Raw genomic sequence first — 144179 nt, forward strand, 5'->3', positions numbered from 1 at the left:
GGGCAGTACCAGAGGATGAGGAAGTTATATGGGTGCAGGGATGTACACGGAGAAGAGGACCATGGAGGAAACTGACATCATGATGATACTGATGAAATGTTTTATTAAATGACACACTCAACACATTTTATTTACGGTTATATGTCATCAGACATATGGTTAAGGACCACACAGATATTGAGAGAGAATGAATGAATGAATGAATGAATGAATGAATGAATGAATGATGATGAATGAATGAATGAATGAATGAATGAATGAATGTTTAACGACACTCCAGCATGAAAAATACATCGGCTATTGGATGTCAAACTGTAGTAAATGCAAACAAATAAAGTGATGATCAACATCAATATAAAAATTCAAGATTTAAATAAAAACAGTGTAAAGAACTGTGCAAAAATACAAATATCATAGATAGATACTGACTTTTAATCAAAATTTCAATTGTGCTGTATTGGCCATTCTCGAAGAGAATGTTACACCCCTGCACCACGGTGAAGTTACAGCACACGCAGGGGCGATATTGAGAGAGGAAACCTGCTGTCGCCACTTCATGGGCTACTCTTTTCGATTAGCAGCAAGGGATCTTTTATATGCACCATCCTACAGACAGGATAACACATACCACGGCCTTTGATATACCAGTCGTGATGCACTTGCTGAAACGAGAAAACTGACATATACTGACATCTAAAAGAAACTACATCAACACTGAGGAAGGAAGGAAATGTTTTATTTAACGATGCACTCAACACATTTTATTTACGGTTATATGGCATTGGACATATGGTTAAGGACCACACAGATATTGAGAGAGGAAACCCACTGTCACCACTTCATGGGTTACTCTTTTTGATTAGCAGCAAGGGATCTTTTATATGCACCATCCCACAGACAAGATAGTACATACCACGGCCTTTGTTCACCAGTTCTGGAGCATTGGCTGGAATGAGAAATAGCCCAATGGACCCACCCATGAAAAATTATCCTAGATCGATCGCGCATCAGACAAGCGCTGTACCACTGAGCTATGTCCCGCCCCTACCAAGACTGAGAGACTACTGAAGAAAAACCACAACATGTTGTATGTTCACCAGATATGCTTTATATAGTAATTAGCTCCGTCTATATAGACACACGATCTTACCTCTACTGAGAGACTACTGAAGAAAAACCACAACATGTTGTATGTTCACCAGATATGCTTTATATAGTAATTAGCTCCGTCTATATAGACACACGATCTTACCTCTACTGAGAGACTAATGAAGAAAAACCACAACATGTTGTATGTTCAACAGATATGCTTTATATAGTAATTAGCTCCGTCTATATAGACACACGATCTTACCTCTACTGAGAAACTACTGAAGAAAAACCACAACATGTTGTATGTTCACCAGATATGCTTTATATAGTAATTAGCTCCGTCTATATAGACACACGATCTTACCTCTACTGAGAGACTAATGAAGAAAAACCACAACATGTTGTATGTTCAACAGATATGCTTTATATAGCAATTAGCTCCGTCTATATAGACACACGATCTTACCTCTACTGAGAAACTACTGAAGAAAAACCACAACATGTTGTATGTTCACCAGATATGCTTTATATAGTAATTAGCTCTGTCTATATAGACACACGATCTTACCTCTACTGTGGTCACCTGTTAAACAATGACGTCACTTTCTCAGTAATTATGAAATAATCGTGCCTCTTTGAAGGCTTAATAAACAATGAACCACACCTGTTGTAATAGGTGTAGGTAGTATGTTTTAGCCTTACTTTCACAGATGCCTTACACAGTCCAAATATTTGGTGAATATGACGTTTTATTTACGTTGGTATTTTCTGATTACTATATTGCAAGAACCATAACTCTGGATGAAATCTGTCTAAACCGGCATATTGCATCAGTCTCAAGTGAATCTGATTTAGACAGAGTCCACCATATTCATTCATGAAAGTGGTGTTGTTGCTTATTGTGAATAAAATTTCATTCCCTAAACGCAGAAACATATTTAACCACCATTTTATTCCATTATCCAAATTATAAAGGAAATTAAATCAGTTGTTTCTGGTAAAGTGTTTTTTGAATATCAGTATACAATGAAACCCTTCTAAACCAGACACACTCGGGACCAAGTAAAAAGTCCAGTTAATAGCGATATCTGGTTTACAGAGGTTATGTTCAGTACCAATACATGTACTTTAAAGGCACCATGAAAAATGTCGGCTTTGAGTGAATTCTGTTTTACAGAGGATCTGGTTTTGAGGGGTTTCACTGTTTTATTTTATTTCAGGTAGGATGCGAGTCGCATTAGTTGTTGGACTAATTGCCCATTAATTTTCCATCATAGATGCCAGTAAATGGAGGGCCAGTAATATATTAATTGAACTTTCAATGAAGGGGAGTCAATGTCTTGTTTTTAGAGTTGGGGGAAGGGAGGGTCATACCCCCTACTTCCATTACCTATCTACCCTTTGTCTCAACCATGCAGTGCCCTATGACTAGTATATTAAAGGCCATGGCATGAGCTGCCCTGTCTTGAAAAACCATTTAAAAGATCTCATGTTGTTATCTGATACAAGTTTGTTATCTGATACAAGTAGTCATAGTCGCAGTAGCAGATTTCCTTTCCGATAGCAATTAGCCTTAGTTTAAATTCTTTTGAGACGCCATTAACCAAATGTTGCTTTCCTTTCCAAGTATTTTAGTAAAAGGCAGATTAATTTGATAGGCAACAAAACTTCACAAGACTGGGATGATGAGGAAGACGTGAGATTATCTATCACGAACTTGTTCAGGTTTACCAAATTGGGGTTAACGGTTCAGGAGACTCAGGCAATATAGGTATTTTATATTAACAGATTGTTTTATGCATAAACGTGTCAAAAAATTAATATTTGTGATTTCAGGTATCTCATCACTATTGATTATACAATGGTGACAACAGAAATGTAACATTAAGTATTGACTAAATTATCAATAGTCTACCTGACTAGAACAGAGAAGCCTTTGTGACATAATTTAAGCATATTAAATTGATACTTTGCTGCATTCAACTCTAAGAAATCAGCCTCCTCTTTTCATGGGATAATATGGGGAGGGCAACTCTTATTTAAAAAAAGTTAAAAGTTATAAAGTTTGTTTTGTTTAATGACACCACTAGAATACATTGATTAATTAATCATCAGCTATTGGATGTTATACATTTAGTAATTATAACATGTGGTCATCAGAGGAAACCCGCTATATTTTTCCATTAGCAGCAAGGGATCTTTTATATGCACTTTCCCACAGACAGGAAAGCCCATACTCCGGCCACTGGCTGGAAAAAGAAAAAACCCAATCAGTTGAATGGATCCACTTAGGTGGCTAAGTTCTGCCCCTGTTAAAAAAAGTCACATAAGCAGTGTAAACAATGGCTGTGCCTGCAGTTAAGCAGATATTTATTTGTGAGCTTCATATACCATAATCATGAGGCAAAGTTACTCTTCCAGTATTCTATAATCTAACTATCAAGTCTGCTGAGACGTCAGCTTAATAAAATAAAGACTCCAACTCCAAACCATTTTTACATGGCCATGTCCATTCAATGTTCAGGTATGTCCCCCCTGGCTCCTGCCTCTGGTATGAGCAGTGGCTTGGTCTAGCATGGAATTAAATAAATAAAAATGGAGTACCTTTTTTTTATCTGACTAAATTCATCACCTACAGGTTGCTGACTCACTGAAATGATGGAGTGAGCCCTGAATCAGAAGTTAGCCAATCACTTTTGTTATACAGAGGCAAGATCTAGCTCAGTTGGTAGAGCGATTGCCTAAGGTGCTTTGATCGCAGAATAGAACTCCCTCAGGGTTTTTTTCTCATCCCAACCAGAGCCCAATGACTGGTATATCAAAGACTGTGGTATGTGTTGCCCTGTCTGTGAGATAGTATATATAAAAGATATCTTGCTACTAATGAAAAAAATGTAGCAGGTTTTCTCTGAATTACCAAATGTTTGACATCCAATAGCCAATGATTAATAAATCAATGTACTCTAGTGGTGTCATTAAACAAAACAAACTTGAACTTTTATGATGCATACCAAGTAAGAAAATATAAAATTTGATTGTGCCTGTTAATATGCACTGACACAAGGCACTGGCATAGGAAGCGGGGGGGGGGGGGGCAAGGGGGGCATGTGCCCCACACTTTTCAGATATTTTGCTTTATATTTGCTTTATAATAGTGTAAAAGTGTGTAAATATAAAAGTGTGACCCCCATACATACTTTTTGACACCTTCCTATGCCAAAGAGTGGCTATGTGTAGCAACACTGGGTAAAAATCATACACATTATGATGCTCCACATGTTAAATTCACCTGACAAAAGTTATGACAATCAAGTGACATTCCAAATTTCTACTGTTGTGTTATGGTGGCGAACTGATAGCACAGCAATATGAAATGGTCACAATACAAATACAAGCCAGACCTGGGTGCTTATATTTTTGATGTGTTATATGTTTGAAATTTAAATAGAATTTTAGCTAAAATGTTGGACTTGGTAAATTCAAGTGAGCCAGAAGAAAGTTATTTTTAGGACAACATGAGAGGGAGTTTGCTAGCAGGCCCAGCTGAACAGGACAGTGGGCACATGGACAGCCTCCACTGGGATTGACTGAAGCAGTATCTAATTACAATTTACAGAGAGAACTGACCACCATCCTAAACAAAGGCAAAACACAACACAGATCAGTTACTGCATGAGAGTGGTAACATAACATGCACCACAGGTTCCTTCATACAAAAAAAAAAAAAAAGCTAATGAAATTTCATGGACTGCCTTGCCTGAAGGAAAACATTCCCAGTTTGATAAAAATTAAGCCAAAGAGAAGACCAACACAAAACTTGTACAACAAGGGTGCCTTTCAAAATGGATACTACTGTCTGTTTAAAAGACCTACAGGTGTTGGTAAAGCCTGAATGTGACATACCAGTTACCAAGAGACTAACTCAAGAAGTATTCAACATTGTGGTGCACCATTGCGATAAACATGTGTACATCGTCAAGGATGCTGCTGGAATTGCCAGTGACATCCAACTCCTGAGTACTAGGACTGACCCAGGCCTTAACCACTGGTGTTACAAGTACAGGTGAATTTCTCAAACAAAATACTAGATATAAAGGACTTGAGACTCATACACTGTGGTATGCTTTTGAACATGTTCAATGTCAATAATGAACAACATAGACTTTCTTCATAAGGATGCATTTGAACATTTGAATGGAATTTAAACATGGGTCGGAAATGGGGGTTATGCACCCATGCAGGACTGAAATGTGAAAAATGTGTTTTTATTAGTAAGAAATATAAATTGTATGAAGAATCATTAAAATGAATCAAAAGAGAGCCAGATGTTGTGTTCCATGTAGGACTACAAAGCACAGATGTTGATGTTACAGGTTTCTGGGGAATAAACAGTGTCTGCTGGAGTGACAGTTTGTTTTGATTTTTAGGAATAATGATGTCTCCTAGACAAATGCAGGAGACTGCTAATGAAGTTGGGAATGCCGCAACCACTTTCTCAATAAACTTGACATCATGTAGAACAAATATACTGGAACTCAGTCTGAATAGGAGTTTTGACTAGCCATCCATTACTACAGAAGGAAAGTGTTAATACAACAATCCTCTGTCAATGCCATTTACACCTGCTACTCAAGCAACTTATACTGTGGAGTGTGTTGTGTCAGGACAGAGAAAAACCCAATGGGTCCACCCAGGAGGTTTGATCCTATGGCACAAGAATGTCAGGCAATTGTAAGCACCCTACCAGCTGAATAAAATGCACTGCCCCCCACCACATCCATTGGAAAATACATTACTTACAGCTATTGCATTGTATTAGTCTATATGACAGAACATTTTTTCTCCTACTATCTAGATCAAGTGTTGAAATAATCTTATGTAAAACACCAAATGAGTGCAGTTTAAAATGTGCTAATGTGTGTAAAACCAATTTTTTTTTTTTTTTCATATTCCTTTGTTCTTCTCTATTTTCTCCAGTTGTCTCTCGAACGATGAGGTTGTGTTCAGAGAACGTGGCGATTTCTCTCCCCCCCACCCTAGAGGCTGTGCTTCGTTCGCTTGGGCCTTTGGCCAAGTATAGAATTGAGCACAATGGAGACTCAGCGACCGTGACGCTACACTACGGCAGCGAGACGAAGCGACGCGCAACCAGTAGAAGACGGAGGAGGCGACCTAAGACTACACAGGGGGAGCCTAACTTGGCGGCTCAACCGCCAGGGGTGGCTCCACCTGTTCCGAAGAGGAGGACGAGATGCGGAACGGTGCAGGGTGATCCAAACCCGGTGGCTAAACCACCGGGGGCGGTTCATTCTGCTATACCGGCTTCACCCACTCGACCGAAGCACTCGCCAGGAACCATCCAGGGGGGACCAAAGCTGTCAGCTCCACTGACAGTGGAGGCTCCTCCTGTTGAGGGTACTTCATTGATGGACACGGGACACGTGGTCGTTCTTGACCCGCCGGAAAGTCCACCACCACCTCCGGTTGTTGTTGTTGAAAAACCAGCGGAGATCCAGCGAGAGTCCAAAAGGAGGAAGATGTCTTCGGTCACCTCACCGAAGAAGTCCAACCAAACCGACTGGACCATCATCTGCGATAAACTCCCAGCTAAGTATAGAAGAGCGGTCATTGGCGATTTCACCGACCCAGAACAACTCAAGGGACCCTGGTCAGACAAGCATTGGCGCCAACTTCCGACAGGACAAGGGAAGTACCAGCTCCGGGGGACCAACAACTCCAACCAACTTTATGTGACAGCGCAGCAGGACGGGCTGTACAGACAAGGACTCCTGATGCCTGCAATGCCCAACGCGACCATTCATCGCATCTTAAAGATGGTACTGCGGGACATCTACACAGGAGCCCTTGAACGTAACAACCAGTATTTGATGGAAGGACTCCCCAACTTCTCACCTGATCAGCCCATCAACTCACCATGAGTCCTGCTGCGCCAACCTTAACTAGGACAGGTAACCTCCTTTTTGGGCTTAGTTGGACTTTAAATACTTTTCGATCGAGCTTCAAAATTCGTATGTTTATTTTTTTATAAATAGTCCAACGCAATTTACTTTGGCGCCCGTTCAATTGCTCAAATCACCTTAAAACCTTTTCGGCCGAGCAGTCAAACTTATTTTTGGGTTTAAATTCTTAGTCCGGACATGATGTTAGGTGCAGTTATTCTCCGTAGACTTTAGCTTTTTCTAGTTAGACCCGAAGGAATCGAAATTCAGCCAGTCAGAACACGGCCCATTTTCGGTGTCTACTAGTCGGTCCGCGCAGTCGCTGGACACAACTAAATTCTTATTCCAAAATCTGCCCACTTCAAACTTATCCCCCACCCTTTTCTGTCCTGGACTTAGTCACTGACAAAGGCCAGAGATTATGCCCAGGACAGACATGCTTGAAACCTTCGTGGTATATGAGCATGTAAATAAATATTGGAATGGAATGACATGGAAGAAATTTGTCATAAATGAAGCAAATAAGTTTAAAAGACTGAGTTTCTATTAACAGGCAATAAAAAAGTAAAGTTTGTTTTATTTAACGACGCCACTGGAGCACATTGATTTTTTAAAATCTTATCATTGGCTATTGGATGTCAAACATATGGTCATTCTGACACTGTTTTTTTAGAGGAAACCTGCTGTCGCCACATAGGCTACTCTTTTACAACAGGCAGCAAGGGATCTTTTATTTGTGCTTCCCATAGGCAGGATAGCACAAACCATGGCCTTTGTTGAACCAGTTATGGATTACTGGTCGGTGCAAGTGGTTTACACCTACCCATTGAGCCTTGTGGAGCACTCACTCAGGGTTTGGAGTCAGTATCTGGATTAAAAATCCCATGCCTCGACTGGGTACCAGCCTGTAGACTGATGGCCTAACCACGACGCCACCGAGGCCGGTAAACAGGTAATAGTAACTTGGTTATTTTATGCTCTTTTTTTTAAATGTCCATTATTGCAGTATACCTACATCTATTTTTCATTTTATATTATAATTATTATAACACATCTTTATGAAATTCACACCATTATTCTTGCTTTGATCATAAATTAATCAGAATAATCTGTTTCCAGTTTATTTTATACAAAATTAAAAAACACATTTGTGAAATTAATTTTTATTGATTCCCTATATTTTAGTTTGTTACATTTAGTTAGTTGTTAGGTCTCACTATACAGTTCACTTTCATGATTTGAGGAAGAATTAAAATGATTTGTATTTTTTTTAATGTCCTCAGCCCATGATATTTTGTAATATTATGCACTGACTTTTTGGAAAATGGATGTACAGTGGAACAGGTGGCCATGTAATTGGTTCCTTGACCACCCATTAGGACGTATGCTTCAGCCAGATGGAAATTATGTGGTTAAAAAAATGCAGATGCAGCGCTTCTAGAATTTTGTATAAAATCCACTAGCCCTGGGATCAGTGATTTAAAGTTACAATCTCTGGTTACCATATTATAACATCATGTACAAATATGAAATACAAGCTCAGATGCACTTTTAAAAAGCTTGTGTGTGTTCGCTATGAACGGAGATCGTCAAAAGTGTGCGCTCGATTTGTCGCCTGTACTCGGCAAAGCACAAACGACAGCCTGTTGTCAGTTTCAGTTAACACGTGTGCTTGTGGATTTGAAATTGTAGGGTTCGTCTCAAAAAAATGAAATGAGAAATCTTGCGCTGTACAAAGAACGTTCGGTTGAGGATACGGTACTAGAGTCTTTCATTAAAACCGGTTTGATCTTGACAACGTATTATCGACAATCATACCTTTCTATTTCAGAATTAATATTTTATAAAGTGTTAGTAGAACTTTCAAAGTTTAGTTTATATACTAGTAACACATTGATCACGTTTATATTTTAAAAATAAAATATACTAACGGAGACAATGAACGTTTTCATTTCTTAATTTTAGGTGTGTTAAAATCAACAAATTCAGATAAATATTCTTTCGTTTGGAAAGGGTAAAGTTAGTTTGTTTTGTTTAATGACATCAATGTTAGAGCATATTGATTTAAGAGGAAACGGGTGCATGTGCAGGGGGCGGGTATTGGGCGTCGAAAAAAAATATAATTGAAATATATTATCTGGGGGAGCATCGCCCCATATATAAACTTCGCTCAACACAGTCTATAACCCCAACCCCGCTGAAATCCCTGCACATGCACCTTTTCATTATTTTTTATTTTTTTTAGCAAGGGATCATTTATATTTACCATCCCACAGACAGGATATCACATACCACAGGTTTTTATATACCAGTCATGGCGTACTGGCTGGAACGAGCCCACTGGTGGGGATTTATTCTAGACCGACCGCGCATTTAAAAAACCCACCTTTTTAGGTCTAAGTAATGAATAGAAATAACATATACATGTAGTCTTGATAAATGTTACGTAAATCGAACACAACACCCTCTTCCTCTACCCCTAGAGCGTTAAGTAATTATTAACACCCTCTTACATGTAACGGTTATGCCAACCGCTGGCCACTGTCAAAATTTCAAGGCAAATCCCTCACCGACCCCTGGAAAGGTGTTGTAGCATACCTCTATGGATATAACTATATTTTGGAGGTATGAGACAATCCCTCGATCAAGGCAGTTAAATTTGTTCAAAATTACGTGAGAAGCTCAGCGCCTGCGCAAATCACGTAAAGTCCCAGTTCTACTAGCGTCCCACTAAATGAAGAAAATCAAAGCTGCCCATTGAGTTTGTAGTTGACCTAGATAATGTAGATAAGCGAGTATTGCGAAACTATAGCGATGTGGTGGACCTTTCATGTACCAAACAGAACTGGATCATCTATTCTAAATGCTTAAATAATAAAAAAAATGTTTTCCAGTTTTGACAAATTTACTACTAGCCACAATAAAAAATTCACTAGCCCTACTTTAAGTTAGTACAATTTTACTAATACATGTAGTAATAATCAGATATGTCACCTTAAGAGGGATATAGAACTTAAAAACACTAAGATTGGGTGGGGGTGGGGTGAGGGTGGAGGCAGGATATTCATATTTACAAAATAAGACTTAAATGCAGCATTTGACAACTTTTTTTCACTAGCCATCAGACATGGAAATAGTAGTTATTTACTAGCCCAACATTGAATATCATGGGAGTGGGCTACCATAATCTAGAAGCGTTGACAGATATGTAAAGGTTCTCAATTTTGGAGTGAAATGAAATGATGATGTAAAATATCTGAACAATGGTATGTGCTGCTAATGCTAATGAAAATCCATTCTATTCAGAATATTGCTTTGAAGTTGAGTGATTGAACATGGATTAACGTGGCAAATAACATCTTTGTAGTTCGTCTTTAAATGTCAAACATATGGGCAGAATTTACAAAGCCTGGATTTGTCTTACATGTGTCTAGGGATGGGACATAGCCCAGTCGGTCTAGGATCAATCCCCATCGGTGAGCCCATTGGGCTATTTCTCATTCCAGCCATTTCACCAGGACTAGTATTTCAAATACTTTGGTATGTGCAATCCTGTCTGTGGGATGGTGCATTTAAAAGATCCCTTGCTACTAATGGAAAAATGTAGCAGATTTAATACTCTAGAACTATATGTCAAAATTACCAAATGTTTGACATCCAATAGCCGATGATTAATAACTCAATGTGCTCCAATAGTGTCATTAAACAAGACAGACTTTAACTTTACATTTGACTAATAAAAAAGGTTCCTCATGAATGTTTTACCAATTTGGTTTGAATGATGAAGGGAATGCATTACATTCACAGAGGCAATTCAACCTGGTGACAGCTACAGTTCTTTGATGCACACTTGCTTTGACAAAACATTCAGGCTCTTTTATATGTAGTGGTTTCCTCTAATGACTACGAGTCAGAATTACCAAATGTTTGACATCCAATAGCTGATGATTAATTAATCAATGTGCTCTAGTGGTGTCGTTAAACAAAACAAACTTTAACTATTATAATAATGTACATGTATGGCTGCACTGGATGAAATGAGAAAAATTCAGTTGGTCCACTGAGGGGCATTGAACCTGTGACCTATCATGTACCAGAGACGACTGCTCTACCACTGAGCTAGATTTGATCTGATGAGAATATAAGTAATTATTGAAGAGCACATGTAATATCATGTATATAAATATATATTAGAAGTTTCTCACCTGTCACCTAGCAACTATCTTGAAGCTGTTGTGTACTGGGTTCACATGCCAGCATTTGCTATCACCCAGATCAATATTTAACAACTCAATAGCCACTACATAGAGGATATTTCATGTTTTTTTGTGAGATATGATTGTAAACTTCACGAGATGAGATATAAATCATATTTGATAAAAAACCATGAAATGTTTTTGTTATTATATAACTTTTGGCAATTTACCTTTATTTTTAAAATGCCAGCAGCAAAATAGTTCCGGCTTTCTTACAGTTAAGATAACACTTTCTACAGTTATGATAACACATTTTAGAGTGAAATAGTGAAATTTTCACTCTAAAATGTGTTATCGTCTCTGAGTGACTGATAGCACTTTTATTTCACTGACATTTTAAGATATTTCACTAAATGTTATATAATAAATCAACTTCTCTTTTACTAACCACTAACCAATGTTACGAGTGATCATTGGGTCACTATTTTTTACATATACAACATGGAATGTACGGGTAGGCCATGGGGACAAACCAAGTAGGACACCACAACATGTTTTGTTCAAGGGACGACGGGATTTATAGCCAAGTTGGTTGAGTGCTCGCTTGAGGTGCTTGCATTGCAGGATCAAATTCAACTAATTAGGATTTTTCTCATTCCAACCAGTGCACCACAGCTGGTATATCAAAGGTTGTGGTATGTGCTTTCTTGTCTGTGGGGAAAGTGCATATAAAAGATCCTTTGTTGTGTTAGGAAAAATGTAGTGGATTTCCTCCGATGACTACATTTCAGAATTACCAAATGTTTAACATCTGAATTAATGTGCTCTAGTGATGTTATTAATGTGCTCTAGTGATGTTATTAATGTCATCAACAATGTCTTATTTTTAGTGCACAACAGCAAGTAAGGAGAGCTAGTATGTGAACCCTGCAAAGCTATAATAGCTTAGGTATGTGCCCTGGACAATGTACTTGAACATTAAGTGCATATAAGTAACTAAAATAGAAATTTAAAGGGAAATAATTTTAGTTTAATGAAACCCCAGCAAATTTTAATTTATAACTTTTAAGGTCAATGACAGGACATCATGGTACCATCATTTTGTATTAATACACAAAAGTATAACAATTGATCTGAATGTAAATATTTAGCCAACATATTTCATGGATGGTCAAAAGTTTTCCTTTTATATTTAGACATTATAAATTAAATTTAGTTAATTAATATTAACCATAGTTAATTTAATAAATTTTAATAAATTTAAAAGTTCTTGTTTAAAGACTAAAAATTTACTAAATGTGTTGTACATTTATCTTCAAAAACCAGTGTTTTTTGGAGTTGTTTTTTAAATGTGCTACATGTGTTTCCCACAGCTTTGATGGCACATATCATATCCTTGATGTTCTAGTTATAGACCAGTGAATGAATAATGTGTTAATTTGAAAATACTGCTACATTTTGTGTGACGATATTTCAAATATATACGTTTCACTAAGTCACAGCTAACCTAACTCTATCAACACTATGAATAACTAGCCTCGGGTCGACTCACAGGAATAGATCCTGAAACCTCCTGTACTTCAGTCAGATAATTTTCACTGCCTGACACTGATACAAGATACTGCTACTACTGAGCTGACACATCTTGTTACCATGACAACAGAAATCCAGAATTAATTCTTTGTCTTCTATTAAAACAATGTCTGACTCTGTTTTTTCACCAGTCACTTTTAACACTATTCATGTTCATAGAAGTTTATGTAACTTTAACATTGTAGAAAATATTTGTAATAAAAATGCAATTCAATCATAACATTTGAACTACAGTGTATGGCAAAGTGCTGTGAGCTATTTTCACAAACTTGTGCAACATTTAAATTATTTACTTGTTAACCTTCTGATATAGCAGTTTGTTACTTACATGTCTTAAAGTTATGTATACAAATGCTCATTTGTCAGTTATAACTTTTACATAGACATATATTTTAAAATGAAATATATACCATAGTTCAGTGTGATAACAATTAATATATATTAAAAAGTTAAAGTTTGGTTTATTTAATGACACCACTAGAGCACATTGATTTATTAATCATCGGCTATTTTGGATGTCAAACATTTGGTAATTCTGACATATAGTCTTAGATAGGAAACCCACTACATTTGTTTCATTAGTAGCAAGGGCTCTTTTATATGCATCATTCCACAGACAGGATAGCACAAACCATGGCCTTTGAAATACCACTTTGAGACACTGCTAGAAATGAGAAACAGCACAATGGGCCCACCAATGGGGATCAATTCCAGACTGACCACGCATCAAGCGAGCGCTTTACCACTGGGCTACATCACGCATAAGACTTAAAACAGCCCCAAGTTAAGCTAGCAAACATTTTGCTGACATTCGCATACCTTCTGATGGTTCCCAAAGCGACCATTTGGTTTACTGTACAGTGCATAAACCAGTGTAGCGGACATTTTTCTGCTTGGTCTGGCTGAACACGGCCCAGGTCACTAGATGGTTTGATAGAATAGCAATTTACTCTTTTAAAGCCAGGAGACTGCCTAACTAAATTAGAGTCTTAGCGAGATGAATAGAATAGTGGAACCGACATGTTAGACGTACATGTCCCCACTAACATGGTCTGGCTAGAGACAATTAGTGTGTGGAAGACCAGTAATGCACTTTTTAAGGAAGCTATGAACTACAATGCCAGTAACTTTATACTAAAATAGATGGTTTCAAAGAAAAGCATGGTGGCCTTTTAAAATGTTTTTTCATCTACTGAAAGTTCCTTTCTACTAAATTAGATAGCTGAAGAGAATTATACACAAGATGGTTTCCTAGGGAAAAGATCTTACAAGTGTAAATATATAGTTTTCTTTAATGACACCACCTGAGCTCATTGATTTATTAAACATCAGCTACTGGATGGCAAACATTTGGCAATTTTTATATACTGAACAAAATAAGAAACTTCCGCTAACTTTGCTTGAACATAACTTGATGAAAACAAACCGGGGGAATAATTGTTATATATGCGTTTAAAGAGTGTTCCATGATGCATCATTTGGTGCAAAAATCATGGCCATAGGTTAACAGAAACTGGGAGAAATTTTGACCAAGTGTGGTAGGGGTTAAAAAAACCCCCACCCAGTTAATAACGGGTATGACCACCTCTTGAATTGACCACTGCAGTGCATCGCAGGGGCATAGAATTGACTAAAGTGTTGATTTCTGCCTGTGGAATATTGTTCCATTCCTGAATGAGCGCTTGACGAAGTTCATTGATGTTAGCGGGTGGGTTGGGCTGAGGCCTCAATCGTCTGTCCAGACTATCCCAGACATGCTCGATGGGGTTGAGATCAGGACTTTTAGTGGGCCAGTCATCAATGAAATCAATGTTATTTGTCCTAACAAAATTTACAGTGTCTCTTGCTGTATGAGAGGTGGCATTATCATGCTGAAAAATTGAGATGTTGGCGTTGTTATGGAACAGAGGAATGACGTGATGAGCGAGAATGTCATCGCAGTAACGTTGAGCATTTAAATTGCCATCAATGACGACTAGTGGTGAATGATAACCATGGGTAATGGCTGCCCAGACCATGACACAACCCCCACCCCCAAAATGATCTCGTTCAAGAACACAACAGTCAGCATAGCGTTCATTTCTTCTACGGTAGACGCGCACCCTACCCTTTAGTAGAAAATCTGGATTCATCCGAAAAAAGAACGGTATTCCAGCGTCACCGTATCCAACGAGTGTGTACATGTGCCCAATTAAGACGATTTAGACGATGACGTTGCGTTAAAACACATCTGACGTAAGGACGTCGTGCATGTAAACCGTTCTCCCGCAGACGATTACAAACAGTTTGCCCACTGATTCGGTTATTATGACAGGACATGTCGAACCATGCATGCACGTGCAAATTGAATTTCACGTTGTCGACGATTAACAGTGCAAAAATAATCGATAGAATTCATGAATCCTGATAATACAGCTCAAGGCTAATACTATGTATATAATTTTATTACACAATGAATTCTTTAACACAACAAATGCTATATGTACAAATCGGAAGTTTCTTTTTTTGTTCAGTATATATAGTCTTAGAGAGGAAATCCACTATATTTGTCCATTAGTAGTAAAGGATCTTTTATATGGATCATCCCACAGACAGGATAGCACATACCACGGCCTTTGATATACCAGTCGTGGTGCACTGGCTGGAATGACAAATAGCTCAATAGAAGGAAGGAAATGGTTTATTTAACGATGCACTCAACACATTTTATTTACAGTTATATGGCGTCAGACGTATGGTTAAGGACCACACAGATATTGAGAGAGGAAACCCGCTGTCACCACTTCTTGGGCTACTCTTTTCGATTAGCAGCAATGGATCTTTTATATGCACCATCCCATAGACAGGATAGTACATACCACAGCCTTTGTTACACCAGTTGTGGGGCACTGGCTGGAGCAAGAAATAGCCCAATGGGTCCACCGATGGGGATCGATTCTAGACCAACTGCACATAGCGAACACTTTACCACTGGGCTACTCCCCACCCCTAGCCCAATAGACCCGCCGTCGCAGACTGAACCCAACTAGACCGACTGTGCATTAGGCAAGCACTTTATCACTGAATGTGGAAAGGAGGGGAGGTTAAATGTTTATTGTGCTAAACAGTGGATGATATTTATGGTCAAATATGGTAAAAGGGTACACAGTGTTTATTAAAAAATGGAGTGCACCATGGGTGTAGGAAGGTGTCAAAAAGTGGGGAGGGCACACACACATCACACACACATCACACACACATCACACACACATACAGTAAAACTTCAATAACTCCAAGTTCGAAAACTTCGATCTCTCAATCTGAAGCGACGGTACTGGCCGGGTTGCTATACAAAGTAGTATTAATGGCCTTCAAAAACTCAAACTTTGAAAACTCGATAAACTCGATCTCTCGGCCTAATGATTTGGTCCCACCATAAAGATTTAATAGAGTATGTGCCTCTAAAACCCGACACGTGTGGATTGATCAAACTGTCATTGCTGATAGCATTTTAAAGATGAATGTATTGTCCATCATGTCAATCAAGCAAAGCATGCCTGTCTCGGGTGGTCTTTGCTGTTGAGGATTAAGGTGACAATTACATAATAATAGATCGCTGACTAAGCGGAATGAACCGATCCTGAGTTTGGCTGTCGGTGTTCATACGTGGTGGAGAGCCTCACTACTTATACATAATTACAGACACAGTCTGATTATAACTTCAAAGAGCATTTGTAATAATTGTTAGTGCCGTTTGTTTTTGCTCTCAAAGGCATGAATTGTGTCAAACTTTAGCGTTTTTATTTATGTATCAGTTAATGTTTATCAATTACCAGTCATTTAGTTATGTTAAAAATTGATACATCACAAATTGAGTAATCTGGGGAAGAACCCGGTAACGTGGGGATAGCCAGATCGGTTTTAAAAAGTTTTGCTTTCTTGTCATCCAAGCAATCTCGCATAGGACCCAAAAATGGGGGTGGGTGGCGAGATTGGAGAAAGAAAGTAGATATGTGAAGCATAAATAATTCTGTCTTATTCGGCATTCCGTGTTTTATTTGTTCATTATGTTCCGCCATGTTTTGACATCTGTAAAATATGTGAACGTTCATTATATCAATTACTTTCAGTTATTTATATATGTATGTAAATGCCTTCTTTTTCATTTATATTTTCTGTCAATAAATACATGTAGCCTATATGCCCAAGCATATATTTCAAATTCATCTGGGTTATTGATGATGTTTTGTTATTTACTTACTTTTACAATATATGAAAAATTAATGTACCACAGACATCGAAGATGCTGACAACTAGGGGTGGCTTAGGGTAGGATGGGATGAAATGGGGAGGTATTGGGTGTGGTCACAGTGATATATTAATTCGCCTTTCAACTGGGGATGCATAGTTTTCAGAGTTCAGAGGTAGGCAGCGAAGTATACGCTTCTTACAATATTGAGCGAAATCAATCAGCTGCAGTACAGTTTCAAATTTGAACTCTTATATGTTAATTTCAAAAACTTGAACTCCCTGAAACTCAAACTATTTTCTCGTCCTCTTCAAGATCAAGTTATCAAACTTTAACTGTACATAAATATAAATACATGCTCCCTTGCCCCCATCCGCCACCCCCGCTTCCTACACCAGTGTGCATGCCTGCACATCCCCAATCAGCCCATGTAAGGTATGCTATTCTTCAGTATTGTCGTCATTGTGGTGTGTCATTCCAGCATCTTCTTTTTTCAAACTCTGTGTATTATCACATCTGGGCCCCATTCCACAAAGATCACCGTAAGGGCATACAGTAGTTATACAGTTACGGTGATCATAGCGCTAAGATTGCTTCGTGGAATGGGGCCTTGATGTCCACTGCCATGCCAACATGTTGCGCTGGATTCAGCTTAAATTTATCTCCAGTCTTGAATTCATAGGTTCCAAATCGGTTTCTTTGATTGGCTGCCTCCCTGCTTATTAACAGTGCCTTGTGTTCATTATTACTCTTGTCTATTCACTAAAGCAGTTATACAAATGTTCCATGTATTCTAACAAGTTGGTAAAAATCAATAATGCTGCACAACATTTTCCATTCATGGAGAAAAACAGCTCAGAGATACAGAAACCATCATTGACAATTTATGTTCTTAAAAAAACCCCAAATACAAACCATCACTAGACAATGATTAATTAATGATCCTCAGGAGTCAATAGTCTTCTTTATCTTTGTTTTAGAGTTTCTCATTATCAACAGCTGCATAGATGACAAAGTCATTTGTCACATAAGAGCCGGTACAATTTCGCCACTGCCACTGGTCATCGAGCAGAAAATAAATATCTAAAATCAGCAGACAGCGATTCATTCTGCAGTATCATCTCCCGGCAGAGAAAGTCAACTTCCATCACCTGGATCTGCCCATCTCTTATTGATTAGTTGTGTCATAGTCATGTGATTTATTCCAGAGCCCGCCTCTGATTGGTCAGAATATCTACATGACATATAATCGGCGAGGACCGAAGGTTTTAGTGAGTGAATGTTACAGACCAGTTTTCAGGTGTGACGTGGTCTGTTTACCCTCACGGGATTCAACTACACACAACAACAAGGACATCATCGAAGAAAAAGGTAAGCTTTTCAAAATATGTAGTAATGTACTATTTTCTAAACCACTGACCATTGTTTATAGCGACAGCAGTGGGTTGGAACGGTGCACCCAGTGTTTGCTGTTTCTAGATAATCAGCATACCACTCTGCCTGCATCTTGATTTGATTATTGACATCATTCACAAAGAAAAGAAATTAATAACATTCCACCAGCAATTGGAGTGTTTCTTCTATGGGCGGTCTGCCACCATGTTGAAGGCAAACATTATGCCTGGGAAAGCTACTGTTTATGTGCCATTCTGTAACCAAGATGTAGGTTTATTAACAGGATGTATGGCTATAAGCAGCTGATTACCATTAATATTGGTTTAATTTTGTGTGAAACTTGTAGAATCAAGTGACATTTTAAGATATTGATTTTCAACAAAAATATCAGTTGTAATAGAAGTCATGTGTGATATTCTGCACTGATGTAACAATAACTGTGAATATAATGGGTCATTCAAAATAAGATCCTAATATATTTGTCTAGATTCCAATGAGTGCAAAACACTCTGTGCTCACACCAGTAACAAACACATTCGTTTTATTTTTCTAGTTGCTATGGAAACAGAAACACATAGACATACATATATGTAAAAGCTCACCAAAGAGTTTTGTCTTTTATTGAATTTGTTATTTTTTTATATTGATTAGCTTTTATTTGATTTCTTTATAATTATAGGTTATCAGCCCAGGCTGACATCAGATGGATAATTATGATAATAAAAGTATTACTGATATCAGAGATGACAACATACATGTATTTAGTTGCCATAGGCTCATAACTGTTTACCTTAGAAACAGAGGGAATGGTTGTGGGTTTCTTAATGTAGCATGTAGTCAGAGTTGTGCAGCAGTCTGTACAATAACAACAGGAGAAGTAATAAAAAAAGCACATTACAGTCTCTCATTAATATCACTGTCTCTCATTAACATTTCAGTATCTCATTAACATCACTGTCTCTCATAAACATCACTGTCTCTCATAAACATCACTGTCTCTCATTAACATCTGTCTCTCATCAGCATCACTGTCTTTCATTAACATCACTGTCTCTAATTAACAGCACTGTCTCTCATTAACATCACTGTCTCTAATTAACATCACTGTCTCTCATTAACATCTCTGTCTCTCATTAACATCACTGTCTGTCATTAACATCTGTCTCTCATAAAAATCACTGTCTCTCATTAACATCTCATCACTGTCTCTCATTAACATCTGTCTCTCATTAACATCTCTTTCTCTCATTAGCATCGCTGTTTCTCATTAACATGACTGTCTTTCATTAGCATCACTGTCTCTCATTAACATCTGTCTCTCATAAAAATCACTGTCTCTCATTAACATCTCATCACTGTCTCTCATAAACATCACTGTCTCTCATTAACATCTGTCTCTCATTAACATCTCTTTCTCTCATTAGCATCGCTGTTTCTCATTAACATGACTGTCTTTCATTAGCATCACTGTCTCTCATTAACATCACTAATCAACTACATGTCATTACATTATTTACGGTACTGTCTTAGTAGTAATCAAGTTTGATAATCAATGTCACTGATCAACATCATATGTTGTTTACTGTATAGATGGCAATATTAGTAGGATAATCAACAAAATAATAAATGGTCTTTAATGATATATAATGTTACTAATGGAAAACATCATTACCATATATTATTCACTGTAAAAGTAATCTACTAGTATGATTACATTAACATCATTATAAATAACATTTAATGATACAGGTGCTTATATTATTCATATTCCATTACAACATTTTTGTTTGTTTGTTTTTGTTGTTTTTTTCCAGCAGTTTAAAAGATCATTCTCAATTAGAGAAACCTGTGTGCACCCTTACCATGAAGAGCAGTAACTGTTATGTCAAATTGTTTTCCATAAAGCTCATATGAGAAGAAAAAACAATGTTTACTAAAAAACGTGCGGTAACTGCTCTTTATTTAACTTTATACTGTTTATTTATATCTTCATTTCAATTATTAAAGTTTGTTTTGTTTAATGACACCACTAGAGCACATTGATGTCAGTTTTTACATATAGTCCTAGAGTCTTAGAGAGGAAACCCGCTACATTGTTCCATTAAGGTCGACGACAGTCACTTTTCACACCCTTGTACATCATACACAATAAATATAGCATATCTTACCATAATTTCACTTGAAATTCATATTTCATAAAAGGTACAATTTTTTAATAACTAGATTTTCTTCAAATACATTAGTAAAGTTCAAACAAAAAATTTTCAATAATAATTTTGCATTGGAATTTTCCCAGTATTCTTAAAATGGAAACATCATGTACCCAGTTTATAGTTAATTAATTTAAGGAGATGCAAAGTGATGTCATTGGAATACTGACGTCATTCAAATTCACAATTAGCTATATTATTATAATGCTTCAACACATTAAAATAAAAACTGGTCTACTAACCTTTTTGACCCCTGTCAAATTTCTATAACAAGTAGACAACGCTGTTTACAGGTCTGTATTTTTTTTTTTCTTCATAATTCTAGACAAAATATTAATTTTAAGTTTTAAAAAATGAAAGAAATAAAAAGTACTTTTGTCAAATATATCATAAAAAATTACTGTTGGATGTGTTTTATTGATTGTGTACGAAACTTATTGATTGTGTACGAAACCAAAACAAGGGTGCGAAAAGTGATTGTCGTCGACCTTAGTAGCAAGGGATCTTTTATATGCACCATCCTACAGACAAAATAGCACATATCATGGCATTTGATATACCAGTCATGGTGCATGGGCAGGAATGAGAAATAGCCCAATGGGCCAACTGACTGGGATCGATCCCAGAGAGACCGTGCATAAGGTGAGCATTTTTTACCACTGGGCTACGTCCCGCCCTCATTGCAGGTATTAATGCAAATACAAAATATGATTCAAAGACTACATACAAAAGCTGTCATATGACTCTTATTCAAAGACTACATACAAAAGCTGTCATATGACTCTTATTCAAAGACTACATACAAAAGCTGTCATATGACTCTTATTCAAAGACTACATACAAAAGCTGTCATATGACTCTTATTCAAAGACTACATACAAAAGCTGTCATATGACTCTTATTCAAAGACTACATACAAAAGCTGTCATATGACTCTTATTCAAAGACTACATACAAAAGCTGTCACATGACTCTTATTCAAAGACTACATACAAAAACTGTCACATGACTCTTATTCAAAGACTACATACAAAAGCTGTCACATGACTCTTATTCAAAGACTACATACAAAAACTGTCACATGACTCTTATTCAAAGACTACATACAAAAACTGTCATATGACTTTGTGAAACATTTTAAGTTTATTCACTGAATAATTAATTACTGTTTGAAAATGCTAAGTATTTTATTATGCAGTACTGATAGGCATGTAACACAGCTGTTACTATTGTTTTTTAATTTATTATTTCAGTGAGACATTGTTAATTACAGGTAGTGAGAGATGCATACAATAAACATTATATTGCTCCAGGATATGCTAATCAAAAGTTGTGGAATGTGCTGTACAATGTATAGTATATGTTAATGCAAAAAAATAAAAAAATAAAAAAAAAACATTTCTTGGCTTTAGAATTGCATAAGTGTGAATAATTTCCCTTCATGTTATTATTTTATTTTTTAAACATCTAACAACCATTTTCTATATGTATAGTTTTTTGATGCAGGCACAGAACATTGTAAGTGGAAGCATAAACAAATTCACCTCTTTGATTATCAATGGTAGTGTTTCTATAGAAATGACATGGTTCACATTTGTATACAATAATAATATATTGATAAAACTATCTAAATAAAAAACCACATAGATAAAATGTCCTTATGTTTCAGCAATTTAACCTTCTTTAGGGAAATATTAATACAATACTGTGTTTGTTTGTTCAATGACACCATCAACGCACATTGATTAATGAACCATCGGCTATTCAATGTTAAACATTTGGTACTTTTTGACTCAATAGTCTTAGAGGAAACAAGGGATCTTTTATATGCATTTCCCAATAGACAAGACAGCACATACCATGGTCTTTGATCTATCAGTCATGGGCCACTGATTGAGATGGGAAAGAACTAAATTAGAGAATTGTTCCACTGACGTGGTTCGATCTTACAACCCAAGCACCTGAAGCAAGTACTCTACCCACAGAGCTAAATCCTGACTGTTGGTGCCACAATGATTCTGTCGGTGCTACACTGATTCTGTCGGTGCTACACTGATTCTGTCGGTGCTACACTGATTCTGTCGGTGCTATACTGATTCTGTCGGTGCTACACTGATTCTGTTGGTGCCACACTGATTCTGTCGGTGCCACACTGATTCTGTCGGTGCCACTTAATTCTGTTGGTGCCACACTGATTCTGTCAGTGCCACACTGATTCCGTCGGTGCCACTTAATTCTGTTGGTGCCACACTGATTCTGTCGGTGCCACACTGATTCTGTCGGTGCCACTTAATTCTGTTGGTGCCACACTGATTCTGTCAGTGCCACACTGATTCCGTCGGTGCCACTTAATTCTGTTGGTGCCACACTGATTCTGTCAGTGCCACACTGATTCTGTCGGTGCCACTTGATTCTGTTGGTGCCACTTGATTCTGTTGGTGCCACACTGATTCTGTCAGTGCCACACTGATTCTGTTGGTGCCACTTGATTCTGTTGGTGCCACTTGATTCTGTTGGTGCCACACTGATTCTGTTGGTGCCACACTGATTCTGTTGGTGCCACTTGATTCTGTCAGTGCCACTTGATTCTATTGGCGCAATTTGATTCTGTTGGTTTTACTTGATTCTGTCGGTGTCTCACTAATTCTGTCGGTGCAACACCGATTCTGTCAGTGCCACACAGATTCGGTTGGTGCCACTTGATTCTGTTGGTGTCACTTGATTCTGTTGGTGCCACACTGATTCTGTTGGTGCCACTTGATTCTGTTGGTGCCACTTGATTCTGTTGGTGCCACACTGATTCTGTTGGTGCCACACTAATTCTGTTGGTGCCACTTGATTCTGTCAGTGCCACTTGATTCTATTGGTGCAATTTGATTCTGTTGGTTTCACTTGATTCTGTCGGTGTCTGACGGATTCTGTCGGTGCAACACCGATTCTGTCAGTGCCACACAGATTCTGTTGGTGCCACTTGATTCTGTTGGTGCCACTTGATTCTGTCAGTGCCACTTGATTCTATTGGTGCAATTTGATTCTGTTGGTTTTACTTGATTCTGTCGGTGTCTCACTAATTCTGTCGGTGCAACACCGATTCTGTCAGTGCCACACAGATTCGGTTGGTGCCACTTGATTCTGTTGGTGTCACTTGATTCTGTTGGTGCCACACTGATTCTGTTGGTGCCACTTGATTCTGTTGGTGCCACTTGATTCTGTTGGTGCCACACTGATTCTGTTGGTGCCACACTAATTCTGTTGGTGCCACTTGATTCTGTCAGTGCCACTTGATTCTATTGGTGCAATTTGATTCTGTTGGTTTCACTTGATTCTGTCGGTGTCTGACGGATTCTGTCGGTGCAACACCGATTCTGTCAGTGCCACACAGATTCTGTTGGTGCCACTTGATTCTGTTGGTGCCACTTGATTCTGTCAGTGCCACTTGATTCTATTGGTGCAATTTGATTCTGTTGGTTTCACTTGATTCTGTCGGTGTCTCACTGATTCTGTCGGTGCAACACCGATTCTGTCAGTGCCACACAGATTCTGTTGGTGCCACTTGATTCTGTTGGTGTCACTTGATTCTGTTGGTGCCACACTGATTCTGTCGGTGCCACACTGATTCTGTTGGTGCCACTTGATTCTGTCAGTGCCAAACTGATTCTGTTGATGTCACTTGATTCTGTTGATGCCACTTGATTCTGTTGGTGTCACTTGATTCTCTCGGTGGCACTTGATTTTGTCTGTGCCACTTGATTCTATTTCCATGGATGTATGTACGATGTCCAGCATGGTCATTCAGAGTTCAGACATATTAAAGAATAATCATCTTTGGCTAATTACACATACAGTTAAATCCCATTGGCCTGAACCCTATTGGTGCTTGAAATAGTGTCCAACCCATCGGGTAGTTCGACCTAACCATTCGGTCAACATCGTGTAGGTGTAACTCAGGACTTTGGTTTGAACGTTGCAGTGTATTCGACCCTTCTGAGTTTGAGCCAACAAGATTCTACTGTATGTCATATGCCTTCACCTGTACACCACTTGAAGGTGAGTTGAGTATATTTTAATATTTACACATTGAGAATAGATCATCCTCTTTTGTTCTCTTACCATGATTCTTACGCCATATACCCATAAATAAACTGTGCTGAGTGTGTCGTTCAATAAACCATTTCCTTCCTTCCTTCCTTCCTTCCTTCCTTCCTTCCTTACCATGATACACAATTTTTCTATTTCCTTTCAGTTTTTTTTTGTTTAATGATGTAAGTGATATTAAACTGCCATTTTAATCAAATTGACACTTTGTGGTATGATGCCTGTGTTGAATTCTCATGAAGGTGTTATGTTTATATGTTTTGCACACACAGTTAACTGAGTTTGTACATGTAGTATGTATGATTAGGTCATTCTTCACACTGGCCAGTTTAGATGGAGTGTGATGGCCTTATACTGGGCTTTGACACACACATACAACCACCATGTAGATAGCTAGTCATTCATTCATTTCAACTTATTTTTGTGCTTATATCCAATTAAGGTTCAAGCACGCTGTCCTGGGCACACACCTCAGCTATCTGGGCTGGCTATCCAGGACAGTGGGTTAATTATTGTTAGTGGTTAGTTATTAGTGGTTAATGAGAGAGGAGAGAGTGTAGTGGTCTTTCACCTACACCATGAGTCGTTAAAACTTGCACTGGGTGGGAGCCAGTACCAGGTTGCAAACCCTGTACCTACCAGCCTTATGGCTTAACCATGACATCACCGAGGCTTGTATAGACAGTCCTCATTAGGCCTGGTTATATACACTGATGCTCTGGGTGGGAGCCAGTACCAGGTTGCAAACCCTGTACCTACCAGCCTTATGGCTTAACCATGACACCACCGAGGCTTGTATAGACAGTCCTCATTAGGCCTGATTATATACACTGATGCTATGGGTGGGAGCCAGTACTGGGTTGCAAACCCTGTACCTACCAGCCTTATGGCTTAACCATGACATCACCGAGGCTTGTATAGACAGTCCTCATTAGGCCTGGTTATATACACTGACAGCGTCCATTGACATATACACTGGCAGCGTCCATTGACATTGTATTTATGGAGTTCATCTTTGTACACAAAATTAGCATGATCTGTATATGGTAGTTGAAAGGACCTGAGTACCAAAAAGGTCTTTGCAAAGTGCAGCATCGGGTTAGTACAAAGAAGGTGATCAGCAGTGCGGATCAAAAGAGGACAAACAATCAGACTATTCGGAAACTGTTGAAAAGGCCTTGCATGTTATATAACAAATTCTTTTATCATTCTCTTTGTGTGTGTGCACACCTTTATTAAGCATTTGATTCTGGGCACAACAATATTGATCATCTAAATAACAAATGAGACAAAATGCCCAATGACATTAAAATAATTAATAACTGTCATTCCTTAATTATGATAATGAATCATTACCTTTGACTGATTTTGATCATTACTAACTGTGTTCCCTTGATTTTCATTAAGGGTTATTATAATAATTTATATTGCATTATTAAAGGTTATGATAATAATATATATCTCAGTATTGGCTCTCAACTGACTGGGTTTAATGACTCAACAGATCACTATGCCCTCTTCTCTCTCAACAACCACTAGCAACTAGGCATTAACCCACTGTCCTGGACAGACAGCCCAAATAGCTGAGGTGTGTGCCCAGAACAGCGTGCTTGAACCTTAATTGGATACAAGCATGAAAATAACTACAAATGAATAAAAGTTAAAGTTTGTTTTGTTTAACAACACCACTATAGCACATTAATGTATTAATTATCAGCTACTGGATGTCAAACATTTGGTAATTTTGACATATAGTCTTAGAGAGGAAACCCACTACATGTTTCCATTAGTAGCAAGGGATCTTTTATATGCACCATCCCATAGACAGGACAGCACATACCACAACCTTTAATATACCAGTCATTGTGCATTAGCTGGAACAAGAAATAGCTCAAATGAGCTCACCAATGAGTATTGATCCTAGACTGATAGCGCATGAGCACTTTGCCACTGGGCTACATCCCTCACATATGAATGAAGAAGAAGGAAATGTTTTATTTAACGATGCACTCAACACATTTTATTTATGGCTATATGGCATCAGACATATGGTTAAGGACCACACAGATACTGAGAGAGGAAACCACTGTCGCCAGTTCATGGGCTACTCTTTTCGATTAACAGCAAGGGATCTTTTATATGAACCATCCCACAGACAGGATAGTACATACCACAGCCTTTGTTACACCAGTTGTGAAGCACTGGCTAGAACGAGAAATAGCCCTCACATATTAATGAGTGAATGAATGTATATTACAGTATGTTAGTTATCTCGTCAGTTACAGTTGTGTGAGTGACTGAAGTGATTTTATCAGCTTGTCACAAGTTTGTATAAAATCCCCACCAACTCCATTTTGATTTCATACTTCACAGTGTCGGCCTATTCTTCTTCTCTTCATTAATGCAGTACATCATGACATTTTTCACTTATTCAGCAGTTAGTAATCCTCTCGATGGATTTCAGATCAATAACTCTTTTTGTGTTTTTTAAATTAACATATATTGTTATATTGAAAAAACTAATTTCACTGGCAACCAAATACCAGAACATGTTTTACAATTTGGTTGTCATTAAATTTCCAGTGGTTGAATTATGATGGTGGTTGCTTATTTTCAATTAGGGTTCAAGCACATTGTCCTGGACATTCATTTCAAATGTTTGTTTTGTCTGTACAGAGCAGAGGTTAATGGATTAATGTGAGAGACAAAACCTGCTAACCATACCATGCTCCACGACTGGTATATCAAATGCCATATGATATGTGCTATCGTGTCTGTTAAAAAGTGCACATAAAAGATCCCTTGCTGCTAATGGAAAAATGTAGCAGATTTATTCTAAGACCATATGTTAGATTTATCAAATGTTTGAAATGTAATAGTTAGTGAGTGATATGGTAAATCAATGTGCTCTAGTGGTGTCATTAAAATTCTTTTTAAACTTATAATATTCAATTAAGGTTTAAAATACTGCCAAGAAAGAGACGTTATTTATCCCTCTTTTTTTTGCATCCACACCAGTTTCCACACATGTCATACATTGTCTGTTGAAACAAATTCATTGTATTGAAATCAGTAGGTATGAACGGACCTGTCAGCTCTTCCCCCACCCCACTTCTGCACATTTACACCCATCTGCAATGCAATTAAATTTGGTTGGCAACAGATAACGTATATGGAAGTGGGTGTGAATGAGAAAAAAAATTGATAAATCTCACTGTGGCCTAAGAGTGGTGTAGAGGTTAAGCCACCAGATTTAAGCCTGGTTGGTACAGGGTTCGCATCCCAGTACCGGCTCCAACCCAGAGCAAGTTTAATAACAACTCAGTAGGTAGGTATAACGCCACTAGACAGACTCTCTCTCACTCACTAACAACTAACCACTAACCCTCTGTCCTGGACTGACATTCCAGATAGCTTAAGTGTGTGCCCAGGACAGTGTGCTTGAACCTTAATTGGATATAAATTGAAGAAAAAGAAAAAAGAAGAAGAAGAAAAAATAGTAATTAGTGGTAATTGAGAGAGAAGTTAGTGTAGAGACTTCTACCTGTGTGTGAGAACTGTACACTCATCTTGGACTGGATCCAGCGCTGAGATCTAAATGTAGTACCTATCAGTGTTACATTTGATACTTCATTCACTGTACCGTGAAAGCCATTAATATTTAGTTTGTTTTCAACTAAATTCGTGTATCACGTTCCCTCCAGCTCGCCACTAATGACGAACTCATTCAAGCAGTGTACAGGTGTATGAAAAGCTATCACCATTAATACAAATGGCGATAACAGCTGTGGATGCTGAAAGCAACTGCAAATGGTTAGAGTAACTGAAAATGATATCTGGATTTACAAATGATGAAAACAAATGCAAATTATGAAAGCAACTGCAGTTGCTAAAAGCAACCAAAAGTGATGAAGATGTATATATTAGGTGTATTACTGCTGATGATACAATGCAGAATGTGTTTGCTTCCATATTGATTCCTATTTTGACCATGTATAGATTCCTATTTTAATTTCTTATTGATTTACCAGCACCAGTTTGTACTGAGATGTACTTATTGACACGTTATTTCTGTCAAGGAAAGATAGTGGAGTGGACAGACAGAGAATATGTGTCTCATTATGTTCAGATGTCTATGATGTGGTATTTCTACATTAAAATTATCTTTAATCAACATTTCACTTGTATTATGTTTATTTCTTATTTTTTAAATAATTTTATCTCAGGTCCAAATTCTTGTTTTATGTGGAAGATACATGAATCACGTACCATGATATGTATCGTATTGTGAATTATGTGGAAGATACATGAATCCAGACCTGTCAACCTGTAGTCAAGAGAAAGCAGGAGGTGTGTGTTGAAAATGCAGGAGATTTTGTCAAAAAACAGGAGATTTTTTAACTTCACACAATTTAACCCAAAATCGCAAGGTTGTTGTAAACATTATTACAATAAGTTATATGAACACTACATAATGTCATATATACTTTTTAACCTTAGATCTTGGCTTTAAAAAAAATAAAAAATAAAAATAATTAAAAAATAAAATAAAAATATGTGTGTATATATATATTTCTTTTTAAAGTTTAAATATTATTATGATTTAATAAATATTTAAAAAAAAAAATCTTTTTTATCCAAAAATGTTAAGAACATTAACATTAAGAAAAAAAAAATAATAATTAGTACATTTATGGCATTACACTTACAGGTTATGTTACGTCATCATTTGTGGTTTGTGTACCTAAGACAAATTTATATAAATCTTATAAATTAATATTCAGTTTTTACTCTAATGAGGAACAGTGGCGTGGTACTTATTTAAAATCATTATTATGATGCAATAAACATTGTATTTCGATTAATCATAAGTAAAACCTCATTACTGACATTGTGTGAAATATACCAGAATTATACCCATTTCCGTGGATAACTTTATATCAAACACAACATTTATTAATTGTAAAAAAAAATCTATTGAAGTGTACCCTTGTTACCAACATTTTACTGCACAAACATACAAAATTAACTGACACAAGTATGTTTATATAGCTAATTGGTATTTTCTGTGACATGTGATTTTAACATGCATCGTGTATATTGCTGTCAACTCTGGGCCAGAGTCTAGCACTTCAGATCTGTCATACCCTTATGTTATTTTAGCAAAAGGGGATTGATTTTTTTTTATGCCTACAAAATTGTCTCCTGCACAGGATGTCAGGAGATTTCATCTAATATCAGGAGACTGCTGCGGAATCCAGGAGGGTTGACAGGTCTGCATGAATCATGTACCATGATATGTATCGTATTGTGAATTATGTGGAAGATACATGAATCACGTACCATGATATGTATCATATTGTGAATTATGCACCGTGATACGTATTGTATCGTGAGGTGGGTGTATCATGACATCCCTATCATGTATATGTAAATGGTGAAATCAACTGGAAGTAATTGAAATTATTGACTAAAAATTATAAAAGTGACTATGAAGACAACTACAAATGAAGACAGCAAATTAAAAATGACAAAATGATCTATGAATGATAACACAAGTGCAAATTTGATCAAAACAAAGGCATGTGGTAAGTGCATAAATCTGAATGACAAAACCATTAACCACGATCAATGTAAATGATGAAAGCAATTTTATAAATGATGAAAGCAACTGCAACTGATGAAAGGAGCTGTGAATGACAAAAGCAACTGTAAATGATAAAAGTAATTGTAAATGATGAAAGCAACTGTAAATGATGAAAGCAACTGTAAATGATGAAAGCAACTATGAATGATGAAAGCAGCTGTAAATGGTGAAAGCAACTGTGAATGATGAAAGAAACTATGAATGATGAAAGCAGCTGTAAATGGTGAAAGCAACTGTAAATGATGAAAGCAACTATGAATGATGAAAGCAGCTGTAAATGACGAAAGCAGCTGGCCTGGTAATAACATATTATGTAAAGACTGTCCTGGAAATGACCACAAGAGAAAGCTGGGAGACAATGATATTTCAATAACCCTTGACACACACAAACAATAAAATTAACTAATCAGCAACCATCTACAATGTTCTCTTCCACTGACTATCTGAATTATAACAACATAGCTTTCAGCACCTGCACAATTGCTTTTTGTATGCACTATAAATAAATACACCCAAGACTAATGATGGATCACAGCAAGTGACACTTCCTAGCAGGATGTTTTGCAGACAGCCAGTGTAAACTGAACCCTCACCTAAAACCATCAAGGATGTGCAATATTCAGTATAAATCCCCATGTGTCCCTCACTGACGGTTGAAATACTGTTGGTGGTGTTTAGCTAATGAAGTTATAAGTGATTGTTGGACATTTTCATCCATAGCATTAACACTGGCCGGATGTAGCCCAGTGGTAGAGTGCTCTCTTGAGGTGCCAGTTGTCATGGGATCCATGCCCTGATGGTCTTTGGGTGTTTGTTTTTCCTGGGCCATGGTACGTACTTATATGGTTATGGACCACACAGGAAGGAAGGAAATGTTTTATTTAACGACGCATTCAGTACATTTTATTTACGGTTATATGGTGTCAGACATATGGTTATACAGATATTGAGTGAGGAAACCAGCTGTCACCACTTCATGGGCTACTCTTTTCAATTAGCAGCAAGGGATCTTTTATATGCACTATCCCACAGACAGTATAGCATGTACTACGGCCTTTGATATACTAGTTGTGGTGCACTGGCTGGAACACGGATCAATCCTAGACCAACCACGCATCACTCAAATGCTTTACCACTGAGCTATGTCCCGCCCTATGGACCACACGGATAATGAGAGAGGAAACCCGCTGCCATCACATAATCGGCTACTCTTTCTGATTAGCAGCATGGACTCTTTTATATGCAGTATCACACAGACAGGGTAATACATACCACAATCTTTTCCTGGGTCATGGTATGTACTGTCCTGTCTATGGGAAAAATGCATATAAAGGATTCCTTTCTGCTATTTTGGTAGGAAAAAGGGAAGGAAGGTTTTAGTTTCTGATGCACTCAACACATTTTAATTATGGTTATATTATATGTTGCATCAGACATATGGTTAAGGACCACATAGATAATGAGAGAGGAAACCTGCTGCCATCACATAATCGGAACCTCTTTCTTATTAGCAGCATGGACTATTTTATATATACAGTATCCCACAGACAGGATAATACATGCCACAGTCTTTATTACACCAGTTGTGCAGTAATAGCTGGAGTAAGAAATATCCCAATGGGTCCACTGACAGGGTTTGATCCTACACTGACTGCGCATCAGATGAGCACTTTACCACTGAGCTATGTTCCACCCCTTTTTGGTAGGAGTTGCCTCTTTGGATGCAGTGGGTTTCTTCTCTTACTCTGTAATGAAATAGCAATATGTTAAGTAACAGACAGCCATAGTTTAAAATCTGCTAAGGTGTTTTTAAACAACCATTCCTTTCCTTTCCATATATGGCATTAACAAGCGAATCAGACAAGCAGAATGTGCAAACGAACAAAGAGTGAATTTTTGTTTTATGTTCCCCCACTTTACTTAGTATGTGAATGGCATAGCATATTAGTACAAAGTTATTCAAACTGAAATGTTATGTATAGATAGAAATTACATGTACATAATGCTTCAATAGGTGGCTATTTACATATATGGTAATGGCAGTACTTCGGTGTGTAGAGAATGAGAGAAATGTAAAGGATGTTAATGGCACTCTAGCACACCGTTCTAATCACGAGCAATTAGTTACCCAACATATAATTGCAGCATGAGAGAAATTCATATCCACATAATAGACTCCCCATTTGACTGGCAGCCAGGGATCTGTTATACACAAGATCATGCACATACATATATAATAGCAGTGTGGTATTCATGGCGATGGGAATCAACCTAACAGAGACCAGTCTGGATATATATATATATATATATATATATATATATATATATATGGGAACTCTAATAAGAATTTAAAATTGTAAGGTATATTAGCTGTGGGGAATGGTTATATGATAATAATGAATTAATAGGGCAAACATTACAACCGGTAGTTCAGTATTACAGTAGGTTTTATGACCACCAAAGATCTTGAAGGATGATTGGGGTCAGAAGTGAAATTTTAAAGTTGACGTTTTCTTATCAGTAAATCGCAAATTCAAACAATAAAAATTACTAAAAACAAAACAATAACAACTGTATCATCAACAGAATGAAAAAGATTGACAGAAATAATGTTCCACAGTGATTAATGGACCTTCCTGGAAATGGTCAAAATCAAGAATGACACCCCACACACATATGTACAGGGCAACTGCATGATGTATGTGTAAATTATGGAATGTGTTTCTGTGTGTTGATAAACAGACCTGAACTTCTTTACTAGGATGTCTGTGGTCAAAACGTATGTTCGGTCTAATAGTTGATATTAACATTAATATTTCAGGTTCCCCTACTTTTTTTGTAGAGTATATTATACCTCTGGAGGAAGCTTTACCTGTGAATGGATGGATGAATGGACAGACGGATGGATTTTAAGAGGATGGATGGATGTTGAGTAGATGGATTTTGAGTAGATGAATGGATGGATTTTGGGGTAGATTAATGGATTGTGGGTGGATTGATGGATGGATAGATGAATTTTGGATGGATGGATGGATTAATTTGGGGGCGGATTAATAGATTGTGGGTGTATTGATGGATGAATAGATGGATTTTGAGTAGATGGATGACTGTATTGATTAATTGGATACATGCATGGATGTAAGAATGGACAAATATATATATGTGTGAATAAATGTGTAAAATTGTTTCCAATATAACTGTATCAAAATATTATTAAAATGTCACCAACAGTAATTTATTGATATTTTAAGTGTAATAGTTAATTCTACAAATCCTTTTTCCATTGCTGTAAAATTCATAAAGCACCTGCAAGGATTTGCTCTTATGTAAGTACAGCAATAATCTTCACAGTGACCTCTGTGCTAGCAAACGTACTTAGTGCTAGGATTTGCTCTTATGTAAGTACAGCAATAATCTTCACAGTGACCTCTGTGCTAGCAAACGTACTTAGTGCAAGGATTTGCTCTTATGTAAGTACAGCAATAATCTTCACAGTGACCTCTGTGCTGGCAAACGTACTTAGTGCAAGGATTTGCTCTTATGTAAGTACAGCAATAATCTTCACAGTGACCTCTGTGCTAGCAAACGTACTTAGTGCAAGGATTTGCTCTTATGTAAGTACAGCAATAATCTTCAGTGACCTCTGTGCTGGCAAACGTACTTAGTGCAAGGATTTGCTCTTATTAAGTACAGCTCTCACAGTACCTCTGTAGTAAACGTACTTAGTGCAAGGATTTGCTCTTAAGTACATCTAATCTTCACAGTGACCTCTGTGCTAGCAAACGTACTTAGTGCAAGGATTTGCTCTTATGTAAGTACAGCAATAATCTTCACAGTGACCTCTGTGCTGGCAAACGTACTTAGTGCAAGGATTTGCTCTTATGTAAGTACAGCAATACAGCAATCTCTTCACAGTGACCTCTGTGCTAGCAAACGTACTTAGTGCAAGGATTTGCTCTTATGTAAGTACAGCAATAATCTTCACAGTGACCTCTGTGCTGGCAAACGTACTTAGTGCAAGGATTTGCTCTTATGTAAGTACAGCAATAATCTTCACAGTGACCTCTGTGCTGGCAAACGTACTTAGTGCAAGGATTTGCTCTTATGTAAGTACAGCAATAATCTTCACAGTGACCTCTGTGCTAGCAAACGTACTTAGTGCAAGGATTTGCTCTTATATAAGTACAGCAATAATCTTCACAGTGACCTCTGTGCTAGCAAATGTACTTAGTGCAAGGATTAAACCACCATCTTTACTCCTTCATTCACTGGTACATGGGCTGGGACATAGCCCAGTGGTAAAGCTTGATGCACAGTCGGTCTGGGATCGATCCCCGTCGGTGGACCCATTGGGCTATTTCTCGTTCCAGCCAGTGCTCCACAACTACAAAGGCCGTGGTATGTACTATCCTGCCTGTGGATATAAAATATCCCTTGCTGCTAATCGAAAAGAGTAGTCCATGAAGTGATGACAGCGGGTTTCCTCTCTCAATATGTATGTGGTCCTTAACCATATGTCCAACACCATATAACCGTAAATAAAATGTGTTGAGTGCGTCGTTAAATAAACCATTTCCTTCTTCCTTCACTGGTATATTGTCAAAACCACAGGTATCCCCAAACAATAACATCAGATATGTTATAGCAATGGTATACTCTTTATATATGTAACTATAGTATTTGTATTAGGGGTTTCTGTTTGGGGGTACCTGTGGTCAAGACCATCTGAACAAAAACACATGGAATATGAATAATGAATAATGTTTCTTATTTAGAATCAAAATCCAGCACAAAGACAAAGTTTGTTTTGTTTAACGACACCACTAGAGCACATTGGTTTATTAATCATCAGCTATTGGATGTCAAATATATGGTCATTTTGATACAGTTATAGAGAGAAAAACTGCTACATTTTTCCATTAGTAGCAAGGGATCTTTTATATGCACCATCCCACAGACAGGATAGCACATACCACAGCCTTTGATATACCAGTCATGGTGTACTGGCTGGAACAAAAAATAGCCCAATGGGCCCACCGATGGGGATCAATCCCAATCCAACCATGCATCAAGCAAGCACTTTACCACTGGGCTAAGTCCCACCCCACAAAAACAAAGACAATGGAGTATGTTTTTTTGTTGTTGTTGTTGTTAAAAAGTTAAATACTGAGTCATTATAAAATTTTCTGAACAAATTTCAATCAACAAAATTACATGTCATGTCACAAACACTGTACAAAAAAAAAAAAAAAAGTGTTTTATTTAACGACGCACTCAACACATTTTATTTACGGTTATATGGCATCAGACATATGGTTAAGGACCACACAGATTTTTTCAGAGGAAACCCGCTGTCGCCACATAGGCTACTCTTTTATGACAGGCAGCAAGGGATCTTTTATTTGCGCTTCCCACAGGCAGGATAGCACAAACCATGGCCTTTGTTGAACCAGTTATGGATCACTGGTCAGTGCAAGTGGTTTACACCTACCCATTGAGCCTTGCGGAGTACTCACTCAGGGTTTGGAGTCGGTATCTGGATTAAAAATTCCATGCCTCGACTGGGATCCAAACCCAGTACCTACCAGCCTGTAGACCGATGGCCTGCCATGACTGTACAAGTGCACATATAGTATGATACTATCATATAGTATGATACTATCATATAGTATGATACTATCATATAGTATGATACTATCATAAAGGTATGGTGAAAACAGCTGTGATATTGTATAAAAGGGTAAAGTTAAAGTTTGTTTTGTTTAACAACACCACTAGAGCACATTGATCTATTAATCATCGGCTACTGGATGTCAAACATTTGGTAATTCTGACATATGGTCTTAGTGTGGTAACCTGCTATATTTTTCCATTAGTAGCAAGGGATCTTTTATAAGCACCATCCCACAGACAGGATAGCACATATCATGACCTTTGATATACCAGTCATGGCTGGAATGAGAAATAGCCTAATGGGCCCACTGATGGGGATTATAAAAGGGTATTACTTCTTGAAGTTGTGATTTGCTAGAGTTTGAATTAAAACTAACTGGGGCCTAATTCATTAACCTCTCGCAACTTTGCAGTCTTGGTGTGATGCAAAAAGACTTGAAACAATGACACAATGTTGTTTAAGAAAGCTTTAGGAGCTCTGTGTATTAGGCCACTGGTCATCATATTTGACAGCAGATATATATTACATTATCAAGGCAAGCTTAAAACCCCAGACATGATAACATTTTCGTGCTTATATCCATTTAAGGTTCAAGCACACTGTCCTGGGCACACATCTCAGTTATCTGGTCTGTCTGTCCAGGACAGGGGGTTAGTTGTTAGTTGTTAATGGTTAGTGAGAGAGAAGAGGGTGTAGTGGCCTTACACCTACCCACTGAGTCATTAAAACTCGCTCTGGGTGGGAGCCAGTACCAGATTGCGAACCCTGTATCTACCTGCCTTATGTCTGATGGCTTAACCACAACGCCATTGAGGCCAGTAACAAGTCTCACACAGCTTCTATGCATACAGCTAAAGTTGAAAACAGACCAATCATATTATTTCTATAGGTTTTTCCTGGATGTTTATACATGCATTAAATAAGTCTGTATTAGTCACCAGCAATAAACCAATTTGAACAATGTATCTCACAGCAGTTTGTAAACTCCCTTACATTGCAGGCTTATACATTTACAGCTATGGGGAAGAGTGGGCTTTGTATTCATCTCAAATGATGCAATGGCTTCAGGGTTTTATGTTTCATTTTATCATTATTTCATCTTTTGTTTTCTAGTTGGATATTCTGCACCTCAGCCTGTAGCCAGATTAGGTAGATAACATGTTTGTTTATGTTCTTTACATGTTGCTATTCAGCTCTGTTCTCGACAGATATTGAGGAAGCAGACATTTTATGTGCACTGTGATCGTCTCAACAGTAAACATAATACTAACGGCAGCAATAACTAATAATTGATTTAGTTAAACATGTTGACATTGCTTCCTTGTTTAAACTGTTTTTATGTGTCTATGTCGATTCAAAGTCCAAGCATGTCCATCGCAAACCAAATCTCTGGCATGGCCAGTGGTTATATAGGCTTGAGAAAGAAGTTTGTATTGATGTCTTTTCATGACTGGTACTGGTACAGCACTGTTTTATTTGGCCAGTGGTTTTATATAGGCTTGGGAAAGAAGTTGGTATTTATATCTTTACATGACTGGTACAGCACTGTTTTATTTGGCCAGTGGTTATATATAGGCTTGGGAAAGAAGTTGGTATTTATATCTTTACATGACTGGTACAGCACTGTTTTATTTGGCCAGTGGTTATATATAGGCTTGGGAAAGAAGTTGGTATTTATATCTTTACATGACTGGTACAGCACTGTTTTATTTGGCCAGTGGTTATATATAGGCTTGGGAAAGAAGTTGGTATTTATATCTTTACATGACTGGTACAGCACTGTTTTATTTGGCCAGTGGTTATATATAGGCTTGGGAAAGAAGTTGGTATTTATATCTTTACATGACTGGTACAGCACTGTTTTATTTGGCCAGTGGTTATATATAGGCTTGGGAAAGAAGTTGGTATTTATATCTTTACATGACTGGTACTGGTACAGTACTGTTTTATTTGGCCAGTGGTTATATATAGGCTTGGGAAAGAAGTTGGTATTTATATCTTTACATGACTGGTACTGGTACAGCACTGTTTTATTTGGCCAGTGGTTTTATATAGGCTTGGGAAAGAAGTTGGTATTTATATCTTTACATGACTGGTACAGCACTGTTTTATTTGGCCAGTGGTTATATATAGGCTTGGGAAAGAAGTTGGTATTTATATCTTTACATGACTGGTACAGCACTGTTTTATTTGGCCAGTGGTTATATATAGGCTTGGGAAAGAAGTTGGTATTTATATCTTTACATGACTGGTACAGCACTGTTTTATTTGGCCAGTGGTTATATATAGGCTTGGGAAAGAAGTTGGTATTTATATCTTTACATGACTGGTACAGCACTGTTTTATTTGGCCAGTGGTTATATATAGGCTTGCGAAAGAAGTTGGTATTTATATCTTTACATGACTGGTACTGGTACAGCACTGTTTTATTTCTGGGAAAGTGTATATAATTATCCTTTGCTGCTTCATCAGTAGGACTAGTCAATGTGGCAGCAGGTTTTTCTCTCTCTTTTTCTCGCTTGTCGCAATACGACTTAAACTTGAGGATAACCCTGTCAGATTTTAAATATTCATAGTTTAACATGTGCTGAGGTGTTGTTAAACTAACATTCCTTTCCTTTCCTTATCTTGTTTGCTGATTTTGTTTAGTTTAATTTTGTGTTATTTTTTGTATTGTTTATATATATGCACAATATGTTGTGCTTCATAGTTTTAACATGGATATCATGTGTCATTATAAAAAGTTCATTTCCAAAATACAAAATATGCTAATTTCCAGATTTTGGTGTTAGCAATGAAGGTATACCAATGTTAGTACAACTCAACAGTATGTCAAGAAAGTTTCTGTCATAAGGTAATCTATCTTCAGTGAAAAGGATGTTAAAATTATAATTTTTGCAAAACCAAGTTTTTTCAAATTGAAATAATAGATATTTCTTACACACCTGTTGGTGAAAACATCATTTGTTTTTTTGTTGGAAAAGGCATTTAAATTTATTTTAAAACTGTTTTTTTTTCAGGATATGTAAGAAATAGAATACAACATTCGTATCTGTTAGATACCATTTATCTTACAACTCATTGTTTAAAAACATATCCAACACGCTTTTGCTCGTTAAATACATTTTAAAGCAACTCTTTGTAAGCTAAATGGTATCTAATGGCCACTCATGTAGTATTCTCTGTACAGCATTTTGAAAACAACTCATTGTAAGCTAAATGGTATCTAATGGCCACTCATGTAGTATTCTCTGTACAGCATTTTGAAAACAACTCATTGTAAGCTAAATGGTATCTAATGGCCACTCATGTAGTATTCTCTGTACAACATTTTGAAAACAAACTCTTCATTCAATACCATGATATATTTACTTGTTTTCCACTTGATTCACCTTTTACTTTCTTCTCTTACGGGGGTGGGACGTAAAGCACTCGCTTGATGCACGGTCAGTCTATAGGATTGATCCCTGTCGGTGGACCCATTGGGCTATTTCTCGTTCCAGTCAGTGCTCCATGACTGGTGTAACAAAGGCCATGGTGTGTACTATCCTGTCTGTGGGATGGTGCATACAAAATATCCCTTGCTGCTAATTGAAAAGAATGGCCCATGAAGTGGCAACAGTGGGTTTCCTCTCTCAATATCTTTGAGGTCCATAACCATATGTCTCACGCCATATAACTATAAATAAAATGTGTTGAGTGTGTCGTTAAATAAAACATTTCCTTCCTTCCTTCCTTCTTCTCTTACCAACTGTATTTTGACACATTTCAATGAGCTGTGAGGTGATCCAGCAGACGTAAATGAAGATTTTTCACGCCAGTGATTCGTCTCGGATCAGGCTTGGTACGTGGACTCTTTCCGGAAACCTTTTTGTCCCTTCCATGTTTAATGAAACCAATAAGCCTGGCACGGGGAGCTGATACACACGATATTGAACCTGGGATGAGTTTTGTAATACACGGCTAATGATTCTAATGAAGCAAGACTCAGCCGAGATTCCATTGTAATGTGGCAGACGTACATCCCGAAGATGCTCACAGCCATGATTATCATAGCAACATCGTCATTATAGTAATGGCCTGTTCTACTCGGTGTTGCGACTTTTAATTTGCTGCAGAAAGAGAGACAGAATAACCATAGCTTCCTATTATGTGGCTTATTATCATCTTCTGTAGCATTTAGTTATACAAATTGTACAAATGTAAAGGTGCATCTTGTTGTGAAAACAAAATTGAAAATGTCAAAGCAGGTAGATGACCCTGGTTTTGGTTAAGAGATGGAAGGAAGGAAGGAAATGTTTTATTCAACAATGCACTCAACACATTTTATTTACAGTTATATGGCATCAGACATATGGTTAAGGACCACACAGATATTGAGAGAGGACACCCGCTGTCACCACTTCATGGGCTACTATTTTCGATTAGCAGCAAGGGATCTTTTATATGCACCATCTCATAGACAGGATAGCACATACCACGTCCTTTGATGTACCAGTGGTGGTGCATTGGCTGGAGGTTAAGAGATGGTTACCTGTAAAGACCTCTAAAGACAATATTGTATCGTACCTCTGGTTGAAACTTACATGGTTAGACCATTCTTATTCTGACCTTTTGGGCTGGGATTTAGCTCAGTCGGTTGAGTGCTCGCTAGAGGTGCTTGTGTCACAGGATCAAACCACCTCGGTTAATCCATTCAACTGATTGGGGTTTTTCCCGCTCCAACTAGTGCACCACAACTGGTCAACGGCCATGGTATGTGCTTTTTCCTGTCTATGGGAAAGTGCATATAAATGATCCCTTGCTGCATTAAGAAAAATAACTACATATCAGTATTACCAAATGTTTGAAAATCCAATAGCCGATGATTAATTAATCAATGTGCTCTAGTGGTGTCGTTAAACAAAAACAAACTTTAACTTTAACTTTATTCTGACCTTTTGGCCATGGCATGTGCTGTCCTGTCTGTGGGATGTTGAATATGAATGATCCCTGACCAGTAATAGAAGAGTATAGTATGTTTCCTCTGAAGACTATGTATTACAATTAATAAATGTTCTTCATCTAATACCTGATGATTAATTGATTAATGTGTTCTAGTGTTGTCTTTAAATGAAACAAACTTTAACTTTAATGATCATTTCATATGTGCTCAAATTTTTATTTAAGTTTGTATAAGTTTGTGTAAGTCATTCTAAAGAAGGAAGGAAGGAAGGAAATGGTTTATTTAACGACGCACTCAACACATTTTCTTTAGTTATATGGCATCGGACATACATGTATGGTTAAGGACCACACAGATATTGAGAGAGGAAACCCACTGTCGCCACTTCATGGGCTATTTTGATTAGTAGCAAGGGATCTTTTATATGTATCATCCCATAGACAGGATAGCACATACCATGACTTTTGATGTACCAGTCATTGTAATGAATTGTCAGGAGCTCTACAACTGATCAAGAACATAAACATTTACTCACTTTAAGAACATCCATGTAATCAATGTACTCCAGTGGTGTCATTAAACAAAACAAACAAACTTTACTTATTTTGAGATAACATTTAAAAATTGTGACACTTCAGAACATGAACACTTCAAAGTTGTGCAAATTATAAACTCAAACACAATTTGCATGACAAGATATGAAATGATTACTATTTTAGGCAACATAATAAGTTTTAGACAGAAATACCTTGAAATGACGTAAGATGACAAAGTCACTTTATAACAGACATAAATTATGATGTGAGAGAAAAATGTAAAACATAAAAAGAAAGGAATATGTTTTAATTATGACTACATGGTGTTACCCATCTGGCTATTGTGACACTTGGTAAAGAGAGGAAACCCACTGTTACAACATAAGCTGTTCCTACTAAATGGTTGCAGGGGATCTTTCATTTGCACTTCAGCACATACCACTGTCTTTGATATACCAGTTGTGGAGTACTGACTGAATGTGACTATAAACAGGGAAGTGGCATTGCAGTAAATTGGAACAACACATTCAAGCTTGCGTCTCCAAACAACACAGAGTCCAAAGGATATTCTAACAATATGTGACATATGTCCACCCTTTAATAAATGAGGAACAAGATTTGTTTATAAAATCTTAATGTGCCAAGTCATCTATGGTTCATGCATAATGTCCTGGATATAGAACACATGAACTTGGGCTGTTTGCCTTTAACAGAATATGAATGTGAAACAAGTAACCCACTACCACCATTTTTTATTAATGACATTAATGGCTGTGTTTTTTATGCACTTTTTGTCTGTATAGAGAACATAGCATATATCACATCCTTTGAAACACTAATTACAAAGCCATGATTTGATTTTTAAAAAGTCACAAAGCCATAATTTTTTATAAAAAGTAATTTGTGATTTTTGTTTTAATGGTGTGTACACATTTGAAAAGAGAATACAAGTGAGTTTCTGTGGACCTGATTGAGAGAATGTTTGTAGGAATGTGAGATCCATGTGATGTGTGTAGAACACAGACTGTTACCATCAACCATGCTTGTTTCTCACTCCTCTTATAGATGGACAGGCTCACAAAATGGAATTACCACATATTGATTTTTCCCTTCCACTAGTAAGTGCTGCTATTATAAACCATAGCATCCCTCAGATTGATGTGAATACAAGCTGTCTTAGGAAGACACGTTCCCGTCTACTTTATGCCATGGAAACTATAACCTTGTGAAAGTCTGGCTTCAGGTACATTTTACAAGCTCTTCATATTGATCAACTCTATTCTATTATAGAAAACAGGACCACTATTTGGAAAACGTTATCTGTGGGATTTTGATGATACTTTACTTGCAGATAATAATGCCACCCCCATGGTGAATTAAATTATATACTTCAGTAGCTGTTAAGATGAGGGTTTTTTCTTCAATAATTCAATAAATGTGGTTTCAGAATAATTCTTACAGTGTTCAAAGTATTTCTATGTTTATATTGATAATGCTCTGAAGTATTCATACAACTGTGTTGATGTTTTTGTTTTTTTCTTCCGTTAATCCCTAGATATGGATTAGAAACAGCTGTTATATAAAATAATATATCTCCACCCATGCAGTACCAATATATTCAATACCAGAGAGTTGATTTTTTTTCTCGTCTTCGGTAATTCAGTGACTCTGAAAAAGAAGTGATAAAGAAAGAAAGAAATGATTTAAATGACACACTCAACACATTTTATTTACGGCTATATGGCGTCAGACATATGGTTAAGGACCACACAGATATTGAGAGAGGAAACCCGCTGTCACCACTTCATGGGCTACTCTTTTCGATTAGCAGCAAGGGATTTTTATATGCACCATCCCACAGACAAAGTAGTACATACCATGGCCTTTGATATACCAGCTGTGGTGCACTGGCTGGAATGAGAAATAGCCCAATGGGCCCACTGACGGGGATCGATCCCAGACCGACTGTGAATCAAGCGAGTGCTTTGCCACTGGGCTACATCCCGCCCCAAAGAAGTGATATTTTTGTTTTGTTAATATAAATTCAATATAATGAATTAATACAAAGTTTAAATATAAATTCAATATAATGAATTAATACAAAGTTTAAATATAAATTCAATATAATGAATTAATACAAAGTTTAAATATAAATTCAATATAATGAATTAATACAAAGTTTAAAGTTTGTTTTGATTTTTGTTTAAAGACACCACTAGAGCACATTGATTGTTTTAATCATCGGCTATTGGATGTCAAACATTTGGTAATCTTGACACATAGTCTTAGAGAGGAAAACCACTACATTTTTCCATTAGAAGCAAGGGATCTTTTATATGCACCATCCCACAGACAGGATAGCACATCCCACAGACAGGATAGCACATCCCACAGACAGGATAGCACATCCCACAGACAGGATAGCACATCCCACAGACAGGATAGCACATCCCACATACAGGATAGAACATCCCACAGACAGGATAGCACATCCCACAGACAGGATAGCACTGGCTGGAACGAGATAAATTGGTACATGCAGGCATTGAATTTCGAGATTTTAAAAAATGATTCTGCCAGATCATAAAAACAATCTAATATAGATATTTTAGAATCTCATAATCTTACACTTCTAACCCTAAATCTGAGGTTCATGGAAGTATGGAATCTTGCAAAACTTGCAGCCTGATATATATTGTGATGTTTCAATAATTCATTGAATATGGCTCAGATCATAAAAAAAGGGTTAAAGTTTGGTTTGTTTAATGATACCACTAGAGCACATTGATTAATTAATCATCGGCTATTGGATGTCAAACATTTGGTAATTTTGACTCGTAGTCATCAGAGGAAACCTGCTACATTTTTCCTACTGCAGCAAGGAACTTATATGCACTTTCTCACAGACAAGACAGCACATACTTCAGCCTTTGTCCAGTTGTGGAGCATAATGATCATAAACACTCCTATACACCTAATAAAAAAAGTTAAAGTTTGTTTTGTTTAACGACACCGCTAGAGCACATTGATTTATTAATCATTGGCTGTTTGGATGTGAAATATTTGATATTTGGACATTTAGTCATAAAGAGAAAACCTGCTACTTTTTTCCATTTGTAACAAGGCATCTTTTATATGCACCATCCCACAGACAAGATAGCACATTCAACGGCCTTTGATATATCCTTTGTGGTGCACATGCTGGAACAAGTATTTATGCCCATATGTTTATATAACATTTATGCACAGCATACAGACATAATAACAATGATTACCAGTATTGCATAAATGTTGTACATTATTTCATTACATTATGTGCTAGAAGATCAAACCTCAAGAAAATGTAACACAAAATACAAACAGTTCAAGTATTAAGTAAATTTAATGTTACTGGCAAACATTACCTCCTTGTGCCAAGAGTCAAGAAAAGAGCTTTGATCTTTGATGTGGTGCTGTAAATAATTAGGTGGAATAATTCTCTTCACTGCTTTGTTAGACGTCATTGATTTTTGACTACATCATGCAGATTTTTACATGTACATCAATAATGACACACTACATGCATGGAGAATTATGTATATAAAAAGCCGATAATACGAGAATTTATTAAATGCATGACATTCATAGTAATGTATTAAAATAAGCTAAGCTAAATATAAAATATAATTATTTATTGTACCCAATTAATTTATGATTTTTTCCCTCAGACCCAATTATATTCTTCCTTTTATAATAAAATAGTATGTACAACTCCCTCATCCCAACCCCCCCCCCCCCCCAAACCAACACCAACTAAAAGTACCCACACATTAATATGCAGATAATTACTATCAGTTCTTAACAAGGCCATAGCTAGGATTTTTTGTTTGGGGGGGGGGGGGGCAACTGAGTAGTTAATAGTCTAAAACTCCTTTTCTTTAAGTTTCTATAATGCTTTCCGAAAAAAAAAATTGGGAGGGGGGGGGGGGGACTGCCCTCCTTGCCCCCATGCTAGCTACAGCCCTGCTTAATGAAAATCTTGAAATCAAAATCATCAAAATATAAAATAAAATAACAAGTAATACTTTCACTACAACTGGTAATGTTTTTAAACAAAACCAAATACCAACTGGTAGTGAATGCTTATTCAGACATATATGTTATTTAGTCTTTACATGGAAATTAACTCTTTACAATTGATCTTGATGAGCTTTTAATGATTAGTTTTCTGGGGATCCAAGAAATTAATTGCCACTAAAGATAAAAACAAGACATGTGATGTGGTTCAAACCACTTCTCAAGGCTATCCTTGCACATCATTGATGGAGTTGGATGCCAGAGGCAAGACTTGGTGAAGAGCATGGAAGTGGTCAGAGCTCATGGCCAGACAGACACACAATTATATGTCAAGTATCAAAGTGTGTGTTATCAGTGGCACAGCTCTGTTATATAATCATCAAGACAACAGGTGCACATGGCCCAAGGATAAGTCTGAACGAATTCTTTTTTGTTTGTTTTTTGTGCATTGATTTATAGTGGGATGAAAGGAAAGGAAAAAAAGATGTCATTCAATTATATCATGGTGCATTGGTTTTGATATCAGTGGCTGCTAGATGTCAAGCATATATAGGTAATTGTGACAGTTAGTCTGGAATGTTAGAGAAAAAAACATTTGCTATCATATGGGCTACTCTTACTAGTAAAGTTCAACCTGTGTTAAGCAGCCACCAAAGAGTATAAAAAAGTGACCCTTTAAGGCAGGTGGCTGCTTAATACAAGTTAGTTTATACTATATTGGATGATTTGTGAGGAGCTGGTTTGACTATATTGATTAGTAGCATGGGATACTTATTCTTGAGTGTTACTGTGAAAGAAATCTGCTGCTGTCATCTCAATAAAGAAAGTGATCTAACCGAGTAGGTCACAAACAGTCATGGTTGGAGGTCACAATAAATTAAATAAAGTGATCTTGCCGAGTAGGTCACAAACAGTCATGGTTTGAGGTCACAATAAATTAAATAAAGTGATCTCACCGAGTAGGTCACAGTCATGGTTTGAGGTCACAATAAATTAAATAAAGTTATCTCACTGAGTAGGTCACAAACAGTCATGGATTGAGGTCACAATAAATTAAGTAAAGTGATCTCACCGAGTAGGTCACAAACAGTCATGGTTTGAGGTCACAATAAATTAAGTAAAGTGATCTCACCGAGTAGGTCACAAACAGTCATGGTTTGAGGTCACAATAAATTAAATAAAGTGATCTCAGTGAGTATGTCACAAACTGTCATAGTTCGAGGTCACAATAAATTAAATAAAGTGATATCACCAAGTATGTCACAAACAGTCATGGTTTGAGGTCACAATTAATTAAATAAAGTGATCTCACTGAGTAGATCACAATCATGGTTTGAGGTCACAATAAATTAAATAAAGTAATCTCACCGAGTAGGTCACAGTCATGGTTTGAGGTCACAATAAATTAAATAAAGTGATCTCACCGAGTAGGTCACAGTCATGGTTTGAGGTCACAATAAATTAAATAAAGTTATGTCACTGAGTAGGTCACAAACAGTCATGGATTGAGGTCACAATAAATTAAGTAAAGTGATCTCGCCGAGTAGGTCACAAACAGTCATGGTTTGAGGTCACAATAAATTAAATAAAGTGATCTCGCCGAGTAGGTCACAAACAGTCATGGTTTGAGGTCACAATAAATTAAATAAAGTGATCTCACCAAGTTTGTCACAAACAGTCATAGTTCGAGGTCACAATAAATTAAATAAAGTGATCTCACTGATTAGGTCACAAACTGTCATGGTTTGAGGTCACAGTCAACTAAATGAAATCTCATGAAAAGTATGACAGTGATGTTATTGTGTGAGATCAAACTATATTATATGATGTCATTGTGAAGTTATTCTGATGTCACAGATAAACCAAATAAGGGAAAACAGATTACGTTTTTCTAATTTACTTCACAAATATAAATCACATATATATATATAAATATATAAACCACATTTTAAAATTTTTATTGGCATCAGTCAGCATTTTTATATTTCCTTAAAATTCCAGTGGTTTTTTTTAAATTATTTCTTCTTTTTTTTCTTCTTCTTCTTGGGGCAAAACGTAGCCCAATGGTAAGGCACTCGCTCGATGTGCATTTGGTCTGGAATTGATCCCTGTCAGTGGACCCATTGGGCTGTTTCTCGTTCCAGCCAGTGCACCACGACTGGTATATCAAAGGCCGTGGTATATACTACCCTGTCTGTGGGATGGTGCATATGAAAGATCCCTTGCTGTTAATCAAAAAGAGTAGCCCATGAAGTGGCAACAGTGGGTTTCCTCTCTCAATATCTGTGTGGTCCTTAATCATATGTCTGACACCATATAACCATAAATAAAATGTGTTGAGTGTGTTGTTAAATAAAACATTTGTTTCGTTCTTCTTCTGCTTGTCATTTCATAAAGAGGTGTCTTAATTTGTTTTATCATTTCCTGCTGACCAGTTGTAATTACTTGTACAGCACTCCTCACCTTGCTGCATTCTAATCCTAGCTGACAGGCTTTGTGGTTGCTAACAGATATAGGCTGACACAACAAAACCACTCCCCTTCACTCTTGTATCCTCATTCTAGTGTCAGGCTTCATGGTTGCTAACAGATATAGGCTGACACAACAAAACCACTCCCCTTCACTCTTGTATCCTCATTCTAGTGTCAGGCTTCATGGTTGCTAAAATATACAAAACAGAACAACAGTTACTAACTACATTTCCATGTCCAATTCTAAGTTGAAAATTTATGGGAAGAGTGAAATTACCAGTCCTAATTTGCAGAATACTAGAAATATGTATTGTTTTTTGTTATAATTCTTCCACAATTTACCTGTGTCCATATAATAAAAATGCTGCAAGAGCTAAGGAGAGAGGGAGAGAGGAAAAGTGGAAGGAAGGAAGGAAGGAAGGAAGGAAGGAAGGAAGGAAGGAAGGAAGGAAGGAAGGAAGGAAGGAAGGGGAGAGTTAAGTTAAAAATACTTCCCCTAACATGTTTATTGAATTTTTAACTCCACCCAAAAGATATTTCTAAATTATACTCATCAGTTCATTCATCTTTGCCCGACACCCAAATGGCTGATATTATATACATTTTGTGTTGGGGGAAGGTTCAACAATCATTCATTCATTCTTAGACAGTATTACTGTAGTCCACAAAGCATGGCATGTGTACAGCAATAACAATGTCATTGTTCACCGGCAAAACCATTAAACATAACAGTTTTATTACTCTAAGTACATTGCCATTATCTAAAAATACCTTTTCTAGCATGTTCTATATTTGTTATAGTACTAGAAGCCTACTTTCTAAAGCAAGCTGACAGAGAATCTGAATGACAAAACTTTCAAAATCAAATCTCTGCACAAGTTAGAGTGAAAAGGATATTTTCATAATATCATGTCCATTCCCAGTCACTGTCAGTTATTTTGCCTGGACAAATACAGATTAACTAGATTGTAATCCTTCCCACAGGGATCACATTTTTTGATACTCTAAACTTTATTACAAGATATTTACTTCTGAGCCAATTGTTTTGTATATTGCTCACAAAAATAGTATAATTTTATTATTTCTAAAACACTTTTACTTTTTTTTTTTATGTCAAACCAAAGTGAAAAATTATTTACAAAAAAAATGTTCGGTAGGAAGATGGCATGCTCTCTATATTTATATTTTATATATTACAAAAACATGAGTAGTGAACAACTGTATGATCAACAGAATGAAAAAGATTGACAGAAATAATGTTCCACAGTGATTAATGGACCTTCCTGGAAATTGAAAAAATCGAGAATGACACCCCACGCATGTGTATGGGGCAACTGTGTGATGCACGTGCAAACTATGGAATGTGTTTCAGTGTGTTGATAAACAGACCTGAGCATTCTTTACTAGGATGTCTGTGGTCAAAACGTATGTTCGGTTTAATAGTTGATATTAACATTAATATTTCAGGTTCCCCTTATTTTTTTTAAGAGTATATATGTGACCCCTCCAGTTGCTGCTGTCATCTTCCAAAATCAAGATGAGCTCTCTATATTGTTTTTCGGTATACATTAGTAAGACAGAGTTGCACTCTCTGGTATGGTGTATTGTGTAGATCAGTACACATTAGTAAGACAGAGTTGCACTCTCTGGTATGGTGGGGCGGGATGTAGCCCAGTGGTAAAAGCATTCGCTTGATGTTCGGTCTGTCTAGGATCGATCCCAATCAGTGGACCCATTGGGCTATTTCTCGTTCCAACCAGTGCTCCACAACTGGTGTAACAAAGGCCATGTTATGTACTATCCTGTCTGTGGGATGGTACATATAAAAGATCCCTTGTTGCTAATCGAAAAGAGTAACTCATGAAGTGGCAACAGTGGGTTTCCTCTCTTAATATCTATGTGGTCCTTAACCATATGTCTGACGCCATATAACCATAAATAAAATGTGTTGGGTGTGTCATTAAATAACACATTTCCTCCCTTCTCTGGTATGGTATATTGTTTTGATCAGTATACATCAGTAAGCCAGAGTTGCACTCTCTTGTATGGTATATTGTTTTGATCAGTATACATTAGTAAGCCAGAGTTGCACTCTCTAATGACAGTGCAGGTATGGTATTTGAGAGTATTTTGTCTGAGCTCTGATTGAGATGCAAATATTGTAATCTCTGATGCTTTTAGACCCAGGCTGCTGCTGGCTGTCAATCTGGGGCTAAACACTCATAGCCTGGCATTATAACTGTCATCCTACTCACAAATCATTTCTCTCCTCTCACATAAACATAAATCATTAAGAATTAACATTTGTCAGTGTCAACATCAAAAGCGACCTATCTGTGTGACTTTATGGTCAGCAGTTGTTTTGCAGTCAGTTCTGGGGATTGGCTGAAAACCTTACAGTATTAAGGTATGTTTATAGGTTATGACATAGAAATTAAAACAAACACACACAACAACAAAAAACAAGGAAAAACACAACAGTAATATGAGAAAAAATGTCATAATAATTTTTTGTTGGTGTAAATTAAATAGTAGCAACTTTGGACTAAGTAAATTCAGGTGTGTGTGCAAGGGAGGGTTTTGGGAGTTGAAATCCCCCTGCTCAAGCAAATTTTCATTTATATATATATATTTTTGGCAGTACCGTGACTCTGCCCCCCCCCCCCCCATAAACCCACTCGCCACAGTCTAGATCCCCCTCTGCTAAAGTGCCTGAAATTATTTAAGATGTCTAACATTATTTCTTTTGGGGGGTTTTGTTTTTTCATTAAAACAAAAAGTTTTTAAAAAGGCAAAGTGTTTATGGTGAGCAATATGTTTGTGCTGCCATCTGTTGTTAAAAAGCTCAAATGTCAACTATTTGAAGGTCAGATACATGAACATCAAATATTGAAGAGCTTTATCTTGAATTAATTGCTTCATATTAATCACTAAAAGTTTACTGGTGCTGTCAACATATATTGCATGGTATGAGAGTTTTGTATAGTTTTCTAGTGTGAAAACCCTCCAGCACAAAAAATACATTGGCTATTTGATACCACTATTTCTATTGACAGAATACGATGTCAGATAAAGCAAAGTCATAGCCTGCTACTAGTAGGATATGACTTTTGACGTCACTCATGTGACGTCACACACATAGCTACATTATAAAATCGCTCATTTGACCTCTAGGTCATCATACAATGTGGCTGAAATAACCAAAATAATAGCTTTTCTCCTTAATTTGTATGGTCTGCAGGATAAAGGTAATAACTAGTTAATGATGTCCAATATCCACTTTATCCTCTTCAGGCCAAATGAGAAATTCTTACCACCACAGGATAAAGCAGATATCGGACATCATTAACTAGTTATTTTCTATGAATACAGATCTGTACATGTGGCATATACATACTGGTACATAAAAATTTAAAAAAAAAGAGGGATCTAACAATTAGATAGAGTGTTCGCATATGTACAATTATAAATGCAGTACAATGGCAACATGTTTTTCCACAAGAAACTAGCATGTGAAGCTGTTTGTGGCAGCTTCCGGCATGTGGATATGATTTCAGTCTTTACATGGAGAGATCACAATAACAGTGTTGGTACAATCACTACATGGAGTGATCACAATAACAGTGTCGGTACAATCGCTACATGGAGTGATCACAATAACAGTGTCAGATCCAGATATCAGAGCCATATGGTTATCAGGATACATGTGAACATCTCCAATAAAAACAAAACTTACCCATTTTTGCCATATCCAGACCGGCATCCGTATCATGTTTGTACAATTGGACTTATTACGGCTATTCAAGAACGGATCACATGGGGGAGGCAGGAGGCTCCCTAATTATTATTTTATGTCTGGTGAGTCTGATACAATATTTTTTCTATGCATACTTAATTAGAAATAAAATTTCATCATGGGTATACAAAAACAGAGGGTGCGGGATATAGCCCAGTGGTAAAGTGCTCACCTGAAGTGTGGTCGGTCTAGGATCTATCCCTGTCAGTGGCACCATGGGGCTATTTCTTGTTGTACCCAATGCTCCATGACTGGTTTATCAAAGGCTGTGGTATGTACTATCCTATCTATGGGATAGTACATATAAACAAGTCCCTTGCTGCTAATGGAAAAATGTAGCAGGTTTCCTCTCTAAGACTATATACCCGGTATGTCAAATGTCAAAATTACCAAATGTTTGACATCCAATAGCTGAAAATTAATAAATCAATGTGCTCTGGTGGTTTTGTTAAATGAAACAAACAAATTTAATTTAAAATAAAGTTTTATCACAGTTATACAAAAACAGTCTCTCACTCCCCCCTTCCACCCCACCCCTCCCCATATGATGAGTTCTGGAACTGCTCTTGTTTTATTCAGGTCACTGACCTGTTCTTGAAGATCTTCTTTCAGCCTTTATAAAATATTTACCTTGTAATCATGTTTTGATAAAAATCCATTTACCAGACTGTGAACAACTAGCTAAGATGTGTTGTGCACTTAGAGACATACTGTATTGATGTAAACTAAACAACCTTCGTGGTTACATGCATTTGTTCGCTGCATAGGAACAAAGCCCAGTGGTAAAGTGCTCGTTTGATGTGTGGTCAGTATAGGATCAATGCTCATTAGTGGGCCCATTGGGCTAATTCTCGTTCCAGCCAGGGCACCATGATTGGTATATCAAAGGCCGTGGTATGTACTATCCTGTCTGTGGGACGGTGTATATAAAAGACCCCTTGCTACTAATGGAAAAATATAGCGGGTTTCCTCTCTAAGACTATATGTCAAAATTGCCAAATGTTTCACATCTAACTGGCTGATGATTAATAAATCAATGTGCTCTAGTGGTGTCGTTGAACAAAACAAACTTTTTATTTGCCACATGTGCATTTAGAGATGAACCCTTCTCATGTATATATATATATATATATATATATATATATATATGTGCAATGTATATATATATATAGTGCAATGTATATATATATATATTGTTGTTTAACAATACCACTAGAGCACAATGATTTATTAATCATCGTCTATTGGATGTCAAACATTTGGTTATTTTAATGTAAAATCTTAGAGAGGAAACCTGCTACATTTTTCATTAGTAGCAAGACATCTTTTATATGCACCATCCCACAGACAGGATAGCACATACCATAGCCTTTGATATACTAGTCGTGGTGCACTGACTGGAATGAGAAATAGCCCAATGGCTAAAGTGTTGAGTAAAGGTTGTCGGGGAACTGGTTATATGGGGCTGGGAGGCAAACTGTGTGTACTACCACCCTCAAAAAATACTCATGGAAAGAAATAAGGAGCGATCCCTGTCGGTGAGCCCATTGGGCTATTACTCGCTCTAACCAGTGCACCACGACTGGTATATCAAAGGCCATGGTATGTGTTATCCTGTCTGTGGGATGGTGCATATAAAAGATTCCTTGCTGTTAATCGAAAAGAGTAGCCCATAAAGTGGTGACAGCGAGTTTCGTCTCTCAATATTTGTGTGGTCCTTAACCATATGTCCAACGCCATATAACCGTACATAAAATGTATTGAGTGTGTCCTTAAATAAAACATTTCCTTCTTTTATTGTCTTACCCACTACCTATCCAATTATTTAATATTTCAATTGCTGTATAATTATATATTTAAATGTCTCACCCTCTATACAAGTATAGCTAGTTATTTAATGTTTCCCCCACTATACAATTGTTATTTAATGTCTCATCCACTATATAATTATAGTTAAATCTAATGTCATACCCACTATATTATAAGATATTAATATACCTCACTCTATAATGTCTCACGCACTATATATCTAGTTGTATTTAACACATTGCCACTAGATAACCATAGTTATATTTAAATATCCCATTCACCATATAACTACAGACAGAAATTAAAGCGGAATTATCTCAAAATTGGACATTTCCCATGGTCCCATTATTTATGAATCTTTCAACACTAAAGTTTGCTTCTTTAAACCACAAACCTCTCTGAACTGAACACCAAACGAATAATTCAGTCCTGAACTCTTTATTTAGTGCAACTTTACCTCCGACAATCGGACGATCAGACTGTTGTCAATCATTGTGGCATAATTTTTTAGTTTATTGTCACTTCACCATTTTTGGTTGGATTACCCAAATGTGAACATAGCTTAGACAATATGTACTTAGCCATTGAATGCATAATCACTGTTACATATGACTTGGTACGTTTGGCAAATAACAATTGAGCAATTAAAGATGGCAGCTTTGATATTCTTTGCAAACATGTTTATTGTTTGCTTCAAGAATCGACAAAATAACAGTGAACTTAATCCTCTGTCTTCCTATCCTGTGAATGTGACTTTATTTTAAAACCATTTATTTCACAAAATAAAGAGTAGGCAAAAGTAATGTTCACCCACCATACAAATGGAGCTATTTGATATGTCACTAGTCATAATTTGATATTTCTCTGCCAAAACAACTGCTGTTATTGTCAGAACTGTTCAAGCAGGGTCCCTGGAGGTGTAATGACGGCCAGGTCAAATTGATTTAATTACGAGATCAATGGTAGCATTCTGCAGGGGCAGAGTTATTAATTGCACACTGACGTAGCCCAGGTGGTGGCCAGAACCTGTGATTGAGTGTAGGTGGCATATTGATTAATTACCTGCTGATCCACTCATATGTTTATTCAGTTAACTCCATAGATTGAACGTAATACATCACAATATGAGGGGGAGGTCGACAATTATTGAATTGTTGATTGTACATATGTAGTAGTGATGGTATAAATAAGTGCTGGTGGGAATTTCCCTATTATCTCGGTAGAGTGCAGGACTCTTATACTGAGAGTCCGTGGTTCCAATACCCTTAATGGAGGTTGATTTTTCTACTGTCACACATGGATGAATTAAGATCAACGAAAATTTGTGAGGGTATGTATCGTAGTGGGGGTAGTGACAATTGTCAAAAGAAAAATTACTGGCGTCAGTGACATACTGGTTAAGCCATCAGACTTAAGGTTGCATGGTAGGTACTGGGTTCACCTCATGGTACCAGCTCCCACCAGAGCACGTTTTAAAGACTCAGTAGGTAGGTGTAAGGCCACTACACCCTCTTCTCTCTGTCACCAATCATTAGCCTCTAGCCACTAACTCACTGACTGGACAGATTGACTATGAACTTTGATATATCAATTGTAAAGCAATGGCTTCATAGCTGTTCAAGTCATGTTTGTACATAGCTGGAACGAACGAACGAATGAATGAATAAACGAATGAACGAATGGACAAACAAATGAACGAACAAACGAATGAACAAACGAACGAACAAACAAATAAACAAACGAATAAATGAACGAACAAACAAACAAAGGAAGGGAGGGAGGAAGGGAGAAAGGGAGGAAGGAAAAAAACACATACCAAATGGAAAGAAATAGTGATGGGTGCATTGAAATGAATAAAATTTCTGAGTGTAGAGGTAGTGATTGGAGATAAGAAGAGAGGTATTGCATCTGTGTTCAGACTGTGGGGCTGTATATGAAATGCATGTGTAGGTTCCAGTTGACAATATTTCCTGGTGCTGGTTCCATACTGACTCAAGGTCTTTGTATGTTATTGATTTTTGACTATAATAAGACTTTGGTGAAATGGGCAGCAGGTTCAATTCATCTGAATGGGTCCATTATTTCTCATTCCAATCACAACTGATGCTTATCCTGCAACCACTGTTTGTAACCAATTATGATGACCAATTAAAGCAAATTCATAAACATTTAGTATTAGCAGATATATATAAAAAACTTCACATACGTTATTTTCCCTTCCTATTTATTGCATAAGTTTGTGCAAGAATATATGCCACGAGACAGTGTAGCGGTCGAGTGGTATGTTCTTACGCATAATAAATGTGTGCAAGAAATAGGAAGTGAAAACAATGTATGTGAAGTTTAATTTAATGTCATAACTACACTTTCTTAAATGTATTAATCAATCCTCCTTTCATGAAATTACTTAACATTAAGAATCATACTCTGCAGCAATCTTGTGTACTGTTTCAAATACGATGTGATGTACTTTGTAACTCAGACATGATGTCAGTAATAAAAAGGAGCTAACTCAAGTAAAAATAAAAAGGGAATTCCCCATTTACAAGTTCCGATCCAGATCGCACATATTTGTAATACAAGATAAATTTATCACATTGTTTGAAAATGGCTTTATCACTACAGTAAGATTGAATAGATATATAATACAATGACTTGTGACATCACATATATGTGGATGTCAAATTCACAGATACATCATAAAACCATTCACTTGACTTAGGTCATTATACAATTGTACACTAAACAGGAATAATAGTTTTAATTTTCTCTGAATTGTTTATGGATTACATGATACAGATAATAACTACATTTGTAGTTAATGATGTGGATATCGGCTTTATCCTGTTCATGGCAAATAGGAAATTGTGCTTGGCAAGTCTCACCGAATTTCTCATTCTTACTATGACAGGATAAAGCCGATATGCTACATCATTAACAAGTTATTCTTTACATATATTCAAGTCTCACCGAATTCCTCATTCTTACTATGACAGGATAAAGCCGATATGCTAAATCATTAACAAGTTATTCTTTACATATATTCAAGTCTCACCGAATTCCTCATTCTTACTATGACAGGATAAAGCCGATATGCTACATCATTAACAAGTTATTCTTTACATATATTCAAGGCTCTGACGTGTGTGAAAATGCTTATAAAAGATTGATTGCTACTGCATGTAATTGATAGGAGTAGCCTAGTCTAAGTGTCATCATAATGCTAGATGGTGTACATCTATTAGCAAAGGGAGAAAAATAGCCCAGTGGTAAAGCGCTCGCCTGATGCGCAGTCAGTCTAGGATCAATTCCTGTCAGTTAGCACATTGGACTATTTCTTGTTCCAGCCAGTACACCATGACTGGTATATCAAAGGTTGTGGTATGTGTTATCCTGCCTGTGGGATGGTGCATATAAAAGTTCTTTTGCTACGAATGGAAAAATGTAGCTGCTATATGTAAAAATTGTCAAATGTTTGACATCCAATAGCCAATGATTAATAAATCAATTTATTATCCACATGGTTCAATATAACCGAGTTAATAATAATCATACGAAGCACGTGTAATAACAAGTGTGGTGACGTAATTTTGGGAAGCGATGTCATAACATGACGTTGATTTCTCCAGTCCTAGCTCAGACTTTGCATGTGGAATATGACGTCATTTCGTCATTTCCTTCTAGTTGTGGTTGAAATATTTTGAGACGGTCCTTGTTATTCATAAAAAGTAACAATAATAATATGTATAATAAAGAAACTATTACACTCGCGTGTGAGTCATATTGATTTTACGAAACTCGTGTCAGGATTTATGTATTACCCTCGCTCTTGCTCGAGCAATACAAGTCCTGACACTCGTTTCGTAAAATCAGTACGACACACAAGCTTGTATAATAATCTCTATGTGCTCTAGTGGTGTCGTTAAACAAAACAAACTTTAACATCTATTTGCCTTTAGTAGAAAGCTATGACAAATGCCTAACCTAGTTATGATTAATATGCGTAATAGTAGCAGATTAAAATACATCTATATTCAGTAAAACCTCTCAAGACCGGACCCTCTGTAAACCGGAATTCCCTCAAAGCAAGTCCTTTTTTAAAAACCAGGACAGAACTTAACCTCTCTAAACCAGTTCCCTCTTAAAACCAGACATTTGACTTAGTCCAAAGACGGTCCTGTTTAGAGGGGTTTCACTGTAAATATATATAAATAGAGGTTATTACCAGAGTGTTTTTCGGTATCGTCAATATCATATATTCCTAATATATGATATTGACGATACTGAAATACATGAGGGTAATAATCTCTTTATCATATAATCTCAAGCTTAATACAACATTTTTTTGTAACTTTAATCCCAGTCCGCCATTACTAGATATTCAAATGACGTAAGAATATGTGGCCTAAATAAAGTTATGCCTAACGTTTTTTGTTTTCTGAACGCTGGACAGCTTTCAGTGTCAAATTGACATTGAAATTTTTTTGTTTGATGACTATGAATGCATACGTCAATCATGGAGTGTCACCCAAGTACGTTTGCTCAAATGCCAATAAACCTAGTGCCAAGACTGCGACTAATTTACAGCTGATTTGCAAAGTTATCAAATTCTTAAAGTATGTGATCTGAAAAATATCACATACTTTGATTGCACTGAAAATGTAAGATATTATAAGATAAATATATATATTAAACTATGCATGTCATATGTTCAAACATGAAACTGCTGAACAATTGGCTATCTGCCAAGGTATCATATGTTCCTTTTATTATTATTATTTTTTATAATTGAAAAATGTTTTGAAACAAATACTTGATATGGCAGTGACATGAGTTTCATTCGTCAAGTAGACTCTCATTTTAATACTTAGCTAATGGATTCTTGATCAGCCACTTTTGAAGCAAATTGATCTATGTATGAGATGTCCAAACTGGCACTACGCCTAGACCGTACACCGCTGGGCTCTGCATGGCCTTGAATTAACTAATCATTCTTCATAATCACACTGTTTGTGACTTCCTCCAATTATTTTCTTTGCAGACTATGAACATGGCATGAAGGACCAATGTGTGGCATATGTCGTTTCAAATGAAATCAATTTTGATCATTATTTTCAGCTGGCTTGGCCGTCTGTAATTGGTGAAAAGGGGTCAGCTTTCTGTATAGCTTATACTTGCAGGAAATTGGTGACTCGAGCTTGTGTTGATTTAACTCACAACATTCCATTTAGAGCTTGTGTTCAGGATATTGGAGGCATGACCAGCAAACCTTGAGGGACCAGTCCTCCAAAGACTTGCCCAGTTCATCATCACTGAGGCAGCAAATTTGGAATCATATTTTGTTTGTATCAGTGTGTCCCATATGGGAGATGGTATTATGTTGTATACTGTATAGAGGAAAACGAAAGAAATGCATACACATATGGAAAACTGGGTGTCTCATATGCCAGATGGTATTATGTTGTATACTGTTCAGAGGAAAAACAAAAGAAAGGCATACACATATGGAAAACTGTACATTAAGTTTAATATTATTAAAAAAAGAAAGAAAGAAAGAAAAAGAGAGACCTTTTGACACCTTTCTGGATCTGCCAATGTGACATCTAAGCATATTTAAACTGGTGTCTAAAGTATGTATTTATTTTGACAGTTGGTCTAATATGTAAGAGAGGAAACCCATTGCTGCCAGATAGGCTATTCCTGTTGGAACCAGCAAGGAATTGTTCTTTTATCTGCCCTTTTCCACAGACATAAAACTACATTCCACAGCCTCTCGTGCATTGCTACCATGCACATTAGCTGTTCTCACAGAAGAACAGCAATGGATCATTTTATAAATCAAAGACAGGAAAACATATATACCACAGCCTTTGTATTACATTACCAGACTTGATAGTGTCGTGGTTAAGCCATCGGTAGGCTGGTAGGTACTGGGTTCACAGCCCGGTACCGGCTCCCATCCAGAGCGAGTGTTAATGACTTAATGGGTAGGTGTAAGACCACTACACCCTTCTTTCTCTCCCTAACAATTAACAACTAACAAATAACCCACTGTCCTGGACAGACAGCTCAGATAGCTGATGTGTTGTGCCTAGGATAGCGTGCTTGAACCATAATTGGATATAAGCACAAAAATAAGTTGAAATGAAATGTATGTACTATATACCATATTCTTGCCCATTGGACAGGTTTTTCTAGCTTTTGCATGGTGCAAGAAAAATCTGTCTGACCCTAGGGCTAGATAAATCTGTCCAACCCAAGGGCTAGATAAATCTGTCTGACCCAAGGGCTAGGCGATTTCTACATATGTGTGACAACATAACTCATGTTTTACAATTATTGAGTTCATAACTCGTGGTTTTTAAAATACTGTTTGCCATTTCATGTTGTATCATTGTTATAAAAATTTTTTAAACAAATTAATATTTTCATCTTTATATTTATTGGTAAGTTGAACATTACATATTTATTTCGTTCGTTGCATAAGGTGGACTATATTTTCCCGCGTATGATTAAATGAGTTTACAGGTGAAATGTATATGAATTGTTCTACAATAAACAGACCGTAGCTTACAAAATTAATGTTTTGTTACTGTAATTAAATGGGCAAGAAAAAGAATCAATCTACGTTATGAGGTTGGAATAGCCTCATCTATACCTCACAACAGTGATAGATACTATTATTCCAGTTGTGTGATACTAGTTGGGACAGGAAAAACCACACAGGGTTCACCAAGAAGGATTAATCCTATGACCTATTGTCACCTAACATGTCTGTCCCGGGACAAGCCACTGGCTATCCAGAGACAGGCCCCGGGACGGACATGCTCGAAACTCTAGTGGTATATGAGCATGTACAAATTATTTGCACGTACTCACCTAACATGAGCTACATCCTTCTCCTTATCACACATCACAAAACAGAATTAAATGTTAACTTTATAATAAGAGTATACACTATGAGCTGTATACTTTTAATCTGTTTTACTGTATACTTTGTATCCCAATAATGAGTAAAAAGTCTTATGCCTACTTTTATTATCCATATGAGTCAACGTAACCGAGTTAATAAAAATCATATGAAACACATGTGTAATAACAAGTGTAATGATGTAATTTTCGGAAGCGAATGATGTTGCTTCCCCAGTCCTAGATCAGACTGTGCATGTGAAATATGATGTCAGTGTCTCCTTCTAGTTGTGGTTGAAACATTTTGAGACGGCCCTTGTTATTCATACAAAAATTACAATAATAATGTGGATAATAAAGAAATCATTACACTCATGCAGTGGCGTAGGAAGGTGCCAAAAAGTGTGGGGAGGGGGGGGGGGGGGGAGACACACTTTTATATTTACACACTTTTACACTATTATATAGCAAATATAAAGCAAAATATCTAAAAAGTGGCATGTGCCCCCCCCCCCCCCCCCCCCACACACACACACACACTTCCTACGCCATTGTCATGTGTGTATCAGACTGATTTGACAAAACTTGTGTCAGGATTTATGTATTACCATTGCTCTCGTTCAGACAATACAAAAATTCTAACACTTGTTTTATAAAATCAGTACGACACACAAGCTTGTATAATATTTATTTACATTCACAGAAGCACTACAAAGTGTCTACATTAAACATTTCACAATTTATCCGAAAACAGGGACATCTTATATGTGATGTCATTTAATGTTTTCAGTACTAACACTGTATACAAATCAAACAAAGTATGTCACCTGCATTCACAAAAAAATCATATCAACTACATGTATGTCACAATTCAAGAGAGTTAACTCTCAGTCCTTTTTCCTTTTAGTCAAAAAAACAATTTTAATGCAAGATTTTTCTTCTTTTTAAAAATTAATATGGCCTCTACTGGAAATATACATAATGCCATCTCTTGATATTTGACTACAATTAGCAACAAATATTTTTGTCTTGTTTTAACTTTACTTATTATAAATTAACCTTTAAGTTCTATACTATTTAAAAAAAAAAAAAGATGATGCAAGAATTGATGTCACATATTGGTTAGTGATTAGTTGATAATGTTTAGTGAGAGAGAAGTTGGTGTAGTTTAAACTTGCTTGCGTTGCACGCGTGCGGTTAGGATACAGCTTAAGGAAGCCAGTACCAAGAAGTGAACCCAGTACCTGCCAGTCTTAATTTTGATGGTTTTAACCACTACACCACCGAAGCTGGTTACACTTCACAAACACGTTGTTGCTAAATAAAAATGCAGTGTGAGAAATGGGGTGGTGCATGGGGTGTTAACTTTCTTCTAGTGTTCAGGGGTGGGAATTGGTGAACTGTAAAAACGAGGAAATCTAGAGGGGTATGGAAAATTCTTGAAATCTTAGGTTAAAATCTGTGCCATCTGACACATTTTGGAGGCAAAAATAATAGAAATGCGAGGAAACGCAATGTTCCATGACAGGAAAACTGCAGATCCGAGGAGAATTCCAGGGCTAGCTCTGACACTCGCCAAATTAGCCGATTAGCAATGGGCTAATTTTATTTTCATTTGGCGAAACAATTTCATGTAATAATTGATATTTTGGTAGAAAATTACTGGATTTCTGCAATTTCTGAAGTTTAATAGATCATTATTCCCACCTCTGACTATGTTTGATGTTTAATGTTTCTGATCTTTATGGTTGAGTTAAAAAGTGGGACGTAATACTTGCATTAATGATGACTCATTCTGGTGGCTGATGATTCCAGCTTTATCCTCCCTGAGTGGAGCTTGTTCGTTGGATTATATATGCTTATAACATCAGTGTTATAGACAACTAGGTAAATAGGCTTACCTGTAATTCCGTAATTAGCTAGCCTGGCATTTCTGAATTAAATACTAAAGCAGTTTACCTATTTTCCTTTTGACTGCCATCTTCACAAGCCATGGCTATGTGCTATTTCATAACTGTACCACGTCTCTGAAGAATATTTTAAAGTACAGATTAGTAGAATTGACTTGAAGACATTTACTATTTAATGACATATTTAATGATTTATTCACATCAGTGCTCTCCCCCACCATGGATATTTGAACACTAGGTCTATGGTAGATAGTATTAGAGCAATCCTTCTGACAACACATACACTACATCTACTCAAATATCAGCAAGGGATTATTTAATAAGCACATTTCCATAGACAGGACAGCACATTTCCATAGACAGGACAGCACATTTCCATAGACAGGACAGCACATTTCCATAAACAGGACAGCACATGTCATAGCCTTTGAGCACATTAAATAATTAGTCATCAATTTTGGATGTCAAACATGTAATAACTCTCCTATCTGATCTTCCACCACCACATTTTTCCCTTAGCAGCAAGGGATTTTTATGTGTACTTTCCCACAGAGAGAACAGCACACACCATGGTTTTTGATATACCAGTCACAAGACGCTGGTTGGGACAGAACAAAAGTCTAATTACAGAATGACACACACACACACACACACACACACACACACACACACACACACACACACACACACACACACACACACACAGCCCCAGCCCCACTTTTGATATACCAGTAATGGGACACTGGTCGGAACAGAAAAAAAGAGAATGGGTACACTGAGGTGGTTCGATCCTATGATGCAAGCACCTCGGGCGATCGCTCTAGCTACCAACTGAGCTGGGTCCTGGCCCTAAATGCTGTTTAATGCAATACAAATTATGAAATGTTTCTAAATTTATTTTTTAACAATATCATGGGTCTGACAAAATGGTTTGATCCTAAGACTCAAGCACCTCATATAAGCATTCTACTTGACTTGATCCTGATCCCACTATGACCTTTAAATTGATATGCCAGTACCAATAATAAGGTACTAATTGGAACAAGTAAAAAAAACCCCAAAAAACCCCAATGAATCCATAGAAGAGAATTGTTCCTTTAACCCTCTGCACCTGATGCAAGGATTCTATAACTTACACCCCACTCCCAGTATAAAAACTACTTGCTAATAAAATCCACAGTTGGTCTGTATTCTGGGTGGTCTTTTCTGACAGGTTGCACTGTATATGTTACTGTGAGATGAGGATAATGATATGGTGCTGGGCAAACTGGTCACAATCTGTAGCTCATCTCGTGGAATGTGTAGATATCTAGTTGTGACCCTGCCCAGAACACTGTGTTACAACACCTGTCGGAGAATTAATTATTAAATGTGAATCAGTACAAACATGGAACACAGGTGCCAAATGATCACAAATAATTATAAAGTCGATGCTTTACTGGATAGGTGGGATTTAGCTCAGTCGGTTGAGTGCTCGCTTTAGGTGCTTGTGTCGCAGGATCGAACCACCTCGGTGGATCCATTCAGCTGATTGGATTTTTTCTCATTCCAATCAGTGCACCACAACTGGAAAAAGGCTGTGGTATGTACTTTTCTGTCTGTGGGAAAGTGCATATAAAAAATCCCTTTCTGCATTAGAAAAATGCAGCGCGCTTCCTCTGTTGACTACAAGTCAGAATTACCAAATGTTTAACATCCAATAGCTGATGATTAATTAATCAATGTGCTCTAGTGGTGTTGTTAAACAAAACAAACTTCTTCTTCTTCTTTACTGGGCAGGGCCCATATTTTCGAAGCAATGTTAGTGCTACGATTTCATAAAAACCATTGTAGGCTATGTGTCATCACTATGGCCCATGTTTGAGTGATGGCATAGTCTACGATGGTTTTACGATATTAGTGCTAAGATTGCTTTGAAAATCTCTAGCCTGATTAGTAATCTGTAAGTTGTTTTATTATTAAGATTGTGCTGTAAGAAAAAGTGAGAAAAAGTCCTGTTAAGCAGTTTGTTTTGTTTAAGTACACCACTAGAGCATATTGATTTATTAATCATCAACTACTGTATGTCAAACATTTGGTAATTCTTACATATAGTCCTAGAGAGGAAACCCGATACATTTTTTCATTAGTAGGGAAATTTTATATGCACCATCCTACAGACAGGATAGCACATACCACAGCCTTTGATATACAAGTCGTGGTGCACTGGCTAGGTCAATAAAAATAGAGCAATTGGTCAACTGACGGGGATCAATCCTAGACTGACTGCATATCATGTGAGCACTTTACCACTGAGCTATGTCTTGCTCCAAGTGGTGTTAAATGCAGTACGAACCATAAAGTGTTTCTAAATTTATTACTTTTCAAATGTCATGTTATTATTTTTACTCGCTAAATGCATGTCACAAAAATACATCTACACCCTAGGGCTGGAGAAACTTTAATTTCTTGAAGTGAGTTCTTGAAGTGAGAAGAAGTGCTTTTAAATGCTTCAAAAACTATGAAGAGCTCTAAATGCATTTTTTTGTAAATGTCATTTCACGTCATCTAACTGCACATCACTAGAGTGTATCTGTACTTTAGGGCTAAAAATATTTAGCTTCTAAATTTCATGGGGTTTAATTCTTAACTGAGAAATTTACATTTTGTAAAAATAGATTTTATCAAAAAGGGAAGTTAGATGCTTAGCAACTTGTGTAAAATTACATTTGAGCTAAAGTGCATTGATGTACGTGTTGACATTAAATCACTTACCCTTGAAGAAAATTAAATAACAAAATCTGTTATCGATTGAAATGCAGCCACCATTATGACCTAATGGTTGCTTTTATGCTACACCAGTAATCCAATAATCAGGTTACCCATTTAAACAGCAAGTTTGAATCAATGGAGTCATGAAATATTTAAAGCAAAATAGAAATGTATAACTCATGACAGTAAGATAAAAAAAAATAATAATAATACATTTTTGATTTTGATTATTCCAGGGTTGTACTAAGCCTAAAGTGGGAGTGAATAGGCAGAACAAAAGAAGCATTGCACTGTAATATAGGGTCTTCTCCAATTGAATAAAAAGAGCACTTTTAACGTTAAAGGAACATACCCTAGTTTTTAAACACTAAGGCATACTTTACTTAGATTTTATTGTTTAGATTATCCATTTCCGTACATTCGAAGTGTTTTGGGTCATCCTGGTGTTTTTAAATAACAAAATGCATTTCTCATATACTCTTCAAAAGAAGAAACGCAAAACCACATTGTCGTAACATTTGGAGAATTGATTTAATTATTGAATGGTGAGTCCGATAATTACCAAATGTTGCAGGATTGTTCACAATTCACTCTAGTCCATTGTGAGTAAGTGATAGGACACATCACCAAGGTCAAGGTCATCTGGAGTCAATACCGGGTGTGGCCTCCGCGTGTGTTGACAACTGCCTGGCACCGCCTGCCCATTGAAGCAACCAGAGTACGGATGACGTCCCGGGGGATGGTGGCCCACTCGGCCTGCAAGGCTGCTGCCAGCTCGGGCAGGGTCTGGGGCTGTGGTTGTCGCTGTCGGAGGCGTCGGTCCAACTCGTCCCATAGATGCTCAATTGGGCTCAAATCCGGTGATATCGATGGCCAAGGAAGGACATTAATGTTGTTGTTCTGTAGGAAAGCCGTTGTGAGACGTGCTGTGTGAGGCCTGGCGTTGTCATGTTGGAACACTGCGTTGGCGTTGGCCATAACTGGAACGATGTGTGGCCGGAGGATCTGGTCAGTGTAGCCCTGTACATTCAGGTTGCCCTGCACGTGGACCAGGTCAGTTCTGCCAGTGTGTGAGATGGCTGCCCACACCATGACACTACCCCCGCCGAATCTGTCCACTTCCTGCACGCAGTTTGCCGCATAATGTTCACCACGACGCCTATACACGCGACATCTTCCATCATGACGTCGGAGCAGAAATCGGGACTCGTCACTGAACCACACCTGTCTCCATCGCAGTTGAGGCCATTGTCGATGAATCTGGCACCACTGCAGTCGGAGTCGACGGTGTTGTGGTGTTAAGATGACACCTCGAACTGGACGTCTGGCACGAATTCCTATCTCACGTAGGCGGTTCTGTACGGTCTGGTTGGATATCCTGCGCAAACCTGGTATTGCTGCGGTTGTGGAGGTGGCAGTAGTCAATCGTTCCCGAAGGTGGCGTACCCGGATGTAGCGGTCCTGCCTGGGGGTAGTGACCCGTGGTCGACCGGATCTAGGGAGGTCACGTGTTGATCCATGTTGCTGGTAACGGTCCCACAGTCTGGAGATGGTGCTTGGGGACACATGGAATGCCCTGGCAACGGCCGTTCTGGATTCGCCTGCGTCTAGTCGGCCGATGGCATTGTTTCTCTGCGGTTCACTGAGACGTGGCATGTCCTGGATTGTCAACTGTCGGCCAGATACAGAGGCCAGGCAAGCGAACACCCTGCACTTTTATACTGTCGGTGTTCATGTTGCACGTGCAGACAACACACGTGCAGTGGTGACATGGTTTGCACGTGGCTGCGTTTTTGCGAATATTCACATTTTGGAACTTTATTGTACAGTAGCTGCGTTTTATCGAATGTAACCGTGGGAATGTGTTTGGGACATGCAATGACCTTATATTCACAAAGCATGAACCGGTAGGAAACTTAAAATCGGAGTTATAACCCATTTGTACCCTTTTGCGTTTCTTTTTTTGAAGAGTATATTTTTAAAAACGCATGTGCATCTGAGAAGTGACAGTTATGGAGTCGAGTTTTAGTCTATTTTTAGAGTGTATTTCACCATTTCAAAGAAAGAAAGAATTTTTTTATTTAACAACGCTCTCAACACATTTTATTTACGGTTATATGGCGTCAGACATATGGTTAAGGACCACACAGATTTAGAGAGGAAACCCGCTGTCGCCACTACATGGGCTACTCTTTCCGATTAGCAGCAAGGAATCTTTTATTTGCGCTTCCCACAGGCAGGATAGCACAAACCATAGCTTTTGTTGAACCAGTTATGGATCACTGGTCAGTGCAAGTGGTTTACACCTACCCATTGAGCCTTGCGGAACACTCACTCAGGGTTTGGAGTCGGTATCTGGATTAAAAATCCCATGCCTCGACTGGGATCCGAACCCAGTACCTACCAGCCTGTAGACCGATGGCCTACTACGACGCCACCGAGGCCGGTTTTCACCATTTCAAAGTCAAAGACTTGTCTTTCACTCAATTGTAACTGTATTCTAATGAGTTACAGGTTTGTAGATTAACTAAACTTAGAGTGCATTTTTATGGGCTGAAACTAGGGTTTGTCCCTTTAATATTTTTTTCTGTAGAGTCAAATACCTGCCTCCTTGCACCCCCCCCCTGCCCCCCACTTCCCACTACGTTTGGCCTTGAATTCTAATTGTGTTTTCTGATAAATTATTTATGTAATATTCCTGATATAAAGGACCGGAACTTGGCTTAGTGGTTTAGCCATAATTTGATTATATATTAAAATGTTGATAACAAGTGGGACATATGTTGAGTATGTTGATAACAAGTGTGTTATGCTGACTATGTAACTGACTATGCATCTTGTTAAATAAAACAATTGCATATATATTCCCCACCAAAATATTAAGCAGCTTAATTGTACTTTTTTTCATAAATCATCTTTTTTTACTTATTTTAACAATATCAATATGTCAGATGTTCATGCCCGTCAAAACAGCTCAGAATGTCAGTACCATAAACTGAACATGAACAGCTCAGAATGTCAGTACCATAAACTGAACATGAACAGCTCAGAATGTCAGTACCATAAACTGAACATGAACAGCTCAGAATGTCAGTACCATAAACTGAACATGAACAGCTCAGAATGTCAGTACCATAAACTGAACATGAACAGCTCAGAATGTCAGTACCATAAACTGAACATGAACAGCTCAGAATGTCAGTACCATAAACTGAACATGAACAGACATCTGCCTCATTGCAAGAGGGTAGGATGTAGCCCAGTGGTAAAGCGCATGCCTGATGCATGGTCAGTCTAGGATCAATCCCCGTCGGTGAGCCCATTGGGCTATTTCTCTTTTCAGCCAGTGCACCATGACTGGTATACCAAAGGCTGTGGTGTGTGCTATCCTGTCTGTGGTATGGTGCAAACAAAATATCCTTTGCTACTAATGAAAAAATGTTTCCTCACTATGACTGTGTCAAAATGACCATATTTTTGACATCCAGTAGCTGATGATTAATAAATCAATGTGCTCTAGTGGTGTTGTTAAACAAAACAAACTTAACATTGCAATTGCAAATAAGAAATATGGCATGTTAATAATAAACTGCTTAATTTAAAAAACAAAAATGGGATGGGGTGGGGGAGGGAGGGAGGGAGGCAGAGTATATTTTCAGGAAATACTGTAGTTTGTTTGAACATTTAGTAGGTTAAGTTATTATTGCATGCCCCTGTCTTTAGCCAGTGAGCCATCAAAGCTAGTTTCATTTCTTTATTACAGTGTAGCAGTGCTCTTGACATATACAGGTTACACACCTGCCAATAATAATACCTTCTCCGTGTCCCAGTAAACAGCCCTGAGTACCACCACACTGCCATAATTTACAATGTGTACATCATGTTGCCAAAAACCATCATTGTAATAAATGGATACCAGGGCCCAATTTTACAAAACATCGTAAGCTTAGTTTTGTATGTAAATGTAAATCTACAACTAAACCACAATTCTTCTTATTAGTATTATTATAGTACAACAAATATAGTTACAAATACACATATTTCATTTTCTTTCTTTTTTTAAATGCTCCATCTTCTGTAATGATGCAATTTCCTGCGTGAAATAGATGCCGAACATGTGTAAATGCATGACCGGTATAACTGCTAGTAGCAGATGTAAACTTAGACTAAACTAACACACAGTGAAAGGTGATGTATGATGGAAAAGGGGAGGGGGTAAGTTACCCACCCTCAAACATAAGAAAAATGTCCTCTTTTGTTTAGAAGCATATTTTGTGTTTAGCTAGAGCTGGAAAACCCTCTATTACTTTCTTTTTTTAAAATTTTTATTCTTTTTTTTCTTTTTTTTCTTTACTGTTTTACAGTTATGGTAATTTATGCTATGTATGACCTTGTATCTGACATTTCAACCTTCTTTTGTACTAAACATCTTGGAAATCGTGTTACAGAAAACTAAACTAAGTTGATTTTCAGGTATGGCAGGTCTTATATTCACCTGCTTCTTGTTCAGTTCTGCTGTTTAATTAGCTATATCTCACTGTTGACATCTTTATAGTTTATGTCATTCTTTAAAAACAGAGACGATTTCTTGAAAACGTGACTCATCATTTCACCCAGTTGCTAGTAATTCAGATATAACTTAAAACAAACACACACAAATCTATATATAGTATGTCCTTTCATTATGAAAATTACAGTAGTCTACCATTTTGCTTCTTCTTTTTTTTAATATAATTAATTTTGTTGGACATACATGTACTAAGAGCAATGGGAAAAGCTACATATTTTTTCTTTTCTTGTTTTATTATTATTATTTTAATCCACCTTTTCTTTCTCTCCTTTGACTTCCATCTCATTGCTTCTTGAACTGGCACTCTTTCTATCTTTCACATCTCAGTCCTTGTCACTCCAATCGCAACGGCTAGGTCCTAAAAAAAACCTAAATAATTGAGTAAATAAATAAAATTGCTTTCAAATAGGATTTTCAGAATGTTTTAATTGTTAAAATTTGTTAATCTGGACACAACCAGTCCTGGGCCTTGTTCCATGAAGTGATCTTAGTGTTAAAATCATTTTAAGTGCATTACGGTAGTTATGCATTTAAGTTGATCTTTGCACTAAGATCACTTCTTTGAGCAACACCCTGGTTATCAGCCCTTGATATATTTTTCTTAAATTTCACATTCATTCAAACACTGTTATATCGATGTTGAAGGGACTGAACCAAATAGCTGGATATATGTCAGTGATTTCAGATAAACATAATAGTTATCAGTAGAAGTTATGCCATGAGATAATTTACTTTATCTCTGAAAGTTAGCCTCAGCTGGTGCGATAACAGAATTCAAGATATTGTTCTTTGATTGTCTATTAAAAATAAACCTCTTCAGTGGATCAATTCTTTGACTGGATTTGTTTTTATCACAATTTTTTTCATGATTGGTATATCAAAGACTATGGTATGTGCTGTCCTGCCCATATGAAAGTGCATATAAAAGATTCTTTACTACTAATGAAAACAAATATAGTGGGTTTCCTCTTAGACAATGTGTTAAAAGTATCAAATGTTTGACATCCAATAGCTAATGATTAATTAATCATTGTGCTCTAGAAATGTCGTTAAAAGAAATTATTAAACAAGTTTATTAAAAATTAAATTAAAACAAATAAATTCATGGTTTAAAATGTTTTAAGAGTTTGTCAGGTGACACCAAACAGTATGTTTTTCATGGTTGGCCTTACATGGTGCAATCTAGCATTAGGAAATCCAGTTTTTTGTTAAATGTAATTAGCCAGAAGGAAATAAGTGAATGCAGCCAAGTGTACAGATAAGGCTACATTCACCTGACTCACCTGATAACAGTGAGTGTTATAAACCTTATGGGGCCATCCGTAAAGTACATACACCCAGAGGGGTAGGGGGGTTCGGGCATTAGGTATGGAGGGTTGGGGGGGGGGGGATGGTGGTTCACTGACAGAATACATATGCCAAAACCTTTTTTTTCTTTATTGGTGTAAAAATAATGTATGTAATCCAAGGTCTTAATTGTATCCAGTATACTTCTCAGCGAAGACTGATGTACACTGGAGGAGGGTGGGTGGGTTAGGTAGGTAGGTAATGATCAAATGTACAGGGGGTGTACATTGAGGGGGAAGGGATTTAAAAAATCCCAGATTTCAGATTTTGTGTGTACAAGCTTTATGGATAGCCCTATTCATTGCTGCATCTCTTTCTTTCTGGGGTGGAATGTAGCTCAGTGGTAAAGCGCTCGCTTGATGCACGGTCGGTGTGGGATCGACCCCTGTCGGTGGTCCCATTGGGCTATTTCTCTTTCAAGCCAGTGCAGCACGACTGGTATTTCAAAGGTCGTGGTATGCACTATCCTATCTGTGAGATGGTGCATATAAAAGATACCTTGCTGCTAATTGAAAAAAGTGTAACCCATGAAGTTGTGACAGCAGGTTTCCTCTCTCAATATATGTGTGGTCATTAACTATGTCATACGTCATATAACAGTAAATAAAATGTGTTGAGTGCATCGTTAAATAAAACATTTCCTTCCTTCTATTTCTTTCTGGGGTTGGATGTAGCCCAGTGGTAGAGTACTCGCCTGAGGTGTGATGGATCACAGGATAGATTGCCTTCAATGTAGTCAGGTTTTACTCCATCTCAAACAGGGCTTCATGACTCGTACATAAAACACTGTGGTGTGTACTGTGCTGCCTATGGTAAAGTGCATACCAAATATCCATTGCTGCTTTATCAGTAGAAGCAGCGGTGATGTGGCAGAAACAGGTTTCCTCTCTCTTGACCAAATATTGAAATAACCATATGTTAGACAGCAAATAGACAGTGTAAAATGTGCTCAGGTGATGTTAAATATATTTTCCTCTCCTTCCTCTTTCTTTCTCTTATTATCATCCCCTTCTTTCATTGCTTCACAATTAAATTACATTCATTACAACGTAATGTCATCCGATTGGTCCAGACGTAGCAACGGGAGTTTGTTAATTTTTCGATGAACGTAAAAATTACGTCGTCAGGGAACGTCATATGTGATGACGTCATTTTATATGGGCAAGTTGTCTTAATGAGCGTTATTGTTTATGGATAAAAAATAATTCAAAATAACGTATGACGTTTTAGTTTTATTATTAGCATGTATCATTCAAATTTAATTATAAGTATTGTCTGTTATTTCTTTTACGTTCATCTGGGTATGAATAAAACAAATCATCCGCAAACTTATGTGAGAACGGCTTCGCCGATTCACACAGTTTGCGGATGATTTTTTTTGTTCATACCCCGATGAACGTAAAAGAAACAACAGACAATCCTTAATTGTTCTCTCTCTCTCTCTCTCTCTCTCTCTCTCTCTCTCTCTCTCTCTCTCTCTCTCTCTCTCTCTCTCTCTCTCTCTCTCTCTCTCTCTCTCTCTCTCTCTCTCTCTCTCTCTGTGTCTCTTATTCTCTCTCCTCTCTTCTCACTTTGACTCAATTTCTGTCTCTCTGTCTGTCTCTCTCTCTTTCTGTCTGTCTCTTCCTCCCTCTCTCTGTCTCTCTTCCTCTGTCTCTATCTGTCTCTTATTCTCTCTCCTCTCTTCTCACTTTGACTCAATTTCTGTCTCTCTGTCTGTCTCTCTCTCTTTCTGTCTGTCTCTTCCTCCCTCTCTCTGTCTCTCTCTGTCTCTTATTCTCTCTCCTCTCTTCTCACTTTGACTCAATTCCTGTCTCTCTGTCTGTCTCTCTCTCTTTCTGTCTGTCTCTTCCTCCCTCTCTCTGTCTCTCTTTCTCTGTCTTTCTCTGTCTCTTATTCTCTCTCCTCTCTTCTCACTTTGACTCAATGTCTGTCTCTCTTTCTGTCTATCTCTTCCTCCCTCTCTCTGTCTCTCTTTCTCTGTCTCTATCTGTCTCTTATTCTCTCTCCTCTCTTCTCACTTTGACTCAATTTCTGTCTCTCTGTCTGTCTCTCTCTCTTTCTGTCTGTCTCTTCCTCCCTCTCTCTGTCTCTCTTTCTCTGTCTCTACCTGTCTCTTATTCTCTCTCCTCTCTTCTCACTGTGACTCAATTTCTGTCTCTCTGTCTGTCTCTGTCTGTTCCTCCCTCTCTCTGTCTCTCTTTCTCTGTCTCTATCTGTCTCTTATTCTCTCTCCTCTCTTCTCACTTTGACTCAGTTTCTGTCTCTCTGTCTGTCTCTCTCTCTTTCTGTCTGTCTCTTCCTCCCTCTCTCTGTCTCTCTTTCTCTGTCTCTATCTGTCTCTTATTCTCTCTCCTCTCTTCTCACTTTGACTCAATTTCTGTCTCTCGGTCTGTCTCTCTCTCTTTCTGTCTGTCTCTTCCTCCCTCTCTCTGTCTTTCTTTCTCTGTCTCTATCTGTCTCTTTCATCATCTTATGGTATTATTTATCTTCATTATTATATCTTTAATATTTTTCCTTTGTAAATGAACTTAATGAAAAACAATTCCAGTTATTGTACGTACATCTACCTTTCTTTATCACTAATTTTTATCCATTATGTTTTTCTTCAGAATGTATTTTTGCTATACACAGTAAAAACATTTCTTAATGTAGGATTCATAGCCTGCTAACCAATCCCACTAACATACATTAGATGGAAAAATATTGGTTAAACCAAACAATTACAATGTGGCTGTTGGCCATTCAAAATATACACCGCTGGTCATTATCAACAGTGAGACACTGAAAACAAACATCAATCATTGATTATTACCTCTCTTATATATATTATGTTGTGTGTGTACCGTAGGCTGGTAATAAAACACAGCTAAAACAAATTGCTGTTTTATTATTGGTAGTTTACCAAAGTGTGTCCTGTTTGCAGGATTGTCAGGATATATAGTCCTATTTCCTGTTCCAACTTGTGCTCTATGTAACTGGTTTATCTGTATAACTAGTTTATTAAAGGCTGGAGTAACACTGTTTTACATTCTACCTGATTGTTATTTACCAGGTAAGTCTTGTTGGTGTAGCACAAATAGGTTTTATATCAGTTGTTGTATGTTTTGTTGTAAATTTTGTTTTGTTGCTGTTTTGAGCAAGAATTTTTTTTAGGTTTAGTTTAATTTGTTTACTTTTGTTTCTGTTTCTGTTTTGTTTTCGCTTTCATTTTTGTTTTTCGTTGTTTCTGTTTTATTTTAGGTTCTATTTGCTATTTACCATATCTAAGGTTTGTACTCATATAGATGGGCACAGCTGTGTTTAGGGGAGTGAAGTGAGGTCCTTCATACTGTCAGGGACATTCTCCCAAGAGAAAATGTTGAATTTCAGGTGTTAAAATATGGCATTTCCAGTGTTCCACCCCATTCTGTGATGCCTGGTGTGAACAGACCCACTGTGGGGTTTCCATTCCATCTAGTTGTCTGTGGTATGTGCTACCTTGCCTGTGGTAAAAATATTTTTAAATAGTAACCATTTGGTGGCAGTAGGTTTCTTTTTTAGTTCTCTAGACCAAATATGACAATGACCATTTAGAAAATAACTAATGAGCTTTAAGAAATTATGAGCCGTTGGTGAATATTTTATAACATTCATTAACGAGGGACAGATAATCTGTAACTCCTCATAGCGAGTTGGTTATTCTCTTTGTTTTATTGTCACTTGTTACTGGTTTTTAAATATAAAAATCCCTATGCTATCTAAATCAATATTCATCAGCCATTACATCAAATGACCCTACTCATGTTACATGATGTAATACAGTTGACATCATCGTATAATCAGGTTCTGTTAACAGTCAAATATTTATGGTACAAGTAATATGACTGTTAATGAATGAAAGTGGGTGCAGTGAACAACCAATCAACCAACTGTCGTCATATTTAAGTCAGCCAATAAATGGCCGAAGAAGTAATCTGCACATTGTCCAATTATCAAAGAAATATTACCCCAGATATTTTAGTTCATATATGGGCAATTGTTTTTTTATTATCATCTTCTTAAAACATGGCAAAAGTGGTACAGTGGTTCTAACGTCTACATGATATATGTGTGGGATACAGTATTAGATCTAATGTATTACAGCATCAGTAATCCTTTATTGACAGCAATGGAGTTTCTCTTTTACCACTGGCAGGATGGAGCCCAGTAGTAAAGTGGTTCTAACGTCTACATGATATATGTGTGGGATACAGTATTAGATCTAATGTATTACAGCATCAGTAATCCTTTATTGACAGCAATGGAGTTTCTCTTTTACCACTGGCAGGATGGAGCCCAGTGGTAAAGTGGTTCTAACGTCTACATGATATATGTGTGGGATACAGTATTAGATCTAATGTATTACAGCATCAGTAATCCTTTATTGACAGCAATGGTGTTTCTCTTTTACCACTGGCAGGATGGAGCCCAGTGGTAAAGTGGTTCTAACGTCTACATGATATATGTGTGGGATACAGTATTAGATCTAATGTATTACAGCATTAGTAATCCTTTATTGACAGCAATGGAGTTTCTCTTTTACCACTGGCAGGATGGAGCCCAGTGGTAAAGCACTTGCTTGATGTGCAGTCAGTCTGGGAGGATCTCCATCAGTGGGCCCATTGGGCTATTTCTCACTTCAGCCAGTGCACCACGACTGGTACATCAAAGGCCATGGTATGTGCTATCCTGTCTATGGGATAGTACATATAAAAATAATGCAACTAATGAAAAGATGTAGCGGGTTTCCTCTCTAAGACTATACGTCAAATTACCAAATGTTTAACATCCAATAAATCAATGTCCTCTAGTGGTGTTGTTAAAGAAAACAAACTTCTTCTTTTTTACCATCTAAACAAAGTGTACAAATAACCCAATGTTAAACACCAAATAGACACAGTTAACCATGTACTGAGGTATTCTTCAGCAAACCTTTTTTTCCTATCCTTGCCCTTTACACACAACATGTTTGTTTTGTCATCTAGTCAACAGCTCCAAAATCAATTCCTACAACTATGAATTCAACATTTTTCTGTAGCAGAAGTAGATTAAATTATTGTTTTCCTTCAACTCTTGTTAGCAGGCTTTTCAGAGTAGACAAACAAGAAAAATGAATGGGTTTACCATCTGCTGTAGACCCGGTTATATAGACTGGTTATATACCATTGCTGCATGCTGGAGGGGAGCTGGGACTGTGCCAGGAAGATAGCAGCAGATCAATACATGCAAGGCAAGCTTTACTGCCACATCCTGACACACCATCATCAGCTGCCAACTATAGCAAGGACAGTAGAAGCAGCAAGGTGTAGTCTGCTAATTAACTCCACCGTGCTTTCATCCCCGGCACGCTCATTACATCAATACATGGATATCCAGCTGCTTGCTGAGACACCAGTCAACACAAGATAGGTTTTGATGAGGAATGTGTAAACACGGATTACGTGCTGCCAGCTTGTATAGATCTCAGTGATTTGTAGGATTCCCAGTTACTAGATTACTGACGTTTCTCCAGCTTAACTTTTTAGTCCTTTTTTTGTGTGTTTTTGTTCTCATTCTTCTTGAAACAAGGGATCCTGTAACAGACACCAATGCTGTTGTCATTCACTGGTAGGAACAAGATTTTTGTAACAGTTGTTTTTGTGTGTGAAATAATTGTTATTTCAATTTTAGATCAGTTCTGCTTGAAATCTATATTGTAGTTTTATAATATTTATGCCTCGGTTCTAAATAAACATGAACATCTCAATAAATAATCTTTAAAGATCTTTATAGATTATTCATTTATATGTGCAACAGTTTCATTAAAAAATTATTGTTCTACCAATATCTGACATATGCAAGGTTAATATTTTCATTCATGAATTATATTATTCAACCATATTTGACTGGCAAATTTGCATTTTAATAATACAGATTACTTACTTACTTAATTAATTAATTAAAGATGACACATTTCGACATAGGCGATTACATGTTGTGACATCTTGGATTCAAAGCTATTGCCAGACTATTTCTAAAAAATATTTCACAGAAAATTCTATTATTTTGAAGAAACTGAAACTGAAATGGTTATCTATTCAAGTAAAAATAAAGTTCAACACTTTTAGTTTTATATATAAAAAAACCACCCCAGCATTTCAACAAAGTAGATCCACAGCTAATTTATGTTTTAATGACCTGAGTTAGAGCGAATAAACCAGAGAAGTCACTCTGGTCTGGAGTCTCTATTTACATATATATATATTCCCTCAAAACTGGACATTTTTCAGGGTCCTTTTATAAATATCAGTACAGACCAGAACCTCTCTAAAGCAGACATCCATCAAAACTGGACATTTTTCTTGGTCCCATGGGTATCTGGATTACAAGGGTTTCACCGTATTTCTAAATATGTCAGAAAATGGCAGCTATGGTTGGGATGGAGCAGTAATTAATTGACAATAAATCTAGTCATACTAAAGCAATGTTCTGATAACTGATACATTTTTCTGTGACCTTTCCAGAAAACTGGTCAGCCAAGAAATTGAAAAACAAAATATTCATTAAAACCCATACATTTTGGTTTTCCTTTCCACTCTGTGGAGGAGGGTTTGTGGGAGGAGGGTTTGTGGAAGGCATATATTTTGTGAACCAGCCTAAGAGTTGTGGGTCAGTGGCCTTTCACTGCCTATTTGAGGCATGCCTGTATGATCTGTACCTGTTTTTTATGAATGATATCTGTCTTCACTGTGTCAAGAGATCAGTCGGTGTCATCCATCATCCGAGACACTCTGCGATGACCTCTTACATCTCTATTAGCAGGGCGGAAATGAATGTATTTGCACTTCAAATTGTGCTCAAGACCTAGTTTCACAAACACCTTGGACTGTATCTCATTCTCCATACATTTAAAAGTTTATAATCATTTCTAGTATATACTAATTGCTTTAGTTTTCTCATACAGCTTTACATGTTATCTGTACATCTGAAAACTAGTCTGAGCTATTTTCATTACAGATAAAAAAATCTGTGCAACTTATTAAATTGTGCAGAACAAGAAATTAGCATTAGGAAATAACATTTTATAAATATAACAAAATAATACAATATTATATTATTAGAGTTGTATCACTTTTGAATGATGATACCCTTTTATCTTTTTATTTTTTTATTTTTCTGTATTCATGTTGATTTCTGGTATTAAAAAGAAAGGATATACAGTGTACCATACATTACATGGGCAGGAAATGTAGCAGGTGTGTGTTTCACAAAGACAGATGACCTTTCATTTACAAACTGAAATATGAATATATGCTTATTACTCAGTATACAAATTGTATAAAACGCCAAAACAACATATTGGATCTAATATTTGAATATATACTCTTCAAAAAAAGTAGGGGAACCTGAAATATTAATGTTACACAGAACATACGTTTTGACCACAGACATCCTAGTAAAGAATGTTCAGGTCTGTTTATCAACACACCGGAACACATTCCATAGTTTGCACATGCATCACGCAGTTGCCCTTAATACATGCGTTGGGTATTATTCTTGATTTTGACAATTTCCAGGAAGGTCAATTAATCGCTGTGGAACATTATTTCTGTCAATCTTTTTTTCATTCTGTTGATCATACGGTTGTTATTGTTTTGTTTTTAGTCATTTTTATTGTTTGAATTTGTGATTTACTGATAAAAAATGTCAACTTTCAAATTTCACTTCTGACCCCAATCGTCCTTCAAGATCTTTGGTGGTCATAAAACCTACTGTAATACTGAACTACCGGTTGTAATGTTTGCTCAATTAATTCACTATTATCAAATAACCATTCCCCACAGCTAATATACCTTACAATTTTGGCTATTGTAAATTCTTATTAGAGTTCCCCTACTTTTTTTAAAGACTATATATTATAACATTTTCTTTCAAACAATGTCCTTTTTAAAAAAATAAAAAAATAAACCCAGGTCTTCTACATGTATTTGGGAAACTTAGAGACTATTACATTACTCGTGTACCAACACCACTTTAAAAAATATATATATAACCACTTACAATCCTAGAGTGCAACAAAGAGAATCTGCAATTTAGAAACTTTACACCCCCCAGAATCCTTAAGCATCTTACAGCAATGTTGCTATTAATAATAATTTATATATACGTTTGGCTTCGTTGAGAAATTTCTTTGACATGCTTGGTGATTCATGTACACCCAGATTATGGTGATAAGTAACAGTATAGGCCAGCAAGGAAACAGTATGTCACAGGTAGACAACAGGGAATGTTCATGTTGCAGATAAGATATGATCACAGAAGACCGGCTTGGTCCTGGTTATTGTAAGTGAAAGAAACATGATAAAGTAAAACTGGATACAATGCCAAAAAGAATATTTCAGTGGTAAACGTCTGGAATGAGATATGTTTGATGTTTGATTGGTTATAGAATCAGTTCCAAAATCTGTGTACTTCTGGAGAATGCTATGTCATTACAAATATATATACTTTTCAATCATGCACCATTTAAAAATGTATTCATTGGCTGTTATCTGTCCAAAATATTGTAATTTATTCTTTGGTCTATAATAAAAAAGAAACCACATAGCTTCCCACTGACAAGATAGAATACCATGTCTTTGACATATCACAGAGCTATACCTAGTGGAGGGTAGTGCAAAACAGATAAAACAATTTTATCCTTTTCACTTTAAAATCACTTCTGTGTGTGTTTGTAGTTGAGCAGACCCTATATTATTGTGCTATGAATCTTTTCTTTACTATTGTTTTAAATTTGGAAGAGCGCTGTGTCAGTCAGTAAGCACTAGTTGGAACAGAAAATAATCCAATGGGTTCAAAAATTGAACATATCTATTCCTACCAATCACATCTAATGTAAATGCTTGATCATTAAGTCACAAACTATTCCCTATCAAATAGAATTTTTTATTTATTACAATAGTATAATGACAATTTGAAAGAAAATGACAAATTTCTGGGTAACAGTATTAATTGTCCTTCACCTTGTAATACACAATAACAATAAAGCAATTGATGATGAGTTCAGAATTTTTTTTTACACAAATAACCTTTTCTAAATGTCTCATTATAGCTGGGGGCGGGACATAGCTCAGTGGTACAGCGCTCGCTTGATGTGTGGTCAGTCTGGGATCGATCCCAATCGGTGGGCCCATTGGGCTATTTCTCGCTCCAGCCAGTGCACCATGACTGGTATATCAAAGGTCATGGTATGTGCTATCCTGTCTGTGGGATGGTGCATATAAAAGATCCCTTGCTGCTAATCGGAAAGAGTAAGCCATGAAGTAGCAACAGCAGGTTTTCTCTCTCAATATCTGTGTGGTCCTTAACCATATGTCTGACACCATATAACCGTATTTAATATGTGTTGAGTGCGTCGTTAGATAAAACATTTCTTTCTTTCATTATAGCTGGTTTTCTCTGCCTGTCTGTGAATTGCCATTTGGTCACAAACTATTCCCTATCTAATAGCAAATACAAAATAATTACAAAAGTATGATGACAATTTTAGAAAAAATTGCAATTCTGGATATTGTCTCCCACCTTGTAATATATAATATACAATAACAATATATATGCTTAATGCATTTGATGATGAATTCAGTTCTTTTACACAAATAACATTTTTAAATGCCTCACTATAATTGGTTTTCTTGCCCTTTATGTAAATTACCATTTTTGTCATTTATCTTTCACACAGATAATAAGAGCATTGTTTTTTGCCCTGCCGTCTTTCAGATCAAGCGAGATTAATAACCAATCTTCTTTTATTCCGTACTGACATGCCGTCTATCTGTCACATGGAAGCGGATCTGAATACCATTAGAGTTCTCTCTAACGTGCAGCTGAATCGAGATTAATATGTTATTACAGTCACCGATATGTAGGCCTATAATATTCTTCACTTTTTATGTGCAGCCACAGGAAGTAACAAAGAATGAAAAGGCAATCTAACTGAATGGAAAGGTTATTGGAAATGTAATACAAAGTACTTGTTTCTTGTGTTCCTGCACTGCTATTATTCAAGCATATTTGTAAACTTGGAATCCAGTTATTCTTTTGCTCTCATTATCTTAATGTCATTTAATCTTCGGGTTCATCAGAGAACATTTTGAACAGAGGCAGCCATGCACATACATAACTGATAACAAATGCAAGATGCATTTTAAATAGGAAGATGATTGATCCATTTATTACTTTCAGCCATAGAAGACAGACAGACATACAGACAAAAATATTTTACCAAGGAGGTATGCACTCTGATGTCATCAAATATATTTAAAATGCACCAGTATATATATATTAATACATGTACTTCAGAATTCCACCACACCTTTAAGAACTCTTTTTCTGAAGTTATCAACGATGCCCTAAAATGTTTCTAACATTCCTGTTACAACCCTCTACATTATTATTTTTCTTTTCTTCATCTCTGAGCTATATCTCTGAACTTCAAGTAAAATGCCTATTAACACTGTTTGCCTTCTATTCAGTTCTGTTGTAAAATCAAGTACTAGCAGTATCTCTTATAAGTATGTAAATAAATCTATTCTAAAAGAATTATTGTACGTTCTTTACTGCAGTCATTCACAAAATGGTGATTCAGCTGTTGAAAACCCTCTTTGGCTGAAAGTGTGTTGATTCTGGTCTTGGTATTCCATAGAAATCTTGATATAGCTCTGCTGTTGAGATACGAGTGGACGGATCAAATATTAATATGGCAGTGGGCTATCGGACGAGGAATAGCAAGAATCAATAAACTCACTGATTCCTTCACAGAGCCAACAAATCTCTCACAAAGAGAAACACTGGTTTATGTAGGGCAGGACATTGTTTGTGGAATGTTTAAGAGAAGTTAGCAAATTCAGCTGTCATTATATTGGTGCCTTTCTAGAACACCTTGTGATCTGTTTCTAATCTAATGATTTATAAGTCATACCTTTTGACATTCAGTAAGGAATATTCAAGAGCAGTTAGCAAATTCAGCTGTCATTATACATACATTGATGTTTGTTTAGAACCCCATCGGTAGACCCATTGGGCTATTTCTTGTTCCCACCAGTGCACCATGACTGGTATATCAAAGGCCGTGATATGTGCTATCCTGTCTGTGGGATGGTACATATAAAAGATCCCTTGCTGCATTAGGAAAAGTGTAGCAGGTTTCCTCTGATGACTATGTATCAAAATCACCAAATGTTTGACATTCCATAGTCAGTGATTAATTAATTAATCAATTTGCTCCAGTGGTTTCGTTAAACAAAACAAACTTTATTTTTTTTAGAAAATCTTCTTTTGTTTCTAATATAGTAATTTTGACATTCAGTAAGAAATATTTAAGAGCATTTAGCAAATTCAGCTGTCATTATACATACATGTATATTGATGTGTTAACATCTTGTGTTTTGTTTTTTGTCTAATGATTTAAAGTCATACATTTTAACATTAATTAAGGATTCAAGAGCATGTCTTTATTCCAGTGCTGTAACACTAACAACGGTGTACCTACTTTTCTGCAATGTCAAACTGTAAAACAGGGATATCTCCTAATGGTGTACCGTGTACCTACTTATCTACTATGTCAAACTGTAAAACACGGATATATCTCCTAATGGCCCCAGTCTTTATTCCAGTGCTGTAACATTGGTGTACCTACTTATCTGCTGTATCAAACTGTAAAACAGGGATATCTCCTAATGTCCCCAGTCTTTATTCCAGTGCTGTAACATTGGTGTACCTACTTATCTGCTGTATCAAACTGTAAAACACGGATATATCTCCTAATGTCCCCAGTCTTTATTCCAGTGCTGTAACATTGGTGTACCTACTTATCTGCTGTATCAAACTGTAAAACAGGGATATATCTCCTAATGTCCCCAGTCTTTATTCCAGTGCTGTAACATTGGTGTACCTACTTATCTGCTGTGTCAAACTGTAAAACACGGATATATCTCCTAATGGCCCCAGTCTTTATTCCAGTGCTGTAACATTGGTGTACCTACTTATCTGCTGTGTCAAACTGTAAAACAGGGATATCTCTCCTAATGTCCCCAGTCTTTATTCCAGTGCTGTAACATTGGTGTACCTACTTATCTACTGTGTCAAACTGTAAAACAGGGATATATCTCCTAATGTCCCCAGTTTTTATTCCAGTGCTGTAACATTGGTGTACCTACTTATTTGCTATGTCAAACTGTCAGCACAGTGTCCTGAAATTGGCCCAGAAATAGGCCAATAACTGTCACCTTATGACTGATGGCACTGCCTGGAGCTCTGGCTTATGTGCATTGTGTTTAGTTACCTACTGCTTTACTAAGCCTGCATTGTCCTTAGCTGAAGAAGAGGCCATGCGTCTGCCACAAGCGGATATTTTACAAGGTACGGTAACTCTTTTATAAACAATGTACTACTAACTTAATTAATGAAGTAACTATTTTAAAAAGAAAACAAAAAGAATAAATATCAGTTTAAATACCATACCATGATATATTTTAAACTATGAATATTTAGTGTCTTAACATATGGTAATTTGAACACATGGTTAAGGAAGAGTAGAAAAAAAAGTTTGTTTTGTTTAACGAGATCACTAGAGCACATTGATTTATTAATCATCAGCTATTGGATGTCAAACATTTGGTAATTTTGACACATAATCTTAATTAGAGAGGAAAACTGCTACTTTTGTTTCCATTAGTAGCAATGGATATTTTATATGCAGGATAGCACATACCATGGCCTTTGATATACCAGTCATGGTACACTAGCTGAAACGAGAAATAGACAGGGATCGATCCCAAACTGACCGTGCATCAAGTGAGCACTTTACCACTGGGCTATGTCCTGCCCCTGTGTGTGACTATGTAAGAAATCAAGTAACTGTTTATTATTATTAATTACCGGTATTATTAATTTAAAAAAAATATTGTAGAAACTATCTATTTAAGAATTCATGTAACTCTTTTAGAAATAACCTATTTTAGAGATCACTTATCTGACACCAAAAAAACATCACTTTTAGAAGCTAGGAGACTATTTTAGAAACAAAAATAATTGTTTTAAAATTCAGGTAGCTAAAGCTAGAATGAAGAAAAAATATTACAAAAAACCCACCCAGAGCTTCAGGTGTTGCATTTGGTGTTATTTATGTTGTAAGTGAGGTTGTTAATTATAATAATGGTTCACAAGTACAGCCACAGCACATGTGGTTTTCACTACACTATATCATGTACTCCACGTCAGTGTGCATATATCACTCACGTTCTTTCACTGTGTGCTGGATATTTATTGTGCTTGAAGCTGTTTATGTCTACAATTCAAGTACAGCACTGAGAAATGGTTAAACAGCCTCAACGGGCTGTGTTTGTTGTATATTTTTAAAATAAATTTTTTCTTCATTTTTAAAAAAAACTGCTTGGAAAAGTTGGTATACCTTTAAACCTGCTTTATTATAAAATATATGTTAAAGAATCATCTGTGTTAAAAGGCCTCCTTTATATCCTTCTAAATAATCTAATCTATAAAAATAAGTATATGTTTAAAACCAACAGGTAAAAGTCTCAATGTTTTGTCCTGACATCGTCAGAAGAAAACTAAACATAAAAACAGGTGAGCAGCATTTAAAACCAAGAGAAAATAATCTAATTATAATACAGTACAAACTATAACCTGTATTATAAGCAGCCAACTGTTGTAAAAGATCACCTTTAACTCTCCTTTTAAGTGGGTGCTTAACACATGTTTGTCATATTGAATTTTAAGTGTAGTGTATAATAAAATAATAAATAAACACCTATCATAAATTTCAGAAAGAACATGCATACACTAATGTAACTTTATATATCTCCACATTTGACCTCATAAAAAATGTTGAGCCAGACTATTTTTATCTAAAAATAAATAGAAATCTTCATTTTCCAAAATGAACATACAGATCTATACTACGACAATCAGTATAATCAATCAAAAGTCTAACATGGGTGTATCAGAGTTTATAAAGCAAATAAATATTATAAGATAATTATGTTTTAATTACAGTAAAATTATGAAAGTCTAGCTTTCTTGTTAAAGTTAATAGCATGACATATGAAAATACATACATACATTTTTGTTTCACATTCAATACATTTAGAAGGTAAACATGTTCTCTGCAACAATCAAATACATATACATTTTACTTCTGTTTTACTATTTTAGTGTTCAAATTGCTATGAATTTCATTGACAAAGGATTAAACACAAATGTTTATTAGCAATAAAATATTGTTCTCTTGTTTTGCATTATCAACATTTACTGTTTATACAATATCATGGATCTTAGAAGTGAAGTGGGATAATGGAGCAGGAGCCTACCCAAATCTGAAAATTGTACATTGGACCCCACCAGTTAAAAAGTGAATTAATATATACCAAGTGGCCCCCACCCCTCTAGTCGCTGACATCATTTGACACTTATGAATATTTGTAAGTTATTAGTTACATGTAAATTTATATGTTTCAAATATATACTCTTCAAAAAAAGTAGGGGAACCTGAAATATTAATGTTAATATCAACTATTAGACCGAACATATGTTTTGACCACAGACATCCTAGTAAAGAACGTTCAGGCCTGTTTATCAACGCACCAAAACACATTCCATAGTTTGCACATGCATCACGCAGTTGTCCCATACACGTGCGTGGGGTGTCATTCTCGATTTTGACATTATTTCTGTCAATCTTTTTCATTCTATTGATCATACAGTTGCTATTATTTTGTTTTAGTCATTTTTATTGTTTGAATTTGCGATTTACTGATACAAATTTCACTTCTGATCCCAATCGTCCTTCAAGATCTTTGATGGTCATAAAACCTACTGTAATATTGAACTACTAGTTGTAATGTTTGCCAAATTAATTCACTATTATCATATAACCATTCCCCACAGCTAATATACCTTACAATTTTGGCAATTGTAAATTCTTATTAGAAAGAAGTGTTTTATTTAACGACGCACTCAACACATTTTATTTACGGTTATATGGCATCAGACATATGGTTAAGGACCACACAGATTTTTTAGAGGAAACCCGCTGTCGCCACATAGGCTACTCTTTTACGACAGGCAGCAAGGGATCTTTTATTTGCGCTTCCCACAGGCAGGATAGCACAAACCATGGCCTTTGTTGAACCAGTTATGGATCACTGGTCGGTGCAAGTGGTTTACACCTACCCATTGAGCCTTGCGGAGCACTCACTCAGGGTTTGGAGTCGGTATCTGGATTAAAAATTCCATGCCTCGACTGGGATCCGAACCCAGTACCTACCAGCCTGTAGACCGATGGCCTGCCACGACGCCACCGAGGCCGGTTCTTATTAGAATTCCCCTACTTTTTTTGAAGAGTATATAAGCATCTATTCATAGTCAGTATAATAATACACAAGAATATGTTTTGGAATCAACTCTTTTATTTAGCCAGTTTTGGAAACAGAATATCAGTGTATCATAAATTATTGGTTTGTAATAATATACACTTTTTTCTGTAATTTATGTATTCTTCTAAATAATTTAATTATTTCGGTGGAAACAATTTTTAAAAGGTTTTATCTAAATAATTTAGAACACTTGTCTCATATATCCGGTAGTCAGGCATTAATCAATCATTTAAATGTATCATATACGGGCATTAAAATAACTTATATACTGGTATCCCCCCACTATCACTATTATTCAAAGCAACATATACTACCCATTCAGTTTACAATGCCATGATCACAATTAGGTACTAGTGATTTTACTTTTCCAATAAATACTTGAAAAGAATGAAACTTACTATGAATTTATGTTATTTGTGCTATGCACGAATAGAGAATACTTTAATTTAAACATAATAGTAACATTTTATTGTTATTTGGAAAATTGCTTTTTATTTTGTCAAAATTTTAACTAGACAAACATAAAAAAACACAAAACAAATAATAAAATTTAACATACAATAAAAATATATAGTATAATATTCAATACATGATATTGCTAGTAATATTAATATGTGATGATTAAAGGCAATTTTATTTGTCAGAATAACAAGTTTAAGCCTGAAAAGGATCCATAATCAATATCAATCACATAAACATTATACACTCGATTAGAATATGTTGTTAGGATATCACTGTGCAATGGTAACTACGCTGGTTACCACAAATATTTCCGCTTTACCATATTGATTAACTTTGCGCTAAGAGAACCAGTGGACCTGAAGGGAACGGAAGTGCATTTTGTTGTCACAGAATCGAGGTTCTGACATATTGACGTATTATTGTTCTGTTGTAAGGTTATTTCTTGAAACGTAATCATTTACAGGTACATGCTTATTGTTTATCAACGTTTGTCTGCTGCATTGCGTTCACTAGCCAACGATACGTAATTCCTTTGCGTTGACACTGTTAGTGATAGTGTTATATAGTTACCTAAAACCGGACGTCGCCTATTTACGTACACCAACAGTTGTGACTTGTACATATTATATTTTTTTCCGACGTCTGCTTATATAAACAGCTGGGGAAGACTTCCGGTCATTGCAGCATTCAGTATATTCAGGGTTAGTGATGATATTAGTATGGTGGAAAGTTTTGATGAGGAGCAAAAAATGATAACTCTTCTTAAATTGCAAGGTTTGGAACATTGATCTAATTTCAAGTGCTTTTTTGTAACAAATTTTGAATATATATGTGTTCACTTCTTGTGTAAATTTATTCACTGGATGTTCAAGTTATCGTATGACAGATTTTAAAATACCAATGGCTACAAACAGTACTTACATGTGTACTTAATTAGAGATGGGCAGTATTGAAATTTCAGTTTTGGTATCTGTATTTTTGGGTTGATGTACCTCAGTATTGGTCAAGTATTTGGTGTTGACACCTATACTGATATCGATCAATATTTTTGCTATATCTGGCTATAAACTAATGCTGGCCTTAGAACCCATGCGATGTTTCATAAAAATTCCACGCACATGGCAGATTTCATGGTAACAATTGTTTCCGGTACCATGTCGGTAAAATCATGGAACCGGAATTTCGTTTCTCATGATTATTATATCGAGTACAACTATTCAACCCACTTGCACCAACCAGTGATCCATAACTGGTGCAACAAAGGCCATGGTTTGTGCTATCCTGCCTGTGGGAAGCGCATATAAAAGATCCCTTGCTTCCTGTCGTAAAAGAGTAGCCTATGTGGCGACAGCAGGTTTCCTCTAAAAAACAGTGTCAGAATGACCATATGTTTGACGTCCAATAGCCGATGATAAGATAAAAAATCAATGTGCTCTAGTTTAAACAAACTTTACTTTTTTACTATTCAACAAAAATAATATAAACAGTTTCCGATGGGTTCCCATGATCACAAGGCACGGAATCAAAAAAGTGTTTCCTATGAAGTTTGAAATCCTATGTCCTGCATGGCTTTCTCCTGGTTTATGGTTAGGGTTAGGTTTCTTTAGAGAATACCAACATAATTATATATATTTTTTAATCACCATGTTGTTCATATGAAACTTTGACATGTCAGATTTTCTTAATTAAATTTCGTCCACAAAGGAGTTCCTGTTGGTGCTTTTAGGGGAAATTAACACTGAAGGCTGTTCGTGCTGTTCTATAAATGAAGTTTGGCTCATTCCATCATACTGTATCTCTGTGGGCTTTAAAAGCTGTTCAGCTAACATACATGTACATATTTTTCAGTAAATTTGTTGGGAATATGTCCACATACTCTTATTGTCAGCTTGTTTGGGTTGGTGTAATGTCATCACATACTTTGTTTATAGTGTTACACATAATGGTGGGAATATGTTTTAATTATCAATACTGACATTTCAGTATTTTGTGACTTGCTTGGTACTATAAATCAGTATTGACTCGGTACTGAATGGTATATATACTGTGTACCACTCAACTCTACACTTAATCTAGTACTAGTAGTAGTGTGAGTTCTGATCTCAGAGTCAGGGCAGATGGGTCACATTTGGTTAAAACTTTTTAATAAAAAGAGTCAGTTTTAAACTTACATCATATGGTGCCACATTTATGTTTTAATTTTATACTTGGTTATAATTATGTATACAAATGTACAATGCCTTTTAATGTTTTAGTTTCACTTGATCATTCTGTATTAAATATATTCTACTTGGCATGACATTTTATTTAGTTGGAAATGTGTCAGACATTTTGATGCTTTAGCTTTAGTATTTGTCATGTTTTCATTATAAATGAGTTTTGAAATATCCCCATACAGTGCTGGGTGTGATGTGTTATTTGACAGTGCTGTATATTGATTGGAACTGAGATTATTGTTATTCCGTGGTTATGGATCCATTTTCCATAAATAAAACAAGGTAACTCACAGTTGTTAGGCAGCCTTGGCTTGTCATTTTACTGGTTGTATACAGTCACAATATTAAAGTTAGAACTGTAAATATTATTATTTCAAAGTAAGAGTTGTTTATTGTATAAATATGATGAATTTCAATTGAAATTATATGATTGTACATGTAGGTTTTATGATAAACTGAGGTGTTGTTGAAACATGAATGGAGATGGAATGTTTGCATGATGTTTCCATAACAAAGTATTAAATCTGTGGCTGTTTGGTTTGTAAAGAATAAGAAAACCCCCCAACATTACTACAGTATTGCTACTCAGGTTTTAATAAAGCTAGACCCCAAAAATTAAGAGCAATTTGGTGAAATTGGTAAGAAAATTGATAGCCAAATTAAAGTTTTGAGTTGACAAACAAAATATATTAATGCTTTTTACAGAATTGTAAACATTTTAAGAATTATAATTATTTGATATTAGAAATTATCTTTTTTGTGATTTAATAATAAAATATATAAATTTGCCTAATTCAACTTTTGCATTTGGCAATTTAGCTACATGTCATGTACTTTTGTGAACAAGTAACTGCAATACGGTCTTTTATATGTCCTTTCCAACAGACATAATAAGACGTACCACAACCTATGATAATGGTATTACATGTTCAGCTATGTACATGTAAGTTGTTGAGTTACATATTGCAATCCAGGTTTGGTGTCAAAGTTAACACCTTTAAATGATCACACGGTTGGCTTTTGTTATATAATTATATGCATAGCACCCATTTATTTCTTGTTAACTGAAATTGCATTGTCAAATAGACTGCACTGATTATTTAGTTCATTTCATCCATTGGCCTAGTCATTCATTATATTATAAGCCTTGAGATGTACATATATAGTCTGTAAAACTGTGTACATGCTCTGGTAGCTGCTTAATGCTTCATTTTGCAATTTTCACATGGTCAATGCACTAATCCCGATACCAGTGGATTATGACTACACATAACAGTTAAATCCTTCTGTATTATTAAGTGCAGTAGTGTCCTACATTATTAATTATGATGGATAAAAGGACACAAGAATAAGACTGGACTGTCAGCTGTGGTATTTATATACTACTCAAAAGAATTTAAGGGTCAGGCGATATTTTCGACATTATTTTCTGAATGTCAATTATATTAGCTAGACCATAATGTCACGCATGGTATTGTTCCATTTTGACGAAAGTGGGTCTAAGCAACCCATAAATGAATTAAAATCCACTGTCATTGACACTGTCGACTAGTTCTAATGGCGAAAACATGCTTACATTTGCACGTAAATTAGGGCGAAAGCGAAAGGTCTGCTAAGTGCCCATAACTTGCTTTTTCACAAAGCGCTTCATTTGCACGCTTTGCACGTGTATTCCATGTTCCCAATGCTGAATTTCCGTATAATTGGAGCTTGCGTTAGTGTACGGTGCACACTCCAAATTCGACAATGGTACGACTTCAACTGACTATCGAAGATCGAGGAAGGGCTATTGCTTGGCTTCAGGATGGCAATACGCAAAGAAATGTTGCTCTGAGACTTGGTGTCAGTCAGAGTGTCGTTGGCCGACTGTGGCAACGGTACCAAGCAACGAATTCTGTTCGAAATCGTCCACGTTCAGGAAGACCCCGAAGCACTACAAATAGAGAGGACCGCTACATGACCAATATGGCTCTACGTCAACGCACAACCACTGCACGCCGATTACGTGACAATCTGCGGACTGCGACTGGAACTCGAGTGTCTGATCAAACCATACGCAATCGTCTGAGAGCCAATAATCTACGCTGCCGTCGCCAGGCTGTTCGACCACCACTCCTACCATGTCACAGAACGGCCAGACATCACTGGTGCACGCTTCATCTGCGGTGGCAACATGTTCAGTGGGGTCGAGTGATGTTCATTGATGAGTCCAGGTTTAGTCTCCAGTTCAACGACGGTCGGGTTCGTGTCTACAGACGTCCTGGGGAGCGCTTCGCTGACGTTAACGTTAGACAACGTCACCGGTTCGGTGGTGGCAGCGTCATGGTGTGGGGCGGCATCTCTATCCACCACAGGACCCCCCTCTATGTGGTGGATGGCAATCTGAATGGAATCCGCTATCTGAATGAGAATTTGGGAATTGTAAAATTGATGTCAACTAGATAAATTTGCATTCTGGTAACTTACATTCATGAGTATCTATTATATTTACAAGTGTAGTGTTTGTATATTGTGTGTGTGTGTGTCCAAAATTTAATTAATAGTCTGTTAATTGCCTTTGTTGTTTATTTCCACTGGTACTTGTTTTGGTTTTTCACTAGTAGTTGGGCATGGCCACAGTAATTATTTGGTAGTCCTGAAATAAGCCAGAACATTTACTATATACTGGTGTGTACAAAAACCAAGGGAATGATACTGTTTTCCCACAACTCAAAAGCGGAATAAAAATGCAAAGAAGACGAATATCGATGTTCATTCTCAACACAATATTTTCTATCATTGGTCTTCATAAATATATAATGTGATGGGAATTGGTTGTACAATCAGTTGGAACCAACCGATCAGTTTTGATTATACTTACAGTCGGTGTTCCATTAAAAGATATGGTTTCATATCAATGTAAATTTTAAACAAAATATTTTAAAGTCTAAATAATTTACAGGTACATGTAGCTGTGTTCTTATTTTCGTACAAGTTTCCATATTTATTTCAAGTTATAAATAAAACAATTAGATAAATACAAAGCAAGCAATTTCACAGAATTTTACCTTTTCAAAATATGTATCAAAAGTGTGCATTTCAGAAGATGAGAATAAACCCCCCCAGAAGATATCAAGACTTTGTAAATATAGATTTAATAAAACATAGTGATGAAATTGAGATATTCCTACATTATTGTAGATAGTAAAACCACTAATTTTATTGTTGATTGAAAGGGTCATTCTGCAAATGATATGGGACATTTGAAGCCATTTAAGATATTACCATATTGAGCCTTGATATTTAATTCTTTTGTAAAACTATTTAAAAAAAATCCACAAGCAAAGTAGACTTAAAATTTACACTCCTTGAACTAGTTTCAGGGATGTTATGGAAAGTAATAGCTCTCCTTAAATGGAGAGGTCTGTTGTTAATTAACCCTTTATATGCTGATCTTAATCACACATAATAAACATTCTGTCTTGTGTCAGATTGAGAGCTAGTCTGCACCTAGAATAACCCTCTGCATTCATCTACATTAAAAAGTAAAAGCCACCTTCCTTGTTTTAGACTGTATATCATGCTGCATGCAGGTAGAGGGATGACACATATGAAGCAATTAGTGTCTTGCCATATGTATGTAATGGATGTTCTGTTTCGCATTAAGAAACATATTCTGCTTGTGAGAGAGTGATGTGAATGTAATAAATGTTCTGCTTTGTTTAAACATTGAATGCAGTTGACATGCTGAATGGCCAAACAAAGTATTGTCCTAAAAACACTTTATTCAGTCAGCTGTATTAATATTTTGATATATAACTGCATTATATTACCATATGAGATGGGGGAAAAAGTGTCACAAAGGTGTGAGATGGGGATGAGTGATGCTCAGTGTATGTACATAACAGAGCTCGAACTTAAAAATTTGTCTACCACAGCAATTTTGAAAAGAATTGCAATGGGTGAAAGAGTCCACCGACAGCAATTTTGAGCCTGCTTGTGGCAATTTGTTTAAAAGTGACATTTGCAGCACATAAATCTGACAGAAAGGCTATCTTGTCATATGTAAAATCTTTTAAATGTTAAATATTGGCAGATAATGTACACCAGGTGTATACATTTTGCCATTGTTGAGGAGACTTACCGACGGCACAAAAGTGCCATCGGTGATGCTCTCTACTGATTGCAATTTATATCTCAACGACGGCAATTGCCGTTGGTGCCGCCGTTAAGTTCGAGCCCTGCAGATGAATTCGACTTATTTCTGATTGAGTCCATAACATATAACTGTAATCTGTGTTCTCTTTAACATGGAGTGACAAATCCTGCATGTAAGATGTGGAAGGGTGATGCTCAATGCATTTACAAATAATTTTTAACATATATTCTCCGTTTTTCAGACTGAGTGACTTTAATCTGTGGGTCCCCTTTCAGACTGAGTGACACACATACATGTAACTAGTCTGTGTTCTGTTGTTTCAGACTGAGTGACACATAACTCTATTCTGTCCTGTTTCAGACTGAGTGACACACATAACTCTAATGTCTGTGTTGTGTTGTTTCAGATTAAGTGGCACATGAGATGGGGAAGGGTGATGCTCAGTGTATTTACATATCTGTGGTATGTTGTTTGTGATAGAGTGACACACGTAACTAAACTATGTTGTGTTGTTTCAGATTGAGTGACACATCCTGAACGTGAGAAGGGTGACGCTCAATATATAATTGTTTGGTTTCAGATTTAGTGACACTTCCTGCACGTGAGAAGGGGAAGGGTTACACTCAGTATATTTATATGTCTAAGTGACACACGTAACTCTAATCTGTGTGTTCTATTGTTTCAGATTGAGTGACACATCCTGCACGTGAGATGGGGAAGGGTGGCAGCAAGCTGAAGCCGGAGATGCTGGAGGACCTGCGGGCCAACACACAGTTCAACGAGGAGGAGCTCCAGGAGTGGTACAAGGGTTTCCTGAAGGACTGCCCCAGTGGCCACCTTTCTGTGGAAGAGTTCAAAAAAATATACGGAAACTTTTTCCCATATGGTGACGCTTCCAAATTCGCAGAGCATGTGTTTCGTACGTTTGACACAAACGGTGATGGCACCATCGATTTTAGAGAATTTATCTGTGCTCTTAGTGTCACATCGAGAGGAAAGCTTGAACAGAAATTAAAGTGGGCTTTTAGTATGTACGATCTAGATGGGAATGGATACATTTCAAGAGGAGAGATGCTTGAAATTGTTACGGTGAGTAGTGAATTAAATCTTTTATTTACAGCATACTGCAGAGTAATTTTGTTTTAGCTTATGCATCATACTTTGTATATCAAGGAATGGAATATCTGTTTAACGACACCTCAAAACAATGGTTATTTGGTGTCTTAATGTGGTTATTTTGACATTTGGCCTAGAGAGAAAGAGAGGAAACCTGCTGCCACATAGGATACTCCTTACAATAACGTAGCAAGGGATCTTTTATATGTACTTTCCCACAGATAGGACAGTACAAACAGTCTTTTATAGACCACCTGTAAGACAATGATTGGGATGGGGGAAAAACCCAAAGTCCACTGAAGACAATCAATCTTTCAACCCTTTTTGCCTAAAGCTAGTACTCTACCACCGAGCTACATTGTACATTCCATTCCTCATTCGCGTATCAAAATCATTGGTATGTGCAGACCTGTCCTGGTAAATGTATATTAAAGATCTCTTGCTGCTGTATGTTATGACTAGTGTTAGTGCAAGGGTGCAATGAATTTGAAGGGGTAGAGGTGTCCCCCAAATTGCTGCTCTTAAATAGTTTTTTGCCAAAATACTGAAACAGCAACTGCCACCCCACTTCTGACACCTCTGCAATATATTTCCTCTCTTTGTCTAGACCCATGACTGATATATCAAAGGCCATGGTATGTGCTGTCCTGTCTGAGAGAAGTGGATATTAAAGATCCCTTGCTGCTAATGCTAATGGAAAAATGTAGCAGGTTTCCACTAAGTCTACGAATCAGAAATTAGAAATTACGAAATGTTTGACATCCAATAGCCTGATGATTAATAAATCAGTTTACTCTAGTGTTATTAATGCTATCGTTTAAAAAAACAAACACAAACAAACCAACATTGTCTAGACCAGGCGTTGAAATATGTCAGACAGCTAATAAATATGGTTTAAAATTATTGTTTTCCTAATCTCTTAAAGAAAAATTCATCTTTATTTGTCACCCAATAGCCACTTTGTTTGTTATGCTGGGGTGTTGTTATTCATTCATTCATAAAGTAAATGCATATAAAAAATGTCTTTGTTTGGGTCAGCTACTCTTTTAGTAAGTCAATTATTTAAATGACAACCTTTAATCTTTGCCAATTTTGAGCCTTTACAGCAATTTTAAATCAGTAGTATTTGCAAAAAATAAATACAAAATTAAAACCACGCAATTATCACCTCAATCAATGGCAATAATTTTTATCCAGTGGCAAAAAACTACCAACAATAAAGTCCCAGACCTACGGCTATTCGTATCGCAGCTGTGGTGTCGCTGTTACGTTTGAGCCCAACTAGACATTTGCAAGTCAAATATTACTGAATTTTTATGTGATAACGAATGGTTCAAGGTTATTTATAGGTGAATGGGACGTTGCAAAACATGTTTTTTGGAAGTACCATTCAACTGGCATTAACATGGTAAATGTCAAGTCTTGAGATTTTATGTCCACAAACCGTCCTCTGGCTTGTCAAAATTATGCTTTATGATTTTATTGCCTCTTCAGAATTGATCAGTTGACAGTTATTTTTAACTTCATCTTGAAATGTTTGTCTTGTAGAGTTTGATTTACAATCGTGTACTGCTTTATAAATCGAACCCATTAATTTAAGACTACATTAAAAGTACATTGAAACCCCACCTAACGACTACCTTATTTCTAAAACCATCCTACTATAAAGACCAATATTTTAAAGATGGGAATATTTTCAGTCTTTTTATTTTTAAACTTGTACATGTATGTATTCATGTAGTTATGTTGAAAAAGAACAGTTAAATAATAGCAGTTACAAATATTAACAACATTTTCATGAAAGCAAATTCCATACTTTTTTTCTTAGAACTTGTCAACAGATGCATCATTTAGCTGCATATTTATCATATGACTCCAAAGTCACATGTTTTACAAGTTTTTCAAGACAATGTCGTTTATTGAGACTGGTGTAGATCTATTGTGTAATAATAGGGAGTTTACTCAAAATGTAAAAATAGATTGAATGTTATTCTAACATAAGTCATTCAATGCAGTTCTTCAAAAGAAACAATATGCGCTTTGAATTTTGTAAATTGGATAAGTAGTTTATGAACCATGTCCAATCAAATCTAATAAAGAAATAACACGTCCAGACTCAAATACCTGAAATGGGCTTGACACTATACATGGCAATTCATCATTATTACTTACATGCATTGTATGGTTTTACGTCAAGACAGTATAATTGACATCAACTAGGGAGGGGTTAAAATACATGATAACGTAAGAAAGAAACATTAACTAATACTGAAAATTTGATATTAAGACCAACCCAGTATTAAGACCAATTTTAATAAGACTCATGGATGGTCGCAATGTAGCAGAGTGAAAATCAATCCCTGTGTGAAACTTTTAAAACTTGGACTTAAAGGGCTGAATTTACAAAGCCTGTTTATGTCTTACAATGTTACATACGTGTAACTACATACATCTGTAAATGCTTAAACACCAGCATTAAAAAAAACCCCAAACAGGCTTCATAAATTCGCCTAAAGTGTTTTGATTTTAGCACTATAAAAAACATTGAGCCTTGAGATCACACTAAGTGTGCATCCTGAGACAAAACTAAAGGTTAAAAGTTAAGTTCAGGTAAATATTCAGACAATTATTGGCAGTGTTTCTGTTCTGTGATATCCTTATTAAGTCTGTTGATTTCAGTGAATTGATCACACCAGTGGGGAAACAGTGTCTCAAGGAATTATACCACTTTTGCAGACAATTGGTGGCATAAGCAGGGCTAGCTCTGGGTTATCAGAAAATTTTGCCAAATCAACATTTTAAACTTTAAAAATGGCAAAAACCCAGTTATTTTCTAATAAAATAACATTTATTACATTAAATTTATTCGCCAAATTCAAATAAAATTTGCCAATTGTTTTTAAAATTCGCAATTTACGAATTTGGCGAGTGCCAGAGCTAGCCCTGCATACGGGTGACAAATTTACACGTATAGTTCCAATAAAATAAATTTCCCTTTTCTTATTTTAGTCTCTTGCTGGCAGAACTAATTCTACTGTTGATTTATGCAGTTTTAGAAGGGGGCCACCTCATATCATAATTATGGTATATAAAAAAAGGGTTGATTTCAAATCTACCTGTACATCTAACTGAATACCAGATAATTTAGTGTTGACTGTTTGCTGAGGTTTAACACAAGTTCTCTTTTTTAAACCCGTCCAAGTAAACAATAATAATACATTGTATTTCAAACTCCAGATGGTGAATTTGGTATGTTTTGAAGGGGCTATTCTCTTCCTTTAAGGTAAAACATCAACATTGTTTTTCTGGCCTAGTTAGTAAGTTACTGTATTCATGTAGGTTAATGTACACTTGGCTATGTCACAAAAAATAGTGGAAAGACATTTCAAGGAATTTACTTCAATTTACAGCACTTCAGCATGCACACTTATTCACTGAGAAAGAGGAAAATTACACCGCCCACTTTACTTAAAACAGTCTTGAAAAGCAAATTATACCGATAATTTTTCTGTGGGGGAATTGTCAGCAGCATTTCAAATGATTAATTACACTGTTGTTGACATTTGGGTCTCCATTTGGCTTTATTTAATTCTGTAATGCACTAAATGGGCTGAGATGTAAATATATCCGGGATGGAAATGCTGGGAGATTTGTGTTTTCATGGATTGGTGTGTCGTATGATGCATGTCATGCCAACCTTCATCCCTGGGCTCAGGCGGACACTCTGTCATCCTGTCACGAGCAGGGAAACCAGGTCACCTTTATGTATCGATTGTCTTTCGATGTGTATTCTGCAAAGGAAAGAAAATAAATTTATTTATTTAACGACGACTCGGCACATTTTTAAACTATGACTATTTGTTGTCTAGTGCTTCTTTCAATATTTGATCAAGAAAGATACAAAATTGGCTGCTGCTACATCTATGTGTACATACATCTAGAAAGAAGCCAGTACGTAATAATACTAATATGGTTTATCATTTGTCTGACCCATGATTCCACCAATGATCAGCCAAAGACTTGTCTGGTATCTACAAATTGCTTAGGAATGTGCAATGTCAATTCATATCTAGATGTAGATATAGAATTGTGGATAATATTAAAAAATTTTTCAAGGATGCATTCATCCACAATCAACACTTACATGCAGTAACTGCCGTTTAACGGACGCAATCGCACCCACACCTGTATAGCGTCCGTAAATCATATTTTGGCACGCAAAAAACTGCTCCCCTTAACAAATTTGCGAGGTAAAATTTTTATACTGTTAACTTACTGTCTATCGGAATATTCCGATCATTTGGAACACTTCAGCCTATTTCTATTTGTAATCAGCTGAGGTGTTACCGAATTATTACGAATTTGCAGAACGGGCGGGTGAGGTGTGTTGCTTTTGTAGCAATCTCGCAAATTAATTGTAACCAGTGTCAAAATAAAACGATATTGCTATGTTTATTTACTTGTTTACTTACTAGTAAATCCCTGTTATATATAATTATCAGTTTTACAGGGGTGCAGAAAGTACTTGCCCGCACGCCAAATGCGAGTAAAAGTTCTGACAGATGAGTTAAAAAATGCAACCACCAGTTCGACGGGCGATCTGTCTTTTTCTGATTGATTGTATTATTATTTTATTTATTTATTTATTTATTTATTTTGAATTGAATCTGCATCTCCGCATCAGTCATGCAATAATTCCAAACCATTCAAACAAACGGTTCAGAAGGATGTCGTACATGCACCGCATTGCCAATAGACGACTTCGGAGTTCAGAACTGTGCAAGCATGACATTTCGGAAACAGATGTTATTTTTATGTTTATATAGCAGAGATAGAAGTATTAGCAGTTAGCTACAAGTCGGTGAAAGAAAAAAGACATATTTTATTTAACGACACACTCAATACATTTTATTTACGGTTATATGGCGTCAGACATATGGTTAAGGAAGACACAGATATTGAGAGATGAAACCTGCTGTCGCCACTTCATGGGCTACTCTTTTCGATTAGCAGCAAGGGATCTTTTATATGCACCATCCCACAGACAGGATAGCACATACCACAGCCTTTGTTATACCAGTTGTGGAACACTGGCTGGAACGAGAAATAGCCCAATGGGTCCACCGACGGGGATCGATCCCAGACCGACCGCGCAGCAAGCGAATGCTTTGCCACTGGGCTACGTCCCGCCCCACAAGTCAGTGAAATGCAATCAAATGAAATGCAGTTACAGCTTTAAAAAAAAGAAAAATATATATCATTCTCGCCATTACATTGAAGTGCCATTATAGCCAAATCAGTTTCGTTTTTGCCAACAAAAATGGTTCTATTTTGATAGTTGTTCCAATTTAGCCTAATTCCCCCAAAACGGGGCCTGTCAAAGGTCAGTATTTCCTAAAAATCAGTTGTTTACGTTGAAAGTATGTTAGTGATATGTAAATTTTGTAAATCTGTATGAAAGAAATGTGAATAATATAGTTTTGATCAGAATATTTCAATATACATTGATTTGTCAATCAAGGTTTGGGGTTTGATTTCGTTCATTTGCCACATGATGTTGATAACTTAACAAGTGTCCTTAATGTTTTTGTTATTAAATATATCAATATATATTAAAATATTGCTAAACAAAAGTATATTTTCTAGGCTGGTGGACTAGTAGAAATTCTTGCGTACTAGAACATTTTATTTTCCCATATTTTCCATTTCTGCACCCCTGATAAGTTTTACTTCAAAAATGTTCGCGTGTTGTCAGAGGGCGGAAATTAGCATTTGCCGAATTTTTCACATACTCTTATGCCTGACGTCAGTGAAAACTTCAAAAGAACAGTGATTAATAATTAACGTTTTGACAGTAGTGGTTATCTAGTGATAGTCATAAAGTTAATCAGTGAGAATGGTTAGTAATTAATTATTAATGAGCAGTTAAAACTTCAAAATGACAGTGATTAAATTAATATTTGTTTGATGATTATTGGTGGTAAACTTGTTAATAGGACTAAAATGAAAAGTAAGGATGGTTAGTATAATTATAAACAGGCCCATTGTCGGGGGGGGGGGGGGGGGGGGATCAGGATTGAGAGTTCTGGCCAAATGAAAAAATAATTAAGATTTTACATATAAAAGTCCATGTCCCCAACTGACCGGGATAACGTAGTTGGGTTTGTTACCTGTCGGACTCTCCAAATCAGTTACAGCGGTATTGTTAAACATAAAGATCCCTTGCTGTTATTTGGAAAGAGTTGTCATATGGCGACAGTGGATTTCATCTGCGACCAAGTGTCGATATAACTGTGTGTTTGCCATCCAATAACCATTCCAGTAGGCTTAAATTTGTTAGAATTTTTGCCATGTATAATTTATTATAAATACATTGGTACGACTGAAAACAAATGGTTTCTCATCGTGGCTCTGTGACCAGGCCATTTTACATGCATACCACAACTTAATGCAACTTGTTAACATATATTTCACAACAAAAGTTAGTGTATTATTCTCAAGTGTAACTGGCAACATCACATTGTTTAGCAATATATATATATTAAACAAAATCTGGGGACTCCACCCCCACTCTGTGTATGGCTCTGACGAGTTCCGTCTACATGAAATTTCCCACACACCCCACCGCTAAACATGCTGGCTACGAGCCTATATAAATGACAGTGAAACATGAACAGATATTAATTTTATAGTTGAATATTATTATCAGTTTGGTGACATTTACATTTTAACAGAGAGCAGTGACTAGCAAAAAAATTTCAGGCGAGCTTACTTTAGCTCCTGAAGATTTTACAAACGACAGTCACTGCTTACCAGGGTTGAAAATTAACATGAAATCCATGGTCACCAGCAGGACCAGCTGAAGAAAAATCTTGCTGGCCCTTCTCAAATTCAACTAGCCCTCTAATTATCACATTGAAATTTAACTTCAAATCTAAAATTAAAACTAGATTGTTCTTTGTTGAATAATAACCATGTATATACAGTGTTTCTGCTAGAAAGAAATGTTTGGGTATGGCACTATGAAATTTAATATTTACAATGTGTGTGCTGAATGCAATAGGTGGTATGGGGATCTCCCCCAGAAACGAAATGGGTTAGGTTTAGAGTCAGGGTTAAGAAAATCATACAGTAATGATAAGAGTCATTAATTTTGTCAAAAGGTGAACTTAAAAAAATAAAATCCGTAAAAAAATTGGGTATGGTGCCATACCCATTTTACCCTCTGGCAGAAACCCTGATATAGTCTGATTGTTTCAAAAGGAAACCGATGAATTGGCATGTAACTTCATAATGAATAAAGTTAAAAATTCATATAAAAACATGTTCGTAAGTTTTAAACCCATACCAACTCAAGTATAAATAAAAATGTTTCTTTGTAAATTACCATTAAATTACACACATTAAATTTCATTTTTAATACAAGGGTGCAGACCAAATGCTAGAATAGCCAAGGTATGCAGCTTGACTTGTTACATGTATTGTTTCTGAAGTAAATGTAGAATTGCGCGTGCTATAGTATATGACACTAGCTAGTCTGGGTGGCAGTCCTCTTTGGGCGATGCAAGAAGGGGTAAAATCTTCAGTAAAGGATTTCCTCAGGATTGGCTGTCCTCTTATAGACGAAGCATGCACACATGCACCTTTAATTGGGATATTGTAAATGCTACAGTAGTAGGCTACTAATAAAATAAACATAGAAAGAAAAATAAATCTGTGGAAAACCCCCACATTTGGCCAAAATATACGATGTACTTAGTTATATTACAAAGCATAAAAACCGTACTTATTGTGTATTAGAGTAATATGTGGACGATTATATCACCATGTAAGTCTTGGTATCATTTTAGGTCTGATCTAAACGTAAAACAATACTAACAACAACAATCAATTAACTGACCTTTGGATTAAGCCCTATAGTAATGAGAAGTGTTATTGCTATTTTTATATGCGCTTATGCGCTCATGTTAGTTTGTTTTAAAAAGTTACAAGACAGATTTTAATATTTCGCCCCAGAATAATGTAAGCCAATTCAATATGATTCCTTTATACCGTAACATTAAATAACAATAGATCTCTTTCAAATTCCACTGCGCATGTGCCCGTTGCGGGGTAACTGGAGGACGCAAACCACAAACTCACTTGAGATCTCGCAAAAATAGGCCTGTGGACAAGTTGGGGGGCATAGACAATGGGAGGCCACGCAATAGGAATGTGAATATCTCCATGATTAATTATTCTATCAGTAGGGAACCCAAAAATTAAAAAAAGACTTATTGGAGACATTTGTGAATTATTGCTTATCATGAAATAAAAAATATTTGGTTGTTAACGCCCGACAAACCATCGGTTCGGATTCATACGTATACGGATATGGGCTGAAATAATATTAATGTGTTTACGCGTGTATATGTGCAGATATTTATTGTATTTAACATGATTAAATATTTATAAAGCATTATACAGATAAATACATTCAGGATTCATGTCGGGATTTCTTTTTACCAAGTTATTTAAATTTTGTTCGGTATTTGGAATAAATTTAAATGGTACATATAAAATTTGAGCTATGGTATATAAAACATTAGAATCAAGCCCTTAGGAACGATATCAGGAGTTGGGGAGGGAGGGGCCACAATCTGTAGAGGAGGGACACAGTCTAGTTAGTGGGGGGGGGGGGCAAAAGTCATATTTTAAACCAGGTTTATAAAAGTGGGGCTATAGTCCCTCCTCCGACTTCTTGGTTGCTACCGACTTTAGAATGGTCAGAAAATGTAACAGCTATTTAAATTCGAAGCAAGATTATTTGACCTAAGAAAGATCTAAGTTTTATTTATAACAGATTAGACTAGCCGACACCTTGATAATATAGCTACAAACTCAGGATGGTCTCATGAGGGTTTATTATGCGCAGTCATAAGGTACTTTGTTTGAATGTTTGAAGCAAACATATTAAGTACCATGTCAGATCCATAGCCGGGGGGGGGGGGGGGGGGGGGGGGGGAATCAGATGATCCCCCAAGCAGGATTGAAAGTTCCACTCAAATGAAAAAGAAAATTGGATTTTATATATAAAAGTCCTTGTCTCCAAATGACCAGGATAATGTAGCAAGAACGTCTGTCTGAGGTTCCATTTGCTGAAGGTTCGATCCTCCTCAGTGGGCTCGTTTGATTATTTCCCGTCCCAACCAATGACCTATCAAAGGACGTTGTGTATGCTATCCTGTTTGTATGAGAAGTATGCCATGTATCATTTATTGTAAATACATAGGTACGACTAAAAACAAAAGTTTTTTTGTCATGGCTCTGTGACCAAGCCATTTTATATGCATACCACAACTTAATGCAACTTGTTAACGTATATTTCGCAACAAAAGTTTGTGTATTATTTTCGAGTGTAACTGGCATCATATCATTGTTTGGCAAGGGGTTATATATATTTATATGTGTGTGTGTGTATAAATCTGGGGACCCCCCCCCCCCCCCACGGCTCCGCGCTCGCGTTTTGATGAGTTCCGTTTTCGACCCCCCCCCCCCCCCCCCCCCCCCCGCTAATCATGCTGTCTACGGGCCTGAAGTTATATACACTATTCATAAGTTAAACCAAATATCAAATTAGGATTGTATCGGGTTACATGGGTCTACCACTCTGTAAAAGTTGCTGAACTTTATGTTATGTATAATCATGTACGTTATAAAAACGTGTGATACTTGCATACCATATCGATATACAGGACTTCTCCCTATGCTTGTAAATGTGTATCAAAGTACTGATGGTATCGCTGACGATCTCGATCAATGTTCTCAGGTACAAAATACAAAATAGTAACCAAACACTATTGTACATGTATACAGATATATGGTTACTTCAAACTGATCTTCATGTAAAGAAGAAGATGTCATCTTCTTAATACTTCAAAACAAACAATGCAAATAGCATGTCAACTTTTACTTCCACATTTACATGTGACGTCAAACTTTGAGCCGCGTTTACTCGGTTTCTGGTGCCATGCTAAGTTGTAGGTTTTCACGTGTGACGTCTCATATATATGTTTTAAAACTTCATAAATATCAGATATTATTTCAAGTGAAATTGTATGTATCTGATATAAATGATAGTGAAAATAAAATAAAATAATAAATAAAATAAGATAAATAAATAAGTAAATAAATAAATAAATACATAAATAAATAATTTGTGGATAGACATGTAACATTGATTAGTAGTTGTACCACTGTCTTTTTAATGAAACGATAGTGGAAAATAGAGCTGTGATAAAGGTCTATGTGAGTTAGGAGTTTTGTTGAGATTTTAGGGGGAAAGGAAGGCATATTTTATTAAATTTTAAATACTGATACATGTGGAGAATTAAACATCACTGGAAATCCGCTTAATTTATTAAAAGTAGCAAATACATTACACTAAAGTTAATTTTATTGTAAGAATCTTTTAATTTTGCGTTGATACCCTTGACAGGCGGCTCCACAGACTTCGTCTAAGTTAATGTTTCACTGCTTTTGGTCTTAAACCATTCCGACGTAAACTTTAGTTGACCTTTTTTTGCAGCCATTTTAACATCTTATTCGAAATATGTATGTTAGTCGCTAGAGATTCACAGCTCCCACGAAGCTACTCACGATGCTCATGACAACTGTCGATTATGCCCCCCAATTTGTATATAGCCTTGATACCATCCATTTCGGCAACAGACAGTACTCTTCGCGCACATGCGCAATGGGAATGTGAAAGAGGTCTATTGTCAAATAGTGGTTCTAACAGACAATTATGGTGTATCAAGTCCATTCCAAAAAGCCGACGACTTCCAGATTTGAAAAATACTTGCAATTATTGAACGTATTGAATACATTTTGTGCTCCATTTTTAGAAAGACCCGGCCCAAAGCCTGGTGCTATCAAAATATAGAGCATGTTCTGCTGCCAGATCTGTAATTCGTGCCAACACAGACATGGTGTGTTTTGTCACATTCAATTCAGTTTCAGTGTTTTTTCTTTTTCAACTAGGTGCCATATACTTGCCAGACCCTAAAATCGATGGTCGCCTGACTGACTACCTTTGTAAAATTCTTAGTCACCCTTGGCCAATAAAGGTCGCCATGGGCTATACCACTAATTTTCAACCCTGCTGCTTACATGTAATAGAGTGTCAATTTTTTTTTTTTATATGGAAGTATGGGATTTTATGTGACCTTTATGACATGGGCTTAAGATGTTGACTTCCATATTTCATTTTGCAATTTTTAAAAGATATAGAACTGTAAAAGATAGAATTTTAAAAGTGAAAGTGGGTGCCACTTGACCTTATTTTCACTTGCAAGATGTTGGTGTGCCTCAAGGTAGCATCCTATCAGTTATTCTGTTTTCTGTAAAAATGAACATCACCAAATTTATAAAACCTGGTTTACATAGCTCGTTATACACCCCCTCCCCCCCCCCCCCCCCCCGAATTCTGCATAAAATTTATAAAATTCTGTGGTAAAATTTGACATATTCTGTGTTAGAATTTGATGAATTCTGTGGCAAATTCTGCAACATATAAAACTAAAAAATAACACTTATAAATTAAAACTAGATGCTCAAAATGTTACATATTTATTTTCATCCTGTTTTAATACCTGAGTAACTGGTTATGGTGCAACGTCCCCTGGTTGTAGGCCTACAAGTTCATCCAGAAACTTGTCGTATTTGAGTCTTTCATTGTGGTGCAGGAAAACCAAAGCTCTGATTGTCTCTGGATTTAAAGATCTTCGTCTTCCTGTTGAGATCAAATTATATAAAGAGACACTCCGTTTAGCATCTGCTGAATTGGTCACGGCATTTGCATATCGGAAACGATATGGAAAAAACTCCTATTTTTACGCTTATGGTTTCTTTGTTAAATGTGATTTCTGATTACTAAATACTTAAATATAGACCTTTGCTTAACATCATGATTCCAACAATCGATACTTATATGTTAATATAATTATTTTATATTAAATAGAATGGAATTGCTGAATCCTATTTCGTATTTGTGGAATCTGTCAAAGTGTAATTACAACCCGTCTTCATCGGTTTCCGTAACCTATGCACCTAACAATGGTTGGGACATCTCGCCACAATCCATTGCACTATATGATATCTTGCGAGGATTTCCGATTCCATAGCGGAAACTAAAGGCTTGTTCCAAATGCAGGTTACACAGACTAGTAACTATGAGGCGGTTACCAGTCCAGCCTGTAATAATTTAAAAGAATAGAAAAAAATGCTTTATGCTTCTATTTATTATTGTATTGAAATTAAATTTAATTTCAGGACGGCAATATTTCAACCCCTGATATAATATTGCAGGCCTTTAAATAAAAAATTGAAATTAGTATTAAAATTCCATGTTTAATGTTACAATTCAGAAACATTGAACATTTTGCGCTGATTAAGACCAATTCCATGGCCTAAAATTATGAATTCTGCACATGTTTTGCACGAAAAGTGATTTTCCACAGACGAACAATTTTTCTGCACATTTTTCCACGTCTGTGGAATCACAGAATTCAGGGGGGAGTGGTTATACATAGATATTGATGATTTTGATATTTGTTACAGATAGTCCAATATATGAGAACAGTATCGCAGAAAGTTAGTTGCTGTTTTGTTTGAATAAACTTAAACAGTTTGGCAGCTGACAACTTTAATGAAAACCTGTGTTCACATCTTCCAGAAAAGAAGTCGCCATTAGATCTGAAGCTATATTTGAACAATAGTCCGATTCCAGTCATGGAGAAGCCTACATTTTTGGTGGTTATATTTGACAGGAGGCTATCTTTTATGCCCAATTTAAAATATGCTAAAAGATCTTGAAAGCTATCATTGTATCTGAAGTTTTTTTATTTAAATGCCTGCAATATTATATCAGGGGTTAAAATATTGCTGTCTTGAACAGTTTTTGCCAGTCGACATCACCACAGGTCAGAGATATTTTCCCCTGCTGTACCATTGGACTGGCAATTATTTTGTGTTTATACTTTATGATCATGTTTGGTCTGACAGGTTTTGAATCGGTCCAGTAGAATTTGTAGCATACTTGATGGAATGTCCAGCAGGAATTTCTGTCAGTTTTGACCTCTCTATACCAATACCCAGAGTTCGACAAATCCACTAGCCCGACGCCTGTGGCTAGTGGTTTTTAAGTTCGGGTTAGTGAGAAACGCAAAACCACTAGCCCACAGGGCTAGTGGTTTCCCAACCCCTCTCCTTATCGTTCGATTGTGTTTTTGTTTTTGTTTTTTTTGTTTTTCTCTCGGCTTAAATTTCGTTTAATAAATTTGATTGTCATAGAATAATATCAACAACATCATCAGTATATAATAATAATCCACTTGAACTAGGTCTGCAAACTGCAGTAACATGCTATCTCTACATTGTTACGGTTACAGCATGCATTGTTTACTTTTCCCTTTCAAGTTTCTGGCACTGGAAATCAAGTTTAATGACATGCATGTTTTGATTGGTTGGACACGTCACGTGGTAGTTAATCTCGCACATAATTATGTTTTAGGCTAACTTGGAAATTACCAATCGCGACGACAGGTTAATCTCAGTCAAGTAAACCCCAGTCATGCTTTGAATTTCAGTGTTTGTTTTATTTACCTATTGTTTTCTAATTTAACACTTCGCTTACATATGGTTATCGGCAACCAGGAAAACAATTTACTTTAATGGTAACCGCACATGCAATGACTCGGCTTGGGCTATTACCAGGGTTCGTACGCGCCTGGAAAACTCTTGAAAACCCTTAAAAATAAACTCTTGTATTCCAGTGCTTGAATACCCTTGAAAATCATCTTGCGGTCTGGAAAACCCTTGAAAATGATAATTTGATGTCAAATAAAATATAAACACCTAAAACGGAGGCTTTATTTACTTTATTTAACATGTAATTAAATTATTTGTTTCATTTCTGCGGCACAATCAAATGCCAATCGTCCGGCCCATCGATCTTTACCAGCTCAGTTGACGTGTGAATGTTTATTGTTGTTTTTTATATTGCGATGCGAGGATCACGCGGCCACGAGATCCAAGCGACAGCATCGCCATATTGGAAAAGAAAGTTTGTCACTTTTTGCCGCTGGGTATTTAGCAAGTTCAGGGAGCACAAAGATGGTTGACAGTTGCGTGTTTAACGACCTGTGGAAACTCGGTAAGGTCCTGGAATTTTAGTAAAGTTGACCTGGAAAGTGCTTGAAAAACCCTTGAATTTTGACTTCCTTTAAGTGTATGAACCCTGTATTACGTTTGGATAATGTCTCACAGCTGCCGATACAAGATAATACCTTTTTTGTTCATCAATTAACAACGGATTAGATGTCGCCATTCTATTCTTTTGATATCGGTCTGACATGGGATAATGCCCTGTATTTGAGCAATTGGCAGTACCGTTCCTGGCGACATGAATAGTAGGCCCTAAAAGCATAACCCACTACCAAATACACTCAACCATCTATTACCGTGTGTCACACTGTCGTACCCTCATTTAAATTTAATTATTTTGATAGTGGTTTTAGATACCAACCATGAGTTTAATCAATTATTTTTCCCCGGGAGTGGGCAAAAGCGAAAACGGGACAATAACGATGGATCACACTGGACAAAAGACCAAATGTACAACACGACACAACTGAAAGTTACAACATAATTTAAGTGTTTGTTTCATTTTACTGTTATACTCGTAAATGTGTAATCTTACAAAAATTTGATAAAAATCAAGTTATAATTGATCAAGAATTTGAGCTAGTGCTTTATCTTGGTGGGCTAGTGGTTTTCACAAACCCACTAGCCCTGTGGCTAGTGACTTATCAAAATATTTGTCATACTCTGCAATACCTATAGCCAGCACAGACATATAGATGCACCTACACTCATTCTAATAGTACCCAACCACCTGTATTAGGTGATCACTTACCCATCTTTGATATCATCCAATCTAGTATAAACAGAGTTTCCAGGCCTTAACCGTAACTTTTTTCAGTGGTAGCCAACCAGGCTTCCATTTTATGAAATCTGGTAGCCCTCAGTAAAATTGGTAGCCCATAATTTTAATAAACTTTTAAAAAAGGAGAGAAAAGAGAAAAATAATAAATTTTTATTTAAACATTGTTTTAGGTTTTTTTTGGGAGGTGTTTAAGCATCTTGTTGATTGCAGAGTAACTGGAGGTGCCAAAAAAATCTAGTAGTCTGGCAGACTACCAGGTCTAGACATTTGGTAGCCTGAGTGAGAAATTGGTAGCCAAAACATCGTGGGCTACTGCTAAGTTCGAGCCCTGCAGACCTGTATTAGGCTGACAGTCGACTGTCCAGTCATTTTTATATTACTCATTGAATGGCTTTTAAACTATTACTTGTACCAGTACATGTACATACATCTCCACAATGGATTAGTCATAGTGAATTTGTGACAAAAAATGAAGCTGATATTGGCTTACCATTTAAATGGGATTTTCTGTGTACAATATATAATATAATTACATTGACTAAAAATTATTATTAGCTTTATTATAAAAATACAACACTGGCATCCGGATCAAGATCAAAGTTTAACATATTATACTTAATCTTGATTTAAACATGGAATATTATTCTGACGTTTCTACAATAGAAGGGGCGGGATGTAGCCCAGTGGTAAAGCGTTCGCTTGATGTGCAGTCGGTTTGGAATCGATTGCCATCGGTGGACCCATTGGGCTATTTCTCATTCCAGCCAGTGCTCCACAACTAGTATAACAAAGGCTGTGGTATGTACTATCCTGTTTGTGGGATGGTGCATATAAAAGATCCCTTGCTGCTAATCAAACAGAGTGGTCCATGAAGTGGTGACAGTGGGTATCCTCTCTCAATATCTATTTGGTCCTTAACCATATGTCTGATGCCATATAACCGTAAATAAAATGTGTTGAGTGCATCGTTAAATAAAATATTTCCTTCCTTTCTGCAATAGACAATCAGTTTGTATTGTATTTCAATGTTAGAAACAAGAGGATGTGTGTATTATTAAACTGGCTAATCAAGGCAGGTTTTACAAAATAATTAACATATATAATGCAGCTGTGTCAATGTTCGAGAAATGCAATATAAATTTGTCATTACTGACTGACCGTTCAATGACCAGTACTTGTACATGCTTTACTGCAAATGGCATGCGCACATAGGTGTCGTGAGCTTTTAGGCCTATATGTAAAACAATAAATAATGGTTTTCAGCTGCAAAAATTATACACTGTGAAATAGCACAGTATACTCGTTTTCAATCAATCACTCACTCACTTGTGACATATATATATATATATATATAATTCAGATCTATATGTCGGACCATATAAAATGGTACAAACGGCCGTTGTTGAGATATAATTTGCTGTGGGTTGGAAAGCATCACTGACAACATTTTTGTGATGCTGGATAAAAATTATTGCCGTTGGTAAAACTCCTCAATGACAGCAAAATTATTACATCTGGTGTACATTATCTGCCAGTATTTAAATATCTGTATATCTGAAATATGTCTACATGCAACAAAATAACCTTTCAGTCATATTTATTTGCTGCAAAAGTAACTTTTTTCAAAATTGGCATCGGTGGGCTCTTTCTACCATAACAATTTAAAATATAAATGCTGTGGGTGACAAAATTAAGTTCGAGCCCTATAAGATCAGTTTACAACCATTTTGCTTGTGATTTTGATATATATTAGTTAAAAAGCACAAATGTATACAAGAAAAGTTGGATATTAACAAAAGTTCAGTGAAACCTGTCCAAACCTAATATTTATCCCACTTAGACAGGATCTGGTATTTAAAGGGTCGCATTTTACAATTTGAAAAATTCAGGACCATAAAACTTAGCCGATTTTGACAGGATTCCGGTTTGTTCAAGACCCAGTTTAGACAGGTTTGACTGTATCAGGAATTGTCCCTCAAACAATAGTTTTATTAATTCTTTAAATTTTATGACCATTGTTATATTATAATATTAATATCTGATATTTGTTGCATATAAAAAATGTTCTTGTGTTAAGTCGGTACATTTCTAGTGGTTCACAATTTACCTTTATTTATAATCATGTACATTTTGATAGTGTCTTGACACCCATAGACTCAGTCTTCATACGTTTATTGCACTACATTCTAAACTACAGTTCTATAGCAGTGTTCGAGATTAACGGTATCCCAATATCTCGGGGATACCAGAATTTAATTTTGGATACCAGACTTCAAGAACCCAGTATCCCGGTGGGATACTATTAATGTGTTTTTTTTTTTTAATCCTGCGTTTTTATTTTTCGCTAAGCAATGAAAGTCGTCATTCACTGGTGAAGTTAAGTAACAATATTTTCAAGCTTGTACCCAGTCTAATGCTTTGCCATAACAATATCTCCCCCAACTCATACCCAGTCTAATGCTGTGCCATAACAATATCTCCCCCAACTCATACGCAGTCTAATGCTGTGCCATAACAATATCTCCCCCAAATCATACCCAGTCTAATGCTGTGCCATAACAATATCTCCCCCAACTCATACCCAGTCTAATGCTAATGCTATTGTTTTTGTTGGATGTTTCCTCCTTTCAAATTTTATTTGAGATATTGATTCCACATCTGCAGAAAATTTATACAGGTAATTTTCTGCAGATGTGGAATCAATATCTCAAATAAAATTTGAAAGGAGGAAACATCCTTAATAATGTCAGAATCACTTATAAATTACTGCTAAATATTAATTTATGTTAGTATTATTCAAAAATAGATTCCATTTGATTGCAAATTTCACGAATTCCACGATTGTGGCATTGCAATAGACTGAGAACGAGAACAGTGTTGTCCAAGTTTGTTACAATGTTATTTATGAATTTCATTTGAGTGGGATACAAAATTCTCAGGTGGGATACCAGTTTTTGAAATGTTAGAATCCAACTGGGATACTGCCCCAAATTTTTAATCTCGAACACTGTATAGTAATTAAAAATCTGAGTCTTTAATGTGCACTTCAATTTTTACATAACCATCTAACATGGTCTTAAACATTGTTTTATTGGACATGTTCAGTACGAGTCAAACAGAATTAATTTAGTCTTAAAGCTAGTCGTCTGATCGGCTTAACATTTTATATTAACACATGGATACCACTGGGAAACATTCACCCTTTAAACGGCAGCTGCATCTATTGATTCAGGATGTTCTGTAAATGGTCATTTGGGAGCAGGGAGGCAATGTTACCAACTGCACCATTCATTATTTGCATTGACACATTCAACAAACCCACCACCCATGCAATAAAGATGTAGGTACTGTCTTTACGTTTCCATCATGTTACAATTTCTCGAATAGTGTTTCCAATAAAGAGTCTGCCAATTACATGTACTGGTGGATATATGTCACACATGGCCATAAAAGAAATTGATCCATCTAAGGAAGGTTGACCACTTGGGATTAGAAATAGTGCTTGAAGCAAATCCGCATTTGATAGCTCCGCCAGTCTAGTTGTGTTATGTAGTTGTGCCAGGAAGACCATAAGAATAATTTTTGCAGCCTTTTCTTTGAATACGGGATGAAAATCAATAACATCACAGAAACATAAACCTTCAGTGGTCTTAATCGTACACCAGTGGTTTAACACAACGGCACTCCAGTTCTCCCTATCATTCCGTCCACAAGCTGTTAAAATTAGACACAAGTTATTTTCCATTTTCTCTCAGTGACTGGCTTCCTGGGGGCATGTCTGGAAGGAGAAGACATGGTGCCTACTTCCTGTATTTATCCTACAGTTGATGGTCGTGTTGTAAAGAGCTCTGAAATTTCTTTACGTTTCATTTATTTCAGCCAGAAGATTCATAAATGTAGAATGTTTACTCCCATTTTATATTAACTGTTGGTTGTTCAAGCTAGCTAGCCATTGTGTTTGGTCTTGTGTCTTCTGTGTGATGTCGTTAGTATTATGGTTCTAGCCATTGTGTTTGGTCTTATGCATTCTGTGTGATGTCGTCAGTATTATGGTTGGAGAGGCACATGCTAGTGGGAAACATTTCTTGTTCCTTTAAACAATAAGCAATAATAACAATAACAAATTATTGAAACCCGGGCTTTGCCAGATTCACTAGCCTTCTGTCCTGGCTAGTAAATGTTTCAGGGGACAATATTTCGAAATCTGAGGTAACCGGAAGTCGGTTCACGTGGTTTTTACCTAGGTAACCAATTGTTCGGTTACGTGAATTATATTTGCGTAACCCATGGGTTATCTGATCGTTACCTCAAAATTACGTTGAAATTCTATTTTAAATACATAGTTTTTAGCTGAAACATAAAGTTAAAACAAATACAAAAGAAAACATTTTACCCAAAAAAAAAAAAAAATGTCTTTAATGCTTGCTGAAGTGAACAATATTATAAAAGAACTGAATATTAGCCGCAGTACTAAACAAAATACAGGGGCGTAGCCAGAAATTATCTTAGAATTACGCACGCCAAAGGCGTGCCCGAACGGGGGGGGGATTCGGGGGACAATATTTCGAAATCTGAGGTAACCGGAAGTCAGTTCACGTGGTTTTTACCTAGGTAACCAATTGTTCGGTTACGTGAATTATATTTGCGTAACCCATGGGTTATCTGATCGGTTACCTCAAAATTACGTTGAAATTATATTTTAAATACATAGTTTTTAGCTGAAACATAAAGTTAAAACAAATACAAAAGAAAACATTTTACCAAAAAAAATTAAAAATGTCTTTAATGCTTGCTAAAGTTAACAATATTATAAAAGAACTGAATATTAGCCCCAGTACTGAAACAAAATACAGGGGCGTAGCCAGAAATTATCTTAGAATTACGCACGCCAAAGGCGTGCCCGAGTGGGGGGGGATTCGGGGGGCCTCCCCCTGTGAAAATTTTGAAACTCAGGACGCCTGTAGATGCATTTTTGAAAATCTTTTTTTTGAGTCAATTTTAAGAGGTCTATTTTATAGAACAATTACAGACAGCCTCGACCTATTCCCGGATTTTGTTTTTGAATTACGCACATGCGTAATGGGCGGTACGCCTTTGATATAGATAAATACTCATTTGTAGGGATTCCTTTTTGCGATTTGCAGTGGCTATGCTACTTTCACTTCATCGATGGTACTTATGTAAAATTATAGCCAATCCAATAGTATGTCTACATATATTCCTTTAGAGATAAAATAGCAGAAAATTTAGCCGTCCCAAGCGGCCCGAGCACATTTCTTTAAAACTGTTTTAAAACTAGACTGGTCGCAAGTTACAACTGTTGCAATATATCGTTGTTTACTGGTTTGCTGCACATCAAGTATCTAAAAATTAGTCTAAAACATTTGTCGGAATACCAGTAGTATGTCTGCATGAATAAACTTCCTGTAATCGTGAAGTTTGCCAGTTTTAATTTCTGAACGTTTACAGGTCATGACGTAACCGATTTGCGGTTCGCGTAAATTTAATTTTGCGTAACCGACACGCGAACAGAACGGCGGTTCGCGTGAAATATTGTGCCCTGGGTTTGGTCTGGGCTAGTGAAAATTGTCACCTGTATTACATAGGGCACTATGGCCGAAGTTTCTGTGAGGGCTAGTGAAAATTATCACCTGTATTACATAGTGCACTATGGCCAAACTTTCTGTGAGGGCTAGTGAAAATTATCACCTGTATTACATAGGGCACTTCTGTGAGAGCTAGTGACTTTCTCAAATATATATATATATATATATATGTGTGTTTGTTTGTTTTTTAAAGGAAGTTTATTGACCCCAGACACAAATATTTGTTAAACACTGCTAAACTAATACCACATAGGACAGAAGATTAAAAGTGACCATGTTTCAGCAATTCTAAAACAGTATGAACGTAACTGATTTGTATAATTTATCTTTTTTTTAAATATTATTGTTGCAGGCTATATACAAGATGGTGGGTACTGTGATGAAGATGCCAGAAGACGAGTCGACACCAGAGAAACGAACAGACAAGATCTTCAGACAAATGGACAAGAACTTTGATGGGAAATTGTCCATTGATGAATTTATTGAGGGCGCAAAAAGTGACCCATCGATAGTGCGCTTACTACAGTGTGATCCAAACTCTTCACAGAGTTGAAGACCGTGCATTGACTTGTTGTTTTCTGTGGTTGGTTTGTATATTTATCCTAAATGAAAGATGTAACTACAGAGAGCATGCAAGAAGAAGGAACGCCTGTCCACGTAACGGCATGAAGACTGCAAATAAGGATGTGACTCTTGGGGAACATTATTTATGGCATCTCCCTGTCAGTAAATAGCATTCATGAATTTGCATAAACGAACTGATAAAAAGTACAAATAAAAAATTCTCAGTTTAAGCATGCTTTTGAGGTATTCTTGGAAATGATTGTGTCTCAGGACTCAGCTTGTACATGATATTTGCTCTAGCTATTTTTCTTAATATTATATCTGGCATTCTTACAGTAATTGCAAGGTAGCATGGAGACACTAAAGCCAAACATTCTGTCTGTACAAAAATGATTAAAAGACCAATTTTGGCTTGTGACTAATTCTTCTTTTCAAACAATATGAGCATTATCTATCTCTATGTTTGTATATCCGTCCGGTTTGTAAACAGTCATTATATTCAATAAAACTGAACCAAAAATGGTATGCTGCTTTATTTAAATATCTAAATATCAACAGTTCTTTGCATTTTTTCTTAATGTACAGTATTTCACAACGTAAAAGTTTACCCCAAGAATTATCAATGGTTTAACATCCACGTGTATATGGAAAATCCTCCAAAGTATTAAATGCCAGTTTGGTTTTGAAAGATATCTCTGAACTAAAATCACTTCTACTTCTGGAGGATAATGATCCTGAAGCAATATTAGGAGGAATTTGTAAAAGAAGTGCATCATATCAAACAAGTTCCAAAAGTTGAGAATGTTTGTTAGTCATTATTTGGCATGTTTTTTTTTTTTTTTTTTCTATCATATTTCTGTTGTATGTAAATGTTTTTTCATAAACAAATTTAAGTATGTAATTCAAGGCAAACACATCTGATAAAACACCTTCTTGCATTCCACTTACAACACGTACCTTTGAGAATAACAAATTAAAAGACAGCCTTGTGATGTCATCACCATCTATTAAGGTGCTATCACACAAGCATACATTGATGCATGGCAGCAAACCTTTTCTTTATGATGCAAGTCCACATTACATGGAGGGTCATAGTATAAAACTTGACCATACTTTCTTTTTCTGATCAGACTAGCTATGCATGAAATGTTAGAATATATTAACAATTTGTCAAATCTTGTTAAGACATTTGAAGCCAGACAATGTATTTCTTAGACAAACAAAATCAGGCTGAAAATTTAGGATTCCATACATATGGTGAAGATCAAATTTTGGGTCGGAAGTGTAAGATTACGAGATGAAATCCCAGAATATCTGTTACATAATAGTTTGATACATTAGAATCCTAAAAGAAATGATCACCAAATTCAATGCCTGAAATGTAACAAACCAAAGGGTGATTTGGGAATGAAAGAGATTTGTATCTTTTCTTCAAATAATTTTGTTCTGTGCTGTCTAAAAACTGTTCCTATCTTTGTTCTTTTCTAACAAGTTCAGAGTAACCCCATCCTAAAAAGTTTTTCAGATTTTTGTCCAGAGTTATTGTTCTTCATCATTATTAAACATGTTTATTCTGGATGAACGGCCTTGGTGGTGTCATGGTTAAGCCATCAGGTATAAGGCTGATAGGTACAGGGTTCGCAGCCCGGTACCGGCTCCCACCCAGAGCGAGTTTTAATGACTCAATGGGTAGGTGTAACAATTAACAACTAACCCACTGTCCTGGACAGACATCCCAGATAGCTGAGGTGTGTGCCCAGGACAGCGTGCTTGAATCTTAATTGGATATAAGCACAAAAATAAATTGAAATAAATAAATAAATAAATAAATATTCTGAATGAACGGCCTTGGTGGTGTCGTGGTTAAGCCACCGGACATGAGGCTGGTAGGTACAGGGTTCGCAGTCCAGTACCAGCTCCTACCCAGAGCAAGTTTTAACGACTCGATGTTTAAGTATATAACCACTTCACCCTCTTCTCTCTCGCTAACTACTAACCACTAACAACTAACTCACTGTCCTGTACAGACAGACCAGATAGCTGAGGTGTGTGTCCAGGATAGCATGCTTGAACCTTAATTAGATATAAGCATGAAAATAAGTTGAAATGAAATTTTCTGGATTTGCCTGTTTTGAAAAACATTCACCTAAGTCAGTTTGAATGAGTGTCTGGTAAACAGCTTCTTAAATTCTATATTAGCACACACTGCATTGTACATCCATCATTGTCATTGTAAATACCTGTAAATATAAAGTAAAAATAGTCACCTCCGCTGTTGATTGCTTCATCCATTGTATATGTATGCTTGGTGATGGCACCTTTAAACCCCCTGTTTTGACTTACAGTTTATAGTTAGCAATCATTACTGGACTAGAATAGAATATATTCATGTAGAAAAGATTTATTTATTTGGATAAGTTATGTTTTCTGTCAATACATTTATCAAAGATAACAACTTATACATCACATTTATTGGTATGGTAATGAATATTTTGAATTGAGGCACCTGCTGTTTGAAAATAAATTATGTCCACATTTGGTTGTCCAGTGGTTAGCAAACAATGTAATATTGGCTTGTTTTTAGTTTTTGTCTCGCCTTTGCGAAATAAAAAGGCGAGATACTAGTATAGAGGTATTACTTTTCTGACGGAGGTGGTGGCATCAACTTTTGCGTTGAAGTTTGCATTTAGTTTTATTTGTCATAAACCATAAGTCATAGAACATTTAAACTTGGGTTATATAAATGTGCATCTCTGGATGTTCATCAGTTTGAATGTGACAAAAAAAAAAAAAAAAAAATTGAAATTTTTGTTTAATAAAAAAAAATTAAACATGCATTGAGATGAACATCTTATGGATGCCACTATCGGTGATTCCAAATAAGTTTATGATAGTTGAGACATTTCATTTCACAGAATTCTTATTGGTTTGTTATTATGGGAATCCAAGAATCAAGATTCCTGTAATATTCCTGCAAATGAAAATCATAATAATCTAATTAGATTTCAAGATTTCAAGAAAACAAAAACATACATCTAGTCATGGCATTCAAATATCCAGACTACATCTGTTAGAAAATATTTCCATGCAAAAATAATAACTACTGTCTGCATCATATAGTATTTTGCATTATTTAGTTACTTGGGAGTGCTCTTTAGTAAGTGGCAGGCAGTGATCTCATGCCACCGTCAACTACTTTTTGTGCTTATAATTATACATGACTGCATTCAGCCGATATAGCTTCCAACTTTTCTCACACATCTAAATACTTTTAAATATAATGAACACCCTGGTAACATTGAACTTTGTGAAAATCCATAAAAAATTACATGGTTGTTGGAATCCGAATGGATTATGGTAAAATGTGGCTAAAATATGAGGCCTGATTTTGATCTCTGATTAATGATTGTAGTACGTACACATGGTTTTGTTCACCAGGGAGGATTATTTACTGTAAGCTAAAGGATGTCACAGCTGAATTCAGATGGTGATGATAGTACAAAGGTGAGAAATTTGGAACAGCAAGAACATCTTAAAGATGAAACCTTGTCTGTAAATTTGTGTACCAGTAGGATTACAGGGGATAACCCCCCACCCCAACCCCCCCCCCCCAAAAAAAAAATCAAAGTTTATTTCTGTGATCTTTACGTACATAACTGATTGTTTGGTGAGTCAATTTCACTACCCATCTATTTCATATCGGGTGTCCAAAAATTGATCTAGAACTATAGAATACATGAATTTCTGTAACACATAAATAAAGTTCTGGTGATTCTTAAGTCATGATCTTTAATTTTAGATCTTAAATTGGTGGTTTGTGTCCACTTGAAGTCACATGACCAACATGCGAACAGAATAGCAGTTTACTAGAAATATTGTACCCTTTACTGGCTTAAATATATAAATTAAATGCCAATTGATGGCAGGGTTTTTGATTTTGTTTTTTAATTCAATAAATATTGTAAAAGCATGACCATCCTGGATTTTAAACTATGGAATGTATACGTTTATTATATTAATACAGATGGAGATGGATATCATTAAAGTTATTAAACTTATATAGATGTAAATCTGTGTATTTACTTAGTTGTTGGTGCCACTATAAAGGTTCCTTTGTCAATATTATTTTTATCGATTGCCACCCTCTGCTGATATTTGAAAAGGAGATATTTTTGTGTAGAATGTCATAGCTGACACTAAGATCAATACAACAACAAGATCTGTTTTCCAGCTTTAATTAGTTGGACTGTAATATTGAATTTTATGGGGGTTTTATAGAAAAATTGTGAAAAATGTAAAACTTAAATAAAAATGAAATGCTCCTACTTAACATGCCTACTTAACATGCATGTATCATATATAATGCTTAGTCCTTCTGAGTTTAACATAGTAAGATTCCATAATTGACATTCAATTTCACTTTAATATCTAGGCTGAAATGTCATTCAATTTTGGCATTGCTTTATTTGAGCTTTTTGTATAGACAGAAGCTAAAAAGCTGGGACCCAATTCACATTCATGTTCTTTGTCTGCTTTCATCATATCCTTGAAAAGCAAACCACCAATGATGACTTACAAAAATGATACCATAGTCATGCCAGGGTTGCCTCACACATGTGATGATGATTTTCATACACATTCATAAACCACCACTGTCACTGAAGTAACGACAGCTCATGCCAGGGCTGTCTCATGATGGTGATTCTCATTAAACCACCACTCGCTGAAGTAATGACAGCTCATGCCAGGGCTGTCTCTTGATGGTGATTCTCATTAAACCACCACTGTCACTGAAGTAACGACAGCTCATGCCAAGGTTGTCTCATGATGGTGATTCTCATTAAACCACCACTGTCACTGAAGTAATGACAGCTCATGCCAAGGTTGTCTCATGATGGTGATTCTCATTAAACCACCAATGATCATTTAAGTGATGACTGATGAATCATGCCAGGATTGACCACAGGAAATGAGTGTTCGGTGACACCCCAGCACATTGCTGTGATGTTCACAATGCTTTACCTAATGCTAGTCTAAGACTACCAACTGCCAGCAAAAACATTTCTGCTGTCACGACTTCTACGACTGTCCAGTTGCTAGTCTGAGCACTCTTACAACTCTATTCTTGTCATATTACCCATTAATTTTTAATCTGAGTGCATCCGTTGTTAGTTGGAAGTTGGAGAAATTACAACGCAGCCGTTGAGTTGGCCAACTATCTGCTGGCAGTTGGTAGACTGACCATAGCATAATGCAGAACAGCTTGCCAATATGCCATATTCATCTGCACATGCAATAAACATTTATTGTACCAAGTGTTAGAATAGATGAATTCATCCTACCATTTCGTTGTTGCCGATGGTCATTCCCCACGGTACAAGTCTTTTGTAACATATTGAGTTCGTTAGCATCTGACTGCACAATGCTGTTTCGATTCAGGTCACAAAGACTCAAAACATTCCATCCTCCTCTGATGTTTATGTTCACCAAAGTTTTACCTTTAACATTTACTGGATACAGTATTTTAATTTTTAATGTATGGCAACATTTCAAAACAGAAATTAACAGCTATGCTGGGTTGCATGCACAATAGGTGCCTCAAATCATGAATTGTTTTTGTTACTGACTTTCCAAACTGGTAGAATTACTTTTAAAACATTATCATTTATTTATTGTTCTATTTATTGTTTTTCCTTTCCTTTTGTTGTCAATTAGATTTATGTCATGTGTTTTTGTCGCTCTCTGACATTAATGATCTGAATATTTTTTTAGGAAGTTGGGGGAAAAAGTGGGATTTTATGGTTGTAATTAAAATCTTATGCATACTTTTACTAATAAAAAATGACAAAAACATGAATTAACTGAAATGTCACGGTAAAAGTACCTGTACAAGTTTGTTTTGTGTATATATTTGTCTTAATCTTTAAATAGTAACATTATACAGATGTCATATTGTAAAAATATACATACATTTATTGCCAATTGATATATATATCAGATACGTCATATTTTAGTAATATATAATAGTATGCATCAATATTTTGCCATTCCCTCAAAATGTTAACATTTGAAGTAAACATACTTTAAAGTAATAATCACCTTACAACATACAGATTAAAGTGCTGTGTGTGTATTTTCTTCATTTATGTGTTTTGTTTATACTTCAATAATTCAAATATTTAAATCTTTACATTACCTTTTCAAAATTATATATTTGAAAGAATATTTTCACAGAAACTTTCTTAGATTTAAAAAGCAACAGGTATCCGTGAATAATTTATAATTTATCAGACTTTTTTGGTTGTTGATATAATAAGATTAATTTATACATACAGCGGAGATTGCAAATTCTAGTTATAAATGAGACCTCAATGAAAGAAGTACATGATACAGTATTTGATATCAAAATTAATATGGTCACAACAAACAACTGAAGAGTTTTTAAAATCTTGTTCATATCAAAATATGGGTGAAAAATTGATGTAATCACACAAATTAGTTGATGGCATCTGTGTGAAGTTATGTGCACAGTGGTTATATAAATCTCAAAATTGATTAAATCCCCTTCTATGGTTTATGGTTAACCAGCAGTATATACATGAAGTTTGAAACATTAACATTAATAGTTTTTCCCCAAATTAACACCTTGTGGACAAAACATGTGTAAAAATACCTTTTGATATCCCATTTATTTCTGGGCTTGTGTTTTAGACTTGCGCTTATGTTGGGATTCTAACCTCGTAGCATTATCATTCAGTTTGAATCCAACATGGTATCATCATTTAAGTTTGTATCTCGAGTCTGGACTTTAATATTTTATAAACACAGGGCTTATATATGTAGCTGGATACTGGTTTCTGCTTCAAAATATTTGTCTGCATTGTTTTGTCATTTAGTTTTTGTAGCTTGTGTATTTCATATACAACAATCAAATCTCAACCCAAGCTTAGAATATAATATGTTCAGCCTGTAATGACGGGAAAAAATAAATAAATCAAGAAATGGACAAACCATTTACTTGAGTGGCACCTACGTTTTATATTATATTATATTATCAATAATATTTTATTACATATTTAAATATTTTGTTTCTCAAATATGTATATTTGTGTGCTGAAATGTAAAGTATTTAAATTAATTTAAGGCTTGAGTATAAACTTGTATTCATTATTTTTAATATCTGTTTTCTTGTCTTTGTTTACTGTACAGGTAACATGTCTGTATAGAGAGATGATACATGTAATTATGGAGGTTGACATCACTTGTAGTGAGAGACATATGTCTGTATAGAGAGATTATATGTGTAATTTTGGAGGTGGACATCACTTGTAGTGAGACACATCAGTCTGTATAGAGAGGTTATACATAATTATGGATGTTGTTATCACTTGTATGGGTAACATGTCTGTATAGAGAGGTTATACATTTAATTATGGAGGTTAACATCACTTGTACAGGTAACATATGTCTTTATAGAGGTTATACATTTAATTATGGATGTTGTTATCACTTGTATGGGTAACATGTCTGTATAGAGAGGTTATACATTTAATTATGGAGGTTAACATCACTGGTACAGGTAACATGTCTGTATAGAGAGGTTATACATTTAATTATGGATGTTAACATCACTGGTACAGGTAACATGTCTGTATAGAGAAGTTATACATTTAATTATGGAGGTTGGCATAACTTGTAGAGAGAGACATCACAGAGTGTAGGTCACAGGGACATCCCATCACTTCCAGTGAAGTGAATATGAGGCAGTGTCATTCAGCATTGTAAACTTGGAATTTTTTTGGAATTTCTAATTTCTTTGCTACCAGGAAACTATTCCTGTACTTGTTCTTTGACAAAAAGCTCAAAGTAACCCCTGACTTTTCAAGAGCCTGCAAAGTTTTAAATGCTCTTCAAGCTAATAACAATGCAATCACTTTCTAGACTCCAGTAAAGGTTTTTAATGAGCACACCCTCTTGGTATCTTGTACACTAGGTGGGTGGACATACTTAAGAACCATTGTACCAGAATCAATTCTTACCATTTTAAGTTGGTTATTCCAAAGTTCTGTGGCTAAGTTAGCATAATAGTAAAATATAAAATTTTAAATCTTTTTTTTTTCTTTTTTCTACAAAAACTATTTGGCTTATTTTGATTTATGTACATTTACACTTTCATATAACAAGAATTAGTAGCCAGTGCTATATGCAAAATGGTAAAATTTAATATTTTTTTTACTTAAACACTACTGTTCCATCATAAATGGTGTATGTTTTCCTGTACATTTGCTATATGTTGTGTATGTTATTACTACCTAAGTGATTGTTTATTCTGTATATATATATATATATATATATGGCATGCCATTTTTTGTTGTAAATTTTGATGATCTCATCTGAAATAAGAAAAATCTCGTCTTTAATTTAATTAAAATCTCTCATACCATCTACTATTTTAAGTTCATGTTCAAAAATAAAGACTGAATTTGTTGTTATTATTCTTAAATCTAGCCATTATCTTTTGTTATTTAGTCGTTTCGTGTTTTTATTATTTTTTTACTAACAAATATATACTGTAAATCCTGAAATTAATGCGTCAAATGAATACGAGTGACGGTGGGCAGACTAAATTGTGACAAGAAATTAATGCGAATGGCCTCCCTTTGATGAACTCCGTAAGGTAGATAACGAAAATGGGTTACATGCGTAAACAGATAACATGATGATAATTATATATTTACGTCTAGTAAAGTTAACACACCTCAGAAACTTGGGGAAAAATTCAGCTCTGTACTATTTATTTCTGGGTTAAACCCTAATGTTCCTGGACTGAAAGACAAACAAACGGTTAGTGTGCTAAAACCCATTCACCCGCTGTGGATCGTGTTGGCTTTTGACAGGGTGGCCAAAGACCCTGCAGCTTGCTGGACTATTTCACAATTAGTCTGTCTCGTCTATGATGAATTGTGCTCCAGTTATTTTATAAACATATTCAAATTTTAATCTTTGTTTTAATAGTGTGTGACACATAACTTGCTGGACTGTTTGACAGTTTGTCTCCCCTACTTTGAATTGTTTCCATTTCTTTTTTTATAAATATATTAAAATTTTAATATTTTTTGTTGTTGTTTTAATAAAGTGGGGCACATATACAAAACAGAAATAAATGCGTAATATTAATTATTAATGTGAATACCACAAACTCACATTTTACGCATTAATATTATGATCACATTAATTTCAGGATCTACAGTATGTAGAAGTTTCATTGAATAATATTTCAACAAACTACGTATTGCAGAACAAATGCCAAACTAAGAACTGTTACTATTTTTTTTTTCTTTTCTTTTCGGTTTTGTAGGGGTGAATTATCCTAAGTTTACAGTTAAAATCTTCCAAACTAGACAACGTTCTTTAATATTGCAAATTGTAAGATTCCCAGAACACTGTATTTGCTAAGTGTACAACCTTGTTTTCATCCCTCCGGCCACAAAACGCTAGTTTCACATTAATATTAATTTAGCCATTTACAGACTTGTCATTGCTTCCTTTACATTTTTGTGGCACTTTGATTGGAATCTATAGTGTTATGGTCAGGAAATGTAACATACTGGTAATGCCTTTTGGCAGAATTTATCAATAAATAATTTACTAATCACAGTTGTGCTGGAATATCTTGAGTTTGATAAAATTGCTGCCATCTTTTAACATAACAAGACTAAAAATATAATCGGTTTGTGGATGTTCCATTAAAAACTTTGTCGCTTTTGTCTCCAAAAACCTCAAACTTGTACACCTATGTTTAGCAATGTGTGTAGACACTTGAATATATACCAGCTACTATAGACCATCTTATTGTCACAATACATATCTATATAGCTGAAGTTAATTCTGCCAATGTTTGTGAAAATCCTGCTCGAGAAAAAGAGTACCCTATTAACATGCCCCTATACCACTAAGGTTTCGGACATTCCTGCTTGAATCGTTGGAAAATGTATTAAACGTTACTGGTCAGTTTATGTACACATGGATGCTTGAAGTGACTGACCAGTATAGAGTGGCAGGAATTGTAAGGGTTGTAATATGTACAAGTCAGAGGGGATCTTTTAGAAACATCACTTGGTCAAGTAGCATGTATGTATTTTGAAGGATATGAAATCACCCATTTGATATACTGTATTTCAGCTGTGCTATGACAAGTAGCATGTATGTATTTTGAAGGATGTGAAATCACCCATTTGATATACTGTATTTCAGCTGTGCTATGACATCGCTCATTGACTTGTCAGTTGATTCATGTAAATGAGAAACCAGGCTTTTGTGACACTTTGTTCCTGACAATATCGGTGAAAGTCCAGTTATCAATACTGTATTCAAAGAATAGTCCACATACTTGCATTACCGTAACAAAGAAAGAAATGTTTTATTTAACAACGCACTCAACACATTTTATTTACGGTTATATGGCATCAGACATATGGTTAAGGACCACACAGATTTTTTAGAGGAAACCCGCTGTCGCCACTACATGGGCTACTCTTCCGATTAGCAGCAAGGGATCTTTTATTTGCGCTTCCCATAGGCAGGATAGCACAAACCATGGCCTTTGTTGAACCAGTTATGGATCACTGGTCGGTGCAAGTGGTTTACACCTACCCACTGAGCCTTGCGGAGCACTCGCTCAGGGTTTGGAGTCGGTATCTGGATTAAAAACCCCATGCCTTGACTGGGATCCGAACCCAGTACCTACCAGCCTGTAAACCGATGGCTAACCATGACGCCACCGAGGCCGGTATCTACCGTAACAAATACATGTGTACACCATGGGCCTAATTCACTAAACTCTTGCAACTTTGCGATCTCGCAGTGCAATGCTAAAAGACTTACAAAGAGGATGCTTTGTTGTCTAGCAGAGCCTAAGAGACCTTTGTGAATTAAGCCTCTTGTTCTTAACAGATTTTATATGCATTTCAAGTTATGTTCAAGTGGCATTAGTGATACATACTTTGGGGGAAGGTATTATCCTTGTTTATATTTTAATGGGGCCAAAAAAACATCCAACATAATTTGTTATAACACTAAAGTCCATAAACGTAAATGGATGTGTACCTGAATTGTTAATTTCTCTGTTTCCCAGTTTGTTTCTCAGTCTGTTTCTTGAACATGTAGCTTGGAAACAAAGAAGAGATAAACTCCTGTAGTGAGAAAATCAACAATGAATTTATTGTGTTCCCTGCTGTACTATAGCTGCCATAAGGACTCTCTGTGTGGGTGGTACTGTCATTCCTGTAATCATACCCCTTCATCATTACTCAGTGCTCTCTTGCCCTGCTCCTCACATGTACTCATGTTATTGTGTAGTTATAGCCCTGGCATTGGACTGTTTGTATTTTTATTTTTTTTCCATTATCAAATACTTTTTTGTTTTATTAGTGTTATGTAAAACTGTTTTTTCATAAGCATCATTGCACATTGAGGTTTTAGCTAGTTGTATTTATTTTTTGTTTGATTTTGTATTTTAATGCACATTTTCAGGGATACAAATAACTTGTTAAACTCCAAGTCATGGTAATTTCTATGGTTAACTTGCCAGCATCCATTAGAGATTTGTCTGAGCAAGACCTGCAATACTTGTAGATCTGATGTGTCGATTTTCATAGGATTGTACATACTCTTTGATTTGAATTTATTCATTAAAGTTTCCATTCTGTGACCATGTTGATGTTGTGTTATATTTGTTGGTTACATTTACATGTTCACGACATGTTTGTTTTTACCATATTTTGTTGTAGATATTTAAATCTTTAAAACAAATTTGAACAGAGATGCACGTTTTGCATATTAAAAGTTAATCTTGTAATTACAATATCTTCCCAACAAGGGATGTTGTTTTGTTGATTGTAATATTTGATCTTTGCATTATTGTTTCTCTTAGGTGTAATTTCAGGTCTTTATTTTAAAAGTGCAGATAATAACCTACAGTACTGGGAGCAAGTCACGGTTTGAAAACATCTGATACAAAAATAAAAATAAATATTTTAAATTTTAAAAGATTGTCTATGCCAAAACAATGAATCTACAAATGGGGCGGGGGTGTACTTTAATTATAAAGTTAAAATAATGATCATCTGCAGTGTCACAAGTTGATAATTAGTACACTGTTTCATTGTTCATGTGCACAAACTGGCAATTATTATTGAAACAAATTTAGCATATCAGTCTTTAAACACTTCATATTTTATTTTACAGTTACACTCATTTTGAAAACCCCCCAAACAGAAAGCAACTCCAGTTAAGATGATAGGAAATAAATCTTTGTATGGGTCTGGAGAAAGACGAAGAAGCAGTTTAAATTTTTTAAGTCAAAATAAATTCAAGAATTGGTTGCTACTTCCTATTTTTTGTTGTAGTTATGGCTTTATGCATATTCAAAGATATGACAACTTAGTCACTTGTTTCATTAAACACCACCTGAAATCTTAATATAACTACAGCATGCTGCAATTGTACTTGAAAACTGTAGTTATTATACTTGGGCTTTTCCAGAACTGATAACATAGAGGTGGGAGGGAATGTTTTGTACAATACCCACCACCCATAAAGTAATATAGTAGATCCATCTGGTATAGAATCATTACAGTTCCTCTCCAACGTGATCAAGGCTGGAAACGCTCCTAGCAAACTCTGTGAGTTTCTATATCCAGTAAATTAATTTTGCATTCGGAAAGTTTTTAATGTTAGAAAAATTTAAGTTTCTATACCTAGCAAAGTGTTTTTGTTTTTGGAAAGGTTTATTTGAAACCTCTCAACTGGAATTTTAATACTGTTCTTGCGTATGTTACTTTCGTACTGTATTCACATTGTGGACAATTTTCTGTGAACACCAGTCGCACAAAACCATTTCATTTTGAAGTTAACATGGCACTCATTTTGAAAATAAAATTCTCCTCCAAATCTCGAGTTTTGTTCTTCATTGCAACATATTTGGTTAATGACGATGGATTTCTGACTCATCTTTATAAGTGTGGTTTACAATGTTCAGTCAAGTTATATTGTTATATGGTACATGCCATACCAGTAAGATGCAATAAAATAATTGTTATTTTATTGTAAATGATGTGGGTGATGTGGGTGATAAGACATGTTTATCACATTTATTTGACCCTGAGCAATTCCTTTGAAGTTTTAAGCAAAACACTTTGGTTGTCTAGGTGGCTTCCTAATTGTAGGACCAAGCTGCTAATTAAAAATAGTAGCCATAGCATGACATCAGCAGATTTCCTTTACCACATGCCATTAAATTAAAATGTGTTAAGTGTCGTTAAATAAAACATAATTTCTTCCTTTCAAGCATCCTTCACTTTGGAACCAAGCCTTTGATATGAAAGTCATGAAAAATGTGTGAAGATGTTTTGCAAAACCTGGGAGTGAAGATGTGTAACTACTCAAAATTGGATTCTGTCCACAATACACTCCAGCAATATACAAAATGTTTAAAAAATGCAATTAGTGGGCCCACTGGACCGTTTCTAGTTCCAGCCAGTGCTCCACAACTGGTGTAACAAAGGCTGTGGTATGTATTATCCTGTCTGTGGAATGCTGCATATAAAAATACCTTTCTGTTAATCTGAAATGGTCCCAATTAATTTCGGCAACCAGTTCCCTCGTTATGTGTGGTCCTAAACCATATAACCATATTGTAAACTGATGGCGAGTGTGTTCTGTATTGTGATTGGTTAATTACATTCTTTTTCCACGATCAAATGAAAATAACACCCGGAAAGCTAACGACGTCATTAGAAAGTGACCATTAGCAACTGGAAAAGGGCAAGTTGGCGGTTCAAGGGTCTACAGTTGGATTGTAGCCTGGTATTTTGTTCAAGAAATACCAAATATACAGTTAGTTCTGTAGAAAAACAATTCAGTATACAAAGGACATAACCATATAGAGTTTTTAGATTTGTGGGTGTTATTGTCTATTTGATGCCCAATTTTTTTTCATTTTTAACCTCAGACTAACGCCTTTGGTCAAAAATGACATTTGCAGGCTCAAATAGACAATAACATCCACAAATCTAAAAACTTCATATGGTTCTCCCCTAATTGAAATTAGTGCATCATTAAATGAAACAGTCCTTCCTTCTACCTGGTAAAGCAGCAATGCAGTCTGCAGTGAGGCTATAAAGTAATGGTAGTCACTACATCCATATTTTTAATGAAAATACTGAAAAAAAGAGAAAGAGTCTGGTATGCATTACCCCACCACCAATCTTACTTTAACTAAAACGTTCAAGCACATCTTTTATGAACACATCCCTCCAAGTTAGACAGTTATGGCAGAACAGAATGTGTACTTAATTAAGTTCTTTGTGTATCATTAATACATGTAGAAATGAATACATGTATGTTAGCTGAATATGTCAATGATAAATAGTATGACCTTTTAGGCAACATATGGTGCAGGATCAAGGGATGAGCTATATTAAGACATAAGAGAGAATCAGACAGATGGAGAAACAGGAAGAAAAACTGACAACGGTCTACATTTACAATAATAAAAACAAAATCTTTAGAATTCCCAAAACTACGAGTGTAAGCTCTAAACGGTGGAAAAAATAAACAAAGAAATGTTATATTTAATGACATGCTCAACACATTTTAACATATATGGTTAGGGTACAAAGAGATTATTAGAGATAAAGTCTGCTGCCATCACACTGTGGTCTACTCTTTCCGATTAACAGCACAGGATCTTTTAGCTGCACCATCCCACAGACAGGATAGTACATACCATAGCCTTTGTTGCACCAGTTGTGGAGCATTGGCTGAAACAAGAAATAGTCCAATGGGCCCACCGACAGCGACTGATCCTAGCTGAACCGTGCATCAAGCAAGCACTTTTACACTGTGCCATGTCCCGCCCCCCCAGGTTGAAGGGAGGTTCTCAGACTAATTATGGGAAACCAAGAACTCACCATTCTTGGAATACTAGCCAACCACCATCAGATTAGATAATGGTTAACTTCTCTTTGATCTATAAATTTAAGGAAATTGAAATAATCTGTAGATACTCTTTTGCATAAATTGCACTCGATATATTATATAAAGTGAATAAAACCCTAAACACTGCCATCGATTGTTCCCTGAACACCATAAAGCAGACCTGTCAACCCTCCCGGATTCCGCGGGAGTCTCCCGGTATTTGATCAAATCTCCTTTCTCCTGTGCGGGAGACAGTTTCTCCTTTTAAATGACATTTTTGTAAGTATAAAAAAAAATCGATCCTCTTTTGTCAAAATAACAGAAGGGAAGTAACTCTGCCTTTTTTTCTCATTCGGCAAATGTCGACTACTTTCGGCTTCTGAGAATGTAACAGGCCGAATTGTCCCGACTGTTTAACCTTTGCCGAAGTGAAAATTGTGGGATAGCCTATTTATATTGTTAAAAAAGCACATGGAGTTTATAAAATGACATGTAATTATAATGTTTGTTGTCATCGTAATGGCTACAAAGCGTGTTGCCGCTAATTCAACAGGCTGTGTATTGACATTCAGTGTTGCCCATAAAAAAAAAAAAACTATCCAATTTAGTTCTAATAACACCTCTGAATTGTAAAATGTCTTCCCACTGGATTACATAATGCAACTATGACGAATCTGAACTGCCAGACTCCGAGTTGACAGCGATACACACGATGCATGTTAAAATCACATGTCACAGCAAGACAACGAAAAGACCAATTAGCTGTATAAACATACTTGTGTCAGTTAATTTTGTATGTTTGTGCAGTAAAATGTTGGTTATAAGGGTACACTTCAAGAAATTATTTTTGTACAATTAAAAAATGTTGTGTTTGACATTGACATAAAGTTACTCACGGAAATGGGTATAATTCCGGTATATTTCACACGATGTCCGTAATGAGGTTTTACTTATGATTAATGAAAATACAATGTTTATTGCATCATTATAATGATTTTAAATAAGTACCACGCCACCGTTCCTCATTATAGTAAAAACTGAATATTAATTTATAAGATTTATATAAATTTGTCTTTGGTACTTAGGTACACTAACCACAAATGATAATGTAACGCAACCTGTAAGGCTGTAAGTGTAATACCGTAAATGTACTAATTAAATTTTTTATTTCTTGTTCATGTTCTTAACATTTTTGGATAATATTTTTTTTTTTTTTAAATATGTATTAAATCATAATAATATTTAAACTTTAAAAAAAAAAAATGCCAAGATCTAAGGTTAAGAAGTATATATGACATTATAAAGTATTCATATAACTTATTGTAATAATGTTTTTTTTTAAATCTTGCGATTTTGGGTTAAATTGTGTGAATTTAAAAATCTCCTGCTTTTTGACAAAATCTCCTGCTTTTTCAACACACACCTCCTGCTTTCTCTTGTCTAAAGGTTGACAGGTCTGCCATAAAGCATTAAGTGAAATGTTATGGTTCAGTGATTTGTAGTATGCCACCACAGTTCAAGTGCCAACCAACAATGCTTGTCTTTTTTAAACGTCTGTTTGTCATACTGGATTTCTGCAACCTTTATGTTTGACCAGGCTATAATGTTATTATTACAAAATCAAATACCATATTGATCCCAGGTTTCGTTTTGAATGAACATCACAAAAGCGCTGATCGATGTTGCTCGACAGTTGGAAAAACTCGTCACTAATGTTCATTGTTTACTTATTGTAATGGGTTTTCCATTTCTCCATACTTCACTTTAACGCACTTTTGTTGTCTCGGATGTTCTGAAAAATACTGACGGGTTTCAGAGCATTGCTAGCAGCCATTGATTTGCTGTGACATTATAATTCTTATTGTTTGGCTTCAACAAAACATATAATTTGTTCCAACAATAAACCTTACAAAATTATCTGGCCGTTAGATGTATTTCATTATTTATGACCCGTAAGACATATTTTCCTATATCATTTATGACTTTAGACCTATTTTACGATTTAATCTATATATTTTAATATACAACCATCACCCCAGCCTTTTTTTGTAATTAAGAATTACACTATTTCAGTAAAAGAACTTTGTTAGAAAAGGTTAATACTGTATTTAGCCTAAAATAACTAAGAAGTCATTAACACCCCCACAAAAAACCCAACAACAACAACAAACAACAACAAAAATTAATGAAAAACAAACATAATTGAAAAAAAGAAAAAGGTGGAAGAAATCAGTTCATAATAATAACTTGTATAAGGCTGCTTTTGTGAAAAGAAACCAAAAAGGCAATTTAAAATAGAAAAGAATTTTCAAGTGTTCATGACAAATTTGCAGTTATTTTCAAAAGCAGTTCTAGGGTGTGCATTTTTGGTATCATGTTCAAATGTAAAAGCACCTGAATTCAGATACACACACGTATACGATTACCTATTTCAAATAAATCGATAGAGCTCTTGCAAATGCCCGGAAGATGTAAAAATAATGATATCAGCTAGACTTATGTAAAAGGTAACATTGGGAGATACAGATACCATGGTATCAATGACAGATGACAACCGCCAGACAACCAATGAACAGTTGGATATTCAATTTTTGACACATCAGTGATAATTGCATGTATGGTTCCAAGTTACCATTTCTCACGTTACAAATTAAAAGACACTATCAAAATGCTTGCCACAAGTCATACTGGACAAAAATAAGAGTCATAATTTTGTTTGTTTGTTGGCAAGTCAGTTCCCAAGCAATATTAACATGTTACATTACTCTTACATGTATACTCACTATAGCCAGTGCACCATGACCGATATACCAAACACCATGGTATCTACTATCATGTCTGTAGGATGGTGCCTATAAAAGATCTCTAGCTACTAATGGAAAAATATAGTGGGTTCCTCTCTAAGACTATGTCAAAATTATCAAATGTTTGACACCCAATAACCGATGATTAATAAATCAAAATGCTCTAGTGGTGTTGTTAAAAAAACCCACTTCAACTTACAAACCTGTACTATGCAGTGGATGGCAATGGACTCGTTACAGGGTAGGCGGCAAAATAAGCCCCGTTGTGCATTTTGTAACAAAAGCACCATATACAGCTTTGTATGAGCCTAATTTTTTATATTCAATATTTGTTCTAACGTGTAGCATGATTGTTTACCCAGTTTTTAACCAATTCACTTTTAAACTTATAAAGTGATTTAAGAGACATGGGTATAGAAACGGTCCATGATGTGCAACACAATATATTTGTCATATCTCTTCACATTTTATTTTAGTTTTCACCTATCATTCGTTAAATAAAACATTCATTCCTTCACCAATTACTTATTTTGGAGGTCTGACCTTTCTAAATTGCTTTCTAAATATTTAATCTAAGAAACATGACAGTTCAAATTTTAAAACATTTTACACATTTGAAAATCAATTTGATACAGGGACTTGGAATATATCATTCTAGTGGTGATCTTTTTTCTAGGTCAAAATTAGCCGTTGCCTCCCTCTGATTTGGATGGTGGGTGTTGGGCATGGGGTACGAGACAATACCAAGCAAAACAATGTTTTTCAATGAATTTATGTTTTAATTTAATTGAACAATTGTTGTGCTGTAACAAAATACTCCTAACTGCCATCAAATGGTTGTTAAATAGGCATTTAGGTCAATTTATATATATATATATATATATATATATATATATATATATATATAGAGGATACTCTCAGTGTCTTGTGTTATTATTTGTCAACACGAGTTGATAAATTATGATATCACAAGACACGAGGGGAGTATTCTTTTTATCATCCATTATCATTCTTTTCATTTGCGACAATTGTAAACAATGTCAGTAATGTGGGTTGAATGTCACTATATTTGGCAGTGGTAGACTCGTCAACTAGCAGAACGACTGGTGTGATGTCACTAATGATAGGTTTAGCACTGAAACATACACAGTGACATACTAGCCTCGATGGCGTCGTGGTTAGGTCATCAGTCTACAGGCTGGTAGGTACTGGGTTCGGATCCCAGTCAAGGCATGGAATTTTTAATCCAGATACCGACTCCAAACCCTGAGTGAGTGCTCCCCAAGGCTCAATGGGTAGGTGTAAACCACTTGCACTGACCAGTGATCCACAACTGGTTCAACAAAGGCCATGGTTTATGCTATCCTGCCTGTGGGAAGCACAAATAAAAGTTCCCTTGCTGCCTATCGTAAAAGAGTAGCCCATGTGGCAACAGCAGGTTTCCTCTAAAAACTGTCAGAATGACCATATGTTTGACGTCCAATAGCCGATGATAAGATAAAAAAAAATCAACGTGCTCTAGTGGCGTCGTTAAATAAAACAAACTATTTTACACAGTGACGTAACAAAATAATGTCTTGATTACAATTTGACCAATGAAGATTAGAAGCAGCAGCATCTCCTAGGAGAATATTTCAGGAGATATTGCAAATTATAGTGCCAGTGATGTCTCCTACAAAAGCCTTGGTGAGCATAATACATTATTTTTATTCCCAATACACGTATACGATACTGACGATACCGAAACACAACGGTAATAATCTCTTTATCAAATAATCTCAAGCTTAATACAAGGCGTTTTTGTAAACCGTACACGCAATTTTAATTCCAGTCAGCCATTAGTAGATATTCAAATGACATAAGAATACATGGCAGTCTTTTTAAATGGAAATGAAGTCAAACTCGAATGACGTCATTTTGGGTGTCCTTACATCAAAATAAACTAGTGCACAATATTTTTTGTTTTCTGAACGCTGGACAGCTTTCAGTGTAAAATTGCTATTGAAATGTTTTTTATTTAATGACTATGAATGCATATGTCAATTATGGAGTGTCACCCTAGTATGTTTGCTTAAATATCAATAAACATAGACCTTGATTAATTTACATCTAATTTGGAAAGTTATAAAATTCTTAAAGTATGTCATCTAAAAAATATCACATACTTTGATATATACTCTTCAAAAGAAGAAACGCAAAACCACATTGTCGTAACATTTGGAGAATTGATTTAATTATTGAATGGTGAGTCCGATAATTACCAAATGTTGCAGGATTGTTCACAATTCACTCTAGTCCATTGTGAGTAAGTGATAGGACACACCACCAAGGTCAAGGTCATCTGGAGTCAATACCGGGTGTGGCCTCCGCGTGTGTTGACAACTGCCTGGCACCGCCTGCCCATTGAAGCAACCAGAGTACGGATGACGTCCCGGGGGATGGTGGCCCACTCGGCCTGCAAGACTGCTGCCAGCTCGGGCAGGGTCTGGGGCTGTGGTTGTCGCTGTCGGAGGCGTCGGTCCAACTCGTCCCATAGATGCTCAATTGGGTTCAAATCCGGTGATATCGATGGCCAAGGAAGGACATTAATGTTGTTGTTCTGTAGGAAAGCCGTTGTGAGACGTGCTGTGTGAGGCCTGGCGTTGTCATGTTGGAACACTGCGTTAGTGTTGGCCATAACTGGAACGATGTGTGGCCGGAGGATCTGGTTAATGTAGCCCTGTGCATTCAGGTTGCCCTGCACGTGGACCAGGTCAGCTCTGCCAGTGTGTGAGATGGCTGCCCACACCATGACACTACCCCCGCCGAATCTGTCCACTTCCTGCACGCAGTTTGCCGCATAACGTTCACCACGACGCCTATACACGCGACATCTTCCATCATGACGTCGGAGCAGAAATCGGGACTCGTCACTGAACCACACCTGTCTCCATCGCAGTTGAGGCCATTGTCGATGAATCTGGCACCACTGCAGTCAGAGTCGACGGTGTTGTGGTGTTAAGATGACACCTCGAACTGGACGTCTGGCACGAATTCCTACCTCACGTAGGCGGTTCCGTACGGTCTGGTCGAATATCCTGCGCAAACCTGGTATTGCTGCGGCTGTGGAGGTGGCAGTAGTCAATCGTTCCCAAAGGTGGCGTACCCGGATGTAGCGGTCCTGCCCGGGGATAGTGACCCGTGGTCGACCGGATCTAGGGAGGTCACGTGTTGATCCATGTTGCTGGTAACGGTCCCACAGTCTGGAGATGGTGCTTGGGAACACATGGAATGCCCTGGCAACGGCCGTTCTGGATTCGCCTGCGTCTAGTCAGGCGATGGCATTGTTTCTCTGCGGTTCACTGAGACGTGACATGTCCTGGATTGTCAACTGTCGGCCAGATACAGAGGCCAGGCAAGCGAACACCCTGCACTTTTATACTGTCGGTGTTCATGTTGCATGTGCAGACAACGCACGTGCAGTGGTGACATGGTTTGCACGTGGCTGCGTTTTTGCGAATATTCACATTTTGGAACTTTATTGTACAGTAGCTGCATTTTATCGAATGTAACCGTGGGAATGTGTTTGGGACATGCAATGACCTTATATTCACAAAGCATGAACCGGTAGGAAACATAAAATCGGAGTTATAACCCATTTGTACCCTTTTGCGTTTCTTTTTTTGAAGAGTATATATATATGATATATATATATATAAATTCTTCTGAAAATAACATTTCTTTGTTGAACAGTAACTAATGGTGAAAAAAAACATTTACTAAAACTTCTTCTCCATGTTCTCAAGATCTTATGATACAAGGACAAAACCTTCAAATATTGTTAGAGATTTCCAGAAAAATACATTCCAACATGACTTGTAACAACTTTACCAAAAAAACTATAAACCTACAGTTTTATTGAACTTGCATGCTTTTGGCAAAATGTCTTAGTTACAGAAAGCCCAACCTGTAGCATATTCGTAAACCACTCAATTCAGGACAGTACATACCATGGCCTTTGATGTAGCTGTGGTGCACTAGTTGTAACTGGGGCAAAGTGCAACCCACTTAGGGCAAGAAATAACAGTTGTTTTTAAAGTACCAAGCAGACCTAACCAGTCAGTGATGAAATTCTTACTGGTTTATGAGAATGTACGCTTCCATTCCAATTTAATCATCATAATAACATTTTATATTAAGTTAAGCTACTTGTTCTCTTCCCATAAATATTATTCAATTTAATACACCTGTCTGCTCACATTAGGACACAATGTGGCATGTTCTAGTGAGGGATTCCTTTGTTTTTTGCACCGGTGCATACAATGTACATTTTGAGAGAAAGAAATATTTTATTTAATGACACACGTAACACATTTGATTTACGGTTATATGGCGTCAGACATATTGTTAAGGACCACACAGATATTGAGAGAGGAAACCTGCTGTCGCCACTTCATGGGCTACTCTTTTCGATTAGCAGCAAGAGATCTTTCTTTTATATACACCACCCCACAGGCAGTGTAGTACATACCACGGCCTTTGATATACCAGTCATGGTGCACTGGCTGGAAAGAGAAATAGCCCAATGGGCCCACCGACAGGGATCAATCCCAGACTGACCGTACATCAAGAGCGCTTTACCACTGGGCTATGTCCTGCCCTGTACAATTGTGTTAACCACTGCTATAACAGTTAACTGTAGTTTGGTTGCGCTCTCCACTTGATTTATACTTCATGTAAAATCAATACAAATGTCCCCTTCCACCATTTCTCCATGCAACTTCTACCAGATGTGGTGCATATACTACAATCAACAGCATCCCCATTCACTTAGTCATGGCAAATTCTTACCCGTTTGGCACCAATCCTTGCAGTATTATATTGCAATAGTTCAGCAGTGTCTGTAGTAGTTGATCAAAATACATGTCTACTAGACATAAGATATTACAAACAACAGTAAAATGTGCATTTTTAATATTTACATCATTACAAACATCAACCCACAACAACTGGGATATGCTGAAATTTGAAAATGTCTTCATAGGAAATGTATCTAAAGCACCAACACACTATGTACAAATTAACAGCCAAATCAACTTTCACGAAAACTTACTTTGTTTTTTGGCAGTGAAAAACATTTTCTGCCATTATAGACTTTTTACTATTAACTGGTATTACTTACAGCATTTTTCTTAAATGATCAATTTTGGCAACTTCAGTGCTTTTGGTGTCCTGGTGTTTGTTATACCTCAAAATGCATTTTATATGAAACAGAAACGATGGTTACATGTACCTCTGAAACTAGGGACAGTAACTTTAATTAATCTTAAAATATTGCTTGCCAGTCATTTATTAAAATCTATGTGAAGTAAAAAAAAAAAAATTAAAACTAATTTTTTTTAAACACATTATTTTAATATTATTTTTAAGAAGTGTTTAAACAAATTCTGTCCCTTTGTCAAGAAATATTTGTTTTGTCAGATTTTAGTTCTCGTAACAGCTTATTCAAAATTGTTAGTTATAAACTGAAAAACAATTGTGATATGAAAGTAAAAAAACCCATTCAGTCAGTAAAACTTATACATGTTTTATCATTTAGAAAAATTGCAATATAACTACAAACAGTGCCTAATATATCCAAATGATTAAACATGAACTAAGGCCTATTTTACACATTTAAATTATACATATACCGCAGCCCAGTACAGTGGCAGTGAAAGACAAAAACATACAAGTGTATCTATTCTAACAAAGGCAGCAGTATATGACGAGCTTGTCATTAAATATAGCAACTAATACTGATTTGGCAGGGCTACGTGTATAAGTACTAATGTAAATATGAAAATGCATCTATTGTACTTTATGATCGGTAACATTTCACACAACATTTTCAATAAAAATAACAAAATGTGATAAACAAAAATTTAAAAATAAAAAGCAATACATGTCCATACAATAGTTAAAATGCTACCGGTACTATATGTATCAATTTATGCATATAAATCAGTTTAATAATTCATTAAAAAATGTTGGAGCTATATTCTTGAAGGTTTAGGTATGTCAGTGTGGGTTTTTTTTTTAAAGGGTCAAACTTATATATAATTTTAATACCTATGTAATAAAACGAATGTGAACGTTTCATGGCATCTAAGCACATATTTAATCTCCAGCTTTTTAAGGTGTTGTAACATACGGTTATGACATCTAAGTACGTTTAGTCTCCAGCTATTTAAGGCGTTGTAACATACGGTTATGACATTTGGTCTATACAGCCATAGGAAATATGCTGCAGCATATAGATTATTCCCACCAAAATGCAGCAAAAAATAAACCAAAAAATCATCTGTCCACAAACAAGACATCAATTAAGACAACAGCTGTTATGGCAGTTATGGGGCACTGATGGGGATTTGAGCAGCAAGACTAACAATATTTTTTTTAAGATATATGACTGAAAACATAATATAAACATAAAACCACAATATTAGATGTTATATTTGAATTCGTTTTGTTTTGGGTTTTTTAAAAACAGAATTTTAATAATTGGTAAATTTGTACACTGTCATTATGTCCAGTCCAGTGATACCATGTACATGTTGTGCTAATAAACAAAGCTATGAATAAATGTTCAATCAAATATAATGTATCTTGTATACAGTAGTAGTGCAATATTGGAACATTTCATGTGATTTCAAAATATTCACACCTGACCATACAACCTGTCCCTGTGGCTTAGATTAAATATCACATTATATTATCCAGTTCCGACTTCTGACCTCATGATTTATAAAACATTTAGAGTCTATTACTGAAGACTCCAACAGAGTCCAAGACTTTAATGTCATGGCAATGCAATACAAACTGCATGCGTATAACATCATTAGAGATTCGAGACTAGACTCTACAGTTTTATAAGCATGGACCCAGGTCACTGAAGAACATCTGTGATGCCAAACATCCATAAAACACTGTCAAAACAGTGATGATATCAGATGTTCACGCAAGCATTCTCCAATTATTCACAACATTTTCATCTGAACGATGTATTTGGTAAATAACAGTTTTGTAGTTTTTCTCAGCTAAAGGAGTTTGCATTATTGTCAGTTGAAAACACAGATTAGCTAACCTTAAAACTATTCACAGCCAACAATATGGATTCAATAGAACATTGAAGAGGAGGTCAGAGCAAATGTTTCCATGACCTTTTACTTCAGAATTTTACCAATATGAATTTTATATAACTGTATAATTATGTTGCACTGGAACCTTTTCCCATTAGTATATAATAATTATATTATTTCCACTGTACAGATCACAAATGAAAACATCAAACAAATCCAAGCTATCAGTAGTATTAGATTAATAAAAAAATAATTTTTTAAAGAGCATACCACATTCTGGCTCATATATCAACAAATAAAATACATAATAACTCAAATTCATACTTTAAATATTACACTTCTAAAAAATAATTATGCTGAAAATTGAGCAACGTGAAAGACAGAAAGTGTTTTTGCATAACACATGTGATAAATATGCACCAATGGAAGCAAATAAAACCCTGGCGGCAGCAGCAACACAACAAATAAATAATAAAACATCTGTAAGGGTGGTTCCACAATTGATCACTTGAAAGGGGGGGGGGGGGGGGAGAGAGAGGAGGAGGAGAAAGGATTTGTAAATTATTTTATGCCTGGCAAGTGTGTTTCATCTTTTCCCTCTGTATGAATTGTTTAAGTACAATTTTATTTTGGGAATAGTAGATATTAAAAAATTTGATTGCCACCTCAGCTTGTGATCAATTTTGGAACATCCCTAATTGCAAATAATGATTTAGCCTGACACTGTCAGTCATATCACAGACCAATATAAATATTATGATGTTATAATGCAGAGTTCCCACTTAAACAGCATCTGTGACTATTCAAAGTCACTTTCCACTATGTTTCAATTGCAAATTCTACCCATTTTCCAACTTTCCACCCATTAGTCTCAAGAGTGCTGATTTGACCATGCTGTCCAACGAAATCACAGAAGAACCAACACTCTACAATGAATATACACCTCATGTTTCCAAAGCAGTTTTGGAACATTCTGTTGTAACATTATTTTTTTGATGTTGTTGATCAAAACTGACAAACACCCATAAGGAAAGAAGGATCAAGTGATGATTGGCACATTGAATTCAGTTCAAGAAGTCAGATGAACGTGACGAGTGGGGTTGATGCTACCAGCGACCTCTATGGTCAGGGTGATTGGTCGCCTTGCTGGTGCAGAGGATATACCACGGAACAAATTGTAGTGGTCACTGTATCTGAAAAAATAATAACAACCAAAAATTAACAAAGTAATGTTTTAGTTTACTTGTGTCTACTTTATATAAAAGTTTCTTTCAATTCAGAGTCCACTGAAAGCCATTCAAACAATTTGTTCAAATACAAAAAGGCCTTCAAATATCAAATACCAGAGGCCTTAAAATATACATTCAAAATTCAAACATTTAAAAACAACAACCCCCCTCCCCTCCCCGAGACATACATGTATCTATGGCTGTCCAAGGTTTACAAATTTTAACAATCTAGAAACAACGACTTTATAATATGAGAAAGTCAGCCCACTTGAATTAATTTATGCTATGAACCAATTAAGCAAAGAGTAACTACTTTAAAATTTTGGGGCCATTTTTTGTGGGTTTACATAAATGGATCAATGAAAACAAATGTGTTTTGAGGGCTTGAAATTAGGGACTCAACTTATAGGCGAGATCAACTAATAAGTGGACAATATAACACAGTATATGAAAGTTTACCTGGATATGAGATTTGTGTTGGTTTATCTCTGAACTTACAGAGGATTAAGAATAGTGAACTGGATTGTAAACATAAACACTGAATGTGGAGAACTCACTGGGCATGTTGGAATGTTTATAATAATAACAATACTATATGAAATAAGGCATAATCTTAAAATATAAAAATACAGCATAAAGAAAAAAAAAACATTTGAAAAAATAACAAATTCAATCATAAACTGAGAACAAAAATAAAATAAAAACAACTTTAAACAAATATATAATAATTTTTATCAAATTAAAAGGTCTGCTACCTACTGACCAATTCATATTAATATGTTGATAATTAACATATTGAAGGTGAACTTTATAAACTATATAATATAATATAATACGTAATTAAAAGTAATGTTTAAACCTGACAAAAAATGTGTTGCAAAGTTGTAATCAAATATCAGGATAGGACATTACATCTTTTCATTTCCAATGAAGGCTATTTTCATTTTATTTTAAAAAATACTGAAATTTTACATGTACTTGCTTTTTGTCTCAAAGGAAAATGTACCACTGAGTTAATTCCCTTGAATAGTGAAGTAATTTGTCAGATTTCCCCCGAAAAAAGCTGTAACAGCTTAGCTGTTTAGTGATGTACACAATAATTAATAAAGTTTGGAATATTTAGCATATACATTTTGTATTTTCTGTGGTGTGCTTATGTAAAAGAAAAAATATGAGTAACATTATATTTATTATTGGGAATGTAACGTCCACAGTAAAATAAATTTAAACCGTATAGATCATAGTGAATAATTTGATCACTTAAATTTAACAAAGCTAATGAACACTGTATGTTGCTGTGATCATACACATTAATAATGAAAAAACTTACATGTATATTATAATCTATGAATTTTAAGAAGTTTTGTCTTTAATTATACTTGTGTTAAACAGACCTCTTAGTATCACAAGTTTTCAGTTAACATACCACTTTGCAATTATTGTCCTCTCATCTCACCCCCCCCCCCCCCCCCAACCACACAAAGACTGATTACTGATATTAACTGAATACTTTAACATTGCACTTCAATAATAAAAAAAAAATAAAAAAAAAAAAAAAAAAAAAAAATAAAGCCAAACAATATTTCTTCGATGTAATACAACTTACTGGCCCATGCCTATAAAACTTTCTAGCTTGAAGACTCTAATACAGTCCAAGTCTTTAATGTCACGGCACCATAATACAAAATGGATGCGTGTGATGTCAAATGTTAAAGATTTTAAGTCTAAACTAAAGGTTTTTATGCATGGGACTTGGAACTTATTTTAGTTGTTTTGGGGCAATTTATTTCTTCTTTCTTTTCAATATATTAAAGAAGAATGTCATAAAATAAAATGCCTAACAACCTACCAATTGCCAAAATATGGAGATCAGGATTACAGCCAGCCAAATGTTTTAATGATAGCTAATTCAAAGTTAAAAATGGAAGTACCATTAAACCGTAATGTGACCTATATAGTTAACTAACATACAGCATTTAAAATACTCTAATAAACATTTAACAGCCAGGATTGAATTTGTTACCCCATGGCTGTGTTGGTAACTATAAGACCTGTTACTTTTAAACAATATATCATTGTAATCCTTTCTTATGGTTTGATGTATATATATCTAGATTCAAAGCATGGTGTTGTGAATTATTTAATATGTACACTATGTAGTTATGAAAGAAAGAAAGAAATGTTTTATTTAACGACACACTCAACACATTTTTTATTTACGGTTATATGGCGTCGGACAAAAGGTCAAGGACCACACAGATATTGAGGGAGGAAACCCGCTGTCGCCACTTCATGGGCTACTCTTTTTGATAAACAGCAAGGTATCTTTTATCTGCA

General features: G+C 36.1%; 2 protein-coding genes across 16 annotated transcripts in view; one reads left to right on the top strand and one right to left on the bottom strand.

Annotated features, from left to right (window-relative positions):
• The first annotated feature begins 18312 nt into the window (after window positions 1–18312).
• Window positions 18313–116250, top strand: LOC121375234 (neurocalcin homolog). 6 transcript variants are annotated; one of them, XM_041502561.1, is made up of 3 exons: window positions 18313–18440; window positions 94144–94547; window positions 115519–116250. In XM_041502561.1, the coding sequence occupies exons 2-3, from the start codon at window positions 94170–94172 to the stop codon at window positions 115717–115719; spliced, it is 579 nt and encodes a 192-aa protein (XP_041358495.1). In that variant the 5' UTR covers window positions 18313–18440; window positions 94144–94169; the 3' UTR covers window positions 115720–116250. The 6 variants fall into 6 exon arrangements, with proteins under 6 accessions (XP_041358495.1, XP_041358496.1, XP_041358492.1 ...); XM_041502562.1 differs by lacking the exon at window positions 18313–18440 and adding an exon at window positions 76692–76818; XM_041502558.1 differs by lacking the exon at window positions 18313–18440 and adding an exon at window positions 83537–83607.
• A 22201-nt stretch (window positions 116251–138451) lies between these two features.
• LOC121374211 (protein phosphatase 1 regulatory subunit 42-like) overlaps window positions 138452–144179 on the bottom strand; it is a 23085-nt gene continuing 17357 nt past the window's right edge. For 3 of the 10 annotated variants that reach the window (XM_041501201.1, XM_041501199.1, XM_041501203.1), the window contains one exon: window positions 138452–141806. In XM_041501201.1, the coding sequence (XP_041357135.1) occupies window positions 141683–141806 (124 nt within the window). In that variant the 3' untranslated portion in view covers window positions 138452–141682. The remainder of the gene's footprint in view (window positions 141807–144179) is intronic. The other 7 variants (XM_041501204.1, XM_041501202.1, XR_005958205.1 and 4 more) reach the window with 5 other exon arrangements.

The sequence above is a fragment of the Gigantopelta aegis genome, chromosome 6 (assembly GCF_016097555.1).
Source record: "Gigantopelta aegis isolate Gae_Host chromosome 6, Gae_host_genome, whole genome shotgun sequence".
NCBI classification, from domain to species: Eukaryota; Metazoa; Mollusca; class Gastropoda; order Neomphalida; family Peltospiridae; genus Gigantopelta; species Gigantopelta aegis.

Bases quoted from the DNA above. Each gene is read 5' to 3' on its own strand.
- LOC121375234 (XM_041502561.1), top strand. From the start codon at position 94,170: ATGGGGAAGGGTGGCAGCAAGCTGAAGCCGGAGATGCTGGAGGACCTG. The intron at 94,548-115,518 runs GTGAGTAGTGAA...TTATTGTTGCAG, and splicing joins AGATGCTTGAAATTGTTACG to GCTATATACAAGATGGTGGG.